Here is a 144179-nt window from a genome sequence, read left to right as displayed (position 1 = left end):
GAGAGGGTAGAGTGAAAGATGACACCAAGGTTCTTAGCCTCAAATAAAGGAGCAGGAAGATGACCCAGAGTGGGCAGCCAGAGAGAGAGAGGAAAGGAGGGAATGGGTGTCCCAATGAGGAGGATCTTAGTCTTACTGGCATTAAAGCTCAGATCATTGGCAGCATTCCTGAATTGTGGCCAGACAGTCTGGTATGAGAGAAGAAGCCGAGGCGGCTGAGGGGAGCCTGAATGAGAGCTGACTGTCATCCACATATCATAGAAAATTGGAGCAGAAAGTAGAGATGCAGTGGGCAAGAGGTGCATGTAGTGGTTGAAGAGCCAGGGAGAAAGGTTAGACCACTTGGGAACACCACAAGTAGAGAGAGAGTTAGATGAGAGGAAAGACCCGAGTTGGACCTGAGAGGGTCGGTCGGTGAGAAAGGAGGTCAACCAGGCCAGGTCCTGATCAGTAATACCAAGGTTGTTGTGGAGGCGATTGAGCAGGTTGGCATGGTTGACCATGTCAAAAGCAGAGGATAGATCAAGGATAATGAGGACAGAAGGGAGATTAGAGTCAAGATTGGAGAGCAAGTCTTCCCAGGTGTTCAGGGGGCCAGTTCTGTGCTTCTGGCAGCTCTGAAGCCAGACTGGTGGTCGTGGAGGCAACCAACAGATTCAGTATGTAGACTAACCTGGGAAATGGCCAGCTTTTCCAAGAGTTTGCCCAGGAAAGGAGTGATGGAGATTGGGCAATAGTTAGCCAGAGAAGAAGGATTGGCTGAGTGCATCTTTAGAAGGGGGTGCACAAGAGAGTGCTTAAGGGGGAGGGGAAAGTTCCAGTGGCAAAGGAGTGATTGCAGAATTCGGCCAATGCAATTGGCCACAAACCTATCCACCTGCTCTGCTAGGTTTGGTACAAACCATTCCTCACTGATATCAGCAGCAAAATGCTGCTTAGGTGCATGTGTTGGGTGATGAAGTTGTTCCAAGGCAACGTTAAGCAATTCTAGGGGCATCACTATTTTACCTATACTGTTTTGTCTCTATACCATATCTCTGAGTGATAATGTACACTCTCGTTTCATCCATAATGCTTTCTCCTCAGCTGTAATTGTAATTGCAATTGTTTATTTATACAGTGCTTATGCATAGGTGGAGAGCTTGAAAGTGCAAGGCGGGAAGGGAACAAGGGAATAGAGGAATCATTCTTAGGCCTTGAAGTTTCCCAATGAGCTAAACAGACAAACTAGCATACTAAGTCTGACAGCATTTCTCTTAGCGCAAGTCCATGAAGTGTTAGAGTTTTAACCAGCTGGAGCTTGTTCCTGCAATTCTACAACTTCTGCCATGGACTTTGAGCTGTACAGGTCTGGTACCTGTTCCTGTTGCACTGCTATAACTGGAATATTACTTTCCATTGGAAAGGGCACATAAACTGCTTGTTTGGTGGCTGTGTCTGCAGCTGTGTTTCCGTGCACAATTTCATCTTTTCCTATGGTGTGCACTGTGCACTTCACAATAGCTACATGGAGAGGACATGCCCATGCATCTATTAATCTTGCTAATAGTGTGGCATGCTGAACTGGTGATCCATCTGATCTTCTGTACCCTCTTCTCTTCCATCTTGAGAGACGTGAATGGACTGTGGATGTTACATAAGCTGAATCTGTGTATATGGTGAGATTGTCCGATGATGCTTCAAGTGCTTCTATGACTGCAATGAGTTTTGCTGCTTGTGCTGAGAAATGTAAAGGTAATCTTTTTTTGCATTATGGTGTGGTATTTTTCTTCCTGATCTTTTGCATATCTCACCACTGTTACACCTGTGTGCCTTTGGCCATTCTCCTGATGTATCGATGATGACCCATCTACATAAAGTACCTCTCCTGTTTTGAGAGAATCTTCACTCACACTGCTACTGTTTTCTGGCTCTCCTTCATACACTGAACAACCATGTACCAGATCTTGTGATTAAACAAGTTTTTCTACAAATGATGCTTGGTTTACAATGTGGCACCTAACTATGATGATGACTGGGTTGGACAATATGAGTTCATATCTAGATGCTCTATGTGTGCTCAGAGTAAACATGTTTCTTTCTAATATGGTGAAAACTGCATGCTCAAGTTATAAAGTTAATGGGCATCCCGTTGTGATGGTGGCAGATTTTGGTATGCCAATTGCGGCAGATACTGGAGCCTGTTCACATGGGAAATTACCTTGCATGACCAGATCCAACAGCCCACTTTAGTATGCTAAGGGCTTGTGTTTCTGAGATTATTGATGGGTGAGCACTGCTGTGATTTGAGTGTGAAAACAAATACAACTGCCTGTTGTAATCTGGTGTCACTAACACTGTGGCATTGCTCATGGCTGCTTTCAAATCATCATAACATTCTGTCATTTCATGGGTCCATTGAAAGGTTCCTTTCTCTTTCTGGGTATCGTTGACTGCGTGTAGCAGGGGCTGGCATATGTGGAATAATCAAAATCCCATGCCCTGCAGTAATTACACAGCACTATCAATGTTTGCATCTCTTTTACTGTGTTGGGAAGCTGTGTGTTTCCGGCTATAGTGGGTCTGTCTGGTGTCATACTTCTCCTAGCTGCAGATAATGTATGTCCAAAATGCACTGCTACTTTTTGGCACTACTGTAATTTCTCTTTGTCCATTTTCTATCCTTTGCCTGCAAGGAGTTGTAGGAATTTGATTGAGTCTTTTCTGCACTGCTCTTCTGTGGTAAAACATACTAGCAAATCATCTACATACTGCAGCACTGTGCTTGCCATCTGTGTGTTTCCTAAGTTGAACTGGTTGACCCTGTTAATGACACTTGAGCACTCACAATCTCATAGTACTATTCCTTTGTCTGTGAAGGAAAATGGCATGTTTAGTTTACTCAATAGGTCTCTACCCATAGGTGTACTGGTGTTTCTGTAGTGTACGGGAGAGGTGCTTACATTTCCTGTTTCCCTATAGTAATGGGTACATCTTGGGTGCAAGGAAACTTTGTTATAGCCACAGAGAATCTCTGTATGGTCATACATTTCTTGGTCAAAGGAAACCTTCCTTCCTTTATGCATAACATAATAGCTCCTTTATCCACCATGAAGGGGAACATCCTGTCTCCTATCTTCTCCCCCACCTAAGGGTCCTTTCATGGGTCCAGGGGGACTGATAGGACAGGCTTTGCCAGGGATCGCTGTGGACTGTCCTCTTGTGAATACATGTTTGTAAATGGGAGCAAGAATGCGTTGTCTCCAATGACACTTGCTCCATAAGCATCGCATCCAGCTGCACTGCGACTTATTACCGGGCTACAGCAAAGCCTCGCAAATTTCTCGGCAAAAGACTTGTAGGAGCTCGACGAAAGCATCAATGAAATCTGCCTTGTTTCTTCCCGACTGTCTGACGAACTGTTCTACAAAACGTATTGTAAAATCTTATTTTTTGATTAAACAATAAAACATTTTGTTTTAAAATGACACTTGCTCCTGCATAATCTATACCTGTCTCTCTCGACAGTGTGTAGTCCTTCCATGGCAGTGTGATGGCTTGGGAAGGTGTCTGTTCCATGGTATTCTGTGCGGTATTCAGAGTTGGGTACTGTGTGGCCTGTCCATGGGTGGGGCTGTTATCTACTGTGGGCCTAGATGCTGTGGCTGTGTGGACCCCTGGATATATCCTCTGTTTGCTGGTGCCCTTTAAGATGTGTCATAGGCTGGACACTGATTTAGGGGTGCACCTGGATGATATTGCATGGGTGGTCTGATTCTGCAATCTCATGCTACATGTGACACTTTTCCGCATGTCCAACCTGCCCTTCAGAATCTTCAAACCCTACAAATCCTCCCCCTCGCCCTCTTTTGGAGTTACCTCTTGCTCTTATACCCCTCCTATTTCTTTTTTATCATTATCCTAATTACTTGTTCCCCTCTGCTGGGGTTCCTGGCCTAGTCACCAATCTGTGGTATTCATAAATACTGCACCTTCCATACTTACCTTTGCTAGATTTTTCTGTACTCATCTTGCTTCTGCTTGCTGCACTTGCTCTTCCCTTTCTTTTTCTTTCTTGTGCTAGTGCTTGAAATAATGTACTGTATTTGATTGTATTTCGCCCCATGCTTTATCTTTGATTCCCATTATTTTATTTAGCTACGTTTAGCTACATTTGTTTCTGTTGGGGACCTCTACATAACACATGGTAGAATATAGGTATGGGTTTATCCCATGCTTCACCTGTTTCTTCCCTCCACATATCCTGTATTGAATTAATGTACAATGCAGAGTCTTGTCGGCTCACATTGTGTGTGCCATGATTGATCCGATGTCAGGTTTGTCTGGCTGAGATCTTCTCAGTGCGTCCCACATATGAGGTCTACAATTATTAAATTGAGCTTCATTATGTGCATCATTTTCTAAGCAAACTCCTGGGTACCCTGCTTTTTCCCAAATGGTGTTTGTCTGGTCCCCTAATATGGTGGCAAGCAAGCTCTTCATGTCTCCTACTGCTAACTTGACTCCCTCTGTTTGCTTTTCAAGTGTGCAGATCCACTTACCCGTACCTGCTTTAAGAGTGGGGAGTGTCTTTATCAAGTTGTTTTGTCCATATGTGGCTATGGCACGTATTGTGATCATCCTATCCACTTCTGTATTGATGGGAATTGGATCCCCTTTTCGTATTTGTATTTTGTATTTTGTTTATTTTTAGAGCGCTCCAAGCCCGAAGGCATCTGGGCACTTTTCTTGCATGACATAGTACATTGTACATTGTACAGATTGTACAATGACACAGATATACTTTACAAGATTGTTACAGAGTTACATATTTACAAGTGTACACTGCTTACAAATGCTAAAAAGGAGGATATTTTGATAAAAACATTTGTTGAACTGCCGCGGGTTTACTATGGAGCAGAATAAGGTATTTGTGTACTGGTTTTCTTCAGGTTGTGCTCCTTTTCCTCAGGGATACTTTGCGTGTCTTAATTACTCAATAGAAGCTCCCTCTTGACTAAGTCAAAGCTATCCAGATAATATTGTGCCTTAAATTTGGAAATATGCAAGGTACTGAAATGTGCAGTATATTTCTCTTTTTCTCTGACTTGACCCCAGAAAAGAACATGGTACTGGTCTATAATACATTTTCTTTCTCTTATGGATAAACTCAATTAAGGTACTGCCACAAGCATTAACTTGATTCCAGACTTGCTTGGCAGGCCTGTAAGCGTATATTCTCAATTTTTCCAGATTGCACCTCTAATGTGCTAATTGGAGCAGCGTTGAGTGAATACTGACAAAAATGCTGCAAAAAAATCCCCAAGCTGGGGACTGAAAATATGCTGCAGAAAAGCAGACCATCTGAGTTTGCACAGAAAGCACTATCAGAGAGGGAGAATATACTGCAGTTTCACACAGCTGAGCTGTAGCACAAATGCCTTAAATTCATTAGTATCCAAAGTGCTCTCCGATAATAATGTTCTACTGGTTCCCAGCACATTTCAATGTGACAGGCCCATAAGGTGCCTGCCACTGTAAATTGTGATCCAAAAAAGAAAAAAATCTCTCCTGTTTGAGGAACAGAAATTCAAGTGAGACAGCAGCTGTTCAGACCACTGCTGTCACACTGCTAACATTTCTAATTAAAAAAGCAAGTTGCATGACAGGGGTAAGTAAAGATTGTGTCATGTAGTGCGCACCCCTCTGTGCCTATTCAAAGCACCGCATGTGGTTGCCTTAGTTTTCTGAACATTTAAATTGAATCCTATTTGTGAATTTGGAATGCACTTTTAAATGCACAAAAGCACCCCCTGATTTGCCCAAATGCACAAAGAGGTGAAAAGACCATCTGAAAGGGAGCATATAAGATGGTCGATTCAGATGCACTTTGTGGATTGGGATGCTCTTTTCTTTGCCAAAAGTGATAAGAAGTGCTTGTGCATTTAATTACTTGTGGCAAAAAAAGCTTTGATATCCTGGCCCCTTGTGTCTTTTAAAAAAAAATAAAAATTGAACTGTTTTGTAAACAAAAGACAGTTTTTTTACTTTAAAAAAACAACCATTCTCACTGCATTTGCAGGATCGCAAAATTGCTTTAAGCTGGAGAGTGTGCATTTTGCTGACCTGTTCACCCCATTCTGTCCTCAGTGATTAAATTGATCCCCTTAGTCATTTGTTGTCATTTTTCAGAGCCCTACAATTTGATGCTTGCGTCTAACCATAGCTCACTCAAGAAACAAAGCACACAATCCCCACTTTCTCAGATTGCCCTTCTCTCCTTGATCTTCCAGAACATGTTTTAAAGCTACTTATTTATCCAAATTAAAGATACCTGCTAAATGAAATGTTAGACTTCAAGAAATGTGCATGTAAAACTACTGGCCCACATTTTAGTTCCTGTTGCTTCTGCACCACTCATACTGTGAATGCCCTCGTTCTTGGTCCTGAGAATGGAGGGGGATTTACAGAGACTCTGCCAAGTGTCCCTGAAAGGCTTAATGGGTCACTCACCCAGTTTTTCACTTCAACTGTCCCTATTTAGATTGGGTGTACCTTGGTTTTCAAGATCAAGTAATCCTCTTGCCGAGCGAGCCCCTTTTATAGTAGCCTAGTGCTAGCTAATTGGTTCACCAGAATACTAGAAACAGTTTGCAATCCACAAACTTAACCTGACCGAAAATAAATTATACCTGTGATTCAAACAACAATATCCAAACCAGTCTAACTATTCTCAATCTGCAAGTATTTTCCAAGGTTTGTATCAGGATACAAAACATATATAACTCCTAGAATCATCATAACAAGCCAGTCAAAAGCAAGCAGCAATATTAGACACAAAAAGGTACCAGGCGCCCCTCTCTCGAAAGAACACGGCTTGATAACCTGTTGAGTGGTTTGCAACCACTTTGAGAGTGTTCAACCATCTGCTTTTTGCTCACTGTACCTTTCACAGATGGGAAATATTCATTTGCATATCAGTCTTTGTCCCGCCCACATGGGCAGTCCAGCACCAAAATGCTATGGCAATTCCCTTGTGAACAAGAGTACCAACAGCAACCCCATACACGTGTTTCAGCCTTGTTGGGCCTCATCAGTGAGGTGGAGCTGGGCCTCTCTGAGCACAGTGAGCAGGGAGTCCACGTCTGGTTGCCCCCAGGTAACGTAGGGTGACCAACCCAAGTTCCTTCCAAAAATACAAAGAAGGTAGCAGGCGCCCCTCTCTCAAAAGAACACAGCATGATAACCTGTTCAGTGGTTTGTTACCACTTTGAGAATTCGCAGCCATCTGCATTTTGCTCACCGTACCTTTCACAGATGGGAAATATCCATTTACATATTAGTCTTTGTCCCGCCCACATGGGCAGTCCAGCACCAACATGCTATGGCAATTCCCCTCTGAACATGAGTACCAACAGCAACCCCATACACGTGTTTCAGCCTTGTTGGGCCTCATCAGTGAGGTGGAGCTGGGCCTCTCTGAGCACAGTGAGCAGGGAGTCCACGTCTGGTTGCCCCCAGGTAACGTAGGGTGACCAACCCAAGTTCCTTCCAAAAATACAAAGAAGGTAGCAGGCGCCCCTCTCTCAAAAGAACACAGCATGATAACCTGTTCAGTGGTTTGTTACCACTTTGAGAATTCGCAGCCATCTGCATTTTGCTCACCGTACCTTTCACAGATGGGAAATATCCATTTACATATTAGTCTTTGTCCCGCCCACATGGGCAGTCCAGCACCAACATGCTATGGCAATTCCCCTCTGAACATGAGTACCAACAGCAACCCCATACACATGTTTCAGCCTTGTTGGGGCTCATCAGTGAGGTGGAGCTTTGCCTCTCTGAAAGTATGGTTTAATAAACCATTTTGAGAAATGATCAGGCATGTTTAAACTATAGAAGAGATACATTTAAACATGTACAATATACTATCAATGTTTTTGGCATGCAAAATTAATCTCTTCCAAATTGTAAACTGAGAAATCCAGTACACCACTCGATTTAAACTTGATATAATAGTGTCGGGGGGAAATTCTCCCGGGGTCGGCTGGGACGTCCGTGGACCTCCGGGCAGGGAGGCCCCAACTCCTCCCGTATATCCCAAAAGGAGATAGAGTATGAGACACACGCAAGAAGCAAGGTGATTCTGCTGTTTATTAAACAAAACGGCAGGGATGGGTCAAGGATCGTACACGTCCGTCCTGACACTCTCTCAACATCGTGGGGCTCGCAGGCCCTTTTTACCTTAGTATGACGCACTACTTGCGTCACCTGAGAAAGTTAGCAAAAAACCTATCGCCACTCTGGATTGGTTCCCCGAGTGGTAGGGTTAGTATAGCATACGTATAGAGAACGTTGTTAGTGGTTAAGGGTCAGTCAGGTGGTATACTTGGGTTGTCCCTTCAATTTGATACATAAAAATTGTTACATGAAGACCCCTGGGGATTGGTCAATGTTAATGGCGTCAGTGATAAGGGCCCCATGTTCTGATTGGTCCACCCGCGAGCCTCCCAGTCTGGGACCATCGCTGTTCCCAGCTCGCGGTGCACCTGTCATTTGCAACAATGTTTCACTATGGGTATGTGCAGACAATGTGAGGATTTATTCATATGCTGGAAGGCCGACTACTCCCACCGCCGCAGATGTCCATTGAGTCGCTTAATTGTATCTGCATGTGTCTTGAGACGGGGGATCCAGGCGCCTTCTTCCTCCTGGGCTTGGCACCCTATCAGGTTCAGCTTGGTCACATGAGGTGGGACCGTGGTTGAGGCAGAATTCTGCACAATTAATATTGCATTTCTCACTGTGTGCCTGGCTTAATTTGCAGGTGTGACCTTGGCGTCGGCTTGCGGTATGCGAGTTTGCAACGTTGTGCCCTTGACTGTCTGCTTTCGCTGGGCTCATTCTGCAGGGTCAGCAACCGAACTCTTGCTCATTCAATGTTCATGAAAGCTTTTGCTTGCGGCCTACTTGGGTCTGGTGCATAAGCAGAGCCATTTAATATACAGGCACTTTAGGTTATGGTATCATATTGCTTCATCCCCAGTATCGTGTCTTTGTAATATTTCTCGTTATGGAGCGTGAGCAAGCTTTTTAGATGAGTTCATTATGCGTCTTGCGTTTCTGCATTTTAAAAAGCCTATGTGAAAAATAATAAAGATGCACATCCGTGGGTGTGTCCGTCGCCTACGTCATAGCACTGAGTATGTTCTTCGTGTGGATTGGTGTGGGAGTGTCTAGTGTGCATGTTTGCACGGGTGTGCTGACCGTTGGCTAGGTCGTCATGGCATCTCTAACGATGTGTTGATTTAGTGCTGGAGGGTTCAGTCGAGTCCATCCATGCCGCAGGTGTCGGCATGTGCAGGGCAGGCTGATGGGCAGGCGGGTGGGCACGCGAGTCGAGTGTGCACATCCTATGTTCCTGTACCAGGGTATTTGGTCGTCTGGTAGATGGGCAAACTCCTCTTGTGGCGGGTGTCTGGGCCGTGATCCTCTAGGCCAGGGGTAAGAGGGGATTGGTGGGAGCCTTTTGTTCACTTTTCCCACTTCAGTCCCCCCTCTGGTCGACTTGTCGACCACAAACATATCCTTTTCCTTATCTCCTCGCACTCTCCATATTTTAGTTACTCCTCCCAAATGCCCATAGTGGTTAACATGGTCTTCAAATGACCAATACATATATACACAGGTTCCTCCAGGTGTGCAGTATACCCATTTCCCTATGTAGCTCCATGGGTTTCTTGGGTTTTCGAGCTTCACAGATGGTGGGTCCAGGTGGTTGGTGATGATCTGGTTGCGCAACCCCTCTCTCTCTTTTATTATTGTGCCTGTGTGTTGGCCGTCATCTGCTGGCATCAAGGGGTGCATACCGACCATTTCGATCATCTCGTCTGTGGTGCGTGCCTTCCGGGCCTTCCAAAATCTTATTATGATAAGTGCAGCTCCAGCCAAAATAATGCATCCAACTATAATCTTCAGTCCATCTGACAGCCAAGATGGCATCCATGACCATAGCATCGAAAACCAGCTCTCATCCTTTTTCACACCTTTACTTTCATCCATCATTTTGGAGTGCATCTGGGCCAATTGTGATACTGCTTCTGTTAGTGTACCATTGTCAGCGTCATTAGCAGGGATGAATGTGCAGCATGATTGACCTATCTTTGCGCAAACCCCTCCTTCCATTGCTGTGAGGAGGTCCAGTACATATAAGTTCTGTAGTGCTACCATCCTCACTGCTCGCAGTTCGTCTTTTATTGCGTTGAATCCATTTACTGTAGAGTTAATTGTCATCATTAGTTCCCATCTAGTTATCTGGAGCCATTTTGCGTTTGCGTAAGCCTGTAGTCCCGGATGTATTATTGAGGAGAAGAACATTGCTGCTCTACTGAATAGTCTGTGTTCTGGCGGAATTGAAGTGAGTGCTGTTTCCGATCTTCCCCATAGGTAATTTCCTGTCAGAGGTTCTCCTTGTCTTTTCTTCCTATTCAGGACAGTGTTATTGCCGTTGTTTTGGTTCTCTGGCCCCTTCTGAAGCTGTACAGAGTTCTTCCTCCTCTTGTTTCCTTCATCCATTTTGGGGAAGCTCGCCACATTCACATGTTTCTGGGGCACCACTAGTGATGGTACATTAACGTGTACCATTGTGCATATACCATTCCACAGAGGGGGCAGTGTGTGGTATGCCTTGTCTCCACAGGCCCAGTAATGGTCCATTACTACTGCTGTTCCTGCTCCCCCCTCAGGTAACTCTGTCACGCTTGCACAGTTGGTGTTATATCCTACGTCCACTTCTCCTTTATGTTGGTAGCATACCTTAGGTGCAGTCATCGGCAGTATTGTTATTGGGTCTTCATCCTTCTCTATCCACGTTAGCATGGGTACGTACTTGACCCAAGTCATCCAACATCTGTTGTTGTGTTCAGCAATAGTTGTAGTATCCTCTCTCATTACCATGTTGCTGCCAACCACTCCTGTGTCCCATTTGTCACCCAGGTACACCTTCCCTGTTATTATTATCAGTGGTCTTTCCCAACATCCTTGTTTACCAGGAACTTCAGTGGCATACCAATCACATGGTAGGTACTGTAGTGTTACTTTCTTTGTTTCTCCTTTTTCAGGGCCACTTGTTATGTATCTGAATGCTTCAGCATGTAAACTGGCCTTGTGGTAACTCAAATAACTCTTGAGGAAGTTATTTTCGTACGGGTATGTGTCTCGTGTTTTCCATACCAGGTGCACCACCAGGTGCACCGTGTTCCCTTGAAATCTCCCTTTCGTTTGGAACAGTGCCAGGTATATTATACATCGTGCTGTTTTTTCATCTATTTCCGTGGCAATGAAAGTTCGGGAAGCGCTCATGGCGTTTCGGATCAATGAGCAGACGTAGCAGCTGTCTTCTGTTGTTTGTTTACCTATTTGAGTCATGTGTTGGTACCACATATTGTTCGAGACGTGTGCTGAATTTTGTATGTAGTTGTCAATATCTTTATTGTCTGAGTATGTGCTGCGTTTTACTCTATTTCTCTTGTGTGGAATTTTGCTAGTACCACCTGACGTAACACCTGTTGCAGCTGGGGGTGGGGGTATATTAGGTTTGGGTACAGCAAAAATATTGATAGCATAACTGTTCTGCCATACAGAGGAAGCCACAAACCCGGTGATCATCAAAATCCCTATCATCTTTATTACAGAGGCTAGTCTCACCGGCATTTTGCTCTTACCTTGCTGCAGTCCGGCAGCAAATTCTTGCGACGTTAAAGTTGCCTGCCTGAAAATTCTCAATATGCTTGTTATTAGTGTTAGTTGTTGTTTTCAAGCTCTCCCTATCAAGTAGTCGTTCAGTGCCCAGGCGAAGAGCTGTTCCCATGCCAATCTAAGCGATCTATCTCTTAGGACAGGAAAGTATGGGTGGAGGTGGGGCATTGATTGTTCTATGGCCAAGAGAAGTGCTGTGTAGTAGACACGTACCCTCCTCCTTTTCAGGTACTTTGGCCTTTTTATGTAATAGACAAATTGGTGCGATAATTCTTCAGGGTAGTTATTGTCTGAGGGTATCATCTACTCCTGGGCAGTGAACTTTGTTAGTTATCTGTTTTCTTAGCAGTACAATAATACACCGTACCTGCATGTGCGTGAGAAAAAAAAGAGAACATTCAAGTGTTTACATGTGTATGTGCAAAACAATGTCCTTCAGTTGGGTTATTACTGCAGTGGGTAGGGGGTCGATGGGCAGAGGGTTTGGGGCTCAACTGGCAGAGGTCTCTTTACTCTTTGATCGTGTGACCATGGGGTGGGTGGTATGGTAATTACCCCTTTCTATTTCAGTAGTTGTCTCTGGGGAATCAGGGGGGTGGCAGGGTATGGGGACACTTTGGCCGTTAGCTGCGGTAGAAGTCTCTTCCTCCGTTGGTGACGCTGTTGCTGTTCTTCCAAAGGCCCTGTCGGTGACGCTAGGGCGGGTCTGGAGTTTGCAGATCTTTACATCGTGTAGGTGATTCCAGGCACGTTTGTCCTGTAGCTTTACTGCTCTCGTTGATACTTCCTCTACCAGGTGGGGGCCAGTGAAGCGTGGGCTGTTCCACTTTCTGTTGAAATTGCGGAGTAGTACGTGGTCACCTTTAGCAATTTTGCACAGTTTTCCCTTTTCCAATTCTTCATCCGCGTCTTCTTGTTGATCACTCTTAGACCCGCCCCGCGTGCGCTCGAGCTGTTGAGACACAAACACTACACTAGTAATCAAAGAAGACACATATTGGTACATTTCATCACCAAGGACAGTTGCAGTGCTCTCATAGTCAGTAAATGCTCTTGATGTTGGCATCAGAGGAAGGCGCATTTGGCGTCCGGTCACCACCTCGTGAGGGGTGAGGTGGTGGTCGGAGCCGGGTCTATTCCTTAGCTCAAATAGGGCTAGCGGAAGGCAATACAGCCAACTCTTCTTTGTTGTTTGCTGTATTTTTGCAATTGCCTCCTTTAATAGGCCATTCAGGCGTTCGCATATACCGTTGGCCTGCGGGTGATATGCACATGCAAATTTATGCTTGATGTTCAGTAAGGATGTGATGTGCTGGAACATTTCATTGGCGAAATGCGGGCCATTATCTGACCGCAGTATTTTGCACACTCCCCACCTGGGGAAGACCTCCCTCACTAGGAATTGATCTGCTCTGAATGCATCTGGGTGTGAACAGGGCCCTGCCTCAATCCACCTTGAGAATGGGCATACAACTACAATCATATACCTATTTCCTTGACATACGTTGATCATATCAACATAGTCAATATGGATGTGTCGGAAGGGTCCCTCTGGCCGGGGTATAGTACCTTTTATCACCTTCAGCGTGTGACCGGCCGTGAACTGTTGACATGTGAGACAATTGCTGATAAAATTTGACACATGGGAATTTAACTCGGGGCAGGACCAATGTTCCCTAATTCGTGCTGCAATTACTTCCTTGCCTGTGTGGGCTGGGTGGTGTAGTTGGCTCAGGGCAGTGTTCAATAGTGCTAGTGGCATTACCATCTTTCCAGTGCTACCCTGGCGCCATAGTGCGTCAGTTGGTGACATTGTACATCCTCTTTTTACCCATATTTCTTTTTCTGCCATTGGTGCAGCCGCTTGTAGCTCCATTATCTGTGTGGCTGGGAGATGGGTGTACCCTTCTCTTATCAACATCTCCTTAGCTATTCCCCTCCCTCTCCCTCTCTCTGACTCTGGGGGGTTCCATATCTCGCCAAAATATGCAGCATACTTCGCGTGTGCGTCTGCTGCTGCATTCCCTTTTGAGATATGATCTTCTCCATTAGTGTGTGCGGTGTATTTGACCAAGGCTAATTCTTGGGGGTCATTTATTACTTCAATTAGTTCAGCCAATAAGAGAGCATGTTGCACTGGAGTGCCGTCAGCTCTCCTAAACCCTCTTCTCCTCCATTTGGACAACCCTGAGTGGACAGTAGACGTGACATATGCACTGTCGGAATATATGGTCACTCGTTTGTCAAAGCTTTCCTTCAACGCCAAGATCAGTGCAACTAATTCAGCTGCTTGAGCAGAGTAATGCTGTGGTAACTGTACGCATTTCATCGCCACACACACCGGTACCTCCGTCATTTTTACCACTGCTGCCCCAGTTCTCCTTATTCCATCACTTTGGTCAATCGTTGATGACCCATCAATGAACAAGAGCTCACCTCCGTCTAGTGCGTTCTCTTCAACCTTTCTAGTACATGAGTACATTTCAGTAGTCTTTGTACAATCGTGTGCATAGTCTCCTTCCTGAATTGCTTCTGCTATAAACCCTGCAGTGTTGACTGTGCTGCATCTAACAATTGATAGTTCAGCTCTAGATAATATTATCTCATAACCTGACGCCCTCTGCGTGGTTAGTGTGGATTTAGGCTTGTTCAATATTGCAAATAGTGCATGTTCCACAAATAGTGTGGTTGGGCACCCCATGGTGATTGCTGATGCTTTCTCTACCACAAAGGCAGCTGCGGCGAGACCTTGTTCGCAAGGGAAATGACCTAGCATCACAGGAGCCAAGTGGCCGCTGTAAAACGCTACTGGTTTGTAGCCCATGCTTGTTTTTTGAGCCAACACTGCTTTCATTACTGCTGAGTCGCAATGTGAAAATATAAAGAACTGTCATTCATAATCTGGGGTGGCCAGTACCGGAGCGGTTGATATTGCATCTTTCAGTTCATCAAAAGCCTCTTTCATTTCCATTGTCCACCCCAACTTTTTCTCCCCTTTGTTAGCTTCTTTTAACGCCTCAAGTAGGGGTCCTATATATGAGCTGTAATCAAATACCCATGCTCTGCAGTAGTTGCACAGACCCAGGAACTGCTGTAATTCTCTCACTGTTTGTGGCAATGGCGTTTTTGAAATGGCCTGTGCTCTTTGTGGTGCAATCTTTCTTCCATATTGGGATATGAGCTGACCAATGTAAAGTACCTGTTCCTGACAGTACTGTAACTTTTCCTTGTCTACCTTGTAACCTTTTTCAACTAATATTGTCAGCATCTTTAATGAGTCCTCTCTGCATCTTCTTTCGTTTGTGCTGCAAATTATTATGTCGTCAACATACTGCAACACTGTGCTTTCCACTTCAATGTTACCCAAATCCATCTGTATTACTCTGTTGAATATTGAGGGTGACTCGCAGTACCCTTGTGGCAATCTGGTGTGTTTCCACTTTGTGTTTCTGTAAGTGAAGCTTGTCAGATCTTGTGAGTCTGGGTGCAGTGGTATTGAGAAAAAGGCATTTTTAAGGTTGATCACTGTAAACCGTGATGCCTCTGCTGGAATGCCGTACAATATTGTGGCCGGGTTTGCTGCTATGGGGTATTCTGCTTCCACTATGTTGTTCAAAGGCCTGAGGTCCTGTATGAAGCGCCAAGACCCCCCTTTAGCCTTGCGCACTGGGTATACAGCTGTGTTGCATGGTGATTCTGATGGGACCAATATGCCATTATTTATAAGGGCCGTTATTGTTTCATATATGCCCTCATCTGCTTCTTTTGATAGTGGGTACTGTTTCACTCTGGGGAGTATTGCACCCTTTTTCAATTTTATTCTTACTCCCCCTATGCTTTTTATGCACCCCACGTCATAGGGGCTAGTAGTCCATAATGATGTGGGTACTTTTGCCATATCCTCCTCAAAGAAGGGAACTGGGGTGGATGTGGGTGCCTCAAGTGCCATAGCAATTTTCTGTGCCACTTGTTTGTACGTTACCCTTAGCCATATTTCCACACTCATCATAAATACCATTTCACCTTCTTCCTTTTCTCCTGAGAAGAGCTCCTCATCTGACACCTGGGTGAGTCTACATCCCTCTGCTAGTGCTATCACTGCCCTCCATGCTCTTCCTTCTCTGTCTTGGGCATGTACTGCAATGTAATTAGCGGTTGCTATAATGCTCTCTATGTCCACTGAAATCACCTTTCCTTCTGGTTCATTGGCTGGTGTTTCTGGTCTAAACAAATAGGCTGCTGGCCTCCTCCAGATCTTACCTTCTATCCCTGGCATCCATGCAAATGCCATGTCTGTCCCGTACTGGAACAGTTCACCATCTACTGGCTCAGCCCTAATCACTGTCTGCCCACAGTATGCTTGCATAATCTGTCGTGCAGTGAGCATGTTAATGCCTGGAGTGGAGCAAATTATGCCGTCCTCCGTAAAGGAGATCGTCATATTCAACCTGCTCATTATGTCTCTCCCCAGTATATTGACTGGTGAGGCCCTAGAATATAAAAGTGGGACTGACATGTCATAATCCCCTATTGATAAGGGAATGTTATGAGTAAAGGGAACCAACCCCCTAGCCCCAGAGAATCCTTGGGTGTTCATGGCTTCACCTGACATCTTAAATGTACCTTCCCTTATGCAAGACCGGGTCGCCCCGGTGTCAACAAGGAATGATAATTTTTTGTCACCTATCGTTACCTCTATGCGTGGTTCCTCCGCACTATTAGGTGTTACCGACAGGATGGGACACACCAAGGCCGTCTGTGGGCTGTCCTATTGAGGGTATAATGATTGACCGCTTCCTGTGTAAGGGTTGTGTCCCAGGACCGTCACCCTACCCAGTTGTGTTTGCTGTAGTTGGGTATTGGTAGAGGTTATGTTATGGTCTTGGACTTGTGCAGGTTGCTGTACTTGCTGTGCTTGGGGTTGTTGTGTTACCGCTACCTGTTGTTGAGGCGGTGAATATGTCCGTGACTGTTGTTGTGTTACTAGTTGTTGCTGTCCATTTCCCTGTTGCAATGTCTGCTGTTGCTGGATGCCCTGCGGTTCCTGTGTGGGCTCTTGTTGTCCCTGTTCACTCCATGATGGTGTGCCTGGTCTCACTCTACACGTGCGTCACATGTGTCCTACTAATCCACAAATCCAACACACCAGTGGTTCCCTGTTCTGCCATGGAAAGCTTCCCGTGTTGTCCTAGTATACTGGTTGCCCGGTGGGGTAGGAATATCTAAGTCCCCCCACCTGTTGTTGTGTGTTATATCCGTATCCTCTCCCTCTCATTATTCCTCCCCTTCCCCTGTTGTAATTATAATACCCAGCTCCTGGCGTTGAGTATCCTCCTCCCATGTTAGTCGTGTATGGTTGGAGTGGCGGCATCTGTTGTGTTACAGTCTGCGATGATTGTATTTGGGAGGGATCTTGTGCAGCCACTACTTGTGTGGGGCTTTGAGTCATTGTTGTAGGTGTAGTTATTAGTGCGCCTTCCATCGTGTATTTAGTAAGTTTTTTCTGTACTAGTTTAGCCTCTTCCGTTTTCCTGTCCTCTTCCTTTTTTTTCATTTTTTCTTGCCATGTCCTACAATGATGTACTATTGTAAGTTGTATTTCTGGCCATGCTTTTGCTTCCATCCCCACTACTTTCTTCAGTTGTTTCTGAACTGCTTCTGGGAGCCCCTGTACTAGTATATGATAGAATATTGCTGGTGTTTTGTCCCATTGTTCTCTAGTTTCCATACGCCACTTCTCTTGAATTTCCTGGATATAATCAACAGGATCTTCGTTCTCACGCATCTTGCGTGAGGTAATTGCTCCTATGTCTGATGTGTCTGGATACTGTACCCTCAGTGCCTGCCATAATGCATGTCTGCAGTTTGCGAATGGTGCCCCATCGTGTGATGTGTTTGTTATTGTGACCCCGGGGAAGCCCGCTCTCTTCCAGATGTCATCCGCTGCATCCCCTAATATTGATATCAGGAGGCCCTTTACATCTCCCACTGCCAATTTCTGTCCTGCGGTGTGTTTTTCCATTTCATATATCCATTTACCCGCACCTCCACTTAATGATGGGAGTCTGCACTTTATATTTTCCTTGTCTGCATGCTTCCAAGGGACGTATTGTGGTCTAACCCCTCCCCTCTCCAGAAGTGGCATTAGGTTGTGTCCCGTTTGACCCCCTGGGTTCCACAAAATCGAGTCCGCACACCCCTTCTCTTCTTCCGTCTCTTCTACATCATCAATTTCGTCCATATTTCTCCTGGTCTTAACTCTTTCACCTCCATCACTTCCCCTTCTTTCATCATTTCCTTTATTTAATGTGGGAGTGTGTATTCGTTCTCCCTGCCTGCGTCCAGGGAGGTCTCTAAGCCTTCCTGCATAGGGTGTCAGTTTGTTTGTGAAGGGCGCAAGTTTAGATGGGCATGTTGCACGTAGTGAGCGTGAGGTGGTGGAGCATGTAGGACGGGATGGTGACGGTGTGGCTTCACGTGTCTGCCTTTCCGCTATTCCTTGCTCTTCCTCCTCACTTCTCTGCAGTTCTTCCTTTCTCCTGCAGATCCATGGTGAGTCTCTATTTGTCCGGGTGGTGTATAATTTATCTATGCTTTCCCTTTCACTATTTCTTCCTTCCTTCTCCATTCCTTCTTCTTCCTCACTACAAAAGTCATTCATAAATGGCAACCCCTAATCTGTCTTTTTCCCCCTAATCGTTACTGTTCTTAAGTCTATTAGGTCCGTTCCTCCCTTTTCTTCTTTACCAATCGCTCCCTTTTGTGCTGATGTTGTTGCTACTTCTGTACCTCTATATACATGCCTCCATTCACTCTCCCCTCTCCTATCTTCTCTTTCCCCTTCATTTCTCTCTGCTATTTCTCTACCAATTTCCTCTCTTTTCTTTTTTAATTCTTCCATTACTTCACTACTCATCTTTTCCAATATCCTTTCATCTTCTTTCTTCCTTTCCCATCTCTCCCTCTCCCGTTCTAATATACTCTCTATCATCCTCCCTTCTTCGTATTTCCTTGTCGTTTCTGATAGTAATCTCTTCTTCCATATTGCCATTTCTTTTTCTTTCTCCTCTTCCTCTCTTTTCCTTTCACGCATTGCTGCTCTTAATACCCTTTCTGCTACTGCCTTTACCCTTTCTGCTTCTCTCCTTTGCTCCTCAGTTCGTTCTCTCATTTTTTCCAACTCATTCTTACCTTCTTTCCTTTCCCGTGCTCTCTCTCTTTCCCCCCTCTCGAGCTGCTTGATCAGTGCATTCTGCTCATCCCTTAATTCTGCTAATCGTTCCTCCAAAATCTCTTCCTTTTGTCGTAACAGCTCTTCCCCCTTTCTTTTCCCCTCTTCCCCTTTCATTTCACTCTCCCTTTTATTATCCTCGTCCGTTTTCCTTACTACCTCCTTCTCTTCTCCTGTTAATGAACCTCGTAATTTTAATAGTACCTGCGCAGCTACCCACTCATCATGTCCTACGTCCGTAGTCTGCTCTTCTCCAGTCCTCCCCTCCCCTGCTTGCATCTTCCTATGACCTGATCCCATCGTACTAGTCCGCTCCCCTCCCGTGTGGCCACCTGTAGCTGTATATGGTGGCAGGCTGTATGCCGGGTTCGAGTACCCCTCAGCCGCCCTTAATTGTTCTCTTGCTATTTCTCCTAGTTCTCTTAAAGGATACAACCCCCCTCCCTCTGTTTTCACTACCTTCGCTAGGGGTATATCGTCGCTCTGTTCCTTTTTTATTTCATTTTCGTTGGAGTTGTCGCTCTTTTCTCCTCCCTCTTGTCCGTTCCCCGTGTTCTGTTTGCCTTCACTCTCTTTTTCCCCATTCTCTCCCTCCTCTTTAATCTCCTTATCTCCCGTTGTTTCCCCCACAATGAACATTCCGTTTGGACCTGGTCGGGACCCTTGGAACATCCTCCATAAGTTGAACACCTCCACGTGGTGTGTCAACTTCTTCCCCTTGTATGTATTATGCAGATGGTTTAATAGTGAATGTTGGGTATATGGATCGAAGCTACCATTAGGCGGCCAGGGTGTCGTCATTTTGTTATCCGTCCCCTGTGTCCATTCTATGCTATATTTGATCAGTTTCTCCCTATGGGGCGACAGTGTTTTACATATGTGTTGCAGCGGGGTAGTGAGGGTGTTCCCCCACCCTCCCGATCCTGCCCCGTATGACATAGTAGCGCTCCACTTGTTATCCTTCCCCTATTTGGTAGCGGTTATCTTACTAACAGTTTACAATATACAGCCTTATATCTTTACCTGGCCCCGTAAGTTTGGGGACTTGCGATAGTCCGCTAAGGAAAATTAGTAAAATATAGTATTTACATTTGTATATTCTTTTCTTTCTTTTCTTCCTTTATACAACACCCTTACGGCCCCCTGCAGCCGAGGCGCACGTAGCCCCCTGCGGCTGCGTGCCCCTTGTGACGTTCTTATACAGCCGTCCTACTTTCACTTGCTCCTCCTCCCTCTTCTACACTTGCCGTGGCCGGCGTTCTCCGTGCGCAGCCACGTCCCCCTTTTCGGCTTCCCCCCTATCAACTCATTACCGTTTATCTCCATTTCCACGCCCTTACCACTCTCAAAAATAAAGATGCCTGGTGCTCGAGATGTCCTATGAAAGCCCTACTGGTGACGTCACCGATCTCTTCAAACTACTGGTAAGTTCTTCATATATTCTTTAAGTCCAAAATACACTTGCAATCTACCCCCGTTAACCCCACAGCTGTCTTCCTGTCACTCCTGGAACAAGGTAATCAATAATATAATCGGACTGCGCACGCTGCGTCGCCTCGCGTGTGATACGCCCCTCGACAGGAGGGCTTAACCAGCCAATTATCTTCCGTATTGGGCAACTAGCTAGCTACCGCCTACAGGGAAACGTCATCTATCTATCGAGTTTCCTGCTCGATCAATAGGGATCCTCATCTACTCATTGATCAATAATTGCCAAATCGTAGGAAACCATGCACACACACACCCTTACACATGGTCGCGACCTAGGCCAATTAGTGTCTACGAGCGGCCGCACGTGATGTTTTCGTGCTCCGCCCCCTTCTCTCCCGTAACGTAGCGGACTGCTCTCGCACTCGTCCGGCTACCATTCATTTCATTGCCAACACTAAATTATCAAACCTTCGCCGCGCACCTGTGCAACACCTCCCACCTCCCGTATTCAATTCCTCCCCCCTCCCTTACAATTTCACATTGCTTGTTGGGCGTGGCGTACTCACCAAGTTCTCTTGATGCGGGGCCGCTCGACTGCGTGCACCCCTCCAAGCGGCTCGCCACCTCCCCTCGTCTGGACTACGTCTGGACACTCGCCAACTGCGGGCGGGATACTTCTCAACCGGCTCCCGAGGGCCAATATCTGGATTGCGCTGTCCGGTCATCTCGCAGTTCCGCGATGGTCCTGTAGTCCTCAAAAGGGGGCAGCGGCAGAGGGGGCTGCGCCGCCAGGCCTCCTCGCAACGGGAGCACTCGGAAAAATAAAATAAAAGCAGATCTTAAACAGATCTCAGCAGTGCCTCCAACTTGTCGGGGGGAAATTCTCCCGGGGTCGGCTGGGCCCCCAACTCCTCCCGTATATCCCAAAAGGAGATAGAGTATGAGACACACGCAAGAAGCAAGGTGATTCTGCTGTTTATTAAACAAAACGGCAGGGATGGGTCAAGGATCGTACGCGTCCGTCCTGACACTCTCTCAACATCGTGGGGCTCGCAGGACCTTTTTACCTTAGTATGACGCGCTACTTGCGTCACCTGAGAAAGTTAGCAAAAAACCTATCGCCACTCTGGCTTGGTTCCCCGAGGGGTAGGGTAGTATAGCATACATATAGAGAACGTTGTTAGTGGTTAAGGGTCAGTCAGGTGGTATACTTGGGTTGTCCCTTCAATTTGATACATAAAAATTGTTACATGAAGACCCCTGAGGATTGGTCAATGTTAATGGCGTCAGTGATAAGGGCCCCATGTTCTGATTGGTCCACCCGCGAGCCCCCCAGTCTGGCACTATCGCTGTTCCCAGCTCGCGGTGCACCTGTCATTTGCAACAATGTTTCACTATGGGTATGTGCAGACAATGTGAGGATTTATTCATATGCTGGAAGGCCGACTACTCCCACCGCCGCAGATGTCCATTGAGTCGCTTAATTGTATCTGCCTGTGTCTTGAGACGGGGGATCCAGGCGCCTTCTTCTTCCTGGGCTTGGCACCCTATCAGGTTTGGCTTGGTCACGTGAGGTGGGACCGTGGTTGAGGCAGAATTCTGCACAATTAATATTGCATTTCTCACTGTGTGCCTGGCTTAATTTGCAGGTGTGACCTTTGCGTCGGCTTGCGGTATGCGAGTTTGCAACGTTGTGCCCTTGACTGTCTGCTTTCGCTGGGCTCCTTCTGCAGGGTCAGCAACCAAACTCTTGCTCATTCAATGTTCATGGAAGCTTTTGCTTGCGGCCTACTTGGGTCTGGTGCATAAGCAGAGCCATTTAATATACAGGCTCTTTAGGTTATGGTATCATATTGCTTCATCCCCAGTATCGTGTCTTCGTTATATTTCTCGTTATGGAGCGTGAGCAAGCTTTTTAGATGAGTTCATTATGCGTCTTGCGTTTCTGCATTTTAAAAAGCCTATGTGAAAAATAATAAAGATGCACATCAGTGGGTGTGTCCGTCGCCTACGTCATAGCACTGAGTATGTTCTTCGTGTGGATTGGTGTGGGAGTGTCCAGTGTGCATGTTTGCACGGGTGTGCTGACCGTTGGCTAGGTCGTCATGGCATCTCTAACGATGTATTGATTTAGTGCTGGAGGGTTCAGTCGAGTCCATCCATGCCGCAGGTGTCGGCATATGCAGGGCAGGCAGGAAGGGAAGCGCCCCCAATTCAGCACGATCCTCCCCGCAATGAGAGACAATAAGGGACTCTCCCGTAGTGGGAATAAGACCAAGACAGAGTGCGGGTGAGCGTAAGTGGGAGTTTATCCAAGGATAAGGCATGCAAAGAACTCTGCAACCTACGAGAGCGCTCTGTCTGACAATAGCAAAGACAGGCGTATTTCTAATACAGAAAACGTCATCAACACCTAAACACTATAGGGGGCACAAGTTAATTGGGATTGGGTATCGTCGACTAACTATAGGTGTTGCTGCAGCATGGTTGGTCTTGGCAAGACGACGTCACTGGTCAGCCTCGTGGGTTGGGTTGGGCCTGGCAGGCCGGCTTGAGGTCATCCGTGCGGTGTTGGTGCGCTGGGGCAGCCTGTGACAATGATGAATACCTTTCCTGTCTTAGTTGCCCTAGGCCATGCACACTGCAGTTATTCAGAAAATGACATTTACGTTCACTAATAAATTGTTCCGTAGCTTATCTTATAAAATAAACGCAACACATGAGGAATGCACCTCGTGAGAGGTCTGGTGGTTATCGGTTGGGGTGAGATTTACCTGTGTCCTATTGACCGGTACTTTAGGTCGTAGGACGGGGCTCTGGGGCCTGGGCCGAATGATACATGTCTGTCTGCTGCGTTAGAAGTTATTATATAGATGGGTCTCTGTGTCTTGTCTCAATGATGGGGGTCGTCCTTACACGGGGTCAGGATTCTTGGGGGGTTCGTGGGATTTATGAAAGGGTGCTGGTAGATCAGTGGGTTCATCTGTGGGTTTATTACCGTGCTGTAAATAACACAGGTGGCAGGCTATGGCCTTGGTTGCGGCGCCGGGGCCTCTGAAGTAACGCCAGCTTGGTTGGGGGAGGTGAGGGAGCGCGGCACAAGTCTTAGCTTTTTTATCTTGCAGGCTTGGTAGGGTGGGAGAGGGAATGGCCTTGCATATCCACAAAGGTATTTTCCTCGTGCGTTGCTGATCAGTAAATGCAGAAGTTTTATACTGTTCTGCCTTATTTTGACGTTATTTAGACACACATATATATTTCAATTTCATTACACATTTCTTTAAGACAGTCGATTCCAGTACCTTTTCATTGCCTAACATTACATTCATTACATTGTGTGCGTATTGTATGTACATTTAGACGTTATACGAGGGATATCTAGGTTATGGCCTACAGAGATTGATGCTTGCCACTTTGGGTGGTTCAGTAAACATATATGAGTTCCAGTTTCTACATACTATGGAAAAAACACTTTTACAGATAGAGGTTATACGTTTGGTCAACATCTTTCTCCGTGGTTATAGCAGCATTAGTCCAGACCTGGAGGGATATCATATAACGTTACATTTTTATGGCTTATTCACATTTTAAAACAGAGGTAGTTCATTAGTACCAATACTTGAATTGTTTTCTACCTTCTTCAGATAGTGATGCTTCAGCTTTTTTTCCTCGCTACCCCGGCCTTGCGGTCCGGGTCATACGGGGTGCAATATCACATTGTTACTAATATAATGTTGCCGTGTTGGCATCTCGGGTTTAGCTCATCTCCGACTTTCTCATGGGAACGCGCTCGCAGCGGATCTGCCAGTGCTGCTGAGGCGACAGAGATGCATGAAAGGCCCTCCAAAGGTGGGGGCCTCGTTACAGTGTGCTAAACTCACGCCGTGTTTGCTAGACAAGATGGCATCTAGGCCTGACTCGATTTTTGGTAAATGCAAAGACGAGGTGCGTGTGGGCAATGTCGTCGGCGGGCGAATCCTCCTCCACCTGGGCCCGGGTGGCATGAGGGGGCGTCCACCGAGTCATGGTCCTCACCTGGGGAGGAAGCTGTAGGTGAGGAGGGCCTCGCGGCCAGTCCTCCCCTACATTTCCCCCCTTTCGTTACTTAAAGTAACGAATTTCTTTAGCTCTTCCAATCTCCTACATTCTTGTTCCTCTAACACTGCACCATCCCATGCAGGGGTTCCTTTTATAGGCATCCATGCTCTGCACACCCCCCTTAAACTCTCACCTCTCCTAGCATACTCATCTGGTGTACATGTTAAATATATACAGTCGCCAGTTTCTTCCAGATCTACCCAGACCTCCTCATACCATTCCAGTTCTACGTCTCGTGGTTCTTTGATAGTGGTGTGCCATAGTTTATCTACTATGTACTTATCACGGCACATAGGCACTAACTGGTACTTGGGGGTGTTGTCTGCTCCTGTCTGCACATGTACTTCTTGTGTTGTTTTAATTGTACCACCAGAGTTGCCCATTGTCACCATCATCATTGCACCGTTAGGAACTGCATTAGCACAACATCGGAGGCCCACCTGGCACAGGCAAAATATCACAAGGATGATCACCACTATTGGTATCAGGAACTTTATTGTCACTCCAAGCCATGAGGGAACCCACGAGAAGATATTGTCGAACCACGAGCTATCTTCAGCTCCACCTTCCATTTTCATCTTCTCGCCCAGGTTATGTACTGCTTCAATAACGTGGGACAGGGACCCATTTTCTGCGTCTTCAGAAGGTACGAACGTGCAGCACGCACTTCCTATTTTTCGGCAAACACCTCCATCGATAGCTGTTAACAGGTCTAGAACATACCTGTTCTGCATGGTCATTAGTCGCAGAGCTCGTAGTTCCACCTTTATTATGTTGAACCCTTCTTCAGTGTCATTGGCCAACTGGATCAGTTCCCACCGTGTGATCTGGAGCCATTTTGCATTTGCTCTTGCTTGGACACTGGACACTAGCGAAGCAAAGAATGTTTCCACGGAGCTGAACAGGCGATACTTGTCTGGAATCTGTGCCAATAAGTCAGATGATGCTTGTGATATGTAGTTCGAGACTCGCTTGTTTCTTGAGAGCTCTTCTTCCTTCCCCCCGGAGGACAGGACATAAAGGTGCGCTTGTGTAGTTGGAGAAGCTGCATTCTGGTTCAAGCCTCCTTTCATCATGTTACTTCTGTCAATATGGCTTTCTGGAATCACCATTAGTGTCGAGTGCAAGGTGGCCATTGAGCAGCTACCACTCCATGATTGGGGAAGGTGCAGGTACGCCTGGTTTCCGCATACCCAGTAGGTGTCCATTAATGCTGCTGTCCCTTTTTTCATATCTGGGATGGTGAGAGTTTTGTTACAGTTCGTGTTCGTTCCCATTGCCATTTTTCCTTCTCCCTTGAAACATAGTTCGTTTTGTATTTCACTTTGTAGCTTGAAGGGTTTCTCCATCGCTGTTACCCATGTTAGTTTAGGGATGTGTTCTTTCCATATTGGCAAGCACGTTCTTTCCATCCACCGCAACTTGTCCGGTTGGACACCTTTCAGCGCTTCTGCCTTGCACAGCACTTCTTCGTCTTTCCATTTGTTTTCGGAAAACAGTGTCCCTTGTATTGCAAAGAAAGGTTCTTTAAGACAGATCACTCCAGACGCCTGCGAATAGCACGTTTTGTTGTTCTGTAGCATTCTGAAAGAGACATCGTGTGCTTGGAAAGTGTTCTTTATTCTACACAGCGTGAGATGAAGGAGACATTGGGCATCCACAATGGGCAATTCTCGTGGCAACAATACTTTAGGTGTGCCTGATGCATGGGGGATAAGTGAGCAGACATAACAGCTCTCATTGGTTGTTTGTTTGGCTGTTGTGCTCATATCTGCATACCATTTATTTGCTTGGTGTGGGTGTCGTGGGTCTTCCATTTTGTCTAGCCCTAGTCCATAATACTCATCATACCCTTTTCCACCAGTCTCTCTTTTCCGCCTACTTTTCTCCCTTCTTCTGTACCTTCTCGTTATAGTAGGTGAAGAACCAGGCCCCTCTTCCTCCCCCCCACCCCCCTTTTCTAATTCTTCATATAGGGACTTGTGTTCTGTCATCATAATCACTTTTCCATCCTCCTTGATAAACAAGAGATCGTTGTTTGAAATTGGGGCGGGAGGGATTGTGTGGTTGTTGTATGTTCCAGGTTGGGACATTGTGTCATTATTTACATTTTTGGTTCTCAATTGTGAGAGGACAGCAGTGGGTGGTGTAGTATAGTATCCCCACACAAAGTGTGATCCATCCCAGATCAAGAAATCACCTTCTTTGATACCTACAGTCGGACTTGTTTTCGTTCCAGGGGCAAGGGTGGTGTTGCTCCCCCCTCCCCCCTCGTTCATCTCGGTAGAGATGAACGCTATAATCCAGTGTAATACCAGACAAAACATTGAGATGAAGAACACGATAGCACACATTGACAAACCACATTCAAATGAATACGTTAATTTAGCCACTAACATTTCTCTAAATCTAACATATCTATTAGTTGCAGGCTGCCCATTCGATGCCATGATAAATCCTGTTTGAGACACAAAGGTTCATTAAATACAAACATGTAAGCATTTCCACGTTGTAACGTTTCGATGATAAAATATAGGGTTGGGTGAGGGAGGGGGTGTGTTGACAGACAAGGTAGCTTTTCAATCATCATTATTCGTACCTTTATATATATATATATAAATAATAAGAAACATGTCATTATAAGAACAAAAATAATAAAAACATCTTAGAGAGCACCGTGGGGGAAAAAAAAAAAAGAACCCCACGCAAAATTTTCAAAAACTGTAATAAAAAGAAATTTTACACATACATATGTACATGTTTTAGTCCAGGACATTTGTCGCGCGCTAATTGTGCTCACCGTTCATCTCATAAAGCACAAAAATTCCAATCATTCGTTCCGCACAACTTCATCGTCCGCTGTTGCCTGTGCCTCGTCTTGCACCTCACTTTCCGCAGCGCTGTAAGCTTTACGTACGTCTGTCAAATGCACCCAATATCGCAGGCCCTTCACCTTTACTGCTGTAGGTGTGCAAAACACTACCTCATAAGGGCCATGGAAACGTGGTGCATTCCACCTCCGCACAAAGCTTCTGACATATATAAGGTCACCAGGCATGAGTTGTAGCGGTTTTTCAGGCAATTTGTCTGGTTCAGTTGCGTTCCCCTCCTCTCTTGTCGAGGGGGGGGCTAGTTGTTTTGCAATTACGCGCGCTGCCCGTGTCAATTTTCGCAGATATTCTGTGAACTCCTCCCCCAATATAGCTGCGCTTCTGTGTGCATCAGAACGCTCACGGAGAGGCGAATGCGCTGTATGCATTCTTCTTCCCGTGACGATCTCGTGCGGGGACAAATGGTGATCCTTACTTGGCTGGTTTCGCAGTTCAAACAAGGCCAAAGGCAGGCAGTACATCCAAGTCTTTTTGAGGGAAAAACAAAGTTTTGATAATCTGCTTTTTAACAGGCCATTTATCTTTTCCACTACGCCATTACTTTGAGGATGATAAATCGAACATAATTTGTGCTTTATTCCCAATAATGTAGTCACTTCTTTAAATAATTCATTAACAAAATGCGTCCCGTTATCTGAGCGAATAATGTCGCAAATTCCCCAGCGCGGAAACACTTCCCGCACTAGGAACTTCGCGGCGCCCTTCGCGTCAGGGCGGGCACATGGGCCTGCCTCCACCCACCTCGAAAATGGACATACAACCACAATCATGTACCGAGCCCCATTACACCTTTCCCCCATGTCTACATAATCAATGTGGAGCTCTCTGAATGGGCCATTTGGTTTTGGTATCGTACCCCTTAGTGTACGCAAGGTCATACCTGAGTTGTAAATTTGACAGGTCGTGCATTCTAGGGCTAACCTTGTGACGTGTTCCTGGAGGCAAGGTGCAAACCAATCTTCTTGTATCTCTGCCATTATGTGTTTCTTCGTGTTGTGTGCGGGAAAGTGTAGTTGTTGAAATGCTATTTCTAACAGCGTAATTGGCATTACCACTTTTCCTGAACTCTCTTGTCGCCACAATAAATCAGTCGATGATTTGCTGCAACCTCTCTTAGTCCACCGCAATTTTTCCTCTGCACTAGCTCCCTCTTGCAGCTCTATTATCTCCTGTGTGGACATCATGTTGTATCCTGTGGGGACCTCTTGGCTTGCTGTGTGGTGCAACATGTACTCTCCTATTTCACCTTTTTGTAGATATGAAGCTGCTTTGGCAGCGGCGTCTGCTGCCGCGTTCCCCAAAGATACAAGATCTGTATTGGTGGTATGAGCTTGACATTTTACGATGGCCACTGCCGTGGGGTCTTGCAGGGCCTCAATCAGTTCTTTCAATAGTTCTGCATGCTGGACTGGTGTTCCGTCTGCTCGTCGGAACCCTCTCCGCCCCCACCGGGCCAACCCACCGTGAACTGTTGTTGTCATGTATGCTGAGTCTGTGTATATGGTCACTGCGCATCCCTTGGCGGCATGCAATGCTTCTATTAGCGCTATTAGTTCTGCTGCTTGCGCTGAATAGTGTGATGGGAGGCGGTGTTGTACTAGTATCTCATATTCATCTTCCTCTAATCGTACCACTGCCATACCCACATGCTTTTCTCCTGTCTCCATGTCTATTGATGCTGACCCGTCCACAAAATACACCTCACCCTCGGTCAGGGCATTTTCAAAAATCACTGCATCCTTACCTTCGTCACCTGTGTACGTGGCGCAGTTATGGTTTTGCATGTCCTCTACAGTGCATGCCTCTGTGATGAATGTGGCTGGGTTCACTGTTTTACATCTCACTATATGGATGTTAGCGCTGGACAGTATTATCTCATATGCTGTGGCGCGTTGTGTTGTCAATGTGCTCTTTGTTCGCTCTAATATTGCAAAAAGTGAGTGTTCCACAAACAGTGTCACCGGGCAGCCCATCACTATCGTGGCACTTTTTTCAATTGCGAACGCGGCTGCAGCTAGGGATTGCTCGCACGCGAAGTGACCTTGCATTACTGCATCTAGGGTGCCGCTATAGTAAGCGAGTGGTTTGTGCCCTAAAGATGTTTTCTGCGTCAATACTGCTGTCATCAGTGTTCCTTTGCAATGTGAAAATAAGAAAAATTCGCGCCCATAATCTGGATTTGCTAGTACTGGAGCGCTTGATATCAGCTCTTTTAGTGAGTTAAATGCTGTGTTCATCTCCTCTGTCCATTCTATGTGTTTGTGTTCTTGTTGTGCTTCTTTCAGTGCCTGTAACAAGGGCCTTGTGTACGCCGCATAGTCCAAGATCCATGCTCGGCAATAGTTACACATACCCAGAAATTTCTGCATCTCTTTTACTGTTTTGGGCTCTCCAATTGTTCTAATCGCCTGTGCCCTGTCTGGTATAATTCGCTTGCCATCCTTTGATATCAACTGACCCAAGTATAGGACCTCTGTCAGACAGTACTGTAACTTCCCTTTGTCCACCTTGTACCCCTTGTTGGCCAATAATGTCAGGAGTGTTATTGAGTCCTTTCTGCACTCTTCCTCAGCCTGTGCACAAACCAATAAATCATCAACGTACTGAATCACTGTGCTTTCTACAGACAAATTCCCCAGATCTTCATGTAGTACCCTGTTAAATATGCTTGGGCTCTCGCAATATCCTTGTGGTAATCTGCAATGTTCGAACCTCCTTCCTCCCAATGTGAATGCTGTCAAGTACCTGCTCTCTTCTGCTAAGGGAATCGAGAAAAATGCATTTTTTAAGTCAATTACTGTGAAGTGTGATGCTACTTTTGGAATGTTGCACAGTATTGTCGCCGGGTTCGGGACTAGAGGGAACTCCTTCATTACCACATCGTTCAGTGGGCGTAAATCTTGTATCATCCTCCATGAACCCCCCTTTGCTTTTTTGATTGGGTAAATGCATGTGTTGCATGGGGAGTTTGAGGGCACGATTATACCCTGTGCTAGCAGTGCTTCTATTGTCTCTCTGATCCCTTCTTCTGCTTCTCGCGACAGTGGATATTGTTTCACCCGGGGTAGTATTGCTCCCTGTTTTACTTTTATCACCACAGGCTGAACTTCATGCAGCAACCCTACATCGTGGGGGCCATTAGTCCATAAGTCAGTGGGTACTGAACTCATGTCCTCATCAAAAAATGTGTGCGGTGCTCCTATTACCGCCATTAGTTCAACCTTAGTTTGTCTGGCTGTAACTACAATGTCGCAGGGCATTGCCAGTTCCATCACTATTTCACCATCTCCCTCAGTGTCAGAAAATAGCTCCTCGTCAGAGAGCTCTCTCAGCGGGATATTTGCATTTGTACACAATACTGTCCGCCACTCACACCCTTCCATGTCCATACCAATCACACATATTCTGTTTGTTGATACATGTATTGCATGCAAATCCAACGATATCACTGACCCGAGAGCAGTGTCGGGGCTTGCTATGGGGCGAAAAAGGAATTCTGCTGGGATCTTCCACTCCACCCTTTTTAGTTCTGGTACTATGAGAGCCAATGTTCTCATGCCTTCGACAAACATCTCCTCATTTCTTGGTACCCCTCTGATCTCTTTCATGATTGTGTGGCCGTGTATTACTGCTAATATGCGGAGGGGGCATATGCCTGGCGTTGAGCATACGATACCGCTCCCTGTGAATGATATTGTCATGTTTAGTTTGCTCAAGAGATCTCTCCCCAGTAAGTTGATGGGAGAGTTTTCATAGTACAGTAAGGGTGCTTTCACTGTTTTACCCCCCACTGTCACATCCAATACCTCTGTGTAAGGAACTTCAATTACAGCCCCAGAGAACCCCTGCGTCTCTAACGTTCTATTAGATAACGGGAACCGGCCCTCTCTAATGCATGATTTCTCCGCTCCCGAATCCACCATGAAAATGAATTGCTTGTCTCCTATCTGCGCTCCTATCAATGGTTCCTCTGATGCATTGTGGGTCGTAGACAGTACTGGACACGCAAGTGCTCTCTGTGGGCTGTCCTATGCGGGGTGTCTCATTGCCCCCCCTTGATCGAAAATGTTCCCCGAAACCACTGACACTCCACTGTAAGGTGCGGGGGCGGGTGCTCCATTAGCTACTGTTGCGAAAGTGTTACCAGGCGTGTAGTGCACATTGTCATTATTCTGTGGGCTGGTTTGTGTTCGGTACTGATGTCCATGCAGTTGTGCGTTACTCCTTTGTGCTACATTTTCTGGTTGCTGGTATTGTCCCATGGGGAGGCCGTAGGGGCTTCCCGGGTGGGGGTGTCCGTATTGTTCTATCTCTTGGAACCCGTTGTTTTGTCTACTCCTACATTCTCTTGAGTAATGCCCCCATCTCCCACAATTCCAACAGCTCCCCTGTGGACCTCTGGGACCCTGCCACCCATTTCCTCCCATACCTCCATACCCTTGTCCTCCTCTTCGACCCCTGTACCCACCTCTTCCTCCTCTTGGGGCCCACTCTTGCCACGTTGGACCTCCGTTCTGCTCCTGCTCTGTCCACTGTCGTTGCCCTTGTCCTGCCCAATTCGCTGCTATTCTTCCTTGTATTGCTATTTGCCCCTCCTCTCCTTCCTCTCCCTCCCGTGTGAGTGGGAGTCCCGCTACCGCGGCTGCGACCTTCACCAATTTTGATTGCACCAACTTCGCCTCGTCCGCCAACCTTTTCTGTGCTACTTCCCTCTCTCTTTCTTTGATCCGTTTACAATGGTGTACTATTATGCTTTGGATCTCTGGCCAGCCTTTTGCCTCAACGCCTGCTATTTTATCTAGTGCCTTTTGCACTTCCTTTGGGAGCCCTCTCTTAATGATGAAATAGAATAGAGATGTGGATTGGTGCCAGGGCGTACCCGTTTCCGCTCTCCACATCTCCTGCACCCGGAGAATGTAATCCATAGCGTCCTCCCCGTCATTCATGGTACATTGCATTACTGACTGCAAATCAGGGGTATCCGGGAAGGTTTCCCGTAGTGCGTCCCACACCCTTGCTCGCACAGTGTTAAAAGAAGCCCCATCATGGCGATCACACTCTAAAGTTACAGCTGGAAAACCCGCCTTAGCCCATACTCTGTCTGCCTGATCCCCTACTGCGGACACTAGTAGGCTTTTCACATCACCTACTGCCAGCGGTATACCAGCGGTATGTTTCTCAAATGCATATATCCACTTGCTTGCCCCTCCCGACAGCTGTGGTAGTAATTTCATTAAATTAGCCTTGTCCATCTGAGCCCACGGTATATAGTTTGGCCTCCCACCTCCTCTGTGCAGTAATGGGAGTTGTAATTTCCCTTTTGCCGTTGCAGCTTCCTTTTCCTTAGTCACTGCTGACTCTAATGACGCCATCTTCCCCACTCTATTTCTTAGTCGTCCCATCCATTCATCTTCTATAGTTTCCAGTGAACAGGCACCATCTAGCTCCTCGCCTTCTCCTCCTATTGCCATGCTCAATCTATCGCTCTCATCCACCCCTCCTCTGACATCACATAACAACTCCTCTCTGATCCCTCTTTCTCGTGATACATCTCCAATGCTTCCTTCTGCTGTCCCCACTTCTATTATTCTTGTCGGTTCTTCCTCAATTCTGAACAGTATTTCCCCCTTTTTCCATCCCTCCTCAATTTGTCTAGTTTCGCTTGACGCTCTAGACGTGCGTCCATATTGTGTAGGGGCGCATGCTGTGCGTTCACATATGTCTTTTATTCTTGAGAGTTCATCTCTTGCCACTGTAAGCCTCGACTCTAAGTCACTCGTTAACTTCTCTATATCCACTCTCTGTGGGCCTCCCTGGGCGCGCTCTCTGGTGTTTTCGTATGGTGGGGGTGCAGTTGGCCTCTGTGGTGTGCTGGTCGACGGGGGAGGCACATAAATAGGGTCGCTATATCCTGTTGCAGGGGCTGGTTTGGGTAGCATTGGGTACAACATAACCACCTCCGCAGGTTGTTCTATGCTTACCTGTTCCTTTTCCTCTCGTGGAATCATTAGTGGATTGTCTGTGGTGGAGGGTAAATCAATATTTGGTGCTGGGGCTTTGGGTGGGGGTACTTCCTCAAACAATCTCCAGAGATCTAATATCTCCTTCCTAGTCTGCCATTTTTTCCCCTTATACTTGAGGCGAATACAGGTACATACCATATCGAGAACGCTTTTGTCAAAAGACCCTCCTTCTGGCCAAATCTGGGGCAACCCCTCCCCTTTCAATTCTGTTAACCATTGATCATGATATTTATTTATGCGTTCAGCATATCCCGGCAAGCTCTTACAAATGTGTGACAAGGGAGTTTCAGCCCCCATCCTCTAAATCGTCAGCGCTACCGCGTTCGCCTTCGTAACTTTTAAATAGGTGTAAATATGCGTACGTATACCTTTATGGCACAGACAAGAGCGGACCTCTCAAAATTGTCACCCACTGTAATTCAGTGCACAAATCTCTTCTCACTCACCATATCTCATCTCTTTCTCATTCTCAGGCACACTTATGTGATCTCACTGGCAATCGATCTAGTACTGGTTATGTCCACACTCTTTGGCACCACCTCACGGCCACCTGTTCGTCTCTAACACTCGTACGGTGCGCGCACCCTTCACAATACTTCCCACTCACACTTTTGTCTTTTTCCTCCCTTTCCTCCCTAGCCAGCTGTCCCTGTTTCCCTACTAAGGTTACTGTGTTCACGTCTGTACGTGCCACTACTGAGTCCCCACTTTTTAAGATGTTCTAACTACTTCATACCCTTCTCATTTTCACCCCCTACCCCGTGGAAATGGAAAAAAAGAAATAGAGAGAGAGAGAGCACAATCACTAAAAAATATTCCCGGTGTCTCCTTTTGCTAGACACCAATAACTTATTTCTCACTTCTTCATATATTCCCAGTACTAATTTAGATAGTACTATGCGGCGCCGCCTTCCACCCCCTTTCGGAGCTAGGTTTCCGTCACTTCTACCACGTCACTTATTTCTTACTCCTAATGGCCATATGCGAAAGAAAGAATAAAGAAAGTTTCAAGACCCGTCTTTAGTAGACCCCCGCAATTCTCCTTCTCTACCTTTCCCCGTTCCTCTATTCCCACTTCCCCTTCTTCTCCCCTTGTCGATCACTCGCACTCGGTACTCACGTGCCCGTCTTGAACCGATACTCTCCGAAACTGGGTCCGTCCAGGCGGCGTTACCGGTAACTCAACGGTCAGCCCCTGGCTCCGGCGAGCGGCACTCAAAGGGGATTTTTTTCCAATCGGGATCCCGTACCCTTTCTCATTGAGTGCGCACTTCTTATTGTGCCGGTCGCCGTTGGCGGGCGGCCTCCCGGAGGCGGTTCACCGTGCGTATCCCTTCTCAACCGGAGATTCTCGTGCCACAAGGGGGTCGTTAAAGAAGGAGTTAGGAAAAATAATTTGGAGATATCACGTCGGGGTCACCACTGAAGGGAAGCGCCCCCAATTCAGCACGATCCTCCCCGCAATGAGAGACAATAAGGGACTCTCCCGTAGTGGGAATAAGACCAAGACAGAGTGCGGGTGAGCGTAAGTGGGAGTTTATCCAAGGATAAGGCATGCAAAGAACTCTGCAACCTACGAGAGCGCTCTGTCTGACAATAGCAAAGACAGGCGTATTTCTAATACAGAAAACGTCATCAACACCTAAACACTATAGGGGGCACAAGTTAATTGGGATTGGGTATCGTCGACTAACTATAGGTGTTGCTGCAGCATGGTTGGTCTTGGCAAGACGACGTCACTGGTCAGCCTCGTGGGTTGGGTTGGGCCTGGCAGGCCGGCTTGAGGTCATCCGTGCGGTGTTGGTGCGCTGGGGCAGCCTGTGACAATGATGAATACCTTTCCTGTCTTAGTTGCCCTAGGCCATGCACACTGCAGTTATTCAGAAAATGACATTTACGTTCACTAATAAATTGTTCCGTAGCTTATCTTATAAAATAAACGCAACACATGAGGAATGCACCTCGTGAGAGGTCTGGTGGTTATCGGTTGGGGTGAGATTTACCTGTGTCCTATTGACCGGTACTTTAGGTCGTAGGACGGGGCTCTGGGGCCTGGGCCGAATGATACATGTCTGTCTGCTGCGTTAGAAGTTATTATATAGATGGGTCTCTGTGTCTTGTCTCAATGATGGGGGTCGTCCTTACACGGGGTCAGGATTCTTGGGGGGTTCGTGGGATTTATGAAAGGGTGCTGGTAGATCAGTGGGTTCATCTGTGGGTTTATTACCGTGCTGTAAATAACACAGGTGGCAGGCTATGGCCTTGGTTGCGGCGCCGGGGCCTCTGAAGTAACGCCAGCTTGGTTGGGGGAGGTGAGGGAGCGCGGCACAAGTCTTAGCTTTTTTATCTTGCAGGCTTGGTAGGGTGGGAGAGGGAATGGCCTTGCATATCCACAAAGGTATTTTCCTCGTGCGTTGCTGATCAGTAAATGCAGAAGTTTTATACTGTTCTGCCTTATTTTGACGTTATTTAGACACACATATATATTTCAATTTCATTACACATTTCTTTAAGACAGTCGATTCCAGTACCTTTTCATTGCCTAACATTACATTCATTACATTGTGTGCGTATTGTATGTACATTTAGACGTTATACGAGGGATATCTAGGTTATGGCCTACAGAGATTGATGCTTGCCACTTTGGGTGGTTCAGTAAACATATATGAGTTCCAGTTTCTACATACTATGGAAAAAACACTTTTACAGATAGAGGTTATACGTTTGGTCAACATCTTTCTCCGTGGTTATAGCAGCATTAGTCCAGACCTGGAGGGATATCATATAACGTTACATTTTTATGGCTTATTCACATTTTAAAACAGAGGTAGTTCATTAGTACCAATACTTGAATTGTTTTCTACCTTCTTCAGATAGTGATGCTTCAGCTTTTTTTCCTCGCTACCCCGGCCTTGCGGTCCGGGTCATACGGGGTGCAATATCACATTGTTACTAATATAATGTTGCCGTGTTGGCATCTCGGGTTTAGCTCATCTCCGACTTTCTCATGGGAACGCGCTCGCAGCGGATCTGCCAGTGCTGCTGAGGCGACAGAGATGCATGAAAGGCCCTCCAAAGGTGGGGGCCTCGTTACAGTGTGCTAAACTCACGCCGTGTTTGCTAGACAAGATGGCATCTAGGCCTGACTCGATTTTTGGTAAATGCAAAGACGAGGTGCGTGTGGGCAATGTCGTCGGCGGGCGAATCCTCCTCCACCTGGGCCCGGGTGGCATGAGGGGGCGTCCACCGAGTCATGGTCCTCACCTGGGGAGGAAGCTGTAGGTGAGGAGGGCCTCGCGGCCAGTCCTCCCCTACAGCAGGCGGGTGGGCACGCGAGTGGGCACATCCGTATGTTCTTGTACCAGGGTATTTGGTCGTCTGGTAGATGGGCAAACTCCTCTCGTGGCGGGTGTCTGGGCCGTGATCCTCTAGGCCAGGGGTGAGAGGGGATTGGTGGGAGCCTTTTGTTCACTTTTCCCACTTCAATAGTAATTTAGGAAATACGTTATAACTGCTAGTTCATTGAAAACTTCTCTAGCTATCATTATTTACATATGCAATTCTGAGTGCAAGCGTTAAATGTGCAACCACATATTGTATTTTTTTTATCAACTTTATTTAATAATTATACAAAACATAATACAACTGCGTAACAACAGAATGGGAACAAGCAAAAGATTACTCCATATACATCAGTGCAACAAAATGCAAATTACTACTAACAGCTATTCAAAACGAAATCTGAAAACATCCCCACCCTCCTATCTCATGGCAAGATGTGACAACACAAAACACAAAAAAAAGGACAAAACATACACCCCTACCAATCCCCAACCTCAATATCCACAAAATAAACCAAAGCCTACACCTCATCCAAATAAATCCCTGAATGACCCCCATCTCTCCTCGTACTCAGTTTCCCGATGTTGTCGAACTGCCTGAGCCTTCTCATACAAAGAGAGCATCCGCATATCCGACACCGAGTTCTCGCAATGTGGCTTCTTCCTGGATTTCCACACCTTCATTATTTGTTTTATGGCCATCAACAATGCTCTATCAATCCATTCCGAACAATCCCACATCTCCACACTTTGACTATCAGTTGAAAGGAAAATCACTGACATAAAAGTACGAGGCAGGGTCATACTAGTTACCATATCAATGCAATCCAAAACTTTTCTCCAAAAGTCCAGCACTCTACTACACTCCCAGAGCATATGTAGATAGGTCCCTCTCGAACCCCCACACCCCCAGCACAGATCTACATCAGCCAAGCCTCTCTCCTTCATTTTCACTGGTGTCCAATAAATACTGCCTAAAAAACGTTGGTGAATATACCTCAGATTTAAATCAACCTTGGCCCTCACTGAAGCCCTCCAGCTATTATCCCACAAGCCATCAGAAAGATCAGTTTCCAATTCAGACACCCACTTCATTCGCAACTGACCCCAGCAACTCCTCATACAGTCCTGCAAGGCATCAACCTAACATATGTAGAAACTGTCCTAGGAGACGTAGCAAACATCTCACAAATCTGAGGTCTACCACTCAAAGGTCTGCTCAACATTTGCAATCTTTCCATCAGCAACCGCTCCCGAAGACCATATCTACCCGCCTCTCTATTATGCAGACTATAACGATTAGCTAATTCTTCAAACTGAACCATCCTCCCCCCTCTCCATACATCCCCTATTTTCAGAATGCCCCTGTTAGCCCAGCCCCTCCAATTAAGCATTTAATTATTAATTTCTAAACCCGGATTCAGCCAAATAGAGGCTGAATCATACAAATACAAGGATTGCCCACACCCCAGAATCCAATTAACCAACACTGACTTAGAAATCACTAGAGTCTCCAATTTTGTACCAGAATTTGCCAACCTCCCATACAAATATAAACAGTCCAGGGAAAAGGGATGCAGCATTTACTTTCCATTAAAAGCCAATATGGGTCTGATCCCCGCCCTTCCTCAAAGTAATAAGAAACCTTCTTCAATAAAAATCCCCTACAATAATTCTCCAATACCGGATAACCAAAGCCCCCATCTTTAACTCTACGCACCAAAATAAATCGTGGAATTTTTGGCCTATTACCTTTCCCCATAAGAAGTCCATAAAAATCCTATCAATGCTCCGGAGCAATCTTTTAGTAAATTTAAGGGGAAGTGATTGAATAAAATACAGGACCTTTGGCAACAGCATCATCTTGATAGCATTGATTCTTGCCCAGATGCTTAGAGTCAATCTTTCCCATCTTTGTACATCCTTCAGCAGAATTTCTCTCAATTTGTATACATTGTATTCTACCGTTTCTTAATATCGCGCACCAAGTAGACTCCTAAATATTTCACCGAAACATCAGCCCATTGGCAATCCCAATCCAACAACCTCCCATTCACCGGGTTCATCTGAAGCGGGAAAATTACTGTTTTACCCCAGTTCATTTTATAACCAGACAATTCTCCCACCTCTTGCAAAATATTCCTCAATAAGGGTCCACTCACCACCGGATTCCTCAAGACCACCGTCAGATCGTCAGCATATGCTAGGACTTTCACCTCATCATTTCTCAACTTCCAACCACAGATATTCTGCTCCTGCCTAAAATAAGCCAACAACGGCTCCAGGACCAAATTATTGTAGCTGCACTGTTTACACCATTTGCTGATAACAAAATGAATACTATGTAGTGTCAGAAACTAGAAAAATAATTGTTGCCAGTCTCGGAAATTAGAAAAACAGCTTATACATTTTACTATGAACCGAAGGTTCATTTAAGAAACATCATTAACTACACATTCTAATTTTCAACATTTGCTAAAATGTAAAACAAATATTTTGCATATGATTACAGTATTTAAATTACACATTAGAAATATCAGTATGTGATAAAACAGAACAATCTTCACATACAAAAAAACACATCCCATTCCATTCGAGTGTTATAATAGCATCTAGTAATGTAGTTGTAACAGCAGTGTTTCAGACTTACTACTACTAAACCACAAGTCCATTGGGACTGTTGAGAAAAGTCATGCTTTGCACATCCCACTGCATCTATTTTCATTATGAGAACAACAATTATGTAATCTTTGCACAATATACACACAAACTGCATTTCATTTGTGCATGGAACCTGTACATTTTAACATACAAGAATACACCCAACAATTGAAGGAAAAGAAAAGAATGAACAAAACCATATGGAACCATGCCTCTATTATACATCTGTTATGATTATTACAACATAAATAACATATTTCCTTTTTAATTTCCACTGAAAGAATAATCACCTTTATACAAGAAGATGTTCTACATTTCACAAAAAGGAAGAATATCTATTTAATATGTGTTCTACTACAACCTGCATAAACTATCGGCACTTTCAGCTACAAGTCCATCACCAAGCTTGCTACTCATCATCCTTTCCCTTTTTCCACTTCTCACAATCACACTGAACCCGTATTATAATGAGTAACAAAATGACAGTGTAAAGTGATCAAAATAAAGATTAGATGAGTAGCACCTCAGTATTGGGCATCAACCAAAGACCAGGACATACTCTTGGGTGTATGCAAACATATCCAAACGTATCCATAACATTCCGCAAACCTGCCTTTTGTTGGGAAGGGGACAGCCCAGTCCCACCCCCCTAGGCTCTTTAGGGTGAGGCGAGATGCATTTGAAGCACTATGATGGGCCAGGGGATTGGGGGGACAGCGAGATGGATGCTTCCCCATTTAACAGGACCCCATTTTAATTTTGCTAAATATAGTCAAACTACATAATGCTGTTTAAAAGCATGAGCAGCATCGCTAATTTGCATAGATATTAGTAATCATAGGTAAATGCGGCATTGCATGCAGTAGGCCCAAATTCACGAGACCACAGAAATACCCAGCCATGCCCAAGCTCCCATAAGGACAGTTCACACCCAAAACAACGTCTATTGATTGTTCCAAATGTGTTACAAAAATGTGTTTTTCACCCAAGAGGAATGGGCACTACACGGCCACAATCAGAGGCCAACACCTGATGGGCATGTAATCTCAGACGGGCCAAAGCATGACCCGGCTCAATCCAGGATGGCCACCAATTATAGCCCATATAACTGACTAAACCCTAGGACCCCTGAAATACCATTGCACCAAGTGCCTGCCCTTTGACCACCAACCCCAAAGTAACAAGTCCTGAAATGTTCAAAGAGGACGGACAGGACATGTCAGTGAAGTGACAAGTGCACAGGATGAGTGATAAAATATTTGTATAGTAGGAGTATAATTAATTTGTTTTCTGTCCTTCGATGTGAGAAGAAGATGAGCCCTGCAGCACCCACATGATGGAAGATGGATGGACTGGTCTGGAACCAATAAACTGCCATGTCTTATGGATAAAGGTGGTACCTGTATGGGGTTCCTCCCATCAGCCGCGTGGACTTTTACTGTATGTTGTCGTGTATTCATGACGCTGTGTACCTATACAAGTTTGTGATTGTACCTCTTTTTGGCAGAACGTTCTTGAAAGCAGAGCTCTTTGCTTTAACTCTCATCTGCGTGTGAAATTAAAATGTGTTATCCTTACAAGATCGCCTTGTGCCTTTCTTCCCTACCGGGTTGAATTCTCTCTGGTGTGAGCATTTAGGGGCTTGCCTTCATTTTCACAAAGGATGCAAAATATATTTTGTATCACTTTAACATAACTGAATATTCTTTAAATGTTGTTTAACTATTACTTATTTCTCCCAAATACACTAACCCCAATACTTAATGTCATACACATATATTAATACGGTACAAGTTTATTTATTGCGCCAACATTAGCTCATGGTAGCAGTCAGAGTGAAACCTGCCAAGGTCTCATGTGCTGTGTACAGGATCTAAACACCTCTAATTTCCCCTAGATTTCAAACCCTAGCATACAATCCCTTTCCAGCAATACCTTTTTATACATATAACACCAGTCCTAATCACACTGCCACATAACAAAATTAAATCAGTCAAGAAGACTTTTCCTGATAACCCAAGCAATTAATCTCCAAATCCATCTTGTAAGTAAGTAATAATGCTCACCTAGTAACGAGTCAACATGCATAATAATTCTATACATTTGAACATGTCTAATGATATATTACCTAACTAATGTACCTTTTCTGTCACTCACAATCAAAGTAAATCCATGTGATTACAAGTATCAAACCAACCCATATAGAAACAATTTCAGTGTTTTCTACTCTGTCATTACCCATGCAAAATATATCTTATTGTTGTCCTAAATTACCCATGCAATTGATCTTGGTTGTCAACTACACACAACCCACACAATCCCCTACTTGCCACACTCCCTGATTTCTCACAGAACCCCCATCCGAAGCCCACATTACTCACACATATCCCTTAATGCTATGACTTCACAATATGCACACAACGCCAATTGCCATCCAATTCTCTCAACACTTACAAAACCTTCCTCCTGATATCATGCACTTATTATCTATTTAACTCTCTTCCTCATCCCTAAACCTCATTATTAAAACTACCTCCCTCCTTCTCCCAGTTCTGATTACCCACACACATCTTCTCATTATCCAACACCCTTACTAACCAGAAACTTCTTATGCTGGTCCAATTCCCTCATTATACTCACAATTTCACCTCCTGCTGTACCCCCTCAATGAAATCACAGACTGCATTTCATGTGTATTTTCTCCTTCATATCAAACCTAACCAAACCATTACACTCATCTGAGCAGGTTGCCAAAACCGTGACTGAATCTAACCATGAAACGCCATATTGAAAGCAATCTGCTGACTCCCACCCTCCCCGCAAGCCTTGCTCTATGCGCACCCAATGGCTCCACCCTCATTTCTCTATCCAACAACCACAGCCCTCACCACCCCCTGCTCCCAACTTAACATTTTAGGAGCATAACAGTTCTTTTCATACTGCTGTCCACCAATGCCACCATGAAAATATACGTCTTCATTTGAGCTATTGGGAACATAGAGCACCAGATTATGACATCCCCTCACCCCTTGCTTGCACTTTTACTGTACAGAAAACTCAATAAAATATTACACGTTTGTTACATTTCTCTCTGAACTGTCTGTGGGCACATTGAACTGATTGCCAATCCAACATGGCATTGTATTAAACAGCGTTGATGTTTGTCAAGTTCCCTAAATACCTATTTGAACAACATGTATATCCTCTATTTGTCCAGATATGCTGCAGTCACGGAATCTGGAAGTGAGTCAAGGACCACTCTGAGTTTTGCAATTTTTTAACCTATTTTGTGCCTATTGTGAAATAATCTGTTGAATGGATTAGCACCAAATTTTCAAAACTGCACCAAACATAACTACAACAATTCTAAGTCAAGTTTATACATATTTTGGAAAGTTTTGTGCAGATTTGATAAAGGGGACCAAAGGTACAAGCCATCCAAAATGTGATCTTTCTATGGGGAGTGCAACTTAAATGCAACAACAGGGTCACTCTTGTCAACCTTGTTTTATATGGTATACCCCCTTTACTTCACCTAAAAAAAACCTCTTCTACACTTCTTTTACACTAATTTTGTCTGACATGTAATTCTTCAGGCATTTGCTTCTTACCGTTTCGTCATCTTCATGATGTCAGGTGGTAATGAATATGGTATGGTTAGCTGTAAGGTTACGTTTGGGGTGAAGAATATGGGTGAGAAAAGAAGGATGGTTACAGGGGGTCTTCCTTTTTCATTATGAAGTGAATGTTAGAAGAAGTGAAAGAAGAAGTAAAGGTATGAAGAGGTACATTTGACAACATGAATCTATGGCAAAATTAATGCAGAAGTAAAGACATACAACCATGTTATATATAATGTTAGCATGTATCGAAAACAATGAAAGAAAGTAGTGCATCACCCAAAAAGATTATGCAGTGGTATTATCAAATCATTAGAAACAAACTCACATCTGACGTCCACATCAGTTTCCTAAACATACACATAATGAAAAGAGACAAAGGAAGTTTAAAAAGCATGAACAAGAAAAGAAAGAGGGCAAAGGGTAGAAAACGATTGTGTGGGAGGTACAGGACTAAGACCAGGATCAGCAAATCTAAGAACTCCAGGGCATAGTCCATTTCCTTGTCCCATCAACCATATAGTTCCAGAAATACTCTTGATGGTCCTACTTGGCATACATTCTCCTTTCCAAATGTGCCAGTTTTATCAAATCAACGGTCCAATTACACATTTGGCAGTCCAGTAAGAAATCGGCAGTCATTCAGTTACCACACACATTTTTGATGTTAATGCTATTAAAGCAAGTTTTACCTCATCACCGAATTTGGAGTTTGGAGATAAAGTGTGGGATGGATTTACCTCCACTTTACCTGCTATAATTCTACTGCATAGAATTACAGCTTGCAGTGAATAAGCCACACATCCCCACAGAGTACTATGGACTACAAAAATGAGGATTTACACTGCAGTACTGCAAAGACTGGAGGAGGGTATCTGTACTCTTGCTCCCTATATTGCAGAATCGAGGCACAGAGAACCCCAGCCAAGATTTTCTATTGTTGGTAGCAATGGACGAGTAATCAAGGCTTAGCTCTCAGGAGGTGATGCAGGCTGGTTCTTAAGTACAATGTAGTGTCCAAACACCCACAAAGGAATGTCCACACAATATATTAGTGAAAACACAGTCTTGATATAAATAAGGTTCATGTCATATTCTCAATCACAATAATACACTTTGTACTCTGGCAATACTATGATGGGAAATATATACAGGTCTACGTGGTACCACTCTTAACTTTTGATTACTTTACAATGCATACACAGCTAACAGCCCCACAATATCATATGAATCAGATTATAAGATTAATCAACGATAGACAGAGAATGAAAGCAAGTTAAATCAAGCAATGGAAGAACAGTCCCCGTCTACCTAGAGACAGTTCTGTGCGAGGATCCCCCCCATCTAAAGTGTATTTGACAAGCTCAGTCCAATTATGCTTAATATAGTCTCGAGTCCTTTCTAAACAGTTCTATGACCCCAAAGTACCTGGTTTCATAGAGTTCTTCGGTGAATCATCGATGGGCCATTCTTGAGTGCAATCCCTTTAAGGCAGGAGCCACGTATCGTTGAGAATCGGTGAAGAAAAAGGGTGACCACTGTTGTTGCGGAGGCAGTTTCAGTTCTTGCAGTGCTCATAGATGATCGGTCTAAAACGTCCTGCAAGCTGAGGCATGCAGTGCACCTCGACGGGGAGTGTTCATTGCCGCAGAGAGGTAATGAAGAACTTTGGCCCAGCGAGGGCGTCGGGTCGTCAGTGTCTCTGTGGGTGATGGGAAACCCATCGGTGGATTCTCCTCGGTCCTTGGCGGTCTTGACTTTCTCCGGTGGGATGAAAGTGGGTGACAGTGATGAGCGAGGGAGTCCTTGGATAAAATGTCTTTGGCAAGGGAGCACTGCGGCTCCGGACAGCAAAAGGCAGTCATTGACGGTGGAGGACGTCAAAGTCTGGGCTCCTCGCTTCTTCATTCCGCAGTGGTCCTCGTCTCTGGTCGGCAGCCTTTCGAGGGTCTGACGTCCAGGGAGGTTTGGCAAAGATCAGCTGGTGCATGATGGTCCCTCGTGGCTTGGGAAGAGGTCTCCTAGCCAGGTCCTCTCTTGGATCAGTTCCTTGAAGGCACAGCAGCATTCAGATTAGCGAAGTACAGCAGCAGCAGTTCTTCTTTTTCTAGTGGGCTTCATGGTTAAGCATCAAGTATCAACTTCAGCTTCTGAACAATTTCCATCAGTGAGAGGTCCCCAGATATACTGTTTGGTCTCTCATTCACTCTGCTGGGTCACACTCAGGCATCCAATCACTCAGAAAGGCATTCATGCAGGCAGCCAGCCAATCAGGCTCACAGTGCATTCAGACCATTCTTTTTCCTCCAGACACTCACAACAAGGTATGTGTATTGGGACAAGTATCCAGCCATTCAGCACTCCACACTGCATTTATACCAGTTTCGGGCAAGGATGTCTCATTCATTGTGTTACATACCAGAACCAGACACCCGTAACAAGAAGTGCATGTTGGTCACACACTCCATTCACCCAGATCCCACCCCATGGGCGTACCCACAACATACAGTCATTGGGAGGGCTATTCTCACCTACTGCATCGGTGGATACTACACCGGTGTTGTGCGGGGTGCCTCAAGGCTCTTGCGTCTCACCAACGCTCTATAATGTATTCACTAAACCTCTGTTCGATGTACTTGATTATCTGGGTGTCACCTATACCAACTACGCTGACGACACCCCGATACTCATTCCCATCACAGGTGATTACATAGTAGACTCAAAAGCCCTGAACAATATCTATTAAGTCATTCAAGCCTGGATGGCCCAGCATGAGCTCTGTCTCAACAATGGCAAAACAGAGCTCCTCATCCTGGGCTCCCAACACCGGTTGAACAGACTTGACCCTTCATTCAAAACCTTCATCATTGACGGCAACTCCATTAAAGTCTCCACTAACACCAAAACATTAGGAATCTATCTTGACTCCACATTATCACTCAATAGACAAACTAATGCTGTTGTTTCTGCCTCTGCTTACACATGTAAGCTTATTACAGCATGCCACCCCTTCCTAACCACACAGAACTGCATTACTCTGGCCAGGACACTGGTTATGTCCAAAATCGACTACTACAATGCCTTATATCTAGGGACCAACAAATGTAACCTAAATAAACTCCAGGTTACCCACAATAACGCCATCAGAGCTGCCCTCAACAACGCCAGATCCACACACATCTCCGAAACAAGGAGAAGTCTACACTGGCTCTCATTAACACAAAGAATATCTTTGAAATCTATTACCCTCAAACAAAAATGTTTGAACAATCAGGCCCCCATCTACCTAGCCTCCCATTTCTCTCATTACTCGCCTATCCAGCTACTCAGATCAGCCCAAGCACACTGATTGACCATCCCTAGATACAAAGTGCAGAAAGCAGGTGGTGCAAGCTCCCCAGTCCTTGCCTCCAAACTATGGAACTCGATTCCATTAACCATCAGACCCGAATACTCTCCATCCCTATTCAAACAAAAAACTAAACTTTGGTTATCCACTGCACAAGACTAAACTCCTTCACCACCTCCACCTCAGGACTTCAGCTCACTACCTGCCCAGCGCTCGTAATTAAATTCTATATGCTAACTGTAGATAATCTTGCATATTATATTATATATTGCTTATAATGCTACTGTACATACCTTTATATATTTTTAGGTTTTCATATTGTATATCGCGTACACTATGTTTTGTGTATTAAGTACCTCTCCTTGCTATCACGCTTTCACAATGTAATTGTTACTTTCTGTACAAATGTTGTACCAATGTCTTGAGCCAAGATATGCGCCGGATGCCCTTGGGCCTGGTGCGCTATACAAATAAAATAAATACAAATACAACAGCCAGTCAGGGGAAATGGACAAAGTCAGGGCTTTCTGGACTTTGGGAAAATAAGTTAACAGGCGATAGAAAGCTAGAGGCCACAGGTGCCATCTTGTTTCCTATCAGGAATCAACTGGTTCCAATGGCAGGGCCTGGGTATCCCAAAATGGAGGATACTCAGAGCACCTGTCAAATTCAGCATGGAGCTACCACCAGCCCATACCCTGCTCTGTGGGCCACACACAGGTGCCGAAAAACATACACTAGGATTACAGGGTTGTACTCCCACCCCTGAGTGCAATAAGGGTATCCAAAGAGTCTGTACACCAAACCAAAAAGAGGAAGAGACGCACCACCAGGAGTCCCACATGAACTCCTGCACGGAAAACAAGACAGAACATACATGATAAAGCAATAAAGGACAAGGATATCGAGGCCCTGTCCCTCCAATGCATTTCCAGCATCACAAGTACCACCACCCATCATCCTGTGGTAATGCCACAAAACACAGGTGGGGTAACGGTGAAAGAGTTTGGCAGAAATTCGGTGGATTTACCACAGATTTACTGGCAAACTCATAATGTGGCACCCATGTCTCAATCTGTGGCCTCTTCCTATCCTCTAGACTCTCAGTTTTACTGTTGTACCAGGATGGATGAACTAGTTTATGCACAACATAAACCAGCAGAATTTTGGTTCAGTGAAGTCCTATGAGTCGCCAGAGCTTTTCTGAAGATTGATCCAGAAAGCTTTGAGTTTACACATGGGAAACATAACATCACAAACTCTCCTAATGAGTCCTGGGAGACCATGCATGGCAACAGGGCAGGTTATTCTTTTTTTTCCTCATGCCAGTACTGTTGCACTAGAAATACAAACTAGATACATTATTATTTGGTGTCTGGGAATGACAAAGGGAGTAGTGTTCGGTGATGTGTGCTGATTCGTCCTCCCCTCATGTAACCCATGACATGTTGAGTGCCACCACCTTTTGGACCAATTGCCCACAGCATTTTGCTGGTCACTGTTGAAGGAGTTTGTGCACTCCTTCTCTTTAGCACATGTCTCTGCACACAGTAGCCATTTCAATGTTCTAATTAGCAGGGCATCACAGAATGTGTTCTCCCCTGCATTTCTAATTGTTTGTCAAGTTTAATTAAAACCCATAAAACCAGACTAAATCTCTCTGACATCTATTTCCAGAAGGTCAGACCCTTCCAACAGGACCACAGCATGTGCAGTAAAGCTTAAGTCCCACTACAGAAACAGCAACATCATCATTGTCTATAGCAAACACGGACATATTTGCTGGTGTCAAGTATATTTCTGTTACATGAGTTTCAATTTCGAATCTCTTTACAACGTTTTAGAATTTTGTGATACTCATTACCATATCTTTTCCATGATTAAGCCCTTAATTATAATTATGATTGCCATGCTGCTTCGGTTGAGCAAGTGCTTTGTTCTCACTTTCCTTGATGCAATTGCACACCCATGCCAGCCAGTGCCAATTCGGATGCAGTCAGACTCAATGCCTAGCGTATCTTTTCCCAGACGAGGGGTCTGCAAACTTTGGCTCTCTTGATGGTTTTTACTACATCTTCCATGATCCCTGCTCATTGAATACTGGCTAGGGTTGATGGGAGTTGTAGTCAAAAACATCTGGAGAGCCAAAGGTTGCAGACCCCGGTCCTAGACACTTCAACACTTCAGCCATATCTGTTTTACCACATCATTCCACTAGTCCTGTATTTCAATGTGGCGCACTGCTGGGCATACCATACTTTCCCCTTGGAAGATCCTGTGCAATCTGTCATTCCCATCAAAATGTCACTGACACTTGTTGTCCTGCTTATGTCACTTAATAGAATGATACAAAACACGTCTTCTTGAATGTTCCACGGTTCGTGCCTTCTCATGTCAGAATAATTTCTCTCATTACAATATAAGGATACATCCCACCCCACACATCGATTACTTGGATGTCGTAAAGAAAATATCCCTAATGTGTAGTTATATGTTCAGTATGGAGTCAGAAAATAACAGAAAGAAATGCACCTATCTGACACATTTTACTTCCCTCCTGTTTTCTGTCATTTGACAAGCAGTAGAACCTCTATAGTCAGACACACAACCCCACACATTCCCTTTCTATCCCAACTGAAAAACGGGCCAGAAGATATTAAGATTGAGACAAACGGGATGAATTTGCAGAAAAAACCTTCCTCAGCTAGTGGAAAGGGAGGCCAAGAGCAGGTAGGAACAGCCACCATTCTGCTTGAGGTGCTGTCACTAACACCGTCACCATATTACCAACAACGCAGCCAATAAAACACACATCTGTGCCCATAAAATAATATCTTTCGTTTTTGGAAAGAATATTACTGTTGGTTTTGATAACATTCCCCTCTTCCCCCATCAGAACGCTGCTGTGCTAATAAATTGACAGAATATTAAACACGTAGTGTCGTGCGCAGTGTTTGAATCAAACGGCAATGTGCAATCAAAAATAATACACCGCTTAGGGCAAAATGTCTCTTTTAACTACTACTTGACAAACAATCGCAAGCGTTGCAGGGCTTCACAAATAAACAACTAATTGCAGGCTTGGGCGCTTAATGAGGCTAAACCAAGTAAAGGGGCGCGAGGGTAGAACTTCCTGATAGAGGTCCAGCCCCTGGGGAGTTTGCAATCATTAAAGCAAGGCTTGACACTTTTTCCTGTTCGATGCTACTTAAAAACTCAGTTTGAAATAGTTTTCAGAGTGAATAAACCGAGGCAATTTAAATCTCTCTGGGAAGCTCAGAATAATGAGCTATCAGCAAGCAGAGAGCACATAGATGTGTTTAAAATGATCGTTTAAAACCCAATTCAAACATAATGTTTCTACTGGAATAGTTCACACGGCATAATTACGTATCGTCTGTTCCAATACGCTAATAGGTCTCTTATGTGTGCCTTTCATTGTGCCTTTACAGTATGTGTGGGAGTAGGTTGTATTGGCAAGAATACGTTTTCAAAAAGTTGTATCTACGCTTTGCATGAAAATCCACAAAGCCTGACATAGTTGCTTCTAATTGTTGTAATTAAATCTGCTACTTGGGAGCCTGGGGCTATTTGAATAACATCCTAAAGATGTGTAAACATGTACATTTTAAAGAATAATGAGCTCTTAGAGTGCGTACAGAATGTCTTTGGAAGCTGACTGGGAGGCCATATGTAAACTGATGAATGTAAATTCCAGCTTCACTTTGCAACGCTTACAGATGTGCACAGATCATGAGCATTCATTCCCTGAGAGTCAAACACAGTTTAATTATGTTCGGGAGAAAGTAAAGGTTGCACATGTAAAAACGTGCCTTTAAACATTGTTCTGTCACGGCAGACCGTAAAACAGCAAAAGAACGAGGGGGGCACATATGTGTACTCGTGATGAAGATCTGTCAACCCTGATGCCTTTTTCTTTTTTTTTTCTTCTGTAGAGTAGAGCGGAGAGTTCCAGAGAGTAGGCAAATGCTTTAAGGCAACATTTATTATGGCGCTGTAATGACGGCTGCATCTAGAGCGTGACATGCTCTCCGTAGAACAGTGTGCACGTGGAGTCAATTTGAGGCAGGATTATGGAAACTATGATGTGATAGGAAGAATATGAACAGATGGTTCTCAACCGAATTAAAAGCCCTTCGCAATATCAAAAGAGAAGCAGAAACTAACTGGAGAAAAGCCCCTTCTCTGTCATCCAAAGATACGTTTTCCTCTGCAGCCGCCACTTATAAGTCTGCCATCACAAATGCCAAAAAAGAGATCTTTAACACAAGGATACAAAATGGCAAATCTGGCGCGAAATATTTTTTCTCCATCCTAAGAGATTTGGAATCACCAGTGCCGCCCTCAGATGACTGCATCAAGGACAAAGCCTGGTACAACAGCATACAACAAGCACTCTCCAATAAAATAGCCCTTTTACAAGCTAAGATAGAAATTAAAAAAGCAAACCTTGCCTCTAAAGACCTCTCTAGTACTAAAAAGACCTCACCCACCACTGATTGCCCTCCTTTCCACTTCTCACCAGTTACTGACGATGACGTAGTTAGCATCATTGCCAGCATTAAACCATCAAATTGCAGGGGGATTTGTGCCCTGCCTCTGTTATTAAGGATGGAGCTAATGATCTAGCACCTTTCATCACATCACTGATCAATTCCTCATTTAAAAACTCTTCAGCACCTAACAACCTCAAAGAGGCTTGGGTCTTGCCCTTCCTCAAAAAACCCAACCTCGACCCTAATATACCTACTAACTACAGGCCCCTCACGACTGTCCCCTTTCTGCTTAAAATACTTGAGAGAGTGTAATACTTCCAAAAACAATGACATTTGGAATACAATAGTCTCCTAGGCTTGCAACAATCGGGCTTCAGACCCAGGCATGGGACTGAAACAGCCGTCCTGGACCTAAAAATATAAATGGATGAAGCCAAAAACAAAGGAAACTTGGCCATTTTGCTCCTGTTGTATCTGTCAGCAGCTTTCGACTTAGTTGACCACCAAATTCTCACCAAACACCTCTCCTCGGCAGCCGCATTCTCCCAGAATTCTACCAACTGGATTTGGTCCTTCCTGTATGATCGATCGACCAGGGTCTTAGTGCCATCGGCCGCGGCAGGCCCCATCCCAATCCATTGTGGAGTACCCCAAGGATCTTGTTTTTCCCCCATGCTTTACACATCTTTACTAAGCTTCTCTTTGACCATCTTGACGATCTGGGAGTAACATATACTAGTTATGCTGACGTTACTCAAGTCCTTATCACACTCACAGGGATCTATGAGAAATATGTTGCAAACCGACATGAAATATACCTGGAAATTCAAGAATGGATGGCCACACATAGCCTTTGCTTAACCAACGATAAGACGGAACTGCTTATCGTCGGATCCCAGGCACTGCCTTAACAAACTAGACCCTAGATACCAATCTTTCACCATTGAATGCAATATCATTAAAGTCTCAAAAGAAGTCAAAACGTTAGGTGTGTATCTCAACTCCACACTCTCCCTCAAAAAACAAATAAATGCCACCATTTCCGCCACAGCTTATACAAACAAACTGACCAATGCTTGCAAGCCTTTTCTATCAACTACCAGCTGCCTCACACTGTCTAGAGCACTGATACTATCCAAGCGAGACTACTGTAATACACTCTTCCTTGGCTCTACCAACCACACCTTGAACAGACTACAGATCTTGCAGAACAATGCCCTTAGATGCATCCTTAATCTTCCTCACAATGCATATCCACCATCAGCAAGGAAATTCATTGGCTCCCCATAGTGACAGAATCAAACTTCGATCACTCATTATTACTCACAAATGCCTCTCGTTGACAGCCCCACGCTAATTATCTGACAAATTCTCTAAACATAGCTCAGCCAGACCAACTAGAACCCCTTAAATGCACCAACTAAACATTTCCAAGTTGAACTTGAAAATGGTAGAGGGAGATAGCTACTCTGTGCTAGCAGCAAAATGCTGGAACGCACTTCCCATGACAATTAGAGCTAATGTATCATTCTGGTCGTTCAGAGCTAAGGTGAAAGTATGGCTGACAAGTCAGAAATAACATGATCCTCACTTGCAGTGGCTGACCATTCTGTATCCCGACCAGATGCAACCATGTTGCGGATCACATTGTAACCCGGTCCGCTGGTATTACATTGTATACTGCACTTCGCATGTATAACCTTCTGTAACTTTTGTTGTTCTACAAGTTCAATGTGCCCAGCTACCCCATGATTTGGCTGCGCTATATAAATAAACAAACTAAACTAAACTAAACTAAACTAAACTAAACTAAACTAAACTAATATGTGATTGTGTCTGTACAAGATCAATTGAAAACTGTTAATTTGATGTTCCAACTATTTGCCTTATAGACATTTGCCATTTGTGGCCAGTGGCATGTCGAGACTCTTTTGACTGGGGTGACCCAAGTGGGGCACTCACTTATGCAGGGCTCACACACACACACACAAACACCACACACACACACACACACACACACCCCGCCCCCTGATTCATAGAATGTTTTCCTATGGGATTGCACCATTATAAAACACTTCCATGAGTCAGGCCTCTAATGATCATAGTTTAGGTTAATGGGGTGGCACCTGGGGTGGCCAATCAGATTCCAGGGATAGCACATGCTACCCAGGTCACTCCCTCGACAAGCCATTATTTGTGGCATCACATTTATTTTTCAGATGTGTCTCACTGTTTTGTTTACAGGAGATATACGTCTGTCGACACGTGTTTCGGTTGTAGTTCAATGAGGGCAGTAGATCTCTTGCCCCAATAGTTTTAGCCAACCTTCATCAGGACGGAGGTGAACTAACAAGTGTGTGTTGCCTCTTGGATGGATGTAGTGAGCCCCGTGATCCCTTCTACTATTTGTCGAGGCAGTGTTCATCAATTCTAAATTGTTTGTAAAAGGCAATTTTCAGATGGTGTCAAAAGAACCAGAGCGGTTTCAAACTACCCCTTAGTACTTTTCGCCTGTGAAGAAGGTTTAAGTGTTCTTAATATGCAACATTTGTATAGTAGTATGTCTGTGGTTCAAAGCTAGACAGTGCTATGGTAGAGAGCTTTTCTCATGAGAGCATAGATGAGATGACCGGGACTGCTCTCCACGGCTGCAGCATTTTTTACCTTACTTCTGTTCCCAGGTGTCCAAGCCCCAACTAATGCAAAGTGGCTACAGCATAATGTGAGCTGCTACAGTTGGCAAATTCAACACCAAAAGGTTTAAATGGAATTAAGGAGGAGATGAGGGAGCTACGCGTCATGCCCCTCCAGAACAGGTATGTGTTGCACCTGTTAATGGCGATAGAGGGAGGGGTGTGTGCAACGTTTGTGAGCAGATTTTGTACAATGATACCTGATGGAGAGGCTTCAAATGGAATATTGAAAGCAGACATAACAGAGATATGGATAGAGCATATTCAAACAAGAAAAACGGGCAGTCGATGTTACCCTTAAGAGTTGATAAAAAGGCTATCCAAAAGAAGGGTGTCAATAAAGTAATTGGGAAAATGAAGGAGGGGATCCTGATGGGTGGGTCTTTACACAGCCAGCAGATTTAGAAAACTATCAACAATTTTGGATTTTATGCCTAAAGGATGGAGCATGGTGTATATGGGTGGGGAAAACTCTAGATGGTTGGGAGGAGATTGGGGGAGACATGACATGATTGGACAAAAATGTGAACTCACAAAGAAAATGTAGCAGAAAGGGAATGGGAGGCACTCAAAAAGTGAGTTATTGATAGATAAATAAAAGGGGAGAATAATGTAATGAAAATGCAAGTTCTGCATGATGAAAATGTATGTACTTATCAATTGCGAGAGTAGCACTGTATGAGGGGAGGGGGCTCCTTTTAATCGTAATACAATTCAAGCCCAAAATAAAAGTAACTTACATATAAAGAAATGCGTGGGCACAGGTAAGTATAACCAAACTTAGGGTATGCTGAAACAGTGTAAATAGGACTTACAGCATGCTTTTGCAGAAAACGTGTGTCAGCTTTTTTATTAATCTGCAATGAAGCCACAGTGGCCTAAAGGATCGACTACTGTAACTCCCTCTTTGCAGGGTCTAATGCCAGAAACATCAACAAATTACAAATTTTGCAAAACAATGCTATTAGAGCAGCACTCCACATCTCCAAACAAAAGCACATCTCGTCAGCCTGGCGCAACAGCCACTGGTTCATGGTACAAGACCGGATCAAATTCAAAATCCTTTCACTCACACACAAATGCCTCTACAACAATGCCCCTACCCACCTGAGAAATCAAGTCTCAAAAACTCAGTCCAATCAACCTATCAGCTCCTCCTATACCGGCTTTGTCGCTATCCCTAGGTTCAGATGACAAAAAGCAGGTAGGTCAAGCTTCCCGGTCTTTGCGGCCAAACTGTGGAACTCCATGCCTCCAGTCTTAAGGACCGACACATCACTATAGTCATTCTGCGAAGGCCTCAAAATGCAGCTGTTCACCCAAGACCTCCCTAACTCAATGCAGCAATCATGCTAGCAGCCAACAGTTGTTACCTATGGAAACCAGTATGTACCCCATCCTCTAGGTATCCTCTTCTTCATAACTCACATGCTCTTGATTCACTGGCTGCATTTAACTATTATACCTAATGTAACCAATGCAACTAACATCCTTGTCACATGACCTGCAACTAACAAAGACAACTATGTAACATGTTATTTGTAATATGTATTTATGTAATATGTAACTTACTGGCTATCCTAGGCAATGACTGTAAATGATGTGGCTATAAACACTTACTGTAACCAAATGCGTAAGCAAAAAGCGCCTGCGGGTTATGTGTGCTCTATAAATGACAAAAATAAATACACAAATAAATAAATAAAGTGTCTGGTAAAACATGGCAGGTCCCAAGAGCAGAGGCTGGTATGGTAAGTTTTTTTAAGGGTCACTGATTAGAACCCATGGGTCCCGCCGACAGGCAAGGAGGAGATAACCATTTTATAATTCAAAATTATTTGCAAAATATGATTTTCAGATGAAGTCAAAATAACCACAGTGGTTTCAAATTGTCCCTTTATACGTTTCACCTGGGAAAAAGGTTGAAAATATGCAACATTTAGTAGTTCAAGGCTCTGACAGTGAGTGCCATGGTAGAGCGTTTCTCATGATAACGTAGACGAGATGACGAGGACAGATGAATAAAGTTCTGCTGGCCATCTCAAATGTTTCAATGAATTGTACGTATAATATGGGAATTGGGGGTTGGATTGTGAGGTCACAAATTATTATTAAGGGTGGTGCAGGAAGGTTTGTGGGCCCAACTACAGAACATAATGTATATTTTTCTATACGGGCACACTGTGCGAGCACCCATCAGCTTGGCGAGGGGAGATTTTTTTCATGTTGCAAAGTTACTAATGTTAATTAGCTCGAGTCTTATACAAGTTTAAGATTTAGAGCTATTTCTTTGAAAGGGCTTTTTCATACAGTGCAGTTCTGTAATTTGTTTGAATATAGCTGTCCCAGCTGAACTGGGCCCTGAATAAACCTACATTACATCTTGACTGCGTACACTCCTTTTTTGACTACTTTTGTAATTTTTATTGATGAGTCCCGAGTCGACCCATGAAACAGGTACATGGCTGAAACAACTGCTCAGTATGGTACCTATTTATTTTGCTACATAGGGGGCTAATTCTGTTTCAGCAGTGGTGAAGTCACCTTCACCTGCATGATTTGTCCAAAAAATACTGTGGGGATCCATTCTCAGAAACATAAACATTCAGTTGTGCACTATCCCCAGCATGTATGAAATCACACTCCCCTGACAACCCTTACAATACACTGGGATCCAGGATCTGATGATTTATTTGTCCTCACAAATGTAATTTTCGTAGTATAGATACTGCTGACCAAATATAGTTTTTTGTATACAGTTTTTTTTACCTCTTCTACCTTTTTCTTTGTATAACATGTCTTTATTGGCATTTCTGTAAAACTTAACAGTGAATAAAACAAACCACCCTCCCCGTCCAGTCCTCCAGCATGTACCCTACTACGAGTGAGGGCATACACTCTGTTTCAGCCCCAAAGAATGTACATAACATCATTTCCCTACTGAGTAACCCCTTCCTCTGGTCCATTATGAAGGTTCCCTGCACCCTAACCTCACATCCGTTGAGCTGGTTGCGCCTCTCCTTCATTTCTTGCCAACTATATCACATTTCCTGGTATATCCCTGGTATGAGAAACATCTCCATCTAGGTTCATTAGCATATCTATAAAACCTTTCCAACCGGACACCCTTGATTTTCCCAAATGGCCTGTACGGAGGTTTCGAGATAATACCTGGTGCAGTATATTCTGTCCTTAGTTTAGTATATCAATAATAATGTGTAGTATTGTGGGTAAACCAAGTGGGCTAGAGCTGTGGGATGTAGACCCTAATAGTACTAACATTGCAGCAGGTGCCTGAACAACAGCATTGCTGGTAATTGCTAGGTTCAGAAAATAAAGCGGGAATTGAAAACTGAACAGCAGCATTTATGAGGTGAGATTCAGAGCACGTAGTGATGGTCCTTGAAAAGGAACATATTCTTTGTTCATACAAGGCTAGCACAGAAAGGAAGGATGCGAGAACGTCTCACTTTCCTCTGTGCTGCAGGAAGAGACAATGAGCAGGAATGCAGTTTAAAGGCTGCCAAGAACCAGGGACATGAGTTGAACCAGAAGGGGGTGATTTGTGCTAGAAGGTGCTGGAAAGGGTTTGAAGATTCTCGCACGTGATGAGATTGGAAGTGACTTCATGAAAGGGGCTGGACATTTTGATAGGTGATGACAGGCGACATGACAATCAAAGCCATATGTAACAATGCTGGGTTGTGGACACGTGTTTTAAAGATACTGGGAAAAGCAGGGCGGGGGGGGGGGGACTTTTTGCTTTTACAAGACCTGGGGTGTTGAGCAAGACCTGTTTTATTTTTGCCACACTGAAGAACTTTGAAGGGGGAGCTGACAAAGGAAAAAGCCTCTGATTGCATTGAGTGAGAACACTTGAACCTGGATTGTTGGCTGTACTGCTCCCGAGTATAAGATTGCTTGCCAGCTCTTGAGCCTGGGGCCTTGGGGCTACTGGCTGCAAGCAGATGCTATCTCTGGAAGCTGAGAGAGGGACAGAGCAGCACAGATTGTTCGTGAAGGTGGTGTCCAATGCAAATGGAAGTGTTTGTTTCTTGCTAACAAATTTGAATACTTTCATCTAAAGTGCATAACTGTGAGCATGTGTTGTGAATTTTATTGTGTCTAGAGGCTGTTTAATTAATGGTGTCCCGTGTTACAGGGGTACGATGTCCCCCTGTACCATTTGTCGCCATTTTTTTTACACAGCATTTTTTCCGCAGATTTTTTATCGCAAAAACCCATCGAAAAATATGGGGGAGGGGGGGTGGGTAGAGGAATATAAGGTTGTGGAGTATTTCGGGACTACATTCTACATAGGTGGGAAGAGGGTTTGGGGGTAACCCTCAACAAAAAACAACAAACAAAATTCAATCAGTCTTTGCAGCAGAAAAATCTGTGGGAAAAAATGCCCCAAAATGAAAACGGGAGATGGAATGACATGGAACCGTTACTGGGAAATTATGTGGGTCTATTATAGTATAAAGCCTGCTGATGCTCAGCCAAAGATCTCATGGTATGATAACATTGTCTTAACAAGGGAAGAGTTAGGATTCCAGCAACAGATATGACACTAAATATCAGCAATCCTAAAGGCCAAAAACAACAAAAAACCAAAAGCATCAGAATAGCTTGCTACCTGCAGAGAATACTGTTCAAAATGCCATCTGGTGAGGTTTGGACAGCCCAAGATGTTTTTTTTGTATTCATATCAAATGATCAGGAACACCTTTCAAAATACTCCATGAGAACATTATGTTGTACACATATACCTTGCTGTAAGCAGTCTAACAACATTGACAGCACACTTCTGCATTGACAGAGAGCATTAACAAAGGTCACCTGTGCATCCCTGATAGCTGCTAGGACACAAAGTCCCTGCGGGTAGAGGTGGCATTTTAACTGTATGCATGTATGTCCTATATTGAAACGAATGTGGGATCTAGCCACTCTGGTGGAATAAAAATCTGTAAATGTAATCAGGGCTGGTTTGGCATTATGACAACTAGAATCACACAATTAAACATCCACAGCCATTTGATATCATACAAGTATCCGCTATGTCAGCAGAGTTTAACTATGACCGGACTGATGCATATTGGTGTGTAGTCTGAATGTCTCCACGGCAGCCATGTGAAACAATAGTCAGGGTGTTTCCACATGTATTCTTCTGCAGGAAGGGCTACAACCTTCTCTCAGAACACAGGAACATCCCCCAGGAGGGTTCTCTGGAAACCATGCTTCAAAGGCAGCATTGACAGAACAAAGCCAGCAGGCATGGGAAGGGGCCTAGATAGAATAGCCAAAGAGGGAAGGTAGGCCTGGCGAAGGGTCCACCATCCTGCTTTGCATTAGGGATTGCCTCATTTTCTTGTGACCTCCATTTTCTGCATGACAAAGTATTATAAGTGCGATGCCATAAGCTAAAGGGCACTTCCTACAACAACTGGGAAAGGACGCCTTACAGTGGGCTTGCTAGGGACCAATCCCACTCTAACATTTTGCCTTTATCAGGAGAGAGGCACCCTTCTCATTCTTTGTTTCATTCCTGGACTCTAGGAAAAGCAAGAAGTATTAATCTGGACCTCCGTCAAGGATATGATATGATAAGGCATTTATAACATGCCTGTACACAAGGGTTTCTAGGTGCCAAAAGACAAGGAAGGGAAGACATAGGGAGGACAAGACAAACAATCCTACTAGGCCTTGTGCTATTCCGATCATGCAAGTGTGACAATAGAAGTTCAGGGTAAGGAAAGGGGGGAGTGAAAGGGAAGGAGAAGTGCGATAGTGCAGCATGTCTCTGAGTAAGTTGAGCCAGGGCAGCACATATCTGGGTAAGTGCAAGGAGGCAGGGGGGGCTGTAGGGGTTACAGTTAAAGCCCCAAAGTGTGCAGTAGGCCAGGAGGCACGGCAAAGGAAGACTAGTTGTGGAGGGGAACAGTCTATCCTAAAGACAGAGACATCATCAAAGGCAGAGGAGAGCCCTCTCTCCTAACCATCCGAGGGACTAATGATGGTGACTGATGCTGGTACAAAGCCTATCTCTGCTGGCTGCACTGGAACCAGGCTGCTCCTTACTGGAGGTACTACTGAAGCTCACTGCAGTGTGAGTGGAACAGAAGGACTTATATCCTCAAAGACTAGACTGGGACTCAACAGAACCAATGAACCAGCCCCTGGATCTTCCTGCACATCTAACTGTCCTGATGCCAGTTTGGGTAACTTAGATGCCATCCAAGCTTCTGCTCAGGGACTGTCAGAGTCATCCTTGACCGAGATGTCCAACTGCCTCCACATTCAGTGCCAAACTTGAAGCACTGCCATCTCTGCATTTGAGATCCACTGACTCTTCCAGTGTCCCCAAATCAACACTGTCACTTGGTCACCATTTTCTTGGAGTTCCCAGCTGATGCTACTGCAGTACTCCAAAGTTGTGTTGAGACATATGAGACTGCTTGTCACTAAAGGCAAGTCTTTGCTTCTTCATCTCCATCAGCAAGTATTCCAGCACTGCTGACACAACACTACCTGCCATTCCCAGAATCTTCGACACACAATTCGATGTCCCTGCCAAACAGCAATGCAATGTTGGAACCAGCCACCACTACTCCACAACTCATCCCCAGCCCAGAGCCAAAAGGCCCAAACTACAAGTGCAATGCTAAAAAGCCTGACTCAATGTCATTGAGCACCCAAGACTAAGAATTAAGGGGCTCTTTTACTCAGATCCATTTTTAGGTCCTCTGTCTCAATTTGTTTAACATTGACATGTGCAAATATATGCCTGAACAATACTGCACATCTAAACAGATTGATTTTCTACAAAGGTATGCATTGTCTGTGTTTTCTTCAAAGGGGTGGATTTTGCTAATGTTTTCAAGTTGTTTGTATTTTCTTAATTGTTTGCATTGTTTAAATAAAAGTCTATGGATTTATAAGCCCTTGATCGGGCATTTTATTATTTGGGGAAATCGCTCTTAGGTTTTTTGTGTTGCTATTGTTATCAGCTCAAACCCCTTCTGAATAGTTCATCCTGCCTTTGGCCCATGTTATCACAAGAGGCAAGGGAGGCATAACTGTTGGGCTGTGCCTGTTTCACTCTTGTGATTGGGATCACTGTTGGTTTAGTAGTCATGTCGGGCTGAATTAGTGATTCAGCTATCACTCATCCCTTAACTTCTGCATAGCAATAATCATTTTGTCACACACGATCAAGAACATCCAGCAAACCATAGATGCTGTACTAATCAAAAGGAAAACTTGTGTAATGAAATCCCAACAGTAACTTCATGGCCTAAGTACATCAAAGACATCTCCAAACATTACTTCTCTAAACGTACCAAGAAAAGAAGCACATCTGGGTCACCATTCAGACCTTAGAAATAAAAAAAATTAGCATTGTGTCTTCTCAAATTGTTAGCTAGTAATCCATCTGGTTGGAGAATTGTGCTTGTCTTTTAACCAAGAGGTTGAACACAATGGGCTGGTGAATTTTGAGCCACTCTGAAGGTTATTCGATTGCTGAATATTCTATAAAAAAAAAGGCTGAAATCCAATCTCTCACCATCTGTTAAGGAAATGGTTTAATAGAGAAAACAGAAGGGCAAAGTATGAGCATTATAGAAATAATGGCAACACACATTTACTAGCCATTCAGAAAGAAAAACTTGAATGGCTTTGCATGGCCTTTAACAGGTTTATTAAAACTAAAAAAGTTCATATAATAAAACATTGGGATCAACTCATACATTTGGCCAAAGAAAAACAGGTACAGACATTTTGGAACCTGGTAGCTAGGGACACTAGCTGGTAGAGGGCAGTCTGGGCAAAGAACTGTTTTTGCTGTTTGTTGTTTGTTTGGAGTGATGAAAGTCTTTCTACTCTGGCCATTCCCTGACTGATTCGAAGGAAGAGGTCTTTAAAATCCTTAGCAGTCTGCGGAGCAGCGCGTAGCTGCGTAGACTTGCAGTCTGGGCAGTCTGGGCTGCCGGGTAACTGGGTGATCCCCTCCGTGGGTTGGATGGTTAGTGTGATCTGCACTAAGTTGTTGCAAACTACGCAAGCTTTACAAAGCGCAGACTCCATAATGCCTACTCAACGCAGCTTCAAACAGATCACTGATGAAGAAATGATAGCAGCTGTCAATCAACCGCTGCCTCTCTCGCCGATGTGAGTACTTTTGTTTCTTACGGAATTGAGGCAGTGCGGGAGGCGGTCTCCTTAGGTGGCGGTCAGGAGGCTGTTCCAGTGAGTCCTGACTTTTACCTTCCAGGAGACTTGTTTGACGAGGTCCATCTCAGAAAATCTTTACATGCTTCCCTGCGTTTTTTAAGGAAAGTTGCTTTGTCTACAGTAATTTCTAAAACAACAGAGAACGTAATCCATTTGGAAGGAACTTGCTTTTCAGAAAATGAGGATTTGAATGGATTGAGTTTTGATGATACCGAGCTGGGGATTGAACCCTGATATGTGCCAGATTTTGATTGAACCCTGTCCTATGTTGGTCCTCTATGTCCAAGTGTGCCTTTTAGACATCATACTGTTGAACCTCTGCTCTCACAGAATGATCGGGAAATGTTGGCAGTGCAATCGCTTGTAGAGATAAACCAAGTGCTATTTATTTTGGTGTCACTCTATGCGGGCTTGAAAGCAGAAATTAAAACTAATTTGGTTCTTCTCGAATCCCTGCTGTTTGAATTTGAAAACATTAAGCTTCACATGACAGTTAAGGAGTTCTTGTTTAATCACAGTCTAATGAAGCAGGGGATAATATTGGGGGCCTATTGTAATGCTAATTCATAATCAAAATCTCATATACAGGGTATGGGAGTGTCATCGAGGGCAGGGGTTGTGTTGCTTCCACCTGCCGCCTTGGAGGTGAAAGTGCCTATTATCACTCACATTGCTTCGGAGGAGCCTAAAACACGGTGGCCCTCATTACGACCCTGGCGGAAAGTAACTGACCTGACCGCCATAGCGTAAATAGCGTTTCCGCCATCGCACGATGGAGTAAAGTGCGGCTAATTATGACCCATCGGGCACGAGCATTACGCCATGGCGGAAGTGCAAAGTCCGCGATGGCGGAAATGTCCCCAAAGCGCCCCTCACCGCCGTCGTACGGCGCCCTAGGTGCAATTCCGCCACCCATCATAGCGGTCACCGTAATGAGCGGTAATCGCAAAATACGGTGACCGTAAATATACGGAAACGGAAGTAAAAACATGGGGCCGGAACGGGAAACAGCACAGCGTACACCTACAAAATCAGAATCCCAACACAACCATTACAAATCCGACCCTGAGACACATCCCAATCCGTTAGCCACCCTAGTTAAAACAACCAAAATGGGAAAAGTTGCTAAAAAAGCGTGCGACCGCAAGCGGCAGGTCCACTTCTCCCATGAGGAACTCACCGTGCTCACAGAGACCCTCCAGGAGAATGCTGCCGTCGTCTTCTCGACGCAAATGACCAGGACGGCACTTGCGAACAAGAAGGCCATATGGGCCCTGGTGGCACAGCGGGTAAGTACGGTGGGGACCGCACCCCGCAACCCACAGCAATGCAGAAAGCGATGGGACGACTTGCGGATACGCGTTCGGAGCATACTATCAGCCAACCGTAACATTGCCACAGCTACCGGGATGAGGATCGGAATCACCCATCAAGTTGACCCCCTGGGAAGAAATCTGTGCCTCCACCATTGGAATGGAGGGTATAGAGGGAGTCGGAGGGATGGAGAAAGGAGTGCAGACATCCGAAGAATCAGGTAGGTGGGCCAAATAAAACAATGCTAAATCCACAATGTCCAATCATGTGAAGTACCATGTGTCCACATAGTGCAACAGAAACACATGTCCAGGAGAACGTCCACATACATTGGCCTGATAGCGCACTTTAAAAGTCACATTAAATACATAAATAATTAGAAATCCTAAAAACACCCTCTACACGTGCAGCATGCACACCCTAACTGCAGGCTGCAAAACAACTGCATCCTCAATCCACACAAAAATGAAACCACCTCCAAGGCCCTGACCCAAATCACCCTCAGGTACCACCCCAATGCATGTGATACATTGCCATTCCAATTTCCACTGACCCATAAATAACGCTCGCCCTCCTTTACTCCACCACAGGGTCCGATTCAAACGACGAGCTCCAGGACACCCCTACCAGCACACCTGCAAAGAGGGCCAAGACCAACGGCCAAAGACCCTCCACCTCAGCTGCACGGATCAAGACATGGCAGCAGCACAAATCAAGTGGCAGCACACAAGAGGGGACTTCAACAGGCACCCCAGCAGCCAGCATGCCCACAACAGCAGCACCACAGGTCCCCCCAATGGATGCCACAGAAGGCACTGCTTCTGGTGGCAGCAGTACCATAGGTGACACTGCAATAATGGCAGCATGCTCCGACACAGAAAACGGTGCTGTCGATGTAGGACCCATCCATGACCTGTCTCAATCCCCCTGTTTGTTTCATCCCGTACACCATGAGGATACCACGCAGGGGCACCCACAAGACGACGACTGGCCATCCCCCACAAGCCCTGTGGCAAGGCAACATGAGGTGATCAGCCCCGGTGTGACACCACCGCAAATGGCCATGGCCCAGCAGAGGCAACAGTCCCTCGACCAGGTGATCGTGCAACAGCAGCAACTGGCCACGCTCCTCAAGGAGCATGCTGATGAATGTGGGGGTTTTAAGGCAGTCATAGAAACATCTACTGAGACACTTAGGGCACAAATGGAGAGAAGTACAGAGACACTAAGGGTACAAATGGAGAGAAGTACAGAGACACTAAGGGTACAAATGGAGAGAAGCACCGAGAGCCTGAGGGGGGAACTGCATGCGACGTCCAAAGACGTATGTGGTGAACTTGCCGCTGTGCGCCGTGTGCTCACTGAGCTCTCACAAACCCTTAGGGACATGCATGGACGTGAGCAGGCAGAGACATCATCCGTTGCAAGTTTCGTCCAGGGCAGCCCCCAACGTAGATCTGGGAGGAACCTGCGCTCCACAGGCAGGGGTGCCCCTGATACCCGGATAGGGGGCTTGCAATAGCGTCTGCCCACTGACAATGAGCATCTTTGGACACTGGTGTTCGGGGGGGAGGTAGGAGGGTGGAGGGGGGTGTTGGGCTTTCTTGGGTGGCGGGTCGATGGGGTGTGTAAGATAATTTCACATATGCTATAAACATTACATAATCATCCAATGAGATGTGTGGACATTGATCTTTGTGTACGAGGCCTTTATTGGCGTACAGTCCACATTGTGCATGTTCCAGACACACACAGTGCCACGAGTCCCGTGTCCATGTATCAGCCACCAGGCGTGAGTGCTAGAAGCATGAATCTATGATATTCTGACGAATTTCACGGGCCTCCTGTGCCTCGCGGACTCCTTGAGGTGCTGCCACATCCCCACCCTCATCATGACCATCTTCAGGTGCTTGCAGTTCTGCGTCAGGGGGCATGGGCACATTTCTACGTACGCACATGTTGTGTAGCATGACACATGCCATGACCATCTTTGCAACCTTCTCATGGCGGTACAGGAGTGCCCCGCCAGACCTGCTGAGGCAGCGGAAACGAGCCTTCAGTAGGCCGAATGCCTGTTCTATGACTACACGGGTACGTGAGTGGGCATGGTTGTAGTCCTCCTCATGCTGGTTCTGTGGGTTCTGGAGTGGTGTAAGGAGCCATCTCTTCAGTGGATACCCGGCATCACCTGTATGTGGACAATAAAGGATGTTTGTGGAATGACATTGCTACGTACGCACCCCCCCCCCCTTCCTGCCAGGTCATTGCCGCATCACATACCCCACATTATCATGCATGAAATGAGACTCACCGAGTAGCCAGGATCTGTTCCCTGCGTGTCGCTCCATGTAGCGTGGTATTGTAGAGTTCCTCAAGACCATAGAATCATGGGTTGATCCAGGAAATCGGACACAACAATGTGTAAAGATCCTGTTGGAGTCACACACCATCTGTACATTGAGAGAATGATATTGTTTCCGGTTGCGGTACTGGGCCTCCATGGCATGTGGGACAACCAATTCCACATGGGTGCAGTCGATGGCACCAATGCAACCCGGTATGCCGGCCAGTGCATGGAATCCCACTTTTGTGTTTGTAATCTCCTGCTCCGAGCGTGGTAAAGAGATGTAGTCGTCTGCGTGCTTCAGGAGGGCATCGAGCACTTGCGATAGTGTCCGTGAGAACAGTGGCTGTGAAATGCCATGCAACTGTCCGACTGTGTGCTGGTAGGTGCCTGTGGCTAGGAAGTGCAGTACAGACACCACCTTCAGTAGGGGTGGGATGGCGGTTGGGCTATCTATCATGCTGACAAGGTCAGCGTGTGTCATGTTCACAATGGCGGTTATGGTGTCCCGGTCCAAACGGTAGAGGGTGTGGATCTGCTCAGCAGTGAGGTTGAACGGATGAGCTCGGAGGCGTGGGATTGCGGGCTGCCTGCGTGGTGGTAGTGGCTGTGCTGGTGGCCCTTGCTGGCCCTGCCTTGCCCTCCTCCTCCTCCTGCGTCTCCTCTGTGCGGCCGGTTGTTGTAGTAGTTGGTATTCGTCTTCTTCTTGAAGTTGTAGTACTTGCAGTGCTATCAGGTCCCCCAGGGCCAACATCGCTAGTCCTGCCGGTAGCATTTTGGAGTGGGTGTGGTTGTGGGAGGGGGTTGGGTGTGCAATTTATGTGTTTTCAGGCTGTATAGCCTCCACCTGTGGTGATTCATTCCACCTGTGCCAGCTGCAATCCCCTTTGGGCGAGCACGTCCCGCACACAACGCTGCAATGTGACGCATGGCATCTTGCTATTACAATCATGTATTTAATCCCGATGGCAGTGAAATATTGGTTTATATGTTCATTCTGCTATGGTCCCATTGTTTCACATACTATCTTTGCAGTCGCGAACAAACTTGTGAAGGGTCAGTGGAATGTAGTACTCGATTAACGGTGGACCCTCTTGCAGCACTGTACCGAGGTTCACCGACGGGCGGGGCGTCCCATTTGTGAGTGAAGCCAGTTGCCATTTTCACACACTGCCGCACTACATGGATGAATTTGTGATTTCAAGCGGTCACAGATGCCTTTTCGACGTGATGTTGCAAATGAGGAATTCGAAGGACAGCGCTTTCGGTTTTCAGCTAGCGGCGAGGAGACGCCCACAGGTCTGACTGCAAATATAACGTTCTATTGTTTAATGTCCTTGGGACAGGGGCCATGGCGAGAATGCAATGATTGATATGAATAGTATGGGATGCGCAATAGCGTAGTGGACGATAAGGCAGGACGTTCCCAAATACATGTTACTTCACAACACTAGAATTCCGGGCTGGAGCACAGTGGATTTTGCAGACTGCATTACGCACAGACTCAATCGAAATTTCAAATGTGATGTGAGTAAATAATCAGGCGTTTTTATACCGTGATGAGGGAATGATGTATGGATGCATGGACAGATGATTTAATTGAGAGTTTGCCATTTACATGGCTTTTTGGAATCTATCCCCTTCCCCTGCGCTATGTGATGCAGAGCTGCCATAGTGGGACCATCGTCTATCTGCCCTTGTTGAACCCTCCCTGTCTCGACGCGCCTTCAAACACTTGTGTCTATGCACGTTACTAATCCCATCTAATGGATTCTGTTTTAACAGACGCATGCACACGAACACTCGTTTGTAATAGTGTTTTCACCTCGATTTATATAGTTATGATTCGCAAGTGATTTTTGGGTGGAAATAATCCTTTTGAGTGGGCTAGCATGCATATGGCTGTAGATTTAGTGTGATCATTGAAGTGAGTAATACAAATGAAGTTCTGATGCCCATACTATTCTTTTTCATTTCATTTGGGTGACAGGTATCTCCTCCCCTTTTGCCGCTGCCATCTGTATGCCACTCCTGCAGATGGCTTTTACTCCCGACACCTGCTGCTTCGAGTTAATCAGTGGAGCACCATTACGATCTTATGGGACGATCGCCAATGGGCCACATGCCCTTACGCAGTACTAGTGGCTAGGAGCTACATATCAACCTTTCAGCTGGACTAGTGCCTACCTAATGGGACGGCCCTGCGGTTCTAGGCGCTTCCATGTTGCCTTTTTGAACGTGAATGTAGCCCCTGTGTACCATGAAGGAACAGGGCGTCACACAAGAAAAAGCTGGTCATTTATTGCGGATGCAGCCCACAGTAATGAAATTATTTTGGAGTTTATGACCTAATAGCTGTATGGGCTTGGTGAATTTGATGTGCATTAAAATTTGATTCTGATATCAACCGTGTAGCGTTATTCTTTGCAAGTAATGTAGCATATTCCTATTTGTGGAGCGATGTATTGTGAGTAGATCTGCATTGGGTTCCGGCTTCTGAGTATAGTTGCGTGGTACTGTACTGGCCGCGTTTGCCTACGAAGCCCAGTAAGGTCAGGGATGGGGACTGCCATTATGACTGTTTTAATGATGTCATGCTCAGGGGCTGGGGATTAGCTTTTGTGTAACAGATGCTGGTCAGCCAGGTGGATTGGTGGAATGATGTGATTATCAGAAAATGGCTGGTCACAGGTGCCTGTGTTTGCGTGCGTTTCTTGGAGGGAGACTGAGGTCATGTCCATTGGAATAGCTTCTGTATTCGTGCCATCTGTGCCCTGCAGCTCCCATTGGCCCCTCTTGAGATGAGCCTGGCTGCTCAGTCACTCTGCCAACTTGTGTGGTACATGCTTATGCTGATGGTTGGTTTGTTTACTGGCAAGGGTACAGGGCTGGTGCAGTCTCCCTCAGGATACTGCTTTGAATGTTGCCTTACACTGGTGTCAAGCAATGGGGGCCTGTTGTTGTTTTGTCTCATGTTTCAGTTCATATTGCTGTACTTGGACCTTCACATGCCTGTGCTGCATCAGTACGGCAATGGTGACATGCCAAATATGGATGGCCACTCACAAGGCACTTGGGGCCCCTACATTCATTTGTTCGTTGGCATGCATGGGTGACTTGTACATTTCACTGGTTGCATTGTGTAACTTCATTGCACCTACGAGGAGTTGTGCAATGTGGGCAGGGAGTGGTGTACAGGCACTCAGTAGGGCCATTTACGGTTGGTTCACGATGCCGTAATTCTCACCATGGCGGAATGGTACTTTCCGCCATGCTTGATGGCGTTAAGTAAATGTCCGCTAGGGTCAGCATTCGCGTACCGTTGCGCCATGGTGGTAATTACGGTTTTGCATGGCGCGCGTGCGCGTACTTGGTGCAGTTAGCGTTGGCGTTCACTACGGTGTCGCTAATGGCATCGTACTTTACGGTGACGGGTCATAATCGCACCGAGCGGTATTCGATGGCGGTATTACATTTCCGCCATCGTTTTTCGATTTCCGCCAGGGTCGTAATGAGGGCCGGTCTCTTGATCCTACTATGGTCCGAAATTTAACTTGTGCAGTAAATTAATTGGGCCAGGCTATTGTGGGTGATATAGAGGTGATTATTATGCAAGACTCGCCGGTTAAAGAAGGTGATCTAATTCAAAGCATTAACTGGTGAGGAAGGTAGGAGGGGCCAACGAATAACAGGAAAAAAAGCCTAAAAACTGCCTAAGGCTGAAACAGAATCATTTGTCATCATGTTAGTTTTTCAAAAAACTTTTGAACCAGACTACTGTTGAGTATGCTTTACTGCACTCTATTAATAAGGACTTGTATGTTGTGTCTTCTGGGGCTGGTAATAGGAATTTTCCATATACTGAGAGTGTAACTAAACTGTTGGTACCATCAGTACCGTCTACTACTAACATGTATCAGGGGGAGGGCAGAACTGGAGTGGATGGCCCTATATTAGTGGGTCACTTGACATCTCAGTTCTCATCAGGAGCACCAGTGTTGAATGCAGTTCAGCCCCCTTCCATTTTGATTGGTACCCAGCTGTGTTTGACTCCTGCCTTGGTTTCAGGGGAGGGGTGGAGGGATACCTTTAGAATTCATTATCCAACACCTATGGCTGGTTGTTTGCCCTCCTCCTGTCCCCTTATCAATAGATGCTAGCATACGGTATCTTCAAATCATGTGCATGGTTTGGTGTCCCTTGTTTAAACAGGGGAGCAGGTTGTAATTGTAATGTTGCCCTGGGTAGCGGTGTCCACAGAAACGTTGGTCAATCTGGCAATATGACCAATGTAAATGGCACTGGAGATTGCTTTCCATTAGTCCCCCAAGTTTTGACATGGGCTTCATCTACAATTGATAAGTCTGATTGAAGGAAAAACAACAAGGATGTTCTTAACATAATCCTTTTAGAAAGTGTACTTTCTGAGAACAGATTGGTGATTTTCAATTGATACAATATTCTCTGCCTACTCTGGGAGGTTCAGGGGCTAGTTAGTATCATGACCTGAGTGTTGATTTTCCTGACCTGCATCGAACAGATAGAGCTTTGGTGTATTTCAGTTCTAAATGTGTGTACAAATCTGTGTTGAATAAACGAGAGGCCTTACGTGCACATGGATTCAATTTGAGTCCCTCTTGTGAAGAGAAAGATGTTAATTGGGTGGGCTGTAAAAATGGTGAGAGAAAAAACGCATTGGGTGATGAGATGTCTGCACTTAAAAGTAAAATGCGGGCTCTGGAGGGAAAGAGTGATTGATCCTGGCTATTGGGAGCGATACATCGGTAATAGCGGGTTGGCGTTGTCCATTTCCCTGGCTGTTATGTTTTGGAACACGAGGGGGCATTTCCATCTTTTTTCTAACCCCAAGATTGGTGCAGAGTTTACGTCTTTCTTGGTTGTGAGCTTGAAGGAAGCTTGGCTTTTACCTACGCCATCCTTTGATGGTTATGGGGTGTTTAGTCAGGCCGCCAAAAGAGGTGACATGGGTTGCCCTTTTGGGGGTCTTGTTACTTTGATCAGGTCTGGACCTAAATATCTGTGGTTAGGCATTGGTGCTTCCATTTTGGTATCCTGATAGTTCATGTATGCACCAATAGGTAGGTTTCCTTGTAATCTCCTTATTCTTAACATCTATTGGCACAAGGGTATGAGTTACCAGTGGGATCTGTTGGATAAAGTTGCAACCAGTGTCAATGATTGGTGTGGAGAGTATAACCATTGCAAGATTATGGTTATGAGAGATCTGAATGCTGAGTGTATTGATCTACCTATAATGTATGAATGTGATCTCCTGGACCCTTCATATTCCTCCAAACAGCGGAACGGACGCAAGTGGTTGGGCCATCTGAGGTCAGGTTTGTACCCTCTTAATGGTACTGTTCCTGGGGACATTCTCATTTCGCTTACATGGCCAAATGGGAAAGTCAAGTCGACCATTGACTATATTTTTGTGGAGGCTACGATGCAAGAAAGCTGTTCCAAACTGAATGTGGTTTATTCCATACTTAGAGATCATCAAATGCTGCAAGCATTTTGTCTTACAGAATGTGGACCGTCTAATCCTAATGAATATGGGCAGGGGTTTTGCAGGCTAATCCTGAGGGCAATAACATTTCTTGAAATGTGGCGTTGGTGGCCATGGTTAATAATACTCTTGGTGAATATATTAATTCCATCTCCCTGGATTGGAAATATAATACCTTTTAAGCTGAGCTCTTTGAGAATTTAGCCAAACATCTAATTTCTGTATGCACATTGCGTAGGGCATGCATGGCAACAAATCACACTCTTTCTCATGTATATAGTTTGGAGGTGACTTATAGGAAATGGGAAAAAAGAAGATTGGTGCATCCGATTGCGAATTGTATTTATCTTACTCCAATGAGGAAGAGTTTTCAGATCAAAAAGGTGTGTTTGGCGTACAGGAAATGGTCTCGCCAGAATCCAGCTAAAAAGAGCCAGGTTGATGCAAAAAGCATGCTGGAGTCACTGCCCAACAAAAATGCACAGGCATTCCGGAGGTTGATTAATAATCTTGATTCCCCTCAAATCTCAATGCCGTTGTAGAATATGATTGGGTATCTTATTTTAAGTATTTGTACTCTTGTTTGCCCAGAGTACCTAATACAGTGTGTCTGTTGTGTGATATTGAAGACAAGTTGGGCCCTTCCAGTTTTGATTCTGATACTGTTCTGGATGTGATTTCTCACATCAGCATTTCCCGTGCCACAGGTCCAAATGCCTTGTCAAATGTTTTCTTTAAACAGGATGCCCAGGTGTGGGCAAACACATTATCTATTCTGTTTAAATCTGTTGTTAGCACTGGCATTTTTCCAGAATCTTGGTTGAAAACTCATACAGTGCCTATTTACAAAAGGGGTGTTAGATCTAACCTGACAAACTATAGGCAATTTGCCATAATAGATGTGTACAGCAAGGTATGTGCATCTATCCTGCTGTCCCATCTTGAGTCTTGGGTCTCTTAAGGCAGGCAGACTCGATATATGGAAAATAGGGTTCAGGAAGAATCTTGTTACTTCTCTCAACAGTCTTATGGTTAAAAACAACTTGCTGGGGGCGCTGTTGAGCGCCGAACAAAATGGCCGCCTGAGTATCGAGCTCCGGAGCCGGCAGATCCCGAGATCCTGAAGCGGCACCTTTCAACGCTGGTGAGCCGATCGCGGCTCATGCGATTCTGTGGCGGCCGCCCCGAGGACCCTGCGGACTGAATTTCGCCCGGAATCGGATCCCCGGAGCGGGATTCCTGGACGCCGCCGCACCATCCCCCCACCCGACTGCAGCGTTCCCGCGCAGGAACTCGTCCTCCGACGGAGCGGAGGGGCTCGCCTGGGGCCGTGTGCGGGCTGCCGGGTGACGGTCCGCCTCCCCCCTAGCTTGCGGCAAGGCTGGGGGTGGCCGAGACACGTCCTTTGCCCGCGCTCTGCGGGCTCGAGCGGCCACGGCCGGCTGCGCACTCGTGAGGACGCCCGCTCTGCTGGGCCTCGCCGGAGCCATCCCCCCCGCCCCCCTGCTGACAGCGGGAGACACACACGGCGGAGCGGATCCCTGAGGCCACCAGGTACGTGGGTCGGGGAGGCCCCCGCGGACTTGTCCTGGGCAGGGGTGTGGCCTCGCCCCCCTCTATATACGGTACTGGGGACTGTCCGCCGGCACACCTGGCCTCTGGGCCCATCGGCGGCTGGTGCTGCCCCGGGCCTGACACCTCTCCCGGCCCGTATCTGCTCTGGTGTCGCCCCCGGAATCTCTCTCATCCCCCCGCTCCACTGGCTACTGCGGGCTGCGGGTGTCTCCTCCCATGGTGGCCTTCGGGGGGGGCCACAGTGATCTTGCCATCACTACACCACCCGGGATCTTCAGTCCACCGCCCGCCTGACCTGCCTTCCACCACTGTGTACGCTGCTGTGGCCTATCTACCACGTGGGCATTGTGCCAGGAGGCGCTCCCCCATCATTCATCGTTCTCATCCACCTGTGTCTTGGTCCAGGTTCACACACTGCTCGCTGGGCACCATTGCCCCCAATCCTGGGAACAGCCATCTCCGAGGTCTCCCCGCGTTTTTCCCCGCTCCTCTCTGGGCTAACTGAGACCCTGTGGCCTACGCTGGGGGCCACAACTTCGCATTTACACGGACTCACAGCCAAGGCTTCACCTGCATCACCCCCTGTTCGCACCACACTTTGCGCCCTGCCTCGGGTGGTATAGGGCCTGGATCCCCCCCTTATTCCCACCTGACTTCCAGCATCGCCAGTATGACTAAGGGTGGGGTGAGGAAACAGAGCTCCATCAACATGTTCGCTAAGGCTGCGTCGAGATCGGCGGGGGAGACCAGTGAGCAGACCCCGGCAGCACCTCCACCCGATGCAGCACCGGAATCCCAAAATATGATGGACTTCATTCGCGAGGGCTTCACCGCACTCCACTCAAAACTGGATGACATGAACAGTACTATATCTTCTATTAAGGCCCACATCGAGCGGACTGACAGTCGGGTGTCAGAAGTCGAGACACGGGTCGGTTCCGCCGAGGATGCATTGGGAGCCCTGCGCTCCGAGGTCACCGCTCTCTCCAACCGAGTCCTTGAGGTAGAGAAGAAGAACGAGGACCTGGAATCTCGATCGAGGCGCAACAACCTCCGCAGTATCGGGGTTCCCGAGAACGAAGTGCACGAACCAATGGAGGACTTTGTCGAGCGCACATTGGTCTCGCTCCTGGATTCTCCCAAGCTCTCCCCACACTTCGCTATTGAGCGGGCACACAGAGCCCTGACGGCTAAACCCAGACCTGGGGCTCCACCCCGGCCCATCATAGCTAGAGTGCTGAATTTCCGTGACCGGGATGCCCTCCTCAGGGCAGCTAGGCTCAAAGGGGAGCTACTACTGGATGGTGCAAGGATTCATCTTTATCCGGACTTCTCCACGGCTGTCCAACGCGAACGCAAGACTTTCCAGGCTGTGAAGCGCAGGCTGCGGGACCACTCAGTCAAATACGCCATGCTCTATCCTGCCAAACTCCGCATTGAACACGCCAACCAGGTGTTTTTTTTCACGATCCCGGAAGAGGCCTCCAGGTTCATCGACGAACATTTCCCTGGTTGACCCCTCCCCTCTCCTTATGTTTTTGCAGTTATCCTTTCGCCCCGACGTGGAGGGGCCGTGCGAGGCCGCCTTCCCGTATCGGGGTTACTCGATCCTTTACCTCGGAATCTGCTTGTTGTGTTCATTTTACAAATGTGTGCCTTATCACCACGTGCCAGATCCCTGTCCAAGTTATTTGCTAAGGTCCACTGTGGGCACCCTTTATCTTATTAGATCTGCCGCAGCCCAGACTACGGTGGCTAGTCCGGCCCTCAGGCCCCCAGGCGTTGATGCCTCTGGTTTGGTTTTGGTTGAGGGGGGTTGGGATTGTCATCCCTCTGTTTGGGGGGGATGTGGGTGGGGGTGGGACATGCTCGGGTGTTTGATGCTAAAAAGTTGGCGTTGGCAGCGGAGGCGAACCGTGGGGTGGTGCTCAGGGCCTGGTGTTGCAGGACCTTGAAATTGACCCGTTGGGTACTGACATTCGTTCTCTCTCGATTACCACTGTATCTGTGACCAAGAGTGACCTGACCTTCACGAGCTGGAATGTGCGTGGGTTGGGAAATTACAAAAAAATGAGACAGCTCCAGCTGCAGACCGAGCGTCATGGGTGCAAGATTTTGTTTCTGCAAGAGACACATGCCCGTGCGGAACAGTGTATGCGTTTTGCCAAAACCTGGGGTCCCCATAGATACTACACCGATTTCTCCACCCAAAACCGGGGGGTCATGACCCTTATCCACAAAAGTCTTAAGTTTTCCCATATTTCCTCACAAATAGACCCTCAAGGCAGATATGTTCTGCTCCATGCTACGCTTCAACACAGGGAGGTGGTCCTGATGAATATTTACGGCCCTAACCTAGATGTCCCGGACTTCTATATACATGTCACGTCCCTTCTTGAAGGCTTCCCCCTGGTTCCCATCCTTTGGGGAGGCGACTTTAACACAATTTTCGACGTGGCCCTAGACAGATCTGGATCCAGGCCCCGTCTGCTTTCTAAGGCAGCCTATGCTGCACTATCATCTTTGCCCCGTCTCGCCATGGTGGACGCGTGGAGATTCTTTTACCCGGATTCCCGAGTGTTCTCTTTCTACTCCTCGGTCCACGACTCCTATTCCCGCATTGACAGATGGGTAATCTCCAACGAACTGGTTAAGAGCGTTATACAACTACAGATCCTCCCCAGAACACTGTCTGACCACTCTCCAGTCACTGTAACAATTGGCTGGGGTCCTGATCCTGGCCGGACACGTAGCTGGAGGCTGAAGCCCCTGTCCTTATTGGACCCGGAGTTCTGCTCCGAGCTCGAGCGGTCGATTGAAGAGTTCTTCGAGACTAATACGGGCTCGGTAGCGACCCAGGCCACTCGATGGGAGTCATTTAAGGTTTATATCAGAGGGATTGCGCTGTCCAAGGAGAATGGGGTTCTGAAGTCTATCCGGAGGGATCTCGCTGCTAGTGAATCTAGACTATCTACCCTGGAGGCCACATGCTCACTTCACTCCACCTCGAGCAACCTGGCTGACATAGGGTCGGAATTAGACACGTTTCGATCCCTCGCGGATCGCGAACAAAGGTTCTTGGATAGTCCTGGCATGGCGAGGAGATATGGGGAGGGAGAGCGCCCTGGTCGATTTTTAGCACGTCTGATCCGTCATGAGACGGGGTCCCCACACATAATCGGGCTCAAGAGACCTGACGGCTCCATGGCTGTCTCCTCGCAAGACATCAACAGGGAATTCTTCACATTTTACGAAACTCTATATTCCAACTCAGATGAGGTGCCGGTGGCGGAGATCGACTCCTTTCTCGGTGCCCTCACTCTCTCAGCCCTGTGCCCGGAAGCCGCGGCCTCCCTCGACTCCCCCCTCACATTGGAGGAGCTGTCGGACGCTATTGACTCCTTATCCTCGGGGCGTGCCCCCGGTTCGGACGGCATTCCGGTCGAATTTTACAAACAGTTTAAGTCACAGCTGCTTCCTCACTTGCTAGCTCTCTGGGAGGAGTCTGTGGAGTCCGGCGTGTTCCCCCCTTCACTCCGGGAGGCTACAATCACAGTCCTACTTAAATCAGGCAAATCCCCCTTGCAATGTGGCTCATACCGTCCGCTTTCACTCATAAATTGCGACGTCAAGGTATATGCCAAGGCCCTGGCGCTCCGATTGGCTCCCCTCCTGCCATCTATTATCCATCCAGATCAGGCGGGTTTCATCCCCGGGCACTCCACCTCCTTGAACCTGAGGCGCCTATTTAACATAATCAACAGAATCAGTCCTGACACTCAGGCAGTAGCTGCCACCCTCGACATGCAAAAAGCGTTTGACTCGGTCTCATGGAAGTACCTGTGGCGGGTTCTCGATAGCTGCAAGTTTGGCCCCTCCTTCCTCTCCTGGGTCAGATTGCTTTACTCTTCCCCGGTGGCCAGGGTTCGCACTGACGACTACTGCTCCCCCCTCCTTGAGATTGCCAGGGGGACGAGGCAGGGGTGCCCCTTCTCGCCCTTGATCTTCGCTATAGCAATAGAGCCCTTCGCCGACATGCTCCGCCAGCTTCATGCCCACAGGGGCCTCCGCACTGCGGGCCAGGCGGACATAGTGTCCCTATATGCGGATGATGCATTGTTGTTTGTCCGCTCTCCCACCATCAACTTACCCCCAATATTGGAGGACATTATTCGGTTCGGTCGAATCTCTGGTCTCAAAGTGAATTGTTCAAAATCCACTCTCTTCCCACTCACAGAAGGCACTCTCCCTCCTCCCGACACCTTGGGCTTCACATGAGCTCAGTCTACATTCACCTACTTGGGCATAGTGGTGACTCGCCGACAGGCGTTGACCTTCCAGGAAAACTATCAGAAGTATCTCACACACCTGACGGCTAAGGCCCGGTCCTGGGACAAGCTCCCGATCTCCCTGGCGGGCAGAATAGGGTTATTGAAGATGGTGGTGCTACCCCAGTTGCTTTACAGGTTCACTAACATACCCTTGTGGCCGGGGGAGGGCTTTTTCCGGGACTTGACCCGCACCGTGAATTCCTTTCTCTGGCACTCGGGGGCGGTCCACCTTAAAATTGACACCTTATCTACTCCCATTTCTAACGGGGGCTTCGGTGCCCCTAACTTTCTCAAGTACTGGCTAGTATCCCAAATCCAATACACATCTCACTGGTTTAACACAATTGACCCTCCCCCGCATGTTCGCCTTGAGAGGCTTGCGGTCAGTGACCGGGACATCCGCTCTTTGGTAATATACCCCGCCCCCTTGGCATTGGACTCACAGAGCCCGGTCGCTTGCACTTCCCTTGCTTTGGCAAAGATGTGGAAACTAGTTAAAACTACACACGCCTTTCACGGCAACCTTCCCCTCTGGAACTTCCTCCCGGGGGTCCCGCGGGTCCCACCGGGCACGGTGCGCCGCTGGGCGGACGCAGGCTATGAGCTGCTGCGTGACGTGTTTGACCAGGGTATATTTGTTGAATGGCCCGATCTCCCGCTGCCCCTGAGGAGCGACCAGGGTGCATGGCTTCAATACGCATCCCTCCGTCGGACCCTCAATTGCACTTACCAAATGTTCCCTGCGTTGCCCCCGGACGACCCAGCTATTGAAGAGCTCACCTCCCCCGGGCCCACAAGGGGTAAAATCTCTAGGTTATACACGATGTTACAGTCCAGATCTATCCCAGATTTCGCTAGACTGAAGGGGTTGTGGGGGGCGGACCTGGGTGTTGAAATTTCAGATGAACGCTGGGCACATTTATGCGAGCGCACACATCGAGTATCCTTTAACTCCCGCTTCAAACTTATTCAATTCAAGATACTACATAGATTTCACTACACCCCGATCAGACTACATCGCATGTCCAGGGATCACCCTTCCAGCTGCCCTAGATGTCATCATGATGATGCTGACTACATTCACATGATCCTGTCATGCCCTCGCCTCTCACGGTTCTGGGAGGCAGTCTGCTCGACAATGTCTGCAGTTCTCGACCATCCCATTGTTCCCTCTCCGATGGTATGTCTCTTTCACGACCTCCCGGGTCTCTCCCGTGACTCCAAAAAACTAGCTGGCCTTTGTCTCCTGCTTGCGGTGCACTCCATCCTGCTTTGTTGGCTTCGCCCCTCACCCCCCACACACGCCCAATGGCTGAGGGCGGTCACTTGGGCCTCGGACTCTGAGGAAGCCTGGTCCCATACACAACCTACCCACTCCAAACCTAGAAATGTATGGCTTAAGTTTCGCTCTTACATGTCTGATCTGACTGCGACGCCGGGGGCCTCCCCCCCGCCCTCTTCCCCCCCACCAGCCTAGGTCCTCTCCCCGGCTGCGGGCTTCTGTTGCCCAACTCATACGATGATTGTACCCACGGATTGTGATGTTCTATGTAATAACCTCTGTGCACCTACAATGTTTTTCTTTTGGTATGCATGCTGTAACGCCTCATGTTGTTCGCTTGTTCGTTGCTGCCACGCTGAATAATAAAAAGAAGTTTTAAAAAAAAAACAACTTGCTTGGGTGGGTAAATATAAGTCAGTGTTTGTGGCATCAATCGACCTAACAACTGCTTTTGACATGGTCGATCGTAGCCTATTGTGGAAAAAACTCAATGGATGGGGGGATAACATTTGGTCTTCTGATGCTATTGATAGGTTTGTATTCAAACTTTAGCAGTACAGGTCAGATCGAATCAACTGGGTCTACTCTGACACCCGATTAAAACTCTTCATGGTGTCAGCCCGGGTGCCTGCTGGCCCCTGTCTGTTTATTTTATATACATCTGACTTGGGTGACTACTTGAAACTGGCAGCTTTTATCACCTCCAAACTTTTTCATCTTGTATGCTGATGGCATCCTCCTGTTTGATTGTACTGCAGTGGTATAATAGCCTCTTTGAATGCCTTTTCCAGCTGTGTAGATAGGCATTTTCTTCAAATGAATCTTATCAAATCAAAAATCTTGCAGAGCACCGAAAGCAGGATGAAGTGTACATACAAGTGGTATATTGGTAACACTCTAGTGGAGAAAGTAACATTGCTTATCTATCTTTTTTTGTTGTTGCTATCACAACCATATCCGAGTAGATTGCTGGAGTGGTTGAAGAACTATGCCATTGCATTAGCAAGTCAGTTTGGGAGAATTTATTTTTGCTTTTTCAGGTTTTTGTGTCTGCCTGCTATTAGATACTATGAGGGTAAAATCATACCAAAGATTTTATATGGTGTTGATGTGTATTCCTTAGCAATCATGAAGTATCTACAATCCTTCCAAGCACTCATTTGGAGAAGGGCATTCCATCTTCCGAATTCTGTGCCTATAAATGCCCTCAGGTACAAGCTTGGTATGGTTTTTTAACCGCAACAGTGCAGTGGAAGATCTTATCTATTGTACGGAAAATATGGTGACTGTTTGATGGATCACTGTATGTTGATTTTAGGATAATTCTGGGCTCTAAAACATGTGTGTGGATCAATGGGGTGTACCTACACAGTCAAACTCTTTTGGTACAATTGGGTTTTTCCTTTCGAGAGCTCATGGATAATCCTGTCAGAAATTGTTATATGAATATGACTGAATACAAACAACTGAAATAATGCATGCATATCCATCTCTGTTATACTTGCAGTATGATCACAAGAGGCTTGGCACATTGGCACCCTATTTGGCTATCTATCTGTCCAAGTATGTTAGGTTAAACTTCATACATTTTAAATGGAATATGTTGGTGACCAATCACTGTTGGTTAGGTATGGTATGTTGGATTCTCATCAAGCAAATTGTAGACTTTACATTATTGATTTCGAAACGTAAAGCCTTAAACATATATCGGTGGAATATCCAGCAGTTCAAGGGAAAAATTGTGAACATCTGGGGAAATGTTCTGGTCTATTAGCCTTGGGTGAAGATGAACCGATTTGTTTGGTATGTTTAGCAGGCCACATGAGCTCCACCGTTCTTGCAGTTGTGGTTTGTTTTAAATCATTAGAATTGGATGCTTTTTAAAGCATTATTGTGTTTGTTGGTTTTATATATTTTGTATTTACTGTGTTCTCTTAATCATTTACATTTTTTAATTGGGTGTTATGTATGTATTGTGAATTCACATTTTATTTTTTTATGTTATTCTTTTGTTAAATGTTAAGGATTATTAGCCCTATAACGATAACAAAAATAAAAAAAGGTACTCTTATGAGAATGAGCACCAATTGCTCAAGGTTTGATGTGATGTGTTTGCTACCACTATTGACACATATTTCAAGCTTAAAGGTGTTTATCTTTATGCTATAAGTCACAAAATGATATACTATGCAAACAAAATAATATCACAAGAGGCACAGAGATAGATATTAAATGGAAAACTGTTTATTATGCATGGCAGGGGAAGTCAGCTGCTTACTAACAAGAAGCATGCCATGGAAACTGCATGCTTCTACCTACGTGTATACATTTCAACATAGCCATGTACTCTACTGGACATATTATAAGAAAGCAAGGCATATTGTGCCAACATTCTTTCTCTTGTACTAGACATCCTAAGTCTGCTGAAACAAAAACATTTGTCATGCTATCTCCGCAGTCAAGGCTGTATTCTCTGCTCAAGTATAGCTGACAGTCTGCCAAGAGACAAGTTCTTCTAATAACATCTCTAGACTGCTCAGCTGTGTTCAGCATTCTCGCATTGGCACACAAACATATATAGCGCTTCAAAACTATAATGTGTGCTATCCTTAATAACAAGTATAATTACATTATATCTTTCTGCATGGCTCTCAGCAAATGTTGATCCATGATAGCTCAGACCAAACCAAAGTGCTAAACAGATTTGACATTAATGAATGAATGGATGAGCTCATGCTAACCATAAACACTCCTTTTTAGTATGTGCTAATTAATTCTAAATCTATGCAATAGTTTGCAGGAGGCGGTACAATAACATCATGCAAGTTACATGACAGAGGTCAGTCAAAACAGAGATAATAAGAAGCAGGAAATGTAGCTAGATACTAAGGCCTACTAAGGCAGTAACATCGACAGTGCAATATTCACTTAGTGCAAAAAGGCAAATCTTTGGCAATTTACCATGATGACGTTTACGTTTGTCAGATCTCATGTTTGTCAGAAACATGTACATAGCATGGAAACTAAAACACTGAAGCATTGCATACAAAGGCAGTGTCCTATGATGATGCCTACAAGCACTGCAATGGTGACAAAAATGTGGGTGCTATCATTTCATTAACCTGAAAACATTGCTCTAAGCAAAGCATAGCAAGCAGTGTACAAAAGCAGGATATATATATATATATATATATATATATATATATATATATATATATATATATATATATATATATATATATATATATAAAAATATATATATATTACACAGCCCACAGTAATGGCTGTGTAGTTATGATTGAGTTTCAAATCCCATAGGAAGAGCACTTTTTGGGCGACTTATAACTTCGCTCCCCCCAGACGAATCCTCACCAAACTTTGCAAAAAAAGTATATGGCCCTCTCTGAATTTATTTGTGTGAGGTTTGGTTCTGGGGGGACAAAGTTACAGGGGGGTCCCAAAATGTATTTTTTCCCCAGAAACATAATGGGAAAAAACTTTGCACATGCCTACAGCTCAAACCGCTGGATGGATTTCCACCAAATTTGCATCAGGAGTGGCAGCTTAGTCCTGAAAGCATGCTTTTGTTAATTTGGTATAAATCTGTGCAGTATTTTTTTTTAAATGGTCAAAACATAAGGCAAAATAATTAGTGGTATCTATGACCGCTCCGCGGACACACTTCCCTGTTCTCTCCGTGGACAGGAAACCGATTGGCTGATCGGCTTGCGTCATGTCCACAGACACGCAATGTGTTCTCTGATTGGCTGGGATGAGGCGTGAGGTGCATCACATTGTTTCAATGCACCCGCCATCTTGGATCTGCCGACAGCCTGGTGGCGAACAGAGGAAAAATGCAATTTTGGGGAGTGTGTTGGTGTGCAGAAGTGCTTGGGGATGGTTGTGGAGTAAGAGATGGGTCCAATACTGTATTTGTTTAGGTGGCAGGTGCCCCTGATGTGTTCGCCATGTCCGTAGTTGTCGCGGTTGTCCGCGGACATACTAAATACTGAGCACACTACTGGCTATTTTACTTAAGTATGATGTTGGCTTTTGGTTGTTAGTAGAGGATTGATTGTAATTAATATCCCCTATAAGGAGCTCTCATACCACAGTCAAAATGTTTGGCATTATAGGTGTGTTATGCTGCGGTGGTTGTGGCCAGGGCCTAGAGTCTTGGGTGCATGGCTGATGGCCGTGGCCATAGGTCATGCACCCAACACTCTATGCCTTGGCCACAACCACTGCAGCATAACACACCCATAGAGTGAAACACCCATCAAATATCCACAAACCAAAGCTTTGTGTACTGTTTCATTTGTAGAGTTTGGATGTGAGGTTTTGGATAGGTTATGCAGTTAAGATTGTGGAGTTTGTAACAAGGAACACGGTTTTTCTGAGTTTATTTATTGTATACTTACTGGTTGAGTTGTTTGTGGTTGTATACAGTTTTTTCATGACATGGTTAACTGGACCAGATATACTTTTTCAAACTCTGTGATAAAAGAAAAGATCATATGTTACAGCAGGTAGTTCATAATGAGTTATTGCACTCCATAATAGACATTTCTGTATTTTTATGACCCTCATATTCAGTACTTTACAAGTACTATAGTCCAATCTGGTGTACTGTGAAATTTGCTAAGTTTCTGTGTTTGTTTGCTAAATCATTGGGTCTGTGAGAAAAAAAATCCATGCTGGATTAAAAAAAAAAAACCTTCTATGTAGTGGTACAATACATTTCTTTTATTGTTTTACTGTTTATTTCTTGTTTCTTGCTAATCTTCTATCTTTGGCTTGTTGCAGATTTTTGGGCCAAAAAGATACTTGTTGGCATATTCTAACTGTATATTCCTTATTTGATTTTAGTTGTATTTATTTATGTGTTTGCTTGTTGCAGAATCTTGCAGAAGTCACAGCAACATCGCGAAAGGCGTGCGCGACGCGCACAGTGAAAGCGCACAACCTCAGCGCACACACCAGAAAGTGGGCGGGACATGGGGCGTAACGCGCGGAATGGGGAACAACACGGGAAAATAAGGGCGTAACTGGGGATGTACTGCAGGGAAGCAGACGGAATGCCCACACGCACTCGAACCACACGTATTCATGGAATCGAATAGGGCAAAGCCACGCACAGGCAAAGACACGCACAAGCTGAAACACGGCCGCCACACGAAGGCAGGTGGTAGAGTCCCAGCGCATCAAAAAAGTGGCGCGCGGGAAGTCAAATACGCGATTGAGCGGGGTACGTGGATCTCAGGGGTGCGCGAGAAATTCTACACGCGATTGGCCTGGGTACATGTATTTCAGGGGTGCGCGTGAAGTTCCACACGCGAATGGGCTGGGTACGTGTATTACAGGGGTGCGCGAGAAAATCTACACGCGAATGGGCTGGGTAGGTGTATTCCGGGGGTGCGCGTGAAGTTCCACACGCGAATAGCCTGGGCGCGTGTATTTCAGGGGTGCGCGTGAAGTTCCACACGCGATTTCAGCAGGGTACGTGTATTTCAGGGGTGCGCGAGAAAATCTACACGCGAATGGGCTGGGTACGTGGATTCCGGGGGTGCGCGTGAAGTTCCACACGCGAATAGCCTGGGCGCGTGTATTTCAGGGGTGCGCGTGAAGTTCCACACGCGATTTCAGCAGGGTACGTGTATTTCAGGGGTGCGCGAGAAAATCTACACGCGAATGGGCTGGGTACGTGGATTTCAGGGGTGCACGAGAAATGCTACACGCGATTGGCCTGGGTACGTGTATTACAGGGGTGCGTGAGAAATCCTACACGCGATTGGGCCTGTGCGAGTGGGGCAGTGTATTACGTGGGTGTGCGGGAAGTTGAAGAGGTGAATTGCCAGTGTGGGTCCTCCCAGGTCTCCCCTCTACCCCCTCCACGACCTCTGCAGGCAGCCCACACCACAGGGGACTAGCCTGCACCCCTGGTCATGTCCCGCAGGCAGCCCATCCACCATGGGCATGCCCCCCAGCCACATGTCCCCCTGCACCCCCACCCCCCAGCACTGTGGGGCACCTGCCAGCAGGCCCCCAACCATGTCCCACTCATGTCCCCCTGCACCCCCACCCCCCAGCACTGTGGGGCACATGCCAGCAGGCCCCCAACCATGTCCCACTCATGTCCCCCTGCACCCCCACCCCCCAGCAGGCCCCCACTCATGTCCCCTTGCACCCCCACCCCCCAGCAGGCCCCCACTCATGTCCCCTTGCACCCCCACCCCCAGCAGGCCCCCACTCATGTCCCCCTGCACCCCCACCCTCCCAGCAGGCCCCCACTCATGTCCCCTTGCACCCCCACCCCCCAGCACTGTGGGGCACCTGCCAGCAGGCCCCCAACCATGTCCCACACATGTCCCCCTGCACCCCTACCCCCCAGCACTGTGGGGCACCTGCCAGCAGGCCCCCAACCATGTCCCACTCATGTCCCCTTGCACCCCCACCCCCCAGCAGGCCCCCACTCATGTCCCCTTGCACCCCCACCCCCCAGCAGGCCCCCACTCATGTCCCCCTGCACCCCCACTCCCCAGCAGGCCCCCACTCATGTCCCCTTGCACCCCCACCCCCCAGCACTGTGGGGCACCTGCCAGCAGGCCCCCAACCATGTCCCACTCATGTCCCCCTGCACCCCCACCCCCCAGCACTGTGGGGCACCTGCCAGCAGGCCCCCAACCATGTCCCACTCATGTCCCCTTGCACCCCCACCCCCCAGCAGGCCCCCACTCATGTCCCCTTGCACCCCCACCCCCCAGCACTGTGGGGCACCTGCCAGCAGGCCCCCACCCATGTCCAACTCATGTTCCCCACCACTCCCACCCCCCAGCACTGTGGGGCACCTGCCAGCAGGCCCCCACCCATGTCCAACTCATGTCCCCCACCACCCCCACCCCCCAGCACTGTGGGGCACCTGCCAGCAGGCCCCCACCCATGTCCAACTCATGTCCCCCACCCCCCCACCCCCCAGCACTGTGGGGCACCTGCCAGCAGGCCCCCACCCATGTCCAACTCATGTCCCCCACCACCCCCACCCCCCAGCATTGCGGGGCACCCTCCACCAGGCCCTCGCCCATGTCCCATCCATGCCCCCCTGCACCTGGGTCCCAACAATCCCCAATCATGTCCGTAATGGCCATCCTCCCCTGCCAAAAGGCCCAACCAACTATCACATCCACCCACATATCAAAGGCAATTACATGTTACACACCCAATGTAAATAATGCAAATGAACACATGTCTGTCACACACAATGGCTGCAAGTGAATGTCAAAACACCCAACATGACATGCATGAAAGCAATGAGATGATACGACACATTGAAGGATGAAAGTAAAAATGTATTGAAAATCAACTAGAATGGAAATGAAATGAGAAAAACCACAAAGAAAAACAACAAAAAGAAGATGAATGTCCATGAAAAAAATCCAAAAAATCAAAAAATCCATAGAATAACCATTTACAAGACAATCCCGGGTCCATGAGCCCAACCAAATGAAACCTAACTATGTCAACTAACTAAAAACTGAACTATATACAAAAAAGTGGCGCATTGTCCAATCGCAACCAAATAAAAAAAAAAAATTCAAAGGAAACCTACCACTAACTATATAACTATGTACAATGGCAGCGGGCAAGTCCTGCGGCTCACTCTGTGATGTTGCGGGCCAGGGCATCATCGAACTCCATGTCGATGTCCCGGAGGCGGGACTCTGTCCTGGCCCCGAGGTCTCGCAGGGTCAACCCCGTGTCCACCTCAAACTCCCTGCGAGCTTCCTCGAGGCACTCAGCCCGCCTCAACGCCCGACGCATGGAGAACTCCGCCCTGACCATGGTGAGCCGCTCCTCTTCCGCCCGCTGCCGCACCGCACCTATCCGCTGGACCAACTGCTCCCACACGGAAGACACTGCCATCCCAGGGTTCTCCTGCCCTCCGGCCGATGCCTGCCCCTCTGATCTTGATGGCCCTGAGCCATGATGCCTCCCACGTCGAGCCTGCTGCTGCCTCCGACGCCACTGCCTCTGCCAGCACGACGGCATCCAGGCTGATGGAATCCACCGATGCCGTCGTGCACGTGCCCTGCCAGATGATGCCGGCACATCCTCCATCTGCAGGGGGACAGTTGCTGGTGTGTCCACCCCTGCTGGACCTTCGACTCCCGACTGTGGCAGGGATGGGGTCCCCACCGAGCTGGCTGCGTTGGTCGGGGCAGGTCCACAGGGGGCCCTGGTGGCATCTGGGCCGGAAGACGGCATGGAGCACGACTGGCGCATAGCCCCCACAGAGGAGGAGAGGGTCGCCAGAAGGCCACACACATGTAGGAAACCCCCGACCATGGCGGCTCCCAAATGGTTCACGTACGCACGGTGCTCTTCGTGATGATGTGCATGCTCCTCCCGGGAAGCATGCACCTCATCACGAATGCCAGCCGTGCGCAACGCGACACCAATCAGGACCCTCTCCACACGGCCAGGGTTCCCCTCGTCCGCAGGTAGAGGAGTGTCAGATGACATGGACATCTCCCCTACCTGCGGACGGGCCTGGGATGGGGCATCCCTGCTGGTGCATGGTGGTGCAGTCACAGTGTCAGGGACAGTGACATGCACAGGCACCTCCACGGCGACCTGTGCTGCCTCCTGCCCCTGGCCCTGGACTGCACCACTTGCACCAGCGGGGATGCCCCCACCAGGCCCCATGTGTGGCTCAGTAGCGGCCTCCTCCCCCTCTGTGGAAACCACCAACCTGGATGTCTCCACGCCGTCTTCCGCCGGTGCAAGCCCCTGTGGGGGCTCACCCACCGCTTCCGCTGCAGCCGTGGCAGCATCCCTGCCGCTCTGCTCCACAGCGCCTTCTCCGCCCTCTTCTTCACTTGCCACTGTGTAGAGGGAGACATAGAACACAAGCATCAGGGTACTGTACAATGGTCCCCTAGACAGGAAGCAACAGCAGATGAGTGGCACTGTCATACATCACTTCCATCATGTCCCTCCACAACACATGGGTCAGTGCAGGCAAAACACATACAGTAACAGGCATGGCGCATGCCATGGACATTGGCATACATGACCAAGGGACTCATGATTCATACAATGTTGGTTTTAAACTCACATGCATCATGGGTCTTGCCATCACATGCACACACCTCACCGTAGTTCCATCCATCTGGCCTCGTACACCACAGACGCAGTGGATACAAGGATGACTAGGCTGCATCAGTGAATCTGAACATTGTCACAGACATGTGTCATGCATCCATGGCATTTACAAGTCACAGACACGCAGGTCAGACACACACACATGGACACCATACGTGTACATGGGACCAGCACCCATCCCTCACCCCCACCCATGTCCAGGAACAGAGACTGCCATGCTTCCATGTGTCCATTCCGCACAGAGCCCCCCATGTTGCAATAGAACACATCACTGTACTCACATGCCTGACCATGATGTCCCTGCACACACACATACGTACATGGCCTATGTCACACATACAGGCAGGTATCAGACAACCAGCACACTGCAACATGCCCTGTCTCACACAGCAATGCTTGGCCACTTACCGGCCAACTCCAGATGGGTCTGCCTCCGAAGGATCTGGGCGTGGAGCGCTGGGTCTACGCGTTCCAGGAACCTCAACTGGATGTCACTCAGGCGTGCCCGGCCCCCCTCCGCGAGGCGCCGGGCCTTATTGAGGGTCCTGGACCTCAAGTCCTCCCAGCGCTTCTTGATGTGCTTGATGTCGCGGGTTGCCACCCCCTCCGCGTTGATGGCAACCATTACATCGTCCCAGATCCTCTCCCGTCCTTCCTTGTTGGCGCATGGTCTTCCGAAGAGGGCATCATAATGCCCCAGGACATGCTCCACCAGGACACCAACTTCCTTCTCACTGAAGCTGGTGGCCCTCTGCCTCTCTGGCTGGGGGTCGCCACTGGTCTCAGATGGTGCTTGCCCCGACATGGCGACCCCCGAGGCAGGCGTGGGTGGGCAACTGGGTCCTGGGGCTGGGCTGTGGAGCGATGGTATCCCAGTCGGGAGTCTACTGTTCCAGCAGGGGTGGACACAGCAACTGGACCCCTGCAGATGGCTGATGTGCAGGCACCAAATGGCAGGGCACGGTGGCAGCAGGCAGGCAGGCAGGCAGCAGCAGATGGCACGTGGGAGGCTGCTCGGGGCACTGGGGGGCAGTGATTCGGCCTTCTGGGCAGGAGCGTGGTCTTCCGTGTGTATTCGCGTGGCCAGCTTGATACGGAGTGATTTGGCACGTGAAAAATCTGCACGTCAGCGTGTAATTCGAGGAAAGGCCCTTAGCGCGTAAGCGCGTCTGCACGCATACGCATTTTCATTGGACCAAAGGCCCTCAGCGCGTGAGCGCGTCTGTGACGTGACGTGCGAGGGTGTATCCCTCATTGCACGTGATGAGAGAACACACGTGGATTTCAACCAATCGCGTGTGAAAGTTCACGGCACCCCGGAACACACGTACCCAGGCCAATCGCGTGTAGAATTACTCGCGCACCCCTGTAATACACGTACCCAGCCCAATCGCGTGTAGAATTACTCGCGCACCCCTGTAATACACGTACCCAGGCCAATCGCGTGTAGAATTACTCGCGCACCCCTGTAATACATGTACCCAGGCCAATCGCGTGTAGAATTACTCGCGCACCCCTGTAATACACGTACCCAGGCCAATCGCGTGTAGAATTTCTCGCGCACCCCTGAGATACACGTACCCTGCTGAAATCGCGTGTAGAATTTCTCGCGCACCCCTGAAATACACGTACCCTGCTGAAATCGCGTGTAGAATTTCTCGCGCACCCCTGAAATACACGCACCCAGGCTATTCGCGTGTAGAATTTCTCGTGCACCCCTGAAATACACGCGCCCAGGCTATTCGCGTGTGGAACTTCACGCGAACCCCTGAAATACACGTAGCCCGCTCCCCCAGGCCCGATCGCGTGAATAAGTTCACGCGAACCCCTGAAATACACGTAGCCCACTCCCCCAGGCCCGATCGCGTGAAAAAGTTCACGCGAACCCCTGAAATACACGTAGCCCGCTCCCCCAGGCCCGATCGCGTGAGTGACTTCAAGTGAACCCCTGGTATACACGTAGCCCGCTTGCCGTGCTGGTACAGGGTTAGCGCAGCCCTTTGCGCTGGATTGGGGATTTTGATGGCTTTTCCCTGCGCGGAAGGCGTTCTTGGGGGCGTAACTGGCGCTGCTGCAAGGTCGCTGCGCCACTATGCGCCACGGCTGGTTTTGGTGGCTGGAATCCATGAATACGCTGTGCGCGGAAATGGGTTTTGGCGCACGCGGCTGGCGCAGGGATTCGCACGCGCACACTGTGCGCCAGCCGCGTGCGCCACTTGTGCGCCGAATTCTATGAATTGGCCCCTAAATGTTGTTGTCACGTGGGTATGTTTGAAAGCCAACAACTGTACCAAGTGCTCCATTAACTAGTCCTTGTTCCATGTCAAGGTTACATTTAAACATTACTGTACAGTGTAGAAGAGATTTATTTAAATTGGCTAGTGCCAAAGCAGGACTTTTTGCATAGTACAGTTTATAGACTAGATTTCCTATAGTTGAATAATGTGTTGATATCATTTTGATATGATGGAAGGTGCTTTTGCAAATTGGTCCTGAAATGCAGGCTAATGAATGTCCTTGTAGTCCTGTGTATTTGCACGCTGGATAGGTATCCATATTTTGCAGCACTTTCATTTTGATTTTGTCTTTGCCTTTCACATACTGATTTAGGAACTGGCGTAAAGGTTTGAAAGATTTTTTGGGAATGTTACACATTGACTTGCATGGCCATTTGTATACTGGACGTTCTGGTTCAGTCGAATGGAGAGGTAATTTTGAGTTTTCTGGGGATATATTTGTAAGCAGTATTTCTTGTTCCATTATGGTATTATTAATGTTTTCATAACCTCGTCCACTGCTATATATGGCAATTGTGTTTGTTTGGTTTTGTTTATATGCTTCATAAAACATGGTTCTGTGCTCGTGGTGTGACTCCATTCACCTCCACAGATAGTTAAGAAGTTATTTGTGTTGACATTCCATTTATTGAGAAGTTTTTTTTTGTAATTTAGTAGTTAGTTTTGTCAGTGCTTTCATTCTGTTTAACACTAAAATGAATAACGTTCTTTTGAGAAGGATTGCACTGTCTATCAAAGCTTCAAAGATTAATTTTCTATGGTAGGTTTGAAGGGTTGTGGATGATTTGTCTCCTGTTTTTATAAGATTCTGAAGGACTCCGTGGCGGAACATTTTTGCTAAAATACTTTTTTTAGTATGGTTACTTGCTAGTATATCAAGATTTATAGGAGCAGTTTTAGCAGTATTGGTAGCCGATTTCTTGTTAATCATTTTCTGTTTCGTTTTACATTTTATATAGGAGACAAAGGAGGTCATTACAACCTTGGTGCTAAGTGCACCAACTTTACCACCATGGTGTAAACTACGAATGGCGGATTTACCGCCCCATTCCAAGGTGAGTGGGGCGGTAAATCCCCATTTCCCATTTTCCCTTCCCCATTCCCATTTTTGCCCCATAGGGCATAATGGGAGTAGGGAAGGCGCTAATTACGCCGCCGAAAATTACGGCGGCATAATTAGCGCCATGGCGGGTTAGCGCCATGGACTTTAACACCTGCCAAAAGCAGGCGTTAAAGTGGGAATCCGGTGTTAAGGGTTAACGCCGTCGTTAACCCTTAACGCCGGGGTTGTAATGACCTCCAAAGTTTCTGTAATGGAAGCTTGTTTTGTTTCACTAAATGACTGTACTAGCTGTTTTGTTTGAACTTTTTGTACAGACTCTGGTAGAGATGGATGCTTATTTTGGACACTTTTATTTTGAGTTGCTCTACTTCTGTGTTGCTTTCTATGGACTTTATTTTTGGTAGGCATTCTTTGGGGTCTGTTGAAAAAAAAAGAAGGTATGGGTTGGGCCGTTCTGCAATGTATGTGTGCTGTGTGCATGAGTGTCTGAGTATGATGGGAAAGATGTATGTGGTGGCGTGTGATTGTGCATTGGGCAGCTGCAATTAGTTGGGAAGGCTATTCTTATATTTGTGTGTTACTAAACTGCAGTTCAGATGAAAGTAGAAAGTGAGGTAGTGGTGAGGAGAAGCATTAATAGTAAACCTAATGGTATAAATTAAAACAGTTCTTTGTTTTGTAATACTAACATTCTAGGGGTTGAGTATGTTATTTGTGTTCCAAAAAAACTGAGATTTGTGTGCCATTCTGCCTGCTAAAACCTGTTTAATAAATGGGGATTTGTGGACAGAATGGTTCAGAAGTCTCTGTTTTTTTTGGTGCGCAAATTACATGAATGAACCACACAGTGTGTTTGAGGAACAGTAACAATAAAGGTAGTATTGCACTTATGTTTTTTTTGTAGAATGAGCAGGTTTCTTCTGATATTTTGTTTGTACTTCAGATGCTGCTGATTTTCAGGAGAGTGGTCTTCACTGCAATTGTGTTTATAGCACTGATGGTAATGTAGACGTTTATGTTTTTGTAGTAGTATTCTTGTTTGGTATCTGAACATAGTGTATGCATGCATTTCATTTGACTATGTGCAGCCTTTATATTTTATTTACAATATGTTAGTTCAACATGCTTTGCAAATGAGTAGAATTTTAAGTGTTTGAAATTCACTTGGTTTTTTAAAGGTGTGTTGTAGATAGCAGTTGATTAAAGTAGATGGGAACATTTTCAATAAATTCAGTTTATAGGTTATGCAGGTTTAGTGGCATTCCTCTTTTTATATGCATTCATAAGAGTTGTACATGTACATACATGTCAGCATTTTGTAGCAGCTGCCAGCGCGTATTACATACGGGGATTCTTGGGTGGAGAGGCATGCAAATGAGAATGAGTGGAGCTAGGGATTGGTCAGTAAAGTTTACTGGTTGTGTTGTGTAAGGAGAGATTTTGTCAGAACATCTTTTTCGTGAGAGTAGAACAGATAGCTATGGCTGTGTGTTTCCGAAAACAGATTATCTGGATTTTGGGAGACTCATGGAAACATTGGTTGGAGGTCCATGCAGAAAGTTGTGGAGTAGCTGCAGATCTTGAATTCCTTCATGTTGAAGTGCACTGGCATGGAGTGCATGGAATGAAGTGGCTGACTTGGTACCTCTCTCTGCTACTTTAGAGACAGAGCATCATCCAGACATAATTATAATTCATTGTGAAGGGAACAGTTTAGGACATGTGTCTGGAATGTCTTTGCAATTTGCTATGAAAGAAGGACTTGGGAAGGTCATGGACATGTTTCCAAATTCCCAAGAAATTTGTTCTCGTATTGCGCAAAGACAAATGTTGCTGCGTTCTTCTTCATTTGGTCCGCAAATGGAGAAAGCGAGGCGCAATGTCAATAACGCTGTTTGTGCCTTTCTAAGAGATGTTGGCATGTCCTCTTTTCACAATGAAAATATTATATTTCGTAGCGCATAAATTCTTTGCAGAGATGGAGTCCATCTTACCTATGCTGGCAATCAGATTTTTCTGAGAAATGTACAAAATGCATTGCAACCTTTTTTGGAATTATTTTGCTGTAGAGGTGGACGATTTCAAGTTTTTCAAACACACAAAAACACCACCATAAGGCTCTTTTCAGAGCCACCACTTCCTCCCAGAGAAATGTGTATTGGTTTTGCTAGGGCAGCATCCTAAAACTTTATATGTTCTAGGACTGTCCGCGGACTTCCAAAAATGCACAGGGCCCTGCACTGTTTATTTGCCACTTTTGAAAGGCGTCTCTGAAAAGAGACATTTTTTGGGATTTATTTTGTTTTATATATTTTTTGATTTTTTACACACAACACACCAGGAGAGGAGGGGAAAGGAGGATAAGGAAGGGACACCAACCATGGGGATAAGAAAGGGCAGGTGGAGAGAGGAAGATGTATGGTGGGCCTTACTTAGGTAGGAAGCAGGTCTTCTGGTGCTCCGTGACCGTAGTCTCGAAAACACTTTGAAGACTCTCCCCCCTGCAGAGTATTGCATCGCAGTACATACACAATATTGTGACCCTCGAAAGGTAAGGGTCAACAGCATCAGAAATGGCCTGTGAAACAGCTGGAGGGATGCGCTCTCCCACAGGAGTGTCTCTTGTGGTGAGAGGAGCAGAAACAGAGGATGCTGTAGAGGAACTCAACCTACTATGTTTATCACAAGGTACAACCTTGTGAATGTCCCCACTGTGGAACGACGTTAGGTGTCGCTTCATGGATGTCGTACCAAAGCTGTGCAAACCACGTCTCCCACGACTCAGCACCATTTTGCACTGTTTGCAGGTGACCTTGTTTGCACGTGCTTTTGGTACGTTACCATGAATGGTAAACAACCGACACACCCAAGACTCCCGGCGAGTGCTGGTAGTAGAGAGTTCCTCAAACTCATTCTGTTCATCCTCTTCATCCTCGTTCTCTACATCCTCACGCCTGTTCCCCTCTGCAGGCCCTTGGGGAGGTGGTGGTGGATGAGGGTTTGGGGGTGGTGATGAGGCAGATGTAGCAACAGCAGCCATGGATGCCATCAGGGTTGATGAGATAATCACAGCAAGAGGAGCAAAGGCAGCAAAAGTCAATTTGCAATAGCCAGAAGTATAATGAAGATCAGCTCTGTGGTGTGGCCTTTTATAGGGGTGGAGGGGTGTGCTTCGTGAACAGATGGAACACCCAAAATGGTTCACATAGTTCCAAAAAGTATGTGGAAAGCCAGGGTCATTGTCTGGGACATGTGCAATGGTGACTTTTTCTGTAAAATAATTTGGATTGCCTGAAAAAGTTATTTTAAAATGTTGGGGAACCAGACAATGTCCGCAAATTAGGACACACGCTCAGCGTGGGTGCGGTCACATGATGACGTCAGGAACACGTCCGCGAAGGGAACAGGTGTCCACAGGACACCAAATGCACTGGAACAGCTGTGCGCATGCGTGTGGGTGTTCTACGGACATTGTTCGGGTCCTCAAACAAATTAAAAGTGCGACACAAGTGAGACAGACAGTTACAGATAGGCGCGATGTTCGCAGGACTTACGGGTGTGGTGCGCATGTGAGTAGATGTTCTACAGACTGTACGGAAAGTTATAGTGTCCTTAGGACACCTGCATTTTGTTTGACTGCGGACATCCCAGACACAGCGCGTGTTCTTAGGACAGTTTCAACTTGGCTGCGACTGTACGGACAGGTATAGTGTCCTTAGGATTCCTCCATTGTGTTCGGTTACGGACATCCCGGACCCGAACGGTATGGACAGCTATAGTGTCCTTAGGACACCCCTATTTTGTTCATTTACGGACATCCCGGACACCAGGTGTGTTCTAAGAACAGTTCAATTTTTGCTTGCAAATTGTACGGACAGGTATAGTGTCCTTAGGACATCCCCATTTTGTTAATTTCGAACATTCTGGACAGGCGTGCTGTCCGCAGACATTTTAACTGCTTTTTAAAAGAAAATAAGACACAAAAGATTTCATTAAAAGAAACATCATTTTTTTTTATTATATGCATATACACAATTTATGAAAGAGAGGGGGAAGCAGAAACTGATACAAATATACAGGAAATAGGGGTTTGGAGAGAATGGATGGGAGGGGATGAAGGGATGGAAGTCTCATCAAAACGTTTTTCTTGAGCAAGCACAGCATAGCATAGCCGGTAGGATGGACGTGGGCAACATTTTTCTGAGAAGTTGTGCAGTCTCTAGTACCCAAAAGACAGTTATTATCATTTTGACCACATTAATTAGCATATCAAGTATCACATATTTCTTCTAGCTGACCATGGCCTCCTGGACCTGTTCATTTCTGTGGCAAAAGTGTCTATAACCCACTTTCTGTTCTGTCATTTTGTTTCCCTTTTTGCTTCGCTGTCAAAAAGATGGACATGTATTCTAGCAAACTTCTGTCAAAGGAGTCCTGCTCTGGCCAGGAGAGGGCATCCCCCACCCCTAGTCTCAGTCACCCACTGGTTGTGTTACAGTACAACGGCAAAGCCCTTCCATTGTATTCTATGGGCCTTACCCCCATGGTTGTGTCGCCCATGTACCTGCTAGTAATGCTATGCCTGTGCTGATGCGCCCCACAGGTATGCAGATATTGTCAAAAAAAACAGTTCAATTCCCCCCTCTTTGTTGACACAAAAAATCCCAAAATAATATTTTTTTATTTTCCCGGCCCCGTTTCTCCTTTCAGTCTCCTTACTCGCTCAAACCACACTGTCCTCACAAGCAGACAACCCCCTTCTTGGGCCTCCTCCCGACACAATAAGATGCACAAATAAAACAAACTAAAATAACAAGCTAAAATAACAATCAATACTATCCCCAAGCTCTCTAATTATATGGAGCTTCTATGTATTTTGTCTTTTGTTTTTTGTTAAACAATATTTGTCGCACCACCTTCCCCCCTCACTCAGGGAGGCTCCCTATCTTCCTGTTTGCTTCTCCTTATTATTCTCTTCAAAAAATTAATAAAACCAAACAAACGAACAAACCACAGGCATGCCATACTCACAATTTCAATTGCTGCATGTTCACACGGTTCACACTTCCCCATATATCTGTCCCCTTATTGTTATCCCTTACAAGGTTATACTCCAAACTCCTCCATTCACTGGGTTCCAACACCGACCTGCACCTCTCCTTGGGGCAGCACCCCGCTCCAAATAGCAGGCAGGATTCAGCAAAGATGCCTCCTGCACGGCCACTGGTAAGTACCCGTTTTCTGGGGATGGTCACTGTAAGTAGGCATACCCCTTCTGGAGAGATTGCCTGAATAACTCTGCAGGTATGGGGGGGGCGCTGGGATCACGTTGGGACCATCAAATGAAGGCATGCCCCTATATACTCACACCAGAAAAAATGCAACCCGCCAGGGAAAAAAGGCCAAGAGATTTCTTGCAAGGATAACAAGTTTTAATAGTACAACAAGTAAAGGTGCAAGCAAAGAACTCTGCTGCTCGAGAATATTGTAGCTTCAAGTGATACAAACATAAACTTATAAGGTATCTCTGCCTCAGCACAATACATTGAGAATCTGCATGGCTGGTCGTGGATAGGGGATTCCAGGCTGTTGTTGGTTCCAGTCTTGCTTCTCTCTGTTCTCTCACGTGGGGTTGGCTGGGCTCATCTCTCCAGGCACTGAGGTTCAGGTGCTCCACATGTTGCTATTACAGAGCTACAATTGCAAGATAATGCTACTACATTATTATGGCATGCACCTGGGAAACTTGATGACTGGCACAGGGGGAAGAACATGATCATGCTGACCCACACATTCTTTGCTCAGTTTATATCGCACACTCTGCACCCAAGGCTTCCACCCTCATTTTGAACTATAATGTATTCCTCCATATATCTCGTAGTATAAAGGGTATATTTATGGCATAAGGTGAACTGGTCATGTTTATTTAGATCATTTATGACCATTGGTTTTATGGGTGGGGGTCTGAGGTCACCCACTATTGCGGAATACAGGGGTTCTTGGACTGGGTCAGCAATGTGTGCCATTACTCCTGGTGGGCGGGGTGGGGGTTGGAGGTCAGCTCTTGGCCTGGCTGTGAGGAATGTGCACCTCAAGGAGCCTTGTGCTGCCTCAAGGCCTTGCAGGGGACATTCCTCTCTAGATAACAAGTAATTGCAACTGTTAAGGAACAAAGGGAAGTTTCTATGGGAATTAGCAGCACAGGTCCATCTGCCTTCAGCATTTGGGCATCTTCAGGTTTTTCTGCCGGGCCTACATTTTACCATGCAGCCATGCAGGACTGAATGTGTTTACCATAACTATAAAATGGTGTCCCTTTATATGTACACACTTAGTATGTGCATCTATATTCCCTGCAATATTGTGTTTATGCCAGCATTCATAGCACAGCCCTCTCCCCCCTGTTACATTGCACGTCTATCTATGGGACTCACTCTAAAGCACCTACTGGGTGGGAAAGGCTATTTTCCTTCCCATCAATAGTATTCAATGTCTGACTGATATTGTATACTGCGCAAAGTATGGTGCATTGTTGTCAAACCTTTATTTACTTGGACAATCAATGTCCAGCAAGGGTGTTTTAGGGGTGGACAGAATGACAGAGGTCTTAAAACAATTGCAGTTCAAACCCTGTTGAAGGGAAAGGTTAACAATCGAAGTACAAAAAGTGTAGGCGGTCATCCAGACATCCCAACTAATTTTGGCAATACATAGATCTCACTACATAGCTCTCACATCTTTCATAATATCCATCAGTCCTTAATCAGATACCGCTAGACATTTAGGGGCCGATTCCTGGAACAAACGTGCGCCGAAAATCTTTGCGCAAGCAGGCGCAAGCAGGCGCAAGCGGAAAAAAACAGGCGCACGCGCACGCATGCGATTCATGGAAGTACCTGCGCGTGTACACCTCGGGATGTGCGCCAAACCCGTGCATGGCGCACAAGTCACTGCAACATCCCGAAAGGCGTGTGTGATGCGCACAGTGAAAGCGCACAACCTCGGCGCATACACCAGAAAGTGGGCGGGACACGGGGGGTAACGCGCGGAATGGGGAACAACGCGCGAAAATAAGGGCGTAACTGGGGATGTACTGCAGGGAAGCAGACGGAACGCCCACACGCACTCGAACCACACGTATTCATGGAATCGAATAGGGCAAAGCCACGCACAGCCAAAGACACCACAAGCTGAAACACGTCCGCCACACGAAGGCAGGCGGTAGAGTCCCAGCGCATCACAAAAGTGGCAACATACAGCAATTGGGCCTGTGCGAGCGGGGTACGTGTATTTCGGGGGCGCGCGGGAAGTTACACACGCGATTGAGGGGGGTACGTGTATTTCGGGGGCGCGCGGGAAGTTACACACGCGATTGAGCGGGGTACGTGTATTTCGGGGGCACGCGGGAAGTTACACACGCGATTGAGCGGGGTACCTGTATTTCGGGGGCGCGCGCGAAGTTACACACGCGATTGAGCGGGGTACGTGTATTTCGGGGGTGCGCAGGAAGTCACACACATGATTGAGCGGGGTACGTGTATTTTGGGGGCACGCGGGAAGTTACACACGCGATTGAGCGGGGTACGTGTATTTCGGGGGTGCGCGGGAAGTTACACACGCGATTGAGCGGGGTACGTGTATTTCGGGGGCGCGCGGGAAGTTACACACGCGATTGAGCAGGGTACGTGTGTTTCGGGTGCGCGCGGGAAGTTACACACGCGATTGAGCGGGGTACGTGTATTTCGGGGGCGCGCAGGAAGTTACACACGCGATTGAGCGGGGTACGTGTATTTCGGGGGTGCGCGGGAAGTTACACACGCGATTGAGCGGGGTACGTGTATTCCAGGGGTGCGCGGGAAGTTCCACACGCGATCTCATCAGGGTACATGGATTACAGGGGTGCGCTGGGAGCAGCACACGTGAATTGCACGTGTGGGTCCTCCCAGGTGTTTCCTCTACACCCTCCACGGCCCCTGCAGGTGGCTCACACCACAGGGGCCTACCCAGCACATGTCCTGCAGGCACCCCATCCACCATGGCCATGCCCACCAGCCAACCCACATGTCAACTTGCACTACTGCCCACCAACGCATGTCCCCCTGCACCCCCAGGCACCAGGGGCACCCACCACCAGGCCCCCACCCATGTCCAACTCATGTTCCCCACCACCCCCAGCAGTGCAGGGGCACCCACCACCAGGCCCCCACCCATGTCTCCCAGCACCCCCACCCCCCAGCCACCAGGGGCAGCCTCCACCAGGCCCCTACCCATGTCTCCCACCACCCCGACCCCCCCAGTCACCAGGGGCTGCCTCTGCCAGGCCCCCACCCATGTCTCCCACCACCCCCACCCCCCAGTCACCAGGGGCAGCCTCCACCAGGCCCCCACCCATGTCTCCCACCACCCCCACCCCCCAGCAGTGCAGGGGCAGCCTCCACCAGGCCCCCACCAATGTCTCACACCACCCCCACCCCCCAGCCACCAGGGGCACCCACCACCAGGCCCCCACCCATGTCTCCCAGCACCCCCACCCCCCAGCCACCAGGGGCAGCCTCCACCAGGCCCCCACCCATGTCTCCCACCACCCCCACCCCCCCAGTCACCAGGGGCAGCCTCCACCAGGCCCCCACCCATATCTCCCACCACCCCCACCCCCCAGTCACCAGGGGCAGCCTCCACCAGGCCCCCACCCATGTCTCCCACCACCCCCACCCCCAGCAGTGCAGGGGCAGCCTCCACCAGGCCCCCACCCATGTCTCACACCACCCCCACCGCCCAGCCACCAGGGGCAGCCTCCACCAGGCCCCCACCCATGTCTCCCACCACCCCCACCCCCCCAGTCACCAGGGGCAGCCTCCACCAGGCCCCCACCCATGTCTCCCACCACCCCCACCCCCCAGCAGTGCAGGGGCACCCACCACCAGACCCCTACACATGTCTCCCCCCACCCCCACCCCCCAGCAGTGCAGGGGCAGCCTCCACCAGGCCCCTACCCATGTCTCCCACCACCCCCACCCCCCAGCACTGTGGGGCACCTGCCAGCAGGCCCCCACCCATGTCCAACTCATGTTCCCCACCACCCCACCCCCAGCACTGTGGGGCACCTGCCAGCAGGCCCCCACCCATGTCCAACGCATGTTCCCCACCACCCCCACCCCCCAGCCACCAGGGGCAGCCTCCACCAGGCCCCCACCCATGTCTCCCAGCACCCCCACCCCCCCCAGTCACCAGGGGCAGCCTCCACCAGGCCCCCACCCATGTCTCCCACCACCCCCACGCCCCCAGTCACCAGGGGCAGCCTCCACCAGGCCCCCACCCATGTCTCCCACCACCCCCACCCCCCCAGTCACCAGGGGCAGCCTCCACCAGGCCCCCACCCATGTCTCCCACCACCCCCACCCCCCAGCAGTGCAGGGGCAGCCTCCACCAGGCCCCCACCCATGTCTCCCAGCACCCCCACCCCCCAGTCACCAGGGGCAGCCTCCACCAGGCCCCCACCCATGTCTCCCACCACCCCCACCCCCCAGCAGTGCAGGGGCACCCACCACCAGGCCCCCACCCATGTCTCCCAGCAAGCACCCCCACCCCCCAGCCACCAGGGGCATCCTCCACCAGGCCCCCACCCATGTCTCCCAGCACCCCCACCCCCCCAGTCACCAGGGGCAGCCTCCACCAGGCCCCCACCCATGTCTCCCACCACCCCCACCCCCCCAGTCACCAGGGGCAGCCTCCACCAGGCCCCCACCCATGTCTCCCACCACCCCCACCCCCCCAGTCACCAGGGACAGCCTTCACCAGGCCCCCACCCATGTCTCCCACCACCCCCACCCCCCAGTCACCAGGGGCAGCCTCCACCAGGCCCCCACCCATGTCTCCCACCACCCCCACCCCCCAGCAGTGCAGGGGCACCCACCACCAGGCCCCCACCCATGTCTCCCACCACCCCCACCCCCCAGCAGTGCAGGGGCATCTTCCACCAGGCCCCCACCCATGTCTCCCAGCACCCCCACCCCCCAGCACTGTGGGGCACCTGCCAGCAGGCCCCCACCCATGTCCAACTCATGTTCCCCACCACCCCCACCCCCCAGCACTGTGGGGCACCTGCCAGCAGGCCCCACCCATGTCCAACGCATGTTCCCCACCACCCCCACCCCCCAGCACTGTGGGGCACCTGCCAGCAGGCCCCCACCCATGTGCAACTCATGTTCCCCAGCCAACATGTCATCACAATCTAGATCCCTGGTCCCTATGGTCAGCCTCCAAATGCAAAACACCCACCCGAGTATTACATCCACCCACTCATAATTTGCAATTACATCACAGAACACCAATTGCAAGTTCCGAAACAAACACATTTCCCTCACATACACTCAATGGGTGTCAGTGAATCTCAAAACACATATCATGAAATGCATGAAACCAATGAGATACCACACATTGAAGTTCACCAAAAAAAATATGTATTAAAGGAAACATAAATAGAATAAAAAATGAACAGAAACATGAATGTACAAAAATGAAAAGAAGCATGTCCGTTAAAAAAAGCAAAACCAAAAATAAAATTCCAAAGTAATGTTGTCCAAAGTCAATGTCCACAAAACAAAATCCAATGGGAAATAAAAAAGAAAGCCATTGCTCCATGGTTAAAAAGTGAAAAAAAAATACAAGCCAACTGTGAACTATGTACATGGGAACAAGCCAGGGTCCATTATCCCAACAAAATAAAGGAAACCTATCTAACTACACTAACTAATAAAATAAACTATATACAAAAATGTGGCCAATGTCCGAAAGGTCCAAATAAAATAAAAACAAAAATGAAACCTAACACTACCTACATAACTATGTACCAGGGCAGCGGGCTAGTTTCACGGCTCACTTGTGGATGTCCCGGGCCAGGGCATCATCAAACTCCTCCTCAATGTCCCGGAGGCGGTCCTCCTCCATGGCCCCGAGGGTCCGCAGGGCCGTCAACGTCTCCACCTCCAAACCCCTGCGGATTGCCTCGAGGCACTCGGCCGGCCTCAGGGCCCTCCGCATGGAGTTCTCCGCCCTGACCATTGTGAGCCGTGCCTCTTCCGCCCGCTGCCGCTCCGCATCTATGGCGTGGCCCAACCGCTGCCACACGGAAGACACTCTCTGTCCTGGGTCCTCCTGCCCTCCGGCCGATGCCTGCCCCTCCGATGTTGAAGGCCCCGAGCCTTCATGGCTCCCACCACGTTGCTGCTGCTGCTGTGCCTCTGCCCGTGCACTGCCTCCTGCTGCCTGCACATCCTCCGCCGGCTGGGGTGCAGTCGTTGATGTGGCCACCCCTGCTGGACGTCCGACTCCCGACTGTGGCAGGGATGCCTTCTCCACCAGCCTGGCCGCACCGTCAGAGGCAGCTCCACAGGGCACCCAGGTGACTGATGGGTGGGAAGATGGCACACAGGAAGACTGGCGCATAGGGGGTCCAGTTGAGGAGGGGGTCGGAGCAAGCCCCATCAGACGGAGGAATCCGGCCTGGGTGACCTGTCCCAGCAGGCTGACGTGGTCAACGAGCCATTCGAGATGACGTGCAGTCTCTTCATGAAAAGACTGCAGGTCACCTCGCATGGCCCATTGATGCAACGCCACACCAGCCAGGACAGGCTCAACCCGGACCTGGATAGCCACGTCCGCAGGCAGAGGAAGGCCAGTTGACGTGAGTTCATCCCCTGCCTGAAAACGGGTCTGGACGTAGGCATCCCTGCTGGTGCAAGATGATGCAGGGGCAGGATCAGGGACAGGATTGCACACAGGCACCTCCGCGGCGGCCTGTGTTGCCTCCTGTCCCTGGTCCTGCACTGCACCACTAGCACCAGTGGGATCCCCACCTCCAGACCCCGTCTCTGGTGCTTGCACGGCCTCCTCCTCCACCAAACCCCCCACCAACCTGGATGACTCCGTGCCAACTTCCCCTGTTGGGCCCTGTGGGGTCCCAGCTGCCCCTTCTGCTGCCGAGGAGTCCAACTCCAACCTCCGCCTCTTGGACCTCCCCCCGGCAGCTGCGGCCTGGGACGCGGCACCGGACTCCTCACTCCCCGACGAGATCACAACATGGGAGGGGAGCCGGGCCTTGCGTCTCCGGCTGGCGGTGGGATCCCCACCGCTGTGCTCCACAGCACCTTCTCCGCCCTCTTCATCAGTTGACGCTGCAGACAGGGAAAAACAAAACACAGGCATCAGGGCACTGTACAATGGACACATACACACATGACAGTTGTACATGAGTGGCATTGGCAAACCTCAGACATGTCATCACAATCCCCAACACACATGTCATCACAACTCGCACACATGAGCCATACCACAGCCATATCGCAACTGCCACCACTATCCATACACATACAACAGCATGAGCAGCCAAAGGTGAGCCAGACATCACATGCAACACAGGAAGTGCACCACACATGTACACACACCACCACACTTGCATGCATGTGTACACCTCTGCCAAGTGTCGCAGTGTTCAGACGGGCATCCATGTCACATCTGCCAATCAGGCTTCCACATACCGCTGTCACATGCATCCATGTTGCATCACTGTTGCACTCTTGTCAAATACACACACATGCACATGTACACAGTGCTGATACATGCAGCCAAAAACAACATACATGCGTGACATCACGGGCATGTCTACTTACATACACATTCATCCAAACATGTGTGCCCACACAAATGCATTTGGCATGCAAGCCTACACACACAAGCACCATCCATGTCTCACACATTACAGCCCTCGCATGTGTCAGCCCCACGGCCCTGTACACCCCCACCCATACTCGACCCCATACAAACAGATGTGCAACCTGCACACTACTGAATAATCACCACACACACTGCTCACAATCAGGATGCATGTACACTCACCGCTCGACTCCAGACGGGTCTGCTTCTCAAGGACCTCGACGTGGAGCGCTGGGGATATGCGTTCCAGGACCCTCATCTGTTCTTCCCACAAGTGGCCCCGGCGCCCCTTGGCATCCGCTGCCTTCAAGAGGCGCCGGGCCTTGTTCAGGGTCCTGGACCTGAAGTCCTCCCAGCGCTTCTTGACATGTTGTAAGTCGCGGACTGCCACCCCCTCCGCGTTGATGGCAGTCACAATGTCAGTCCAGATCCGAGTCCGTCCTTCCTTGTCGGCGCAGGAACTTCCGAAGAGGGCATCATACTGCCCCAGGACTTGCTCCACCAGGACACCAACTTCGGTGGCACTGAAGCTGGTGCCCCTCTGCCTCTCTGGCCGGGGGTTGTCAGTGGTCCCAGATGGTGTTTGCCCCGACATGACAACCCCAGAGGCAGGAGTGGGTGGGTAACTGGGTCCTGGGGCTGGGCTGTGGAGCGATGGAATCCCAGTCGGGAGTCTTCGGTTCCAGCAGGGGTGGTCACAGCAACAGCACCCCTGGCTGATGTGCAGGCAGCAAATGGCAGGGCACGTGGGCAGCAGGCAGCAGTCAGGCAGCAGCAGATGGCAGGTGGAAGCGTGCTCGGGGATCTGGGGGGCAGTAGTTCGGTCTTCTGGGCAGGAGCGTGGTCTTCCGTGTGCTTACACGTGGCCAGCTTGATACGGAGTGATTTGGCACGTGAAAAATCTGCACGTCAGCGTGTAATTCGAGGAAAGGCCCTTAGCGCGTAAGCGCGTCTGCACGCATACGCATTTTCATTAGACAGAAGGCCCCTCAAGCGCAAGCGCCCCTGTGACGTGACGCGTACAGACGTGCATGGGCATTACAGCGCGCGTGAAAAACTGCACGTCCGTGTGTAATACGAGGAAAGGGCCCATGCGCGTAAGAGTGCGTGGAAACTGCACGTCCGCGTGTAATACGAGGAAAGGGCCCCTGCGCGTAAGCGCGCGTGAAAAACTGCATGTCCGCATGTAATACAAGGAAAGGGCCCATGCGCGTAAGTGACGTGACGCGCGCGTGCGTTTCCCTCAGCACGGGTTAAAGGTGAGCGGGCCCAGCAGTTCGCTGTACGTGCCTTTCGTGGAGACCGACGTGTGTTGCTGCTTCCTGTTGTTTCGCGCGCCATCACAACTTCACAGCTATCAAGGACGTATCTCTTCTTTTGGCGGGGGTATTGGCTACGCGTGTTTTTCTGCATCGCGCTAGTCAGACGGTGAGTCGCACACGCTCTTTTTCCCACTGCGGGTGCCCCTGTGTATCGCACCCATTTTCGATGTCATAGTAGCCTGCGTGTCCCACGCGTACGCGTTATTCGTGTTACTGGGTGCCACCGCGTACTGCGGTAGGTTGAATCCACGCACGTAGGCTGCAGGGTTGGGTGCACGGTTTTACTGCAGTTTTGGGGTGCCTGAGCGTTGCGTGACCCGTCACCACATCACCGGGGTCACATACAGCCTAGCAGGTGCAGGGGGGCTGTTAACATCTTGCTTCCCACCCCCTTCACCCCAATTGCCCAGGTCAATTGTGGTGTACACCTCCCATTGGCACCACTCCATCTGTGCCAGCACTACGACATCTGTGCCATGGTTGGGAAGCCACCAAAGGTGAGGGGCGCCTCAGCTGGGCGTACTCCTCGTGGCGGGCGTGGTCAGGGACGTGGCCATGGTGACCAGGGAGTAGGGGGACTCCAGGGTGTCCAGGGCAGCCACAGAGGGGGAAGAGGCAGGGGTGCGCCACTTGAGCACAATGTTGTGCCATGTGTCGGTGCAGCCATGCCACCACCCCCTGTGGTTCCGGGGGATGCAGCTCCTGCATCTGGCACTGGCACCCATATGACCCGGCAATCCGTTCCATCGACTGCCACGGGCCCAAGGGTAGTGGTAGCTGCAGGTGCAGCTGTGGACACCGCCACCCAGGCTCAGGGTCTGCCAGCGCAGGCTGCGTTGGCACTTGAAGAGCCCTTGGTAGATCTCCAACAGGCCAGGGGGGAAACCATAGGGGCAGGCCGGGCTGCTCAGACCAAGACACGTGTCCCTGGGGCAGTCATGTCATCTGCTGCCCCGAACAGCCGGGTGTTGGCAAGTGCAGGGGCAGATGCACCCAACAGCACCCCGGTTGTGAGTCTGCCAACCAGGACCGTTGCGGTCAATGACCCTGCCACAGCTGATGTTGCTGTGCAGGGTCCATTAGTGGGCACCCAGCTGCCACTGACACAAGTCAGGCCTTTGGTCATCCCTCCACCTGCCACTCCCTTGGCTCAATCCACCGAACCCACTGGCCATACTAGTCAGGGCGGCATTAGCCAGCCAGGGTTTGCGCCACAGTCCAAGAGGAGGAAGGTTGCACCTGCAGCACAGGCTGGGACCCCACACACAGCCACGACCTCCTGCACGTCGAGGAAGAAGCCTTTCTGTAAGCAGGAACTGGACTTCCTCGTGGACTACGTGCGGGGCCACAGCCGTGACATGCTAGTGGGTGCCAATAGTCAGACTACGGCTGCCCAACGTGACACCCACTGGAAGCATGTTGCGGAACATGTCAGTTCATTCGGCCATGAGGTGCGCACGGCGCAGGATTGCAAAAAGCGTTGGAATGACATCAAGCGCAGCACGATGGCCAAGCATGCCTCAAATTACAACTTGACTCTGGTGACTGGCGGTGGGCCTGCACCAGAGGAGGAAGAACTCACTCTGCATGAGGCTCTCGTTGCGGAGTTCATACCACCTGAATTGGTCGAAGGAGTGGGAGAGAAGCTGGACTTTGATGCCCAGTCCAGTGAGTGTTGATGCGTGTTTGTTGAGGACGTGTGTGTTTCACTTGTGGGATGTGTTGTACATGATTGCTGCTACATGTGACGTGTACATGGTTCTGATGTGTAAGTAATGCAATGCTACCGTCATGCATGTCTCCTCTGCCTGCATGCGGGACTCCATGTAGGCATGCTCCCTTGCCCCTCCTCCGCCACTCTGCACCCCAGTTCCACCTTTGCACTGGTCTGCTTCAATCTTGCCAATGTGTACTTTCTTGTTCATGTGTCCTGTGTAGATGCTAACTTCCAGCGTAGAATCTGCCAGACATATGCTGTGTGGTACAGCCTTAGTACTCGATGCAGGGTATCTCACTTGTACTGTGCATGGGTCAGATGTCCCGCAGGGACATGAGTGCCCATTCATGCTCCATGTGCATTGCACGCATGCCCCTATGTGTCCTTTACTGGATGATCACTGTAATATAAGTCCTTGGTTACATACATTGCCTGCCATCTCATCAGCCTTCCCATGTCAACTGTGGCTCAGTCCTGCGTTGCACACATGTTTAGGCTCTGACAATCTGTGTGGCTCACAGGCCTCATCAGCCTGTTCAATGGCCAATGACTCTGTCCAACTCTTGTTGTGTCTTCTTCACACGTGGGCGGCCTCCGGAGTTTCCACCATGTGTCCTGCCCACTGTCCCAGCATCATTTGCAGTGTTGTAATTTGAATCACATTAAGCTGTTGATGCCAGTCAACACTGCCTGTAAATACACAGGTGTATGGTCAGCCTTTTGATACCATGCTAGGCATCCCTGCTTTGGTACTGGGGTGGAGCGGTGCTTGGCTTCTAGATATGGTACACATTGAATGCACAATGCAGGTGATGTCTGAATTTGACATTGCACTGCCTTCACATTTCCTGGCACACACCATGTAGTGCTTGTACATGTAGGTAGTGAGTGGCGCACATTTTCTGCACTGCATAGACCCACTTCCATGGAAACTGCCACCTTTCAACAGGTCTGATCACAGAAGCTATTCAAAGTATACCCAGCATGCATGCCAGGTCATATGTTGTGTGTCACATGTCTGCCGGATGCCTTTGCTGTCGGTGTGTGTGTGTGTCGTGTGCTTCTGACATGTGTATTGACCTTTTTCTCTCTATTTTTCAGGTGATGACGCAATGGAGGCGGAGGATGGTGTTGTCATGCCAGACACAGGGTTGGTAACACCACATCAACCCAGCACTAGTGGGGGTCGTGGGGTGGTAGGCCACGAAAACCCCCAAGTGCTGCAGTCCATCTTGTCTCTGGCTGCCTATGAGTCCAGCCTTGATGACGACTCTGACGTCCATGTTGAGTTGGATGAGCATCAAGTCCATGTGTCAGGGGTGAGTGATTCTGATGTGGACACTCCTCTGTCTGTGACACCTGCACTGAGGGATCAGACAGTCTTGGTTCCTCCGCCCGTGGTGGATCGGGACGCAGGGTCACCCTCCACACCAGTCACTGATGTGCCTGGGACATCACGTCGACGGGGGCATGTAGTCGTGCAGCCGCAGGCGGTGCCATCACAGCGAGGACTCCCGGTCCTTTGGGTCCCGCAGGGGTCAAGCCCGGCAACGCGGTCGCCACGCGCAACCGCTGTATACTGAGTGGGAGCAAGACATGACTGCCAATTCCGAACGGCAGGGGGCAGCAATGGAGAACATCGCTGAGAGCATGGAGCGTGTGGCCCGATCTGTGCTCCCCACTGCTAGGCAGGTGCTTCTCCAGCAGCAGGCGGCACGGTCCACGGCCCGCTCGCTCAGGCTGGGCATGGCGGCCTCAGACAGGGCACGCCAGGCTGAAATGTCGTCTCTGCGTCAAGCAATTGCTGCTCACGCAGAGGCGCACATGGATGCCCTGAGGGAGGAGTATGCTTCCCTCAGATTCACTCTGGGTGTCCTTATGATGTCCCAGAGGCAGCAGGCAGAGGAGAGGTTTGCACAGCTTGAGCGTACCATCTCGGCTGAGCTACAGGCTTGCCGGGAGGTGCAGCGGTTGTCCAGCCAGGCCTTGCAGGAGGAACTCCGTGTTACACGTGCTACCTTGCAAGAGGAAGCACGTGTATCACGTGAGGTTCTGCATGCAGACCTACGTCACATCGCCACACAGAACCAGGCTCACCCGTCCGGCAGACTTGCTGCCGACGAGGGGCAAGCTGCGGCTAGGCGTGGCCAGGCTACTGTGCCACGTCCTCCTTTCCAGGATGAGCCAGACTCGGACGACCATCTATCTCCCACATAGGTCGTGCTGTGCAGGCTTTGAGCCCATGGAGGATTTCTTTTTTGGCTCAGCATCATCGCATGTGGATGTTGAGCAGCACCCTGTACCTCCCCCCTCCTGGGTGCCTCCCCTCCCCCCTGGGTCGTATGTGGCCATTTTTGATTTTTCTTTTAGTTTAGTTAGTTAAGTTTCTGTTTGATAGTTAGTTTAAATAGGTAATGTAGGTTTTCCATAGTTAGTGTAATTAGTTAATAGTTGATTTAGTTTAAAATTGCTAGTCTATTGTGCTTTCATGTGACGGTGCGGTGCTTTGTGGCTTTTGAAGGCATCCACTGTCTGTTCCAGCTGGGCCCTTCATGGTTGTCTTGTGTATGTGTTTGCTGCTTGGGGTCCTTGACTCACATATGCCACTCCTGCCTCCCTTATCCATGGACTTGCAAGGATGGTTCGGTGTTACAGCATTTTACACAAGGGCTTTGGACTGTCATATCTGTGGCATGTCTGGTGCTGTGTGACTTGTGTTGACACCCCTAGTGGGGATGATTTAGGTGTCATTGTCCACTGTTCAGCTTTTGCTAGATGGGGTGTGTCATGATTAATGTGGACATTGATTGCTATGCATTGTGTAGTATGTTTCATATCTTTCCTGTACATGTGTAACGCTCACCTGATTCCCGTAGAGGCGCCGGTCTTGACTGGGCGTATACCGTATCTTCAAAGTTGATGTGTAACACACGGCTGGCTCTTTGGGCTGGACCTCTGTGCACTGTATGTCTGACTTGAAGGGTAAGATGTCTGCAGATAGAAAATATGGGATTAAGGAACTGGGTTATTGAATGTCTCTCTCTTCTTCCCTTTCTCTTCTCCTGTAGAACCCCAAAGGTTAACGCTCTCACCTTAGGTAAGTGAACGCTGTGCTCTCCATCTGCCTCGGGGCAGGGTGCTGTAACCAGTTTCTTCACTGGATAAGGGGAGCAGGCCTCTTGACTTCAGAGGACTGCTGTCCGTTGTTTACTGCACGAACGGTAAGTTTCGAGTAATTCTAATGTCTTTAAAGTCTTTAGTAATGATGTCTCTTGTTTTGCAGGGTTCCGGCGATGGCGGATGACGGGCTGAAGTGAGTTGAAGATGGAGCCCGTGTGATGAATAGAAGCGCCTGGAAGCACGTAAGTAAGCGCTTGTTGCCTGCTTCACGATGCGCTCTAACTGTCTTTTTATTTTGCAGGTACAAGTTCGGAGCGGCTGCAGGGTGCCGGAATACCCACTGGGTTAGATGTGGAAAGGAGTAATGGCACGTGAGTATTAAAGTTCCCCAATGTCTTTAAAAGCACCTTGTTTTGTCTTTCAGATGCGGGATGCAGCGCCAAAGGCCTCCGGAGCGTGCGAAGAGTTGGTAAGCTTTTGTCTTTCAGATGCCGGAATGCAGTGTGAAGACCTCCGGAGCGCACGAAGAGTAGGTAAGCCTTTGTCTTTCAGATGCCGGAATGCAGCGCGAGGCGTTGGTGACAGCCGATGGACCAGGTAAGTGAAGAGCTGTCACTGAAGACCGTAATGCTAACCTGTTCTTTCTTGTCTTTATAGGTGTTGCTGAAGACTGGATTCAGGATGGTAAGCCTTTTTCCTTAGGCCCAGGATCAGATGCAGAAGACACGATGAGCGTTCTGCTGCAGAGGATGCAGAATAACGCAAAGCAAGATTCATCCATCGGGTGTGGTTTAAATAGCCTCCTGTAGTGCTTAGGTGTGTCTCCTTCCACAGCCACGCCAAGTAATAAAAGAGTTCCTGCTTTCCAGAAGAGTTCCAGTGTTCTGAATCTAGGGAGTGGCTCCTGCCCCACCCAACAGGAAAAGTAGTTCCAAACAGAAGAGGATCAGAGGCTCAACTGGCAGGCAAGTAAGCAGCATGGACTGCTGCAGGTAAGTCCACCCAAGCATTATGAGCCCGGCGCTTCCAGCGCTGGGACTGGGCATATTTATGAGCCTGGTGCCACTGGCGCCAGGACTGGGTCCAAAAGGTCCCAATTGGGACTGGTTGGCACTCGGAACCTGGGTTATGGATCTGCTTCCAAGGGAGTTGGGAAAACCCTGACCTTTTGGAAGCAGAGATCATGACAGTACCCCCCTCAAGCCCCTCCCAAACCGGGCTTCTCCGGGGGTTTTGGCTTGTCAGGAAATGTTCGGTGAAATCTTTTGATTAGGCGAGGAGCGTGGACATATTCAGCAGGTTCCCAGGATCTCTCTTGGGGGCCGTAGCCTTTCCAGTCAATTAGGTAAAATAGTTTAGATTTGGAGATCTTGGAGTCCAGAATGCTTTTGACTTCAAACTTGAGTTCTCCATCAACTAGGATAGGTTTTGGAGATTTAGTTAGTCGGGTTTGAGGTTGCACGGGTTTTAATAGAGAGACGTGGAAGACCGGATGTATCTTCATGTGCGGGGGCAAGTCCAACTTGACCGCTACTGGGTTTACTATGGTAGTGATGGAATAGGGACCAAGGTATCTTGGGTTGAATGTGCATGGCCCTTTTAGAGGTAGATATTTGGTGGATAACCAGACTTGATCCCCTACTTGATATTGAGGGGCTTCCTTCCGATGTTGATCTGCTCCTTTCTTGTATTGTTCTTAAGCCCTTTGAAGGTGAGAAACAGCTTCCTTAAAGGCTTGGGTGATTGTAGAATGCAGGTAGTCTACTGCTGGTGTTTCAAGATCTTGGAGGGGATCCAACTCCGAGGTTCGAGGGTGACTGCCGTACAAAAGAAAAAACGGGGTTTTCCCAGTTCTCGAATGGACAGAGTTATTGTAGGCATATTCGGCTATCCAAAGGATGTCTTTCCAAGTTTTTTCAGTTTGTTGCAGCATGCAGCGTAAATACTGTTCCAGAGTTTGATTGGTCCTCTCGGTTTGTCCGTCGGTCTGAGGGTGGTGACTGGTCGATAGTCTCACATCAATTTGAGCCGACCGACAGCAACTTCGCCAAAAATGAGAAATAAATTGACTACCTCGATCCGAAATTAGAACGGAAGGAAAACCGTGCAGTCGGACGATGTTTTCGAGAAATTCTCGGGCCAGAGTTGCTGCTGTTGGCAAGCCTTTGAGCGGAATGAAATGCGCCATCTTGGAGAATAAGTCCACGATTACTAGAATCGTATTGTATCCGGAGCATGGAGGTAGATCGGTGATGAAGTCCATAGAAAGCGTATGCCAAGGGCGAGGTGGGATGCCAATAGGGCGTAAGAGGCCTGCTGGTCTTTCCTTTTGACTCTTATTTTGGGCGCATACTCCACAGGACATTATAAAGTCTCTGATATCTTTTTTCCAAGACGGCCACCAGAAGTAGCGCTTGATCTTTTCTGAGGTCTTGGCCATACCGGGATGTCCTTCCATTAAAGAATCGTGATAACAAGAGATTACTTTTTTCTGTAAATCTGTGCTGGGTAGGTATAATCGTTCTTGGAAATACAATAAGTTGTCCTTTACTGCAAAGTCCTTTCCCTGCAGATGCCAATTCTGTATGTCTGCTGGAGTTACAAGTTGCCTGGCTTTATCCTTAACTTCCTCTATGGATTCTGTGGCGATTACACCCAGAATTCTTTGTTCGGGAATGATTGGTACAGGTTTAGGGTTGATCAAGTGTTCTTCCACTCCCATCCGAGAAAGGGCATCAGCTTTACCGTTCTTTGTACCAGGTCGATAGGTAATTATGAAGTCAAACTCGGCAAAGAATAATGCCCAACGGAGTTGTCTAGAGGATTGGGCTTTTGCGGTTTTCAAATATTGCAGGTTTCGGTGATCCGTAATCACAGTAACGGTGTGTCGGGCCCCCAGCAGATAATGCCGCCAAGCCTTAAAGGCAGACTTGATAGCCAGAAGTTCCTTGTCAGTAATCGTGTAATTGATTTCAGGAGGCGAGAATTTGCGGGACCAAAATGCCACGGGATGCAACTGATTGGTTACCGGGTCCTTTTGTGATAGAACTGCCCCCATGGCAAGGCTTGAAGCATCAGTATCCACGATGTAGGGAAGTTCGGGGCGAGGGTGTTTTAAGATTGGTGCAGAGATAAATTTAGTCTTCAAATCCTGGAAAGCTTGTTCCGCCTCGGTAGACCATTCAAAACGTTTGTTTTTCTTTAACAAGGCAGTGATGGGATGGACTATTCGAGAGAATTCGGGGATAAACCTGCGGTAAAAGTTAGTGAAGCCTAACATGCTTTGCACACCTTTTACGGAGGATGGTGATGGCCATTTGAGAACTGCATCGACCTTCTTTGAATCCATACGCACTCCGCCAGGTGATAATATGAATCCCAAGAATTCAACTTCAGTCACGTTGAAAACACATTTTTCCAACTTAGCGAAAAGTTTGTGTTGACGCAATCTTTCGAGGACCATTTTCATGTGTTTCCGATGTTCAGATTCCGATGAAGAATAAACGAGGATGTCGTCAATGTAAACAACAACACACACATCTATGAGCTCTCTGAGGACATCGTTCATAAAATATTGAAAGGCGGCCGGGGCATTGCAAAGTCCGAAGGGCATGACCTGATATTCAAATAGCCCATACTTGGTGCGGAAGGCCGTCTTCCATTCATCGCCCTCTTTTACTCGTACCAAGTGGTAAGCTCCTCTAAGATCCAGCTTTGTATATATGCATGCTTTTCTGACTTGGTCCAGGAGTTCAGGGATCAAAGGTAACGGATATCTATTCTTAACGGTGATCTGGTTCAGGGAGCGATAATCTATACAAGTTCTAAGGTCTCCTTCCTTTTTTGGAACGAAGAACAAAGCTGAAGAAGCAGGGGACTTGGAAGGACGAATAAACCCATTTGCCAGGTATTGATCCAGGTATTGTCGAAGGTGAAGGTTCTCAGGCTCGGTGAGGGCATACATTCTACTACAAGGAGGAGTAGATCCAGGTATCAGGTCTATCTGGCAGTCATAAGACCTATGAGGAGGTAGAGAGTTAGCCTGATCCTTCCGGAAAACATCTTGGTATTCTAGGTATTCGGGAGGTAACTGGGGAGTCTCTGAAGAAATTGCTGCCAGTGCAACACCAGGTGGAGGGTGACAAGTAGAGACACATTCTGGAAACTGGACCGTTCTTGCTCGCCAATCGATCAGAGGATTGTGTTTCTCTAACCAAGGTATTCCTAGAATAATCTGAAACTGAGGGGCCTTGATCACATCGAACACGATCTTCTCATGGTGTCCATCTTGACTTACTTGCGTCACCTCTTGAGTGGTATGCGTTACTGGCCCGGAGGCTATCTCCGTACCATCCACCGTAGTAATGACGTCCTTTACAGCCTTGGGACATAGAGTTAGAATCATCCTCAAAACCATTTCATGATCCACATAATTGCCGATGGCACCGCTGTCGACGTAAGCTTCAATTGCATGTAATCGATCCGGATTATCAGGGCTAATGAGGACCATAGGTATCACGAAATGCGAGGTCACGGAACTGGTTTTCACGCTCGGCAAGAGGACCTCTATTCTTGTCGGGCGAGGTCGTTTCCCTGCTCAGAGTTTGTAACTTTGGTAACTGCAGCTCCTACTGCCTTCTTGGCAGGTTTCACCGGACAGTCTCGAAGAAAGTGCCCTGAGTTTCCGCAATAGAGGCATAATTGCAACTGTTTTCTCCTTTCCCGCTCCTTTTGTGTTAGAGGACCTTTCAGACCCCCTATTTGCATGGGTTCCCCGGAGTCTACTCCTTTGGAAGGAGTTGGCGGTTTGGAAAATACTCGAGCATCAAACTTGGAACGATCGGCCTTCCTGTTCTGCAGCCTGTGATCTATTTGAACGACTAAGTCTATATAGTCCGAACAATCTTGTGGGGGATTCACTACTTGGGCTAACACATCTTTGAGCTCTCCACGTAGACCTCTATAAAACAGCGTAATCCTTTTGTCCTCAGGCCATTGAGTTTCCACTATCAGTCTGTTGAAAGAGGCAATATAAGCCAAAAGGTCTTGATTACCTTGTCGCAACGAAAGAAGCTCATTGTCCAAGGCCTGCCCCTATGAATGTCTTGCGAACAGTTTTTCCATACTGAGCTGAAAAGCTTGAAAATCATGGAGGACCGGATCATCTTGATTTACTAGAGGGATCGACCAGTCTGCCGCATTGCCACTAAGGTACGAAAGCACGAAAGCTACTTTACCTTGATCAGTTGGAAAGGCTGCTGGCCGGCATAAGAAATGCAACCGGTACTGATTGATAAATACTGCAAACCTCTTTGGGTCACCAGAAAATCGTTCGGGCGGAGCCAGAGGTACATTCCCAGGTAGGTTGATCTGCACTGGATTCATAGAGGATGTAGAAGGAAGATTTCCCCCAGATGCGGGTAACGGGGTCTGTCCGGCTTGTGACTGTATCAATTGTCTAGCGAGATCATCTATTCGCTCCTTGGAAATAATCAGTTCCCTTCTTAGAGCGTTTGTTTCCTGACGGGCTGCCTGCACTTCTGCCCTTAGTTCCCCAAGTAACTGGGCTAGCTGGTCGGTATCCGAGGTTTCCATAGCGCCTGGACGGGAGTTTTGTGGTAGGCTTTGCGTTCTGTAACGCTCACCTGATTCCCGTAGAGGCGCCGGTCTTGACTGGGCGTATACCGTATCTTCAAAGGTGATGTGTAACACACGGCTGGCTCTTTGGGCTGGACCTCTGTGCACTGTATGTCTGACTCGAAGGGTAAGATGTCTGCAGATAGAAAATATGGGATTAAGGAACTGGGTTATTGAATGTCTCTCTCTTCTTCCCTTTCTCTTCTCCTGTAGAACCCCAAAGGTTAACGCTCTCACCTTAGGTAAGTGAACGCTGTGCTCTCCATCTGCCTCGGGGCAGGGTGCTGTAACCAGTTTCTTCACTGGATAAGGGGAGCAGGCCTCTTGACTTCAGAGGACTGCTGTCCGTCGTTTACTGCACGAACGGTAAGTTTCGAGTAATTCTAATGTCTTTAAAGTCTTTAGTAATGATGTCTCTTGTTTTGCAGGGTTCCGGCGATGGCGGATGACGGGCTGAAGTGAGTTGAAGATGGAGCCCGTGTGATGAATAGAAGCGCCTGGAAGCACGTAAGTAAGCGCTTGTTGCCTGCTTCACGATGCGCTCTAACTGTCTTTTTATTTTGCAGGTACAAGTTCGGAGCGGCTGCAGGGTGCCGGAATACCCACTGGGTTAGATGTGGAAAGGAGTAATGGCACGTGAGTATTAAAGTTCCCCAATGTCTTTAAACGCACCTTGTTTTGTATTTCAGATGCGGGATGCAGCGCCAAAGGCCTCCGGAGCGTGCGAAGAGTTGGTAAGCTTTTGTCTTTCAGATGCCGGAATGCAGTGTGAAGACCTCCGGAGCGCACGAAGAGTAGGTAAGCCTTTGTCTTTCAGATGCCGGAATGCAGCGTGAGGCGTTGGTGACAGCCGATGGACCAGGTAAGTGAAGAGCTGTCACTGAAGACCGTAATGCTAACCTGTTCTTTCTTGTCTTTATAGGTGTTGCTGAAGACTGGATTCAGGATGGTAAGCCTTTTTCCTTAGGCCCAGGATCAGATGCAGAAGACACGATGAGCGTTCTGCTGCAGAGGATGCAGAATAACGCAAAGCAAGATTCATCCATCGGGTGTGGTTTAAATAGCCTCCTGTAGTGCTTAGGTGTCTCCTTCCACAGCCACGCCTAGGTAATAAAAGAGTTCCTGCTTTCCAGAAGAGTTCCAGTGTTCTGAATCTAGGGAGTGGCTCCTGCCCCACCCAACAGGAAAAGTAGTTCCAAACAGAAGAGGATCAGAGGCTCAACTGGCAGGCAAGTAAGCAGCAGGTAAGTCCACCCAAGCATTATGAGCCCGGCGCTTCCAGCGCTGGGACTGGGCATATTTATGAGCCTGGTGCCACTGGCGCCAGGACTGGGTCCAAAAGGTCCCAATTGGGACTGGTTGGCACTCGGAACCTGGGTTATGGATCTGCTTCCAAGGGAGTTGGGAAAACCCTGACCTTTTGGAAGCAGAGATCATGACAACATGTGCTTGTTGCAATTCATGCTGTAGATAGTGTTCCACACTTTGGAGTTGAAAGACGGACTGATGGTGTAATTTGTGATGTGATTCTCTGACATGGTCAAGTAATGAGATGCCTGATGAGACACACACAGATGACTTTGAAGCATTAATCATGTGTTTCATGCCCTTTCTGCAGGGGGATGAGCCTCCAGAGCACCTTTGCCAGCAGACATGGCCCATTGGACGACGGAATTCTGGACCCGTTTGTTGGTGCCCACATGAACATGTGTGCACAAGCAGAGGCACAGTGATTGCAGACCCACATCCTAGAACTGCTGACATGTTCCAAGGAACTCCAGGCAAGGTGAGCATCACAGGGGGGCCACGACACAGCAAAGCTTACACCAGGCGAGTTGCACATGCAGGCTTAGTCACAGCACTGAGGGTGAACTTAGACGAATATTGGTGTTGAAGCACACAATGCAGCTCAGATGTGTTTGTGGACTGATGGCTGTTGATAGTAGGGTTGTCTGGGACACATGCAGGGGCAGTGGCACATACCCTCCTGTACACCAAGGTCCATTGAGGCACTTGTATCAACCATGTAGCCTTCCGAGACATGGAAAGGGGCAGCACACAGGGACATACAGCAAGGGACATACTCGGGTGCAGTGCATGTCTTTTCCACGTACTTCATGATAAATGCACTGCCAACTTTGTTTCGGTCATGGTGGTACGCAACTTGCTCTGTAGTCATGGCTTGCTATATGGGTCTGTCTGCTTACCCAGGGAACATTGCATGTTGTGTGAATTGTGACACATTGGTGTTCCATTTGCCACGCACCCACCAGCGGCTGCCTTACTGCATTGACTGTGTATGACCCGTCACAGGGGTGATGTTATATATGGATAAGAACCACAGATTGTCTGTTTGTAGAGTAGTTTGTTGCTATGGGGCATGTTTTGTGTTGTGTTTTTGTGTAATTGGCACGTACAGGTTGTTGACTGTGGCTCTCTTTGCAGCATTGCAGTGCTCCTGTAACCGGACCTGAGAGTGCGCAGGCAGGAGGCCAGCACTCAAAAGCAGAGCTAAGTGCCTTGTTGTTTTTCTTACGAACTGCTCTGCATAGGCTTGCTGGGGAGTGTACTGATGCATGGATGTCTGTGTGGTTCAATTTGGTATGTTTTTTTCTCCTTAATCACCCGTGATCCTATGCAATTTTGAAACCTGTACCCTCTACCCGGTGTTCCTGCTTCCCGTGTCTATCCAAGCAACGTTCCCTGACCCTCTTTCCCCACTGGGGTTGCGGATGCCTGTGTAAGCCCCGAACTTGCAGGCGCCAAAACCCTAGAGGGGGTGGTTGGTTCGTACCACTTCTGAGCCTGGACTACAGAAGGCCATGACAATGATGTCCAAGTTTGTTTGGATTGTGTATGTGTTCATGCAGGTTGTACATTTTCGTGCATTCCCTAGTTTCATGTGTCATTCCTCCTCCCCTCTCCTGCCACTCATTCCAGTCATCCAGTGTGTCAACACCTGTCCTGACTGCATATCCCTGAACCTCATTCCCCATCAGGGTCTCAGGGGCCTGTGTGAGTTTGACCTTGCAGGCACCCGGGACATAGTGGGGGTGGTTGTTTCGTGACACTCCCGCGCCTGTACAGGGGACCTGTGACAGTACACATCCATTCATGGTGCATCATCCTATGTCATGTACCACACATGTCTCACATCCTGTCGTGACATTGTTTTGCTGTGCTACCTTGGTTGTTGCATCATTGTGGTAGTACTTGGCCTTTGTGAGGTACTGCTACGTCAAGTCATCTACTGGAGGGTGTTCGGGTTCGTTTTTATGCCTTGGATTTTGTGATTTTGGAAATGAGTGTGGATTCTGAGGGTTCAGGCATCTTTTTACACACAAGGTGGGAGATGGTGACGAAGGGTAAAGGTGATCCTGTGGCCAGGTGGAATTGAGGTTTGGAGGCTCCATGACCCAGGTGCAGTTGTTCAGTGGGTCATGGTCATTTGTGAGGGGGGGGGGGTTGTTGTTGATAGTTGCCTTGCCCTGCAGTGTGATGGGAACTCTGACATAGTAATGATGGTATCCTATGTACATGTTGTGTTCTGCTGATCAATGCCTGTTCATGTGTTGTGTTTTCCTTTCAGGTGCGAGGGGATAGTTGTGGTTTGACATGCTGAGGTGTACACATGGTGGATGTTCACATGTGATGTGTAGGGAACACTGATGGTCACTTGAGTGCACATGCATATGTGGAGTGCATGTCCTTGCATAACCACACACTTGCACTCTGATGCACTACATGTACTCCCACCCTTGCATATCCATGTGTACACTGTTTGCCTTCTGGTGCCCACTGTGTCCCGGCAGCACATGTTCTGTGACCGATCATGGATCCAGTACATGCCTAATTTGAAGTTTGACGTGGTCTGTCACTTAGATGTGATGCTCAGGGTGTGCATCACACACAATGGCTGTTCACTGTGCTGTGCGCTGAGCAGTGTGATGCAGGAGTAGGACACTGCACACATGAGCTGCAGTGTTGATTTTGCAATGCATAATGTGCATGTAGACAGGCATTCATTGTGATGTTACGTCTACGACTGTTGTAATGCATTTGGAAATGACTTATTTTGGGTGGGAGATTTTGTTGATCTGTCATTTCATCTGATTCCGGGTCAGGCAGCAGTGTCCGATGCCACTGTACATTTAGGACATGGCAATGTGTACCTTATCGTTACTGCATTGGTGTATGGGTATTGTTTGCCATGTCATGTTGATGTTTGGGAGGGTTTGAGTGACATGACAGTGATGGCCATGGCCTGTTTTGCAGGTGTGTGTGATGCACACCTTGCATGTCCGGGTCATCCGCTTCTCAGAGCAACTAGCTGGGGGTAGATTTCTCTCCGCAGCAGGGCCCTCCCCCTGGAACAGACTTCCGGCCTGACTTGAACTTGAGGGGAACCATCTCCAGTTCTGGAAGCACCTCAAGACCTTCCTCTTTGCTTCTGCTTACTGCCTGCCTCTCCCTTGCAGAATTCTCCACTGGAACTGCACAGGAGCTGCAACTGGGCCACTCTCACCGACCTCGGTCCCTGGCCCAGCCACTCTCCACTTGCACTGCCTCCCTGGCAACCCCTGCACTGCAGTACTGTCTCTCTATCCCTACAGCCCTCCCTTCCCAGCACTTGTCTGCACTTACCTTTGTAGTTGCCACCAGGCGACCTATGTATTATTTTTTTGGGCTACTTCCCCTGTACTGGACTCCCCCCCACCCTTCCCCTTGCACTTTTCCTATTCCCCCTACCCCTGCACTTGCACGATCTCAATGACACCTGGCCTAGTAGTACCGTTCTCTGTGTTCCCTTGTTCCCCCCTCCCTGCCTCATTGCGCCTTGGAATACTTGTGTATGGCCCATATCATGTCATATGTCATATGTGTGCCTTTTGGTCACACAGGATAGCTTGTGTTGAAGTAGCTAGGGATGCAGACGATGTGGCACTTCTATGGCAACTATCTCAGGGTGGTAGGGTTGTGACAGTTGACTGTCTCTTTGTCATCATCGATTGTCACCTGGTATGTGCCAGGCCTGTGTGCACTCCGCAGGGGTGGGAGTTTAGGTGAAAAATGTGGCCACAAGCTGGGTCCGGGCTTCCTCGCCACGTGCCCTGTCCCCTCCCATGGGCAGCGCCTGTGCCTGTGGTTGGGGATGTGGGGGCACCACCATGTTGCAACATTGTGCAGGACACATGCTGCCACAATGATCCTGCACACTACTGGTGGTGCATAGAGTAGTTGCCCACCAGAGCGGTCAAGGGAGCGGAAACGTGACTTGAGCACTCCGAATGTGCGCTCCACTATGCCCCTGGTTGCAATATGGGCGGCGTTGTATCTTACCTGGGGTGGTTTGGTGGGGTTCCGGATTGGCGTCATCATGTGGTTGCTCAGAGGGTAGGCACTGTCCCCTGGGGAGGTGATAATAGTTGAGATTATTAGGGTTTGGATATTTGTCTGTGTGTGACTTGCATGCATATGCAAGGGCATTTGTACTGACCTAGGAGCCATGTGTCGCCATGCTGCCCAGCTTCCAGGGCCCGGCCCAGGGCGGACATTCTGTATATGAAACTGTCATGGGTGGCGCCAGGGTAGTTTGCATAGACAGAGGTGATGATTCCCTTTGCATCACATACCACCTGTACATTGATGGAATGCCAGTGCTTGCGGTTTCGGTAGATGTGCTCAATGGCCCTAGGTGGACGTAGGGCCACATGGGTGCAATCTATGGCACCGAGCACTTTGGGGAAGTGTGCCACCCTGAAAAAATCCAGGACAACGGCCTGCCTTTCTGCGGGTGTTCTGGGCATTTATATGTGCCTGCGGACTGAGGGGCACGCTGTCATGATTGCAAGTACCTGGTGTAGGCAGCATGACTGCGTCGCCTGTGAGACCCCCCCCACTATGGCAGTGGTCCGCTGAAATGACCCAGTGGCCAAAAAATGCAGGACATTGAGTAGCTTCTCCAAGGGGCTCAATGCTTGGGAGCAAAGGGTGGGGGATGTGAGGTCATCTTCCCACTCCCTGACCAGGTCTAGGATGATATGGGGTGGAAACCTATACCTGCCATAGACCTGGTCGTCAGGCATCCCAAAAAGGCTTGTCCGTGGTGCGAAAATGCGTGCCCTGGCTATTCTCCTCCTCCTGCGGTGTCCCACGATCAGTGCAGCGAAAAATGGGGCATTCATCGTAGCTGTATATACGCGTTTGTTGTTTGCGCGCACTTTTATGCTGTGCGCGGGGACGGCTCCGCCTGCCTTCGTGTGGGCGGACGCGTTGACGCCTGTGCACGTCTTTTGCTGTGCGCGGGTTTCCCGTATTCGGACACGGTCCAAGTGTCATCGCGTGTGATCGGAGGGGAGTGAGCGTACACGCAACTGGCCTGGGTACGTGTGTTTCGGGGTGCGCGGGAAGTTCCACACGTGATTAGCCTGGGTACGTGTGTTCCGGGGTGCCAGGAACTTTCACACGCGATTGGTGGAAATCCACGTGTGTTCTGTCATCACGTGCAATGAGGGAAACACCTGCGCGCGTCACGTCACAGACGCGCTCACGCGCTAAGGGCCTTTGGTCCAATGAAATCGCATATGCGTGCTGCCGTGCATACGCGCTAAGGGCCTTTCCTCGAATTACACGCTGACATGCAGATTTTTCACGTGCCAAATCACTCCGTATCAAGCTGGCCACGCGTAAGCACACGGAAGACCACGCTCCTGCCCAGAAGGCCGAACTACTGCCCCCAAGAGCCCCGAGCACACTCCCACCTGCCATCTGCTGCTGCCTGACTGCCTGCTACCCACGTGCCCTGCCATTTGCTGCCTGCACATCAGCCAAGGGTGCTGTTGCTGTGACCACCCCTGCTGGAACCGAAGACTCCCGACTGGGATTCCATCGCTCCACAGCCCAGCCCCAGGATCCAGTTGCCCACCCACTCCTGCCTCTGGGGTTGTCATGTCGGGGCAAACACCATCTGGGACCACTGACAACCCCCGGCCAGAGAGGCAGAGGGGCACCAGCTTCAGTGCCACCGAAGTTGGTGTCCTGGTGGAGCAAGTCCTGGGGCAGTATGATGCCCTCTTCGGAAGTTCCCGCGCCGACAAGGAAGGACGGACTCGGATCTGGACTGACATTGTGACTGCCATCAATGCGGAGGCGCTGGGAGGACTTCAGGTCCAGGACCCTGAACAAGGCCCGGTGCCTCTTGAAGGCAGCGGATGCCAAGGGGCGCCGGGGCCACTTGTCGGAAGAAGAGATGAGGGTCCTGGAACACATATCCCCAGCGCTCCACGTCCAGGTCCTTGAGAAGCAGACCCGTCTGGAGTCGAGCGGTGAGTGTACATGCATCCTGATTGTGAGAAGTGCGTGTGGTGATTATTCAGTAGTGTGCAGGTTGCACATCTGTTTGTATGGGGTCGAGTATGGGTGGGGGTGTACAGGGCCGTGGGGCTGACACATGCGAGGGCTGTAATGTGTGAGACATGGATGGTGCTTGTGTGTGTAGGCTTGCATGCCAAATGCAGTTGTGTGGGCACACATGTTTGGATGAATGTGTATGTAAGTAGACATGTCCGTGATGTCACGCATGTATGTTGTTTTTGGCTGCATGTATCAGCACTGTGTACATGTGCATGTGTGTGTATTTGACAAGGGTGCAACAGTGATGCAACATGGATGCATGTGACAGCGGTATGTGGAAGCCTGATTGGCAGATGTGACATGGATGCCCGTCTGAACACTGCGACACTTGGCAGAGGTGTACACATGCATGCAAGTGTGGTGGTGTGTGTACATGTGTGGTGCACTTCCTGTGTTGCATGTGATGTCTGGCTCACCTTTGGCTGCTCATGCTGTTGTATGTGTATGGATGGTGGTGGCAGTTGCAATATGGCTGTGGTATGGCTCATGTGTGCGAGTTGTAATGACATGTGTGTTGGGGATTGTGATGACATGTCTGAGGTTTGCCAATGCCACTCATGTACAACTGTCATGTGTGTATGTGTCCATTGTACAGTGCCCTGATGCCTGTGTTTTGTTTCTCCCTGTCTGCAGCGTCAACTGATGAAGAGGGCGGAGAAGGTGCTGTGGAGCACAGCGGCGGGGATCCCACCGCCAGCCGGAGACGCAAGGCCCGGCTCCCCTCCCATGTTGTGATCTCGTCCGGGAGTGAGGAGTCCGGTGCCGCGTCCCAGGCCGCAGCGGCTGGGGGGTGGTCCAAGGGGCGGAGGTTGGAGTTGGACTCCTCGGCAGCAGAAGGGGCAGCTGGGACCCCACAGGGCCCAACAGGGGAAGATGGCACGGAGTCATCCAGGTTGGTGGGGGGTTTGGTGGAGGAGGAGGCCGTGAAGAGACTGCACGTCATCTCGAATGGCTCGTTGACCACGTCAGCCTGCTGGGACAGGTCACCCAGGCCGGATTCCTCCGTCTGATGGGGCTTGCTCCGACCCCCTCCTCAACTGGACCCCCTATGCGCCAGTCTTCCTGTGTGCCATCTTCCCACCCATCAGTCACCTGGGTGCCCTGTGGAGCTGCCTGTGACGGTGCGGCCAGGCTGGTGGAGGAGGCATCCCTGCCACAGTCGGGAGTCGGACGTCCAGCAGGGGTGGCCACATCAACGACTGCACCCCAGCCGGCGGAGGATGTGCAGGCAGCAGGAGGCAGTGCACGGGCAGAGGCACAGCAGCAGCAGCAACGTGGTGGGAGCCATGAAGGCTCGGGGCCTTCAACATCGGAGGGGCAGGCATCGGCCGGAGGGCAGGAGGACCCAGGACAGAGAGAGTCTTCCGTGTGGCAGCGGTTGGGCCACGCCATAGATGCGGAGCGGCAGCGGGCGGAAGAGGCACGGCTCACAATGGTCAGGGCGGAGAACTCCATGCGGAGGGCCCTAAGGTGGGCCGAGTGCCTCGAGGCAATCCGCAGGGGTTTGGAGGTGGAGACGTCGACAGCCCTGCGGACCCTCGGGGCCATGGAGGAGGACCGCCTCCGGTACATTGAGGAGGAGTTCGATGATGCCCTGGCCCGGGACATCCACAAGTGAGCCGTGAAACTAGCCCGCTGCCCTTGTACATAGTTATGTAGGTAGTGTTAGGTTTCATTTTTGTTTTTATTTTATTTGGACCTTTCGGACATTGGCCACATTTTTGTATATAGTTTATTTTATTAGTTAGTGTAGTTAGATAGGTTTCCTTCATTTTGTTGGGATAATGGACCCTGGCTTGTTCCCATGTACATAGTTTACAGTTGGATAGTATTTTTTTTTCACTTTTTAACCTTGGAGCTATGGCTTTCTTTTTTATTTCCCATTGGATTTTGTTTTGTGGACATTGACTTTGGACAACATTACTTTGGAATTTTATTTTTGGTTTTGCTTTTTTTAACGGACATGCTTCTTTTCATTTTTGTACATTCACGTTTCTGTTTCTTCATTTTTTATTCTATTTATGTTTCCTTTAATACATATTTTTTTTGGTGAACTTCAATGTGTGGTATCTCATTGGTTTCATGCATTTCATGATATGTGTTTTGAGATTCACTGACACCCATTGGGTGTATGTGAGGGAAATGTGTTTGTTTCGGAACTTGCAATTGGTGTTTTGTGATGTAATTGCAAATTATGAGTGGGTGGATGCAATACTCGGGTGGGTGTTTTGCATTTGGAGGCTGACCATAGGGACCAGGGATCTAGATTGTGATGACATGTTGGCTGGGGAACATGAGTTGCACATGGGTGGGGGCCTGCTGGCAGGTGCCCCACAGTGCTGGGGGGTGGGGGTGGTGGGGAACATGCGTTGGACATGGGTGGGGCCTGCTGGCAGGTGCCCCACAGTGCTGGGGGGTGGGGGTGCTGGGAGACATGGGTGGGGGCCTGGTGGAGGCTGCCCCTGCACTGCTGGGGGGTGGGGGTGGTGGGAGACATGGGTGGGGGCCTGGTGGAGGCTGCCCCTGGTGACTGGGGGGGTGGGGGTGGTGGGAGACATAGTTGGGGGCCTGGTGGAGGCTGCCCCTGCAGTGCTGGGGGGTGGGGGTGGTGGGAGACATGGGTGGGGGCCTGGTGGTGGGTGCCCCTGCACTGCTGGGGGGTGGGGGTGGTGGGAGACATGGGTGGGGGCCTGGTGGAGGCTGCCCCTGCACTGCTGGGAGGTGTGGGGGGGTGGGAGACATGGGTGGGGGCCTGGTGGTGGGTGCCCCTGCACTGCTGGGGGTGGCGGTGGTGGGAGACATGGGTGGGGGCCTGGTGGAGGCTGCCCCTGGTGACTGGGGGGTGGGGGTGCTGGGAGACATGGGTGGGGGCCTGGTGGAGGCTGCCCCTGGTGGCTGGGGGGTGGGGGTGCTGGGAGACATGGGTGGGGGCCTGGTGGTGGGTGCCCCTGCACTGCTGGGGGGTGGGGGTGGTGGGGAACATGCGTTGGACATGGGTGGGGGCCTGCTGGCAGGTGCCCCACAGTGCTGGGGAGTGGGGGTGGTGGGGAATATGAGTTGGACATGGGTGGGTGCCTGCTGGCAGGTGCCCCACAGTGCTGGGGGGTGGGGGTGGTGGGGAACATGAGTTGGACATGGGTGGGGGCCTGCTGGCAGGTGCCCCACAGTGCTGGGGGGTGGGGGTGGTGGGAGACATGGGTGGGGCCCTGGTGGAGGCTGCCCCTGCACTGCTGGGGGGTGGGGGTGGTGGGAGACATGGGTGGGGGCCTGGTGGTGGGTGCCCCTGCACTGCTGGCGGGTGGGGGTGGTGGGAGACATGGGTGGGGGCCTGGTGGAGGCTGCCCCTGGTGACTGGGGGGGTGGGGGTGCTGGGAGACATGGGTAGGGGGCCTGGTGGAGGCTGCCCCTGGTGGCTGGGGGGTGGGGGTGCTGGGAGACATGGGTGGGGGCCTGGTGGTGGCTGCCCCTGCACTGCTGGGGAGTGGGGGTGGTGGGGAACATGCGTTGGACATGGGTGGGGGCCTGCTGGCAGGTGCCCCACAGTACTGGGGGGTGGGGGTGGTGGGGAACATGAGTTGGACATGGGTGGGGGCCTGCTGGCAGGTGCCCCACAGTGCTGGGGGATGGGGGTGGTGGGAGACATGGGTGGGGGCCTGTTGGAGGCTGCCCCTGAACTGCTGGGGGGTGGGGGTGGTGGGAGACATGGGTGGGGGCCTGGTGGAGGCTGCCCCTGCACTGCTGGGGGGTGGGGGTGGTGGGAGACATGGGTGGGGGCCTGGGGGAGGCTGCCCCTGGTGGCTGGGGGTTGGGGGTGGTGTGAGACATGGGTGGGGGCCTGGTGGAGGCTGCCCCTGGTGACTGGGGGGGTGGGGGTGCTGGCAGACATGGGTGGGGGCCTGGTGGAGGCTGACCCTGGTGGCTGGGGGGTGGGGTTGCTGGGAGACATGGGTGGGGGCCTGGTGGTGGCTGCCCCTGCACTGCTGGGGGGGGGGTGGTGTGGAACATGCGTTGGACATGGGTGGGGGCCTGCTGGCAGGTGCCCCACATTGCTGGGGGGTGGGTGTGGTGGGGAACATGAGTTGGACATGGGTGGGGGCCTGCTGGCAGGTGCCCCACGGTGCTGGGGGGTGGGGGTGGTGGGGAACATGAGCTGGACATGGGTGGGAGCCTGCTGGCAGGTGCCCCACAGTGCTGGGGGGTGGGGGTGCTGGGAGACATGGGTGGGGGCCTGGTGGAGGCTGCCCCTGGTGGCTGGGGGGTGGGGGTGGTGGGAGACATGGGTGGGGGCCTGGTGGTGGCTGCCCCTGCACTGCTGGGGGGTGGGGGTGGTGGGGAACATGCGTTGGACATGGGTGGGGGCCTGCTGGCAGGTGCCCCACAGTGCTGGGGAGTGGGGGTGGTGGGGAACATGAGTTGGACATGGGTGGGGGCCTGCTGGCAGGTGCCCCACAGTGCTGGGGGGTGGGGGTGGTGGGGAACATGAGTTGGACATGGGTGGGGGCCTGCTGGCAGGTGCCCCACAGTGCTGGGGGGTGGGGGTGGTGGGAGACATGGGTGGGGCCCTGGTGGAGGCTGCCCCTGCACTGCTGGGGGGTGGGGGTGGTGGGAGACATGGGTGGGGGCCTGGTGGTGGGTGCCCCTGCACTGCTGGCGGGTGGGGGTGGTGGGAGACATGGGTGGGGGCCTGGTGGAGGCTGCCCCTGGTGACTGGGGGGGTGGGGGTGCTGGGAGACATGGGTAGGGGGCCTGGTGGAGGCTGCCCCTGGTGGCTGGGGGGTGGGGGTGCTGGGAGACATGGGTGGGGGCCTGGTGGTGGCTGCCCCTGCACTGCTGGGGAGTGGGGGTGGTGGGGAACATGCGTTGGACATGGGTGGGGGCCTGCTGGCAGGTGCCCCACAGTGTTGGGGGGTGGGGGTGGTGGGGAACATGAGTTGGACATGGGTGGGGGCCTGCTGGCAGGTGCCCCACAGTGCTGGGGGGTGGGGGTGGTGGGAGACATGGGTGGGGGCCTGGTGGAGGCTGCCCCTGAACTGCTGGGGGGTGGGGGTGGTGGGAGACATGGGTGGGGGCCTGGTGGAGGCTGCCCCTGCACTGCTGGGGGGTGGGGGTGGTGGGAGACATGGGTGGGGGCCTGGGGGAGGCTGCCCCTGGTGGCTGGGGGTTGGGGGTGGTGTGAGACATGGGTGTGGGCCTGGTGGAGGCTGCCCCTGGTGACTGGGGGGGTGGGGGTGCTGGCAGACATGGGTGGGGGCCTGGTGGAGGCTGACCCTGGTGGCTGGGGGGTGGGGCTGCTGGGAGACATGGGTGGGGGCCTGGTGGTGGCTGCCCCTGCACTGCTGGGGGGTGGGGGTGGTGGGGAACATGCGTTGGACATGGGTGGGGGCCTGCTGGCAGGTGCCCCACATTGCTGGGGGGTGGGTGTGGTGGGGAACATGAGTTGGACATGGGTGGGGTCCTGCTGGCAGGTGCCCCACGGTGCTGGGGGGTGGGGGTGGTGGGGAACATGAGCTGGACATGGGTGGGAGCCTGCTGGCAGGTGCCCCACAGTGCTGGGGGGTGGGGGTGCTGGGAGACATGAGTGGGGGCCTGGTGGAGGCTGCCCCTGGTGGCTGGGGGGTGGGGGTGGTGGGAGACATGGGTGGGGGCCTGGTGGTGGGTGCCCCTGCACTGCTGGGGGGTGGGGGTGGTGGGAGACATGGGTGGGGGCCTGGTGGAGGCTGCCCCTGGTGACTGGGGGGGTGGGGGTGGTGGGAGACATGGGTGGGGGCCTGGTGGAAGCTGCCCCTGGTGGCTGGGGGGTGTGGGTGCTGGGAGACATGGGTGGGGGCCTGGTGGTGGGTGCCCCTGCACTGCTGGGGGGTGGGGGTGCTGGGAGACATGGGTGGGGCCTGGTGGAGGGTGCCCCTGGTGACTGGGGGTGCAGGGGGACATGCGTTGGTGGGCAGTAGTGCAAGTTGACATGTGGGTTGGCTGGGGGTCATGGCCATGGTGGATGGTGTGCCTGCAGGACATGTGCAGGGTAGGCCCCTGTGGTGTGAGCCACCTGCAGGGGCCGTGGAGGGTGTAGAGGGAACACCTGGGAGGACCCACACGTGCAATTCACGTGTGGTGCTCCCCACGCACCCCTGTAATACACGTACCCTGATGGAATCGCGTGTGAAACTTCCCGCGCACCCCTGGAATACACGTACCCTGCTGAAATCGCGTGTGGCACTTCCTGCGCACCCCTGAGATACGCGTACCCTGCTCGCACGGGCCCAATCGCGTGTGGAAATTCCCGCGCACCCCTGAGATACGCGTACCCCCAATCGCGTGTGGAAATTCCCGCGCACCTCTGAAATACACGTACCCTGCTGAAATCGCGTGTGGCACTTCCTGCGCACCCCTGAGATACGCGTACCCCCAATCGCGTGTGGAAATTCCCGTGCACCCCTGAAATACACGTACCCTGCTGAAATCGCATGTGGCACTTCCTGCGCACCCCTGGGATACGCGTACCCTGCTCGCACGGGCCCAATCGCGTGTGGAAATTCCCGCGCACCCCTGAGATACGCGTACCCTACGGAAATCGCGTGTGGAACTTCCCGCGCACCCCTGAAATACGCGTACCCTGCTCGCACGGGGCCAATCGCGTGAGGTACTTCCCGCTCACCCCAGTGATACACGTAGCCCGCTTGCCGTGCTGGTACAGGGTTAGCGCAGCCCTTTGCGCTGGATTGGGTATATTGATGGCTTTTCCCTGCGCGAGAGGCGTTCTTGGGGGCGTAACTGGCGCTGCTGCAGGGTCGCTGCGCCACTGTGCGCCAAGGCTGGTTTTGGTGGCTGGAATCCATGAATACGCTGTGCGCGGAAATGGATTTTTGTGCACGCGGCTGGCGCAGGGATTCGCACGCGCACACTGTGCGCCAGCCGCGTGCGCCACTTGTGCGCTGAATTCTATGAATTACCCCCTTAATTTTGGTCTGGATAGTTTATCAGATGAGGAAGAAGCTAAAATTACGGTGGTGTCTGAAAGGCCCAATTTTATGTTTTGTTCAATAAGATGACAGATGTAAGAAACTTTTAGGTTTAGGTTTTTTGAAGAGAGCAAAGAAAGTCAGGTGTCATGGGGCAGTAGGCGAATTAAAGGTTTGAAAGCTGTTGGTTGGTAGAAAGATTTTTAAAATAATACAGACAGAGTCTGTTGCAGTTTATCATTTTGATTAACATGAGGTGTAGATCTGGCATATATCCTAGTTCTTTGGGAGTTTTAGACCCAATAGTTCTCATTTCTATTGGCACAAGCATGTCTATTATCCTAGTCAGAATTAATTTGCAATTAAAGGAGAGTTAGAAGATGATTCATATCTGAATTCATCCCAAATTAAGGTTTTGAAATTAATTAACAAGCTTTCTATGTCAGCTAGTGATTTTAACTATTGGCTGGGTCATAAGGAGGACACTTTGGCAGCGGTTTTGGAGACAGTGTTAGCTGATCTTGGCTTCGAGCAAATGATTAACTTGCCTACGCATAGCCTTGGTCATACCTTAGATTGGGTCTCCACTATTAACGCCATAACTAGGGACTTCCAGGTATCCCCTTGTCCATGGTCTGACCATGCTTTCGTTAATTTCGTTAATTTCTACATCCAGGCTGATTTTCCAAAGAAACAAAAGGGTAGGAAGTTGCAAGGGACCTTAGGAAGACATTTTAAATTGCTCACACAGGAAATAATTGAACACTTGCTGGGTCCTTTTATCAATTTATCTCCCTTAGACTCCTAGGTAGGGGAGTCTAAATCCCTCTTATCCAATCTGGATAACATTACAAATTTGTTGGCACCCCTTAAAAATATGAAATATGTGGATGGAGTCATAAATGAATCCTAGTTCTCACCAGAATTGCACAAACTTAAATCCTCCACCCTTAAATTGTTTCACTTGTGGAAATCCAATTCCTCTCTAGGAGCACTGGTATCCTATAAAGACGCTGCTAAGGTATATAAATTGGTGATTACTGATGCTAAGAAGAATGCCTTAAAACCAAGAATCGTGAATGCTAAATCGGAGGTTAAGGAACTGTTCAAGATTTTTAGAGGAACAACAAACCATCAGCTCTCCTAATTCCAGTCAATAGGTTAAGGATGAAGCTTGGTGTAAGGAAATCCAGGAGGCCATGCAATATGAGTTGAATGGTATTAGAGCGGACATAGTGCTCAAAAAAGAAGATCTTCTCATGGCCTCGAGTTAGGTTATGAAGGAGAAGTTTATTAGATGCCCCATTAGTCCCCAGTTTGACTTTTCCACCATCACTGTCGATGAGCTGTCCATTGTTGTGGATCAGCTCAAAGTCACCAGGTGCAAAGGTGACCCTTGCTTGGCCATGATAATTAAAACATGCCCACCAACATTCCCACCAACTGCCACCAGCAGATTTGAAACAGGCGTGGGTCACCCCCATACTGAAAAAAAACAGGCCTTCCTACCGAGGTGCTGCTCAATTACAGACCCATCACCAACACACCTTTCTTGTTGAAAATTCTTGATCGTGTTGCATATGGGCAGATCGCACTTCATCTGAATAATTGTACTATTCTTACCTGTCGGCATTCAGGATTGTGACAGGCATACAGAAAGGAGACAGCTTTACTAGAATTAAAGTCAAGGCTTATGGAACAGGTGGATAGGGGCAACCCTCCATGCTGATGTTGTTGGATCAGTCGGCCGCCTTCGACCTGGTTAACCGCTCATTTCTGGTCACCGGTTTGGAGGAGGTGGCCAACTTCTCCCCAGCAGCTGTGCGCTGGATTACCACTTCCTTGGACACCAGAGTGAGCAGAGTCTTTTACGAAGAGAGGTGGTAGCGCCGCCTGTCGCTGTTAAATTCGGCGTCCCGCAGGGTGCTTCTATTTCACCCTACTTATGCAATGTATTCATGGCTCCCTTTTTGCCTTTTTGTACCAGGAGGGGGTTATGTTTGCCAACTACACTGATGACACGCAGTATGTCTTCCTGTTGACTGATATTCAGGATCAGGATGAAGCAGAATTGAATAGAATGTATGCTGCCATCGAGAATTGGATGGTGTGGAACACGTTGGCACTGAACAGGGCAAAGACTGGGTTGCAGATTATTGGCACTTAGTCTATGTTAGCTAATCTTGGTCCTATGTATAATCATTTTCAACTTAGAAATGTTATGATAACTTCCCAAAAGAAGGTAAAAACCCTGGATGTTATATTCGACCAGCAGCTTAATATGAAATCCCATGTCGGGAGCCTTGTATCTGCAGCAGGTTTATATATTAAGCGCAAGTCCCCAGCCTGAAATTAAAAAAAATTAAAAACTTTTTTTTTTTTATGGAGGAAATGGGCAGTGGCGGCTTACAGGGTCGGACTGGAGCATTAAAGTGTCTCGGGCACCCTGAAAATGTATCCCAAAGTTGCAAATGGCAATTCATTCCTTTAGTGACAGACTGTTTGAATAGTACTCACGGGGGTGTTACTTATTTAAGGAATATTTATTCAGCAACAGTGGTCAAAATTACTAGCTGCATAGCGAAGTAACTCATCAAACTGGCCCACATTGGTCAAAAAAGAGGCCCATTTAGACCAACAAAACGGGACCACATTAGCATTTTGCATTTTTGGTTTGAGCCTGGCTGGCTCATCCATAATGGGAGAGGGGGCGTCGACCAAGTGAACCACTCACCCATTATGAATGAGCCGAGGAGCTAGCCCAGTGAAACACTCAGCACTCCCTCAGCTGCCTTTTCCAGCTGAGGGAGTTCTGCTGGTTTGGCTGAACTTTCAAAGGGAAACAGTTCCCCAGCTGCACATTATCACTGAGCCATGCAAGGCTTTGCAAGCCTTGCATAGCTCATTGGAAATGTTGGCTGGGAAATTGTATTTCTGTATGTGCGAGGGGGAGCTCCTATGCCTCCTAGCACATATGGACTGAGCAGCCTGGAGTGGGGTGGAGCAAAGTGGTTGCTGTGTGAATATGTGCATGTTTGCGTTTGTCCGTGGAGCTGATTTTGGTGAGTTGGGGGTGGTGTAGAACAAAGGAATTTTAAAAATGCCTTTGTTGCACCATCCCCCTACCAACCTGCCAAAATTAGCTCTCCATCAGAGACGCTATGGAGCACAGGGGGCAGGGATGGTATGTCATTTACTGGACATCTATCATAGATGTCGAGTCAAAAATACCATGTTTGTCCCCTGGGCTCCCCTTAACGGCTTGCATACACAAATAATCATGTTGATTGTGTTAGGCACTGAAGGGCCCAGGGGACATGGATGGTATCTTTTTACTATCATTGATGTCCAGTAAAAAATATCATACGTGGACCTCCCAGAGCCAATTGCAAACTGTTTGGATTTTTACCACATTTTCTTTTTAAGTATGCTCTAAAATTCAACTTTTTAACCCATTCTTTTTTTTAAAATTCCCAGGGGGAAAACCCCAAGAAACTCCTTTGATTGGTTTGAGCTCCCTCGCTACACTCGCCGGCTATGGCATATCTGGGGGAAATATTTATGCCCCTCCACTTAAAAAATTAATCAGTCATCACTGTCCGTGGGACTGTGTTGGGGGCGGGGCGCGGGAGCCCAGGGACTGTGGTGAGAGCAGGGTGGGCGGAAGCCATGGGATAGCAGTGGGAGCAGGGTGGGGAGAGCCCAGGGTCTGTGTGGGGTAGAGAGAGATATTCAACAGTATATGAGAGGTCAAAGTAACGAGTTAACAGGGAATGCCCTTATTTGATCAACTGTGTAACACAAAGGGGTGCAGGGCAAATACCAACTGTGTTAAAGTTTAAATGGAAGAAACCCAAAGTGGGTCTGTTTTCCAAACACAGGTTAACAACCTGTTTGGAATAAAACCACTGTGGTTGAGGGCATGGTTGTTTTTACAGATGTTTAAGATACTACTGTGAGTTTTAACACCCACAGCAACAAGGCTGTGTAGGAGGACAGAAAAAGGACAGATTTGAATTCTAAATATCCCTTCCTATATACCTCTTCTGTTCCTGTGTAGCGCTGGTGTAACGCCTACAAAAAGGGACAGGATAAGAAGGAACACTAATAACTTCAAGATGTTAACAATCATTCAGCCTCGCAAAAATGATGCCCTTCAACCACTCTCTTCCCCTATGTGTTTGCATAGGAAGAGACAAATACCAGAAAAAGATTAAAACGGTGCTTTTGAATTGAGGCCTACAACCATCCACTGGGTTCTATAAAAGTTTAATGGCCCAGGGATTGTTTCGAAGAGCCTCATGCACCAGAGTTTTTTTTATAAAAAGGAATAGCACAAAATCAGATGTAAAATTCACTGAGATTGCTTTCTAAACCAACATCAAAACCAAAAATCCAAAGACAAAACACCCTCCACCATGCGTTCTTCTGAATCTTATTATTACTTCAGCAAGCGGAGGTTTTTTAAAAATTGCTCATGTATAGAAACTGTATTGATATCTATAGGTTGAAGCAATCACTGTCTACCGGTTTCAGCAGCTCATGTTCATTATGGCTCCTTTGTTCATGACAGTCTTTTTGTATAGTCAACAGGTTTGGTAAGTATACTGATTTTTATACCAACATGTTGTTTTATCTGGCAAGGTAGTGGGTGATTAATACTTTACCACCTCCTTGAGATAGCGGGGCTGTGACAGACGGGTGACCTGTATAAGACACAAACAAATATGTATATACGTCACCATTGGTTCTTCTCTGCCAATCAATGGCTTATGAATTAGTAATACTCTTAGTGCTAATCATATTCTAAAACACACTACGCTGAGCATGATCTGGTTAACCTCTTCACATAGTTATTACTAAGATGTCCTTTATATTTGTTAATTCAATCAGAAACAGATTTTACCAGATTTTGCATATGGTTTATAGTTACTAGTCATTGTCTCACAGTTACCGTGATACGGGCTAATAAGAACTGTGTATTTCGTATCATACATTGGGACCCATAGTGGCCACTAACCTGAGTGAAGGTAATTGGATGGTGTTATTGTCTCCACAAGGCACGGACATCTAATGTCTTCGTAATTCTGGTGTAATATCTGAATCCTAGTCCAAAAAGTAAAACGGAGAGCACACGTTATATTATATTAACTACATAAATGGCGTCATCTTCAAACCAGGCACTCGGCGAGGTAGCTAGTCATAGTGCTCTGGGTGGGCTGTAAACCCTTCCCATGGGCGGTCTGTGTGATTTGTATCCGATGGTGAATGTAACATCCGATCAATCGTGCTTACCGACAAAGCTCTCAATGGGCCGATCCTGTCACTGCTCTCCAACTCCCGTACTGGGGTTAGTGTGAGAGGAAGCCAATAATAAGCCCGTATGGAGTCATGTGCTGGGTTCCTGAGTCGTCACATGTGCGTTCTTTTAGTACGCGCGTGTACGTCGGTCTGAACGGAAGTCAGGCACCTCCCATATTGGGGGCTAGGCCAATCCGTAGACCGTACGGAAATTCTAAATGTGTGTCCATCTAATGTATCACGTTGTGAGGTAGCCCCATGTGTATGCAATCACAGGGATATACAGTTCCCTGCTAGGCATAAAGACAGCAGTGTGCAGTTTGTCATTATGGTATTTTAATACTGCGGGAACCTCGATCAATTAAGGTAAAGATGTTTTAAACTCCTGCCTAACGCTGGAATGCCATATGTACAATACAATGCAATATGCAATTGTTCTCTAGGACTATATGGTGTGTAGCCTGGTGGCCACTTAAGTTTCCTAACTTTGGTGATCTGATGGCGGATGTATGTTGGTTGCCGCAGTCCTGGCTACTGTGGGTGAGTCAGAGCATGCTGGCTAATTTGTCTCAATTTTGCTACTGTTCCCAGCACTTGCTAAGAATTACTATGGCATGTGTCTGGGATTGGGGCCAGATACCGTAGTCACAGGGGCTCAGTTGATCATTGCTAATGTTTGCCAAAAAATATTCTCGTTGAGTTGTTCTTGGTCTAATTTTAAGGGAAATATCAATTTCTGCTCTCTTTTTAAGAGCAAATTGGCCATGTCTCACATACCACTTTCTCTATCACGGTCCATGTGATTTCATTGGCCTTGTGTCTGTGTGTTTTGAAATGCGCAACCAGAGGAGCATTCTCTCTTTCAGTGCGTTTGCATGACATATTTTCTTGTGTGCGTTTTTTGACTGGTCGAGTCGTCATGCCTATGTATTTCTTATTGCATGGGCAAGTGATCATATAGATCACATTTGACGAGTTGCAATTTGTTAGGGATTGTTGTCACCAAGTTGTTTGTAAACCCAATTCCAATGTTTGTGATTTATTTGTTAGGGCACAGACATTACAATGGCCACATGGTGCGTGTCCTAATGCCGGCATAGTTCCCCAGAGTGTAGCCTGTGTAGTGTCTACCTGGGGTGGTATGTATGAGTGTATGAGAGTATCTCGTAGGTTTTTTCGCTTTTTGATAGCAAAGCGTGGTATAGGCAGGGTCACGGTGCCCATGTTTAGTAGTGGCCAAAGTTTTATGATTTCTCTCTTAATTTGATTTACTTTGTTGGAGTAACTGAGCACAGCAGTGATCGTTTTTTCACCTATTGGGAGTGTTTTCTGCTGCAAGGTGATTGCTCTTGGGATGTTTCTTGCCCTTTTCCTGGCTGTCTTGATTGTTTTTTTGGGGTAACCCCTTTCCCCTAGTTTGTCTGCTAGTATTTTGGCTTGGATGTCGTATTCTTGTGTACTCGTGCACTTGCACCTATAGCGCAAAAACTGTCCGAATGGCAGGTTTTCCCATAAACACAGTGGGTGGAAACTTCTGTAGTCCAACAGGGCATTACGATCTGTAGGTTTCCTAAAGACCATTGTTGACATTTGTCCTCCATTCGTTCTGATTTCCACGTCTGGGAAGTGTATCACTTCTTTAGAGATACTGTGGGTGAATTTTAAGAAGAGATTCCGGGAGTTGAGCCAGTCCACAAATTGCACGAATGATGTTTCTGTCCCTGTGTATATTACCAGGATATCATCTATGTATCGCGTCCATAGAGATATTTGTGATCGAAAGGGATTGGTAGCTGTGTAGAGGTGTTGTTCTTCAAATTAGACCACTTAAAGGTTTGCCAGGGATGGGGCAAAAGTCGCACCCATCGCAGTGCCTGAACATTATTGGTAGAAGGTCTCTTTGTATAAAAAGAAATTCTGAGTGAAGGTCAACTCTGCCAATTGCATAATGAAATCTATTGGTACAGTTGGTGGTGTTTCTAATTCCCGTAGTACTTTCTCCACTATCTCTAGTGTCGCTGTCTGCGGGATATTTGTGGAAAGTGCCTCGATGTCGAATGTCACCAAGAACTGTGTGGAAGGATCAAAAGTGACTTCATGGAGCATATTTAGTACACTCATGGTGTCTTTTAGCTAAGACCGCATCTTCGGGATCTCGGGTCTCAAGAAGACGTCCACAAATTGTGATGGAGGTTCTAAGATGGATTCAATTCCTGCTACAATGGGCCTGCCTGGAGGTGGTGATATGCCCTTGTGTACCTTTGGTAGTGCATAGAATACTGGTAGTTTTGGGAATCTGGGAGTGAGGAATGCTGCCTCCTTGGCACGTATGTATTCCTCACATGCTGCTTCTTCCACAATGTTTGTGATCATTGACCGCAGACTATGTGTAGGGTCCCCTCTCAAGATCCTATAGTGGTTGTGGTTTTCTAATAGTTTAGTTACCATTAAATCATAGTCGCCTGAGTTCATGATGACCATGGCACCTCCTTTATTGGCCTGTTTGATAATCACTGCCGAATTGTTTTTTAGACCATGAAGGGCTTGTCATTCTTGTGTGGACAAATTTTGAAAGCTGGGTTTGTCTTCTTTTTCCAATTCTTCTAGTTTTTTGAAAATAGCTTTTTCAAAGACCATTGACTCTGCAGATGAAGTGGGAGGGTAATAGGTCGATTTAGGATGCAATCCTGTGGTGTCTTGTTCTCTTCTGACATCCGAGTTTTGTTCTAATTCACCAAAATATTGTCGTAATCGAATGTTCCTCATTAGCCTGGCAACTTCGATTCTAGTCTGAAAAGCATCATGCTGGGTGGTGGGGACGAAGCTCAGGCCCTTTTGTAGGACCCTTGTCCCTGCATCAGAGAGATTGTGGTCAGACAAATTCATAATTAATAGTTGTGTTGTTGTTGTGGGTCCCTGCCTCTGCTCCTGGTTACCACCGGTGAACCTTGTATTTGTCCCCTGCCTCGTCCGCCTCCTCTTTGGCCGCGGTATAAAAAAGCAGCCTTAGGTTAGCGTTTTGTCCTCTCTGGTTAGTATTGGCAAATTGGACTCTCCTGTCACTTGATTGATCACGGGGCCTTGAGCCGTTTCGTTCATGTTCCCCTGAAGGTCCTGGTCTATTATCATCATCAGAGCTTTCACTCGAAAAGCTCCATTGAGCTGGTGTATTCCATTTCTTGTAGTTGTTGCGTCTAGGTTGCCATCCCTGCCTGTTGGTATTAGTCGGTTGCTGTGCAGCTCCTGGTTCAACTCCCGGAATCCCTTCTTAAAATTCACCCACAGTATCTCTAAAGAAGTGATACACTTCCTAGACGTGGAAATCAGAACGAATGGGGGACAAATGTCAACAACGGTCTTTAGGAAACCTACAGATCGTAATGCCCTGTTGGACTACAGAAGTTTCCACCCACGGTGTTTACGGGAAAACCTGCCATTCGGACAGTTTTTGCGCTATAGGCACAACTGCTCGAGTACACAAGAATACGACATCCAAGCCAAAATACTGGCAGACAAACTAGGGGAATGGGGTTACCCCAAAAAAAGAATCAAGACAGCCAGGAAAAGGGCAAGAAACATCCCAAGAGCAATCACCTTACAGCAGAAGACACGCCCAATAGGTGAAAAAACGATCACTGCTGTGCTCAGTTACTCCAACAAAGTAAATCAAATTAAGAGAGAAATCATAAAACTTTGGCCACTACTAAACATGGGGACCGTGACCCTGCCTATACCACGCTTTGCTATCAAAAAGCGAAAAAACCTACGAGATACTCTCATACACTCATACATACCACCCCAGGTAGACACTACACAGGCTACACTCTGGGGAACTATGCCGGCATTAGGACAAGCACAATGTGGCCATTGTAATGTCTGTGCCCTAACAAAGAAATCACAAACATTGGAATTGGGTTTACGAACACCTTGGCGACAACAATCCCTAACAAATTGCAACTTGTCAAATGTGATCTATATGATCACTTGCCCATGCAATAAGAAATACATAGGCATGACGACTCGACCAGTCAAAAAACGCATACAAGAACATATGTCATGCATACGCACTGAAAGAGAGAATGCTCCTCTGGTTGCGCATTTCAAAACACACAGACACAAGGCCAATGAAATCACATGGACCATGATAGAGAAAGTGGTATGTCCTAGAAGAGGCGGAGACATGGCTAATTTGCTCTTAAAAAGAAAGCAGAAATGGATATTTTGTTTAAAATTAGACCAAGAACGACTGAATGAGAATATTGTTTGGCAAACATTAGCAATGATCAACTGAGCCCCTATGACTACGGTATCTGGCCCCAATCCCAGACACATGCCAGAGTAATTCTTAGCAAGTGCTGGGAACAGTAGCAAAATCGAGACGAATTAGCAAGCATGCCCTGACTCACCCACAGTAGCCAGGACTGCGGCAACCAACATACATACACCGTCAGATCACCAAAGTTAGGAACCTTAAGTGGCCACCAGGCTACACGCCACGTAGTCCTAGAGAACAATTGCATATTGCATTGTATTGTACATATGGCATTCCAGCGTTAGGCAGAAGTTTAAAACATCTTTACCTTAATTGATCGAGGTTCCCGTAGTATTAAAATACCATAATGACAAACTGCACACTGCTGTCTTTATGCCTAGCGGGGAACTGTATATCCCTGTGATTGCATTCACATGGGGCTACCTCACAACGTGATACATTCGATGGACACACATTTAGAATTTCCGTACGGTCTACGGATTGTCCTAGCCCCCAATATGGGAGGTGCCTGACTTCCGTTCAGACCGACGTACACGCGCATACCAAAAGAACACACATGTGACGACTCAGGGACCCAGCACATGACTCCATACGGGCTTATTATTGGCTTCCTCTCACACTAAACCCAGTACGGGAGTTGGAGAGCAGTGACAGGATCGGCCCATTGCGTGCTTTGTCGGTAAGCCCGATTGATCGGATTTTATGTTCACCATCGGATACAAATCACACAGACCGCCCATGGGAAGGGTTTACAGCCCACCCAGAGCACTATGACTAGCTACCTCGCCGAGTGCCTGGTTTGAAGATGACGCCATGTATGTAGGAAATATAATATAGCGGTTGCTCTCCGTTTTACTTTTTGGACTAGGATTCTGATATTACACCAGAATTACAAAGACATTAGATGTCCGTGCCTTGTGGAGACAATAAGACCATCCAATTACCTTCACTCAGGTTAGTGGCCACTATGGGTCCCAATGTATGATACGAAATACACAGTTCTTATTAGCCCGTATCACGGTAACTGTGAGACAATGACTAGTAACTATAAACCGTATGCAAAATCTGGTAAAATCTGTTTCTGATTGAATTAACAAATATAAAGGACATCTTAGTAATAACTATGTGAAGAGGTTAACCAGATCATGCTCAGTGAAGTGTGTTTTAGAATATGATTAGCACTAAGAGTATTACTAATTCATAAGCCATTGATTGGCAGAGAAGAACCAATGGTGACATATATACATATTTGTTTGTGTCTTATACAGGTCACCCGTCTGTTACAGCCCTGCTATCTCAAGGAGGTGGTAAAGTATTAATCACCCACTCCCTTGCCAGAAAAAACAACATGTTGGTATAAAAATCAGTATACTTACCAAACCTGTTGACTATACAAAAAGACTGTCCTGAAGAAAGCAGTCATAATGAACATGAGCTGCTGAAACCGGTAGACAGTGATTGCTTCAACCTATAGATATCAATACAGTTTCCATACATGAGCAATTTTAAAAAAACCTCTGCTTGCTGAAGTAATAATAAGATTCAGAAGAACGCATGGTGGAGGGTGTTTTGTCTTTTGATTTTTGGTTTTGATGTTGGTTTAGAATGCAATCTCAGTGAATTTTACATCTGAGTTTGTGCTATTCCTTTTTATAAAAAAAACTCTGGTGCATGAGGCTCTTCCAAACAATCCTTGGGCCATTTAACTTTTATAGAACCCAGTAGATGGTTGTAGGCCTCAATTCAAAAGCACAGTTTTTATCTTTTTCTGGTACTTGTCTCTTTCTATGCAAACACATAGGGGAAGAGAGTGGTTGAAGGGCATAATTTTTGCGAGGCTGAATGATTGTTAACACCTAGAAGTTATTAGTGTTCCTTCTTATCCTGTCACTTTTTGTAGGCGTTACACCAGCGCCACACAGGAACAGAAGAGGTATATAGGAAGGGATATTTAGAATTCAATTCTGTCCTTTTTCTGTCCTCCTACACAGCCTTGTTACTGTGGGTGTTAAAACTCACAGTAGTATCTTAAACATCTGTAAAAACAACCATGCCCTCACCCACGGTGGTTTTATTCCAAACAGGTTGTTAACCTGTGTTTGGAAAACATATCCGCTTTGGGGTAGAGAGAGCCCAGGGACTGGGTAGGAGTGGGATGAAGGAGCCAGAGACTGTGATGGGAGCAGGTGGGGGAGCCCACTGACTATACTGGAGTAAGGTGCGGTGACGGTACACAATAGTTCATAACCATTTGGACTTACTGTCCTTTTGACATTTCTGGGGGGCCCGGCCTCCCCATATTTTGCTTGGGGGTGGGCCCAGGCCTAAAAAGCTTGAAGACCACTGGTCTAAGAGATCGAAATGGTGGGAGAAAGATAAATCTTGGCTAATAAAGCTCCCTCCCAATGTGTTATATCCCTCCTAGGGCAGGGCAATAGCAAGGCAGAATTAATGGAACTTGGCAGAGCCGGAAACAAGGTTTCTGAAATAAACAGAATATCAAGGGCATGCTCTTCGATAAGAGTGCAAGTTCAGCACCATGAGCTAACAGCACTTGAATTTTCCACGTTGTACATTTAAGAAGAGGTTGAAGCAGATGAGCATTTGACAGATGCAAAATGTGCAGATGCCGAAGAAGGAGTAAACAGCTATTTAGGAGGAAAGTCGTTATAAACAATGACTTAAATAGCATTATGATTTATTTTTTGTATAACATGCTAGGGATGGAGCAATTGCCACAATTTCAACTTTAGGAAATCAGCCGATATATAAGTGATCCTACTCTTTGAGGGATTATCAGTATAATGAAAAGATCGGGAAGGAAATGAAGTATGACCTACTACTCACCACAAAAGAAAACATAGTAAAGGCTGTGTATGTAGAATAAATGACGGCTGCTTGCTGTCAGTAAGTTAAGTGTGTCACTGTCCGTTTTTGTTTCTGTGGTTCACAAAGATGAAAAGAAACTAAGGTAAACAGCAAAAAATGCTACAATATGTAGGTCTGAAATAACACTGATCTAGACATTGTACTATTCTGGCAATCAGTCACAAACACACACAATGAACACTCAAAGTCTCCCACTAATGCCTTCATTCTGCTTTCTGTAACGCACTATACATGTACCAGCCAAGGTGCCTACACACAATATGCAAACAATCCCTCACGCCAGACTTCATACCACACTACCAGTCCTCAACCATCTTAAATACCACACCCCCAGCCAATATCCTAGCACAATGGGCCCATGAGATTGCCCATTGAAAACAAATGCCTCTGTGCTCGACAAATTACAAGTAGAAACAGACGTAACTCTAGAGTTTAGGGTTTTCTGTTCTGCACATTTAGAGAAAACGGCACAGCTATCTTGTCTTTTTCTCTTGACCCTCTACACTAAACCTGTGTTCAACACAGGGTCTCCTAATGACAGCAATGCACAGACTAAATCCCAGTCTCATAACATACTTTTACGTCCCTGCGTCGTAATCAAAGGAACAAGATTCTGGTTTTGGTGCACTACTTTTTCACATGGATCTCACTCAGTACTGCAAGAATCAGATCAATGGATTACTGAGCATAAAGTGATGGCATTCCTGGCCACCATTGCACACCACTCACCATAATTTCTACCCTCCTTAGTTAGGGGAGGATCTGTCCCATCCACTTACAGCCAACACACAACATGCCTCTAACATTAAACACCTCTCCCCCTAACACGACGTAAGTGCTCCCTCTGACTGAACATCAACTTAATGAAAGGGTAATAATTAATTGATTTTAGTACTTTTTAAAATAGTTTTTAGAACAAAATTCCTATTTATTAAAGCATTTGTAAATTAAACAAAACAGCAAAACTCTCTGTGTGTTTTCTCTCTGACTCTGTTAACACAAGGACAGGGTATCAGACCTGTTGGATATGAAAAACAGTTATAAACTAAACATCAGGACTACAATGTGGACAATTATAGGCCCCTCCTTTACTCAAATCTTTTCCAACATTTCCTGCACAGCTAGAGAAGTATTTAGCTATTTCATATATAAAGAAATGCAGGGATCCTGAGCTCCCACAACTCCCTCATTTACCTACCAATATTGTCAGTGGTTCATGTATCACCGAGGATAGGAATAACACCTCTCAAGGCTCCTTTGAGGTACTGCTAAAAGGAGAGTGTGATGCTGGAAATGCCTTATTGAGGGACAGGGGCTCCTATCCTTGTCCTACCACTTCTGTGTGTGTGTTTTCCTTATGTTTTCTGTCAAGGGGGTAAAGCCTGGACCTCTGGCAGTGCAGCTATTCATGTTATCTTTTGGTGAACAGCATCCATGGGATACCCTTATTGTACACCCCACTTCTATACTCCTAATGTGTGTTTCTGGGCACCTATAGGTTTCCCACAGAGCAGGGTATGGGCTGGTGGCACCCTTGTATTCCTTATGTGTGTTTCTGGGCACCTGTGCTTTGCCCACCAAGCAGGGTATGGGCTGGTGGGAGCTACATTCTGACTTGGCAGTGGCTCTGAGTGTCTTCCATTTTGCGATACTGAGGCCCTGCCATAGGAAGCAATGTATTACTACACAAAGGCAAGATGGCCACGGTAGCATCTTGGTTTCTATTGCCTTTTGCATTGTTTCCCAAAGTCCTGGGAAGCCCTGACTCTGGTCCTTCCTCCTGAATGGCTGTTGGGTAGAAATACCATTAATGGCTCTGGGGCTGCTTCCTGCCAGTCTCACTGGTGTCTTCCCAGGGGCTTTGTGTTGTGGGTAAACTCTAGGGGTGGTACCTGTATGAATGGAGTTGGGAGTCAACTCACATTCTCTGTTGTGGGTATCTAGTTCCTGTGTGTGTGACACAATGAATGAGACAGCCCTGGCTGAAACTGAAATTAATGCAGTGTATTGTGCTGAAAGGCTGGTACTTGCCCCAATCCATATTCTTTGTTATGGGTGTTTGGGTGGAGTGAATGGCCTGAATGTCTTTGAGCCTGATTGGCTGGTTGCCTGCATGAAT

The sequence above is a fragment of the Ambystoma mexicanum genome, chromosome 11, assembly GCF_040938575.1.
Source record: "Ambystoma mexicanum isolate Mex_15411 chromosome 11, UKY_AmexF1_1, whole genome shotgun sequence".
Lineage (NCBI taxonomy): Eukaryota > Metazoa > Chordata > Amphibia > Caudata > Ambystomatidae > Ambystoma > Ambystoma mexicanum.
This window is presented reverse-complemented; position numbering follows the sequence as displayed.